This window comes from Telopea speciosissima, chromosome 3 (assembly GCF_018873765.1).
Source record: "Telopea speciosissima isolate NSW1024214 ecotype Mountain lineage chromosome 3, Tspe_v1, whole genome shotgun sequence".
Lineage (NCBI taxonomy): Eukaryota > Viridiplantae > Streptophyta > Magnoliopsida > Proteales > Proteaceae > Telopea > Telopea speciosissima.
The window spans coordinates 60338097-60482275 of NC_057918.1; the positions used below are offsets into that span (position 1 = coordinate 60338097).

Genomic DNA, 144179 nt, shown 5'->3' on the forward strand with positions numbered 1-144179 from the left:
TTTTTCTTCAACTTCTAACAATATTTTTTCATGTGCTATGACTTCTTACAATAGTAACAAGTCACACATTTTCTTGATTTAGATCTCCCTCTTGATTTGTTTTTGCTATTATTTTCTTTATACTTTGATCTCATTTTTTTTTAATTTAAATCTCCCTCTATCTCACTTCTTCATTTAACAAACTACTTGTAACTTGACTCATGGTAACAATACCATCGAGTGCCGAGTTACTAAGGGATACAACAAGAGTCTCTCAACTATTAGGTAATTAGCTTAGCAACAACAATGCTTGTCATGACTGCCAACTGGTTAACAATGTTTTGCATTTCATTCAAGTGCTCTGCAACCGATCCATTTTCTGTAATTTCTTCCACAAAGAATTTGAACTAGTTTCTATTGATAGATGATGAAACACAACATCATCCAATCATTGTCGGATATAAGCAATTGATCTTCTATCTATTTTCTTCCAATCATCATCAGACCTGATTTTTTGTTTTTTCCTTTATTCTATCAATTGGCGAATAAATGTCTCTTGAATAAAGGATACCTTCCATTTGGGCTTTTCAAACCAATCAATTGTTTTCATTCAAACTAATCATCCTAGAAGAAGCATTTGCATCCATCTTTGATTCACACATACAATAAAACCAACCAAGCTCTGATACCACTTGTTGACAACAGATGTGAAAAAACCTTCCCACTAATGTGAATCAAAGAAGCAGACAAAATGAAAATGGAAATGAAACAAGCAACCACAAACCAAATGAACAAAAGATTTAACATGGAAAACCCTTCAATGTGAAAGGAATAACCACGGGGCAACTCCGAGAATAATCCACTAAAACAAATAAAGGATTACAATGATTCACCTCTCAAGTTTATACCCAAACTTGAGATCCACCACAAGATTGAGAAAAGAAATAACAAGCACTTGGAGAGATTACAAGGTTAGCTCACACTTTAATGAAAATACTATCAAATCACCTCTAAAAGCCACCAATAATTTCTTCCACAGCTTGGAGAACCCGACCGAACAAGCAAGTTGCAACTTCAGTTGTCGAGCTGAATAAGAGCATGAGATGTAGCAAAACGGCTCAAGAATGACCCAAATAAGAAAACAAAACTTTCACAAAAAAATCTGCACTTCTTCTTCTCCAAGAGCTCTAAGAACAAACTTCTTCTCAACAAAAGTGAAAAACATTTTTTCTCTCCTTAGAGAAAGTCCACTAATTATCTCTCTTCTTTTTTTTTGTCTCGGAAGAAAACCCCACTACACACTGCACAAAGTGACTCTTTGAATTCTACAACCCACTAAGGAAGGCAGTGAAGGCCAACTCATTGGGCTTTTGACTTCACATGGGTTTTGGACCCAATTTGGCCCAAGCACTCAAACAACTCCACATAGGGTTGGACTAACATAGTCTAACACCCAACAAAATTAACTCATCTTATAATAAGACTCCTGATATAAATCTGTTTACAATATAGCAACTCCCACAACTGGTCAACACCTTTCTTAACCAATTAGAAAACTGATTTAATCTTATAAATTTTAAATTATTTAATCGATGATTCAAAATATTAAAGGATTAATTCTTTTCTTAATAAACACTTAAATGATCGATAAGTGTGTCTACTATTAGAATAAATGTTTGAATGGTCAATAAACGTGCCTTGTGGGAAAAGACATATTATTTGGGTATGTCTTTTGGAGACACTCCTTAGAGGTGCTAAGCTCATTGTGGAATGCTCAACGGAAATAACAGCAGCAAGGTCTAGGAAGTCTTAGGGGACAGAAACCCCTGGTTCCAGGGAGAGTCTTTGCCCTTACTCAGCAGGATCCATAGGCTTCTCCAGCTGTAGTCACTAGTAAATGTTTTACTTGATTATGTTTTATTTTGTGAGGATTTGCTTCAATGATATATGATTAGTATGCATTATTAATTTTAGGTATGTTAAATGTTTTTGGCAATCCTACATTTGTATTGTTCGACTCATGGTTGACACACTATTTCATCTCACATGGTTTTCTACTAAATTGAAGATTCTGCCTATGACATTAAAGATTGATTTGAGTGTCATGACACCCTCAGGAGAGATAATGGTTACAGACACGATTTTGTAACCTTGTGGTACAAGTAGAGGTTAGAGAGCTTAGAGTAGATTTGTAGTTATTGGATATGTGAGACTTTGATATTATTTTGGATATAGACTAGTAAGGGTGTCAATTGGGATGGCACCATACCGGTACCGGTACCAAAAGTGCCAATCCCAGAATCGTCCCATTTAGTTAACGAGACAAAACCTAAATCCCGCTCCCGATTACTAACGGCACAGGACGGTACTGGTTCTTAAACGGTTCTAGGCACTGTAGAAAAGGGAGAAGAAATTTAATGGTTCCTAACGAAGCGGATTTATTTGTGTTATGGATTTTTTCACTATGATGAAATCTAAGTTTTTTCATACTTAGTTGCTTTATAGAGCAACTTAAAATATGAAATCATAGGTTCACTTCTTCAAACTCCCTAAGATCACATGTAATAAGCTTCTCAAGATTATAACTAAGAATTAAGGATGACCAAATAAACAAACCCTAATGGAAGGAATTAAAAATCCCATATTGTGTTTCCTCTTTGACTTTCCTAAACAAAGATGGCAGTAAGGCAAACTAATTTATTTATTACACATGTTAAGAAGCAAAAATGAAAGAACCTGGTAGATCTAGATTGAGTGGCATGTTCTGTGAGGAGAGAAAGAAGACTACAAGAGACTGAAATACATATTTACTCAAAAGGAATTGAATATAAGACAATGTAGATGGCTTGAGTTATTTAAGGACTATGCCTGTGCCATTTGCTACCATCTAGGGAAGGCAAATGTTGTTGCAGACGCACTCAATAGGAAGAGACAGAGATTTTCAGTAATGATATTATCCATATAACAACAAAATCTTTATGATTTGAGGAAGATGAATATAGAAGTAGTTGTGAGCGGTGCTACAGGAATCTTGTCAAACCTTATGATGTAGCCTACATTAATTGATAGGATTAAAGCCAAGCAAGAGAATGACCAGTTCCTAGAAAAGATCAAGCAGAGAGTGCAAGAAGGGAAGAAACCTAATTTTTTCTATCTCTGATGATGGTGTTCTGAGGTTCAGATCAAGACTGTGTGTACCGAATGAAGAAGAATTAAACAAGAGATCTTAAAAGAAGCACACTAGACAGCCTATACGGTACATCCAGGAAGTACCAAGATGTACCAAGACTTGAAAGGTATATTTTGGTGGAATGGTATGAAGAGGAAATTGCTCAATTCGTGAAGAGATATCGTATATGCCAGTAAGTTAAAGTGGAACATCAAAGACCCTCTGGGTCAGCCATTGAAGATACCGGAGTGGAGATGGAAACATGTAACTTTGGATTTCGTCACTTCTCTGCCTAAGACGTCCAGAAAACATGATGTAGTGTGGGTTATGTGGACAAATTGACTAAATCAGCACATTTCCTTGTTGTCCACATAAATTATACGTTGGAAAGTTAGCTTAGTGCACATTGAGTTGAGGATTGGTGTCTTGACTTTTGATGATTGGACTCCTGTGTGGAGACTCTATGGGCCACTATAAGGACTATATGGGTATTTCGATAAATTTCCTGTATAGGGTTTCGCTATAAACCTGTAGCGAGAGTTCTTTCTCTATAAATGAAAATCTGAGAGAGGAGGAATGAGCGATTGTAACCCTATTCTCCATTGATTGTGAAACAGATCTCATCTCACTGTAGACGTAGGCAACCTTGCCGAACCACAATCCTTGTGTTCATTGTGCGATTGTGTTTGCATTTTTTCCATTCTTCTCTGCATCGTGTTAGGTTTTACACATTGAAGGGATTGTTAAATTGCACGGAGTACCGGTATGCATTGTATCTGATCAAGAACCGAGGTTTACTTCTCTTTTAGGCAGAAATTACAGCAAGCTTGGGTACCCAGTTATATTTTAGCATAGATTTTCATTCCCAAACTGACAGACAGTCAAAAAAGACCATCCAAACACTAGAAGATATGTTAAGGGCCGGTGCGATGGACTTTACTGGTAGTTGGGATACACATCTACCACTTGTGAAATTTGCTTACAATAATAGCTTCCAAGCTACAATCGACGTGGCATCTTACAAGGCATTATATGGTTGGAAATGTAGATCAGCACTAAATTGGGATGAAGTAGGAGAAAAAAAAATCCTTGGTCCAGAGATAATTCAGCAACCCCATGATAAGGTGAAATTGATTCGGCAAAGAATATCCACTGCTCAAAGCCAATAAAAGAGTTATATAGATGCAAGACGGAATGATTTGAAATTCAAAGTGGGAGACAAGGTGTTTCTCAAGGTAGCTTCAATGAAAGGGGTAATGAGATTTGGTAAGAAGGGTAAGTTAAGTCCAAGGTATGTGGGTCCTTTTGAAATCCTTCAGAGAGTTGGTAACGTGGCGTACAAGATAGCATTGCCACCAGCATTATCGGGGATTCACAATGTGTCTACACTAAAGTATGTAGTTAATCTATCTCATATACTCAGTTATGAACCGCTTCAACTCAGGGATGATCTGACTTATGAAGAGACGTCGATTCAAATCTTAGACCGCAAGGAGCATGCTTTAAGGAACCAAACAATTTTCATTGTGAAGGTTTATTGGCAGAATCATTTATTTCAAGAAGCTTCTTGGGAGCGTGAGGATGAGATGCGGACTAGATATCCGTATCTTTTTTATTCATAGGTATGTCACTCAATTTCAATAACGAAATTCTTTTAAGGAGGGGAGGGTGAAACACCCTCTTTCTTGTTGTGAATATTTTATTATTATTTATGTTGTTTATTAATATTTAAATGTCATGGTAATTGTTTTGATCATGGCATTCCATATATTAATAGGCCTCCCATTGCCAACTTTCCAATAGACCATATTAAGTAGGTTAGGTATGATGGAGTATATTCTATTACAAGCCCAAGATCCCCTAGGCCATGGTTGAGGAGAATCCAACTAGGAAGATGAAGGGAAATATTCGGCTTTTTAGGATCTTGGCTCATAAAGCATCAGGTTGGAAAATGAGTCACCAACCGAGCTTTAAAAAGGAGAGCCTTATTGAGGATATGAGATTTGCAAGCCTAATCCATCCATTGGTTTAGGGATGCAACAAGACGACCATGAGATAAAGTTAAGGCTTCTTTTAGATTCCTTTTTCCCTTTCCAAAATGGTACATTTATGGAGATGAGATAAGAAGGTATGGAACTGATAACCAATTTAATCAGTATATTTCGATCAGCATTGGTGAGTAGGTTGCATCTCTAGTCCGTTAACCGGTTCATTATACGTGGTACAATGTGATTAAGGCATAGATTTTTGGAATGAGAGGGAAATAAGAAGGATCCTAGATATTTAGAGTTTGAATCCATCTCATTGACTCCAATGACTCACTTAATGGAATTTCTCAAAGGGTTGGGAGTGTTACCACTAAAGAAAATGTTACTCTTTGAGACATTGATTTGTTGGCCAGATAGATCTTTGAAGAGTGAGAATGGATTTAAGGGTGGTAATATCGTTTAAGGTTGTCCTGCAAAAAAGAAGGGTATCATCAGCGAAGAGCAAATGGGTGATTTTTGGTGCATTCCTAGCGATTTTAATTCCTTTAAAGAGATTATTAAGATCTCAGTAGATCTGTAAGAGTTGAGAGTTGAGACAACACTCCATGACAATAATAAAGATATAGAGGCTAAGGGGACATCCTTGGTGGATGCCTCTGACGGTTCTATGTAATTAAAGCAACTCCCTTGGAATTTAAAGGAAGAGGTGCAAGCAAAAAGTTTACAGATCAATCACACCATAGATCATTAAAGCCTAGGAATTCAAATATATCATAGACTTTCGACATGTCAACAACCAACCCTTTTTTCTTTTTCTTTTTTTTTTTTTCTTTTTTTTTTTTTTTTGTGCTTCTTCACAAGGAAATGGAAAATTCTTTTTAGCAATGATGTTGTTGTCTGATATCTGTGTCCTTTTTACAAAGGCCGTCTAAAAGGGAGAGATGAAAGTGATGAGGAATAATTTCAGTCTATTCACAATAATTTTGACAATAATCTTACAGGAAACATTGCAAAAACTAAGGGGATGAAAATCCTCTAATAGAGAAGCATGGTCTTTTTTTAGGATAAAGGCGATGATGTCGGGTTTGATGTTTCCCAACCATGTTGGTAAAAGAAGGCTAGAAATCCATCCATACCAGGAGCTTTGAAAGCCCCCAAATTGAAGATGGAGTGATTAATCTCTTCGTCACTAGGTAAGCAAGTAAGGCTCTCAAAAAGATTAGAGGGTGAGATAACAGGGGTGAAAACACTTTCAACAAAATGGGGGTCGAGAGGGTTGGATGTTGTGTGATTTTATAAGGGTAAAGTACACGTACCCCCTTATAATGCACTCAATGTTCCTCGTACCCCCTAAGCGGCTCAATATTCCACATACCATCTTTCAATATTTCACGTACCACCCCTGCTTTACACCCCAAATGCCAGATAGGTCCAATCCGTTAAATACCACCGTTAGATGCCAAAATCTTGACCATTTTACCCTTTGCTCCATTTTCTTAAATCTGAAAAGACCTAATTACCTTTACTTATTTGTTGCCCTAAACTAATTGAAAATGACCATTTTACCTTTTATTTTATTTTTATAAATGAAAAGACCTAATTGCCCTCATTTATGTATTACCCTAACCTAATTTGAAAAGACTATTTTACCCCTAAATATTTGTTCCTAAAAATCCCAAAATACGCTCATCTTCCCCAAATCATCATCTTCTTTTACATACCCACCACCACCACCACCACCACCACCACTGCCACCCAACTCGACAATATACAATTGACATTCGATAATCGCCGCTGCCTACGCCGCCGCTGCCGCCGTGAACTGAAGGGAACCCTTTTTTGAATAAAATCTGGAACCCTGCAAGCCTGCTTCTTTTCGATCCGACACTTGCAACAACCGATCACTGAGACGAAGAACACTGTTGCTGAGAAGATGAATGGAGACCCACGTTCGATTGCAGAAATTTCAAGTAACAGCGACTGAGGATTATTACAGACATATTAATACTTAAAATAAAAAAGGGGTGAAGAATATGAGAGAAGGGAGAAGATGGGACGATGGAGTTCTGGCTATGGGATTGGGGTAATCAAAGAGAAAATAAAAAAGGTTTCCGGTGTTGGATTTGGGTTTGGTTGAGTGGAAAGAGAAAAGAGATGGGTGGGGTTTGATATGGAATAAAAACTAGAAAATAGGAATTGAAGATAAAGGAGTGGGTTCGGTGGAGATTAGAAGAGGGATTTCATCTCTCGGAGATGGGTTTTTAGATGGAGAAGGGAGAATAGGGTATTGGAGATTGGGGTTTAAAGATGGGAAAACAAAAAACAAATGGATTTGGTAGGTCTCAGAAATGCGATGGAGATGGTAAGAAAAGAAATCAAAATAAAAGAAGGAGAAGTGGAGAAGAAGAAGACGATGTCAGACGAGAGTCTTCTACCCCGGCTCAGGGAAGCTTCGAGCTTTCTCGTCTTAGTGCTCCTTTTTTCTTTTACTCCCTCACTCTGCTGCTCTCTGTTTCTCTCATTTGTCTTAGAACCCAAAGCCAATGGTGCGTGGCAGTGGTGGTGATGGCGGTGGGGGTGGTGGGTATGTAAAAGAAGATGGTGATTTGGAGAAGATGAGGGCATTTTGGGGTTTTTAGGAACAAGTATTTATGGGTAAAATAGTCTTTTCAAATTAGGTTAGGGTAATACATAAATGAAGGCAATTAGGTCTTTTTATTTATAAAAATAAACAAAGGGTAATATGATCATTTTCAATTAGTTTAGGGCAACAAATAAGTGAGGGTAATTAAGTCTTTAGATTTAAGAAAATAGAGCAAAAGGTAAAATGGTCAAAATTTTGGCATCTAATGGTGGTATTTAACGGATTGGACCTATCTGGCATTTGGGGTGTAAAGCAGGGGTGGTACGTGGAATATTGAGTCGCTTACGGGGGTACGAAGAAAATTAGGTGCATTATAGGAGGCTACGTGTACTTTACCCATTTTATAAAAATGAAATGCAAAGGATGAGGAAACGAGGGGTCATTAATTTTGTTTGTTTCCTTCATCTTTAAGAAAAAGGAATTCCCGAACGAAATTACTTTTGACAATGGAATGATACTATTTGGTGTTTCGGTCTCCCTCATGGACGTATAGATGTCCATATCGCTGCATCTAGAACAGTTCCTGAGCCCCAACCAGTCCCTTTTACTTTGCTGTGTAATTAATTTTAAGGAAACTTCCCTCTGAAGGTGCAGAGATTTCTAAGGCATGCTGAAGGTCGAAGTGCGATTGTTTGACAATGGGCAGGAGAGACCAAAGACGTTATAATTCCATTGTTTGAGGTGATTGGTGATGCCTTTTAGTTTAACAAGAAATAGGTAGCCCAATAATTGGCAAATATTAATTTTGCCATTCCTCCCTCCTAGACCTTGCTTACAGTTATCTAGCATATCTTAATGCAAGTACTGTCAATACGTGTGGTTCTGGTCGTTTCCAAATTTGAAAAAAAAAAGATAAAATGAATTGTTTTCAAGAGTTAAAAAAGAGGCATAAGGAAGCGTTTGTGTGTCGACTAAATCAGTTGATGACCCACCAGTTAGAATGGATGCAAATTAGCTTGCTGCCTCTGCCAAGGAAGATCAGTAAAAGCCGCACCAAGATCTTGTTAAGCACAATTTTCACTAAACTGATGAGCATTTCAATGACAGTTGCAAGGGACAATTGTCAAATAGGAATTCAACAGTACTGAGTGTAACCATCTATCTGGCTTCAAATCCCAGACAGTAAGGTAGGGCAAAACCATTAATACCAAGTTCTCAGAACCATGTGACAATTTCCAATTACAGTGGCCAAGAAAGGTAACCATTCCGGAAACCCAATCAAGAGGGAAAAACAGATTGCATTAACAGTGCATTAGATTTATATAGTACAAGAGAGGAGAAAGGCTTCCATAACAATTATTGTGGTTTCACCACGGCCATCGCTTGCAGACCTGGAGTGGAGTAACTTTTCCCCTTCAAGAACAGTCACCGGCAGCAGAGACCTGAAGAGGAACGGTTGCCTTTCCCACTTGCTGAAACTCCAGAGTGGATGGAATAATCACAAAATTGAAAAAGACAACACCTACAAACTCCGGTAGTCTATCACTGTGACTTCGTCTTCGGGGGCATCAAGATCCTGATAACTGCACAACCAAAATAAATGAACATGTAAGTGCAGCAAAAAAAAAGTACAGGATTTTTCTCTTGTTGGACTGAATCAAGTGAAGGCTAACAGTTTCTGGCCAAGAATAGACATTAAATTTTCCACTCACTCAAATTTCAACAGTGGCAAAGTAGTAATCTACTGTTGCCTTAAACGACACAGTAACGATGCATTTATTCTTTTCCTGAAGGATATAGTAATCTGGTTGCAAGTAAAAAGAAGATAAAGGAAGTGAAATTGGTTTAAGAAAAAGGATTTTACTTTCTTCTTTTTTTTCCCATTTTTGTAATCACGACTAGGTGAACTCCTCAAAACCCTTACAATATTTATTAAGTATACTTAACATGTAATCTTTATTTCCTTTTTTAAACAACAGGATTTGGTACTAAAGTAAAATTTAACAACCAGATACGGAATGATTTGGAGTTAGTTACTCAAACAGGTTAGGTAACGAATACAAAAGTTTCCATTTTAGTTTTTTATTTAATTTCACTTCCCTTACCTTTATTTCCCTTGCAACCAGATGCAACCAAACAGAAAAGAGGGGCACACAAATTGTTGGAATATGTACTCCAGAATACTGTGGGGGTATTCTGGTCTTTTTGGGGGTAGTTTTATTCTTCTTATATTATTAAGTTTATGTCGGTTTGTGGGTTTTAGTCCCACATCGCCTAGTTTAGTCTATTTGTAATTTCCCCTCTATTTGCTTACCTATCAATTAATTAATTCAAGTATTTTACAACTTCCATCTTCTCTTCTCTCTTTTCTTCTCTCTAAAGTTACTGGTTACAGGTCCTAGGTTTTCTACATGGTATCAGAGCTGTTGTAACCAGTGATTGATTCTCTTCTTGGTTTGCAGTTTTGAGCGTCATTTAAAGGTCTCCGTTATGGTGAGCAGCCAATGTTACCGCTGCATATATATATCTGTTGTTTGCGTTTCGTTTGCTCTGCTTTTGAGCCACAAACATAGAATGATTCTGTTGGAGAAGATGGTTTTCGTTGGTGTTGTTTAAATCAAACTAGACTGCTGATGGTTCATTAGTTCTGTGACTATGGCTGCCGCTGCTTCTCGTTTGCTGCCGCTGTTTATTTTTTATTTTGCTTCTGCAAGTCTGTTACTACCATTGGTTGTTCCGCTAGGTTCAACTGGGTATCGCTTTGCTGAATCGTTTGCAGGTTGCAGACATATAGCTTGGTTTGTCTCTGTTTTACCACCATTGAGTTGCTGCAATTTTTTTTTCTGCCATACGGCTCTACTCCTCTCTTGAGGATTACTTAATACTGTTCACGGTGGGTCTTCGATCCACTCTTTTGGGCTGATTCAAGCCCCTTGTTACCCTGCTGCTCTCTCTGGTAGACTGAATCAGTTGCTGGTTTTTCTTCGATTGATGCTATCAATTTGCTGAAAATTTAAAAAATAAATAAATTTGAAGACCAGCTGCGTCTCGATCCATCTCGATCTACCAGTTCTGTTGGCTGCTTGTCGTTTGCAGATGTTCTTGTAGTTTCTATCGCTTTTGGCTGATTTTCCCCCCTGTTATCGAAACCCTTGAGATCCTGCTTTAACGGTTTGGTGGTTGCTTGAGGAAGTCGATGAATGTTTCACAATGGGTTTCCTTTTAGTTACTTTATTCCTAAAGTCTTATTTTATTCCTTTAAGTTTCCTTTCATGCCCTTATCATCTTCTCTTATTTACCTTTGTCCTTATTTTACTCTAAATTCCCTTCATGTCCCCTTACTTCTTTATTTGCCAATTACCCCTTGAAAATTCTGGTTATTTACCAAATTGCCACTCTCCATAGGCATTATTTTACTTGTTGCATCCCATTGCTTTTTGTTTACCAAAAGGCCCTTGCAAAATTCTGGTTATTTACGGAACTGCCATTACTTTTTAATACACTCCCCTATTTGACTACCCAATTGATCCTTGAATATTCTGGTTTATTACCAGTTTGCCCTTTGGCTTGGATTGTATTTAAAAGTGGATTTTCACCAAATTGCAGCCATGCCATCCTTTTTTTCCAACACCGTTCCCTTTCTATAATTCTAATTCCCTTCATATCCTATACATTTGGCATATACCCATAACTCCTTTGGAAGTCAATGGTATTCACTCATTTGCCATTTCTTCCTTTTTTTCATTACCCTTAGCACCACTTGGAAAATTCTGGAATATTATGTTTTTGCCCCATTTCTTACATCATCTCTCTTATGTCCACGTGTACTACACGTGAGGGGGGGATTAGGTACAGTACACCTACAGACATTGTAGAAGCAGAACTCGCAGGAACACTACGTGCAAAACATAGAAGATCAGAGTTTTCACCATTGCCAATGGGTATCTACTTTGTTATTGGGTTGAGTTTGCCGTAAGGGGGAGATTGAAGTATTGAAGAGTATTGAAGATATTTGGTTGTTGCCTATTTGAGGAGTTTCAATTGGGTTGATACAGTTTTTTCCGCTGCCTGATTCAGTTTGATTTCGCTGCTTGCTGCTCCAGTTATTTCACTTCAAGATTCTATGTCACTATGACAATCTGAGATTCATCACTGGATAGCTATTGAAGATCGTTGAAAACTGCCTTTTTGGAAGACATTCCAGTCCCGGTTTGCTGATCATGCCTGTCCAAGTTTTGAAGATCTATTTTTTCGAGTTCTTGAAGGTTTATTTGGGAGCTGCATTTGTCTTGAAGCTGGATTCTACTACAACTTGGTTTTTTCCTTTTTTGTTCAAGTTGGGCATTAGTGCCTTGTATGCACCAACTTGAGGGGGAGTGTTAGCATTATTAGGAGTTCTTTTTTCTTTAGTTCAAGCTGGATCTTCTTTCTTTACTTATTTGTATAATCCAGCTTGAGGGGGAGTGTTGGAATATGTACTCCAGAATATTGTGGGGGTATTCTGGTCTTTTTGGTGGTAGTTTTATTCTTCTTATATTATTAAGTTTATGTCGGCTAAGTGGGTTTTAGTCCCACATCGCCTAGTTTAGTCTATTTGCAATTTCTCCTCTATTATAAATAGAGGGACTTACCTATCAATTAATTAATTCAAGTATTTTACAACTTCCATCTTCTCTTCTCTCTTTTCTTCTCTCTAAAGTTACTGGTTACAGGTCTTAGGTTTTCTACACAAATTGCTGCGCATATATAGCCTCCTGGGAAAAGGAAAGGAACATGATAGCTGGTACACCAACCCCCCCCCCCCCCCAACTACCACATTCCATTTTCCATGTAATAGGTGTAGCATAATAATTGAATTTTGGTTTCTAAAAACAATGTTATCTAGATACTTCAGAGGAGAAAATGCACCTGTGTCCAACAACTTCTAGACATCAAGACTGATACAACACTGACTCTTATGAACACATTCAATGGCAACTGTCGAATATTGTAATGTGAGGGGGAGTACTGCCACTTGCGTTTGAGTTGACATGTTCAACAGTCCCTGTGGTTGTACAGTCGATGTGGTCACTTTTGGTTGTAACCCTTTTAGAGTAAACAAATGATATAGACGGTGTCGATCAGGTAGGACACACGAGTTGTTTTTAGGTTCAATCCAACCTTGTCGCTCGTCCAACCAATTACAACCTACTACAATAACGCTCCTTGGAGATGGCAGCGGCTTACACCAAGCACCGTCAGAGTATGAGGAACACTCAAATTCAACAAAGACTTGACATGTAGGCATGATGCAAATCTCTCCTGACTGGGACAACATATCCACCACGGATTGTGAAATAATGTTGTTACGTCGTCTCTCATCAACAATTAATATGGTTGTGCTCCCATTAGGTAGACAAACTCGGGTATTAAAAACGAATGGAGGTGTGTCTTTCGAGGCTTGGTTGGAGCTTCCCTCCGCCATAGCTCTGATACCAATTTAATCAAGGTTGAATGCCTAATAGGAGCCAGGTAAGATCAGAATTCTGTAACTGTTTACAGATGTGGGCTGTTTAGGGTAAAACTAGAATTATGGTTGGATATTGGGAAAGGGGTTTATAGGGTATTAATGGGCAGGTCTAGGGGGTTATTTTGGTATAAAGAAGTTAAGGTTTGGATGAATTACGAAATTCTGCAATTTAGGGTAGAATTGGATTTAGGGTTTTGATGGACAGATTGGGCTGCACTGAGATCGAGTGGAGGGATAAGGCTGGACAGATTTTAGAGTGAGGCTAGGGTTATGGGAATCGATTAGGGTTAAGTGGAGGATTAAGAAGAATGAAATTGCAAAATTATAAAACCATTTACTTGAATTAACACTGATCTCCAACAGTAGCAGATTGAAGAAAAGCTAAGAGAGGACCTCCCAAACTACAAGATGCAAGGAGTCACTGGGGACTCCAGTCCTTCAACCTTGATATTACTCACAAGGAGGGGGTCTTGATATGACACACAAGACAGTCTCTGAAGAGAGAAGCAACAACAGCAAAGACAGCAGCAAAACAATATTTTTAATTAATCAAATTCGTATTCAATGCTGACCTCCCTTACAAACTTATATAGAAGACTCAAAAATAGACTTAGACACTAAAAAGGAAAGGTCTAACCCTATCCCTAACCTATTGGGTAACTTAAACTGACTAGGAAACTATAATACTAAAGGAAATAGACTCAAAACATGGTTGGACTTATAGAGTCCTAATCCAGCCTAACTTATATCACATGACCACTTAAGTTGTCACATGACCACTTAACCAAGTCACATGATCACTTAAATTGAACCAATTTGATGCAACCAATTTGAACCGATTCAATTAAAAAACATAAAAATAAACCAAGTATTGGGCTAATCCCGTATGCAACCTATATACCCCTAGTTTAGGCTCATTAAAGTGGCCTAATACATAGAAAACCCTTGGGAACAAAGGCTCGACATGTATATAACCCAACCCTAGGCCTATTTCTAAAGAAATAAGCCAATTTCTATGAGGAACCTGCATCAACTCTCCCCATCTTGAAAAAATTCGTCCTCGAATTTTGCAGTGATGGGGGGGAATCAACATGTGATCAGCAGCTTTGACCATCCCCAAAAAAAATTCCGATGAGGCAGGACCATTGGGGATAAAGTCTTCAATGCGTGTAGCTTTCTCTTCGAAGAACCATGGTGGCATAACAAACTCTATGTGTTCTTTTTTTGAATCAGTAGCAACTGTCAATGTCTCGTCCATAGAGCCTTCAGCGTTAGCAACCTTCTCATCTAATGCATGAGACACAAGCTCCACCTCTTCAAGAACAGCATCTTGAAGGTCATTGTTTCCTTTGGAATGCTCTCAATCAACTTTTCATCTTCTACTGTTTCAGCTTTGTCTACTTTGTTCTCTTCAATGTATACCTCTTCAGTAGAATCTTCTACAATTGTGTTTTGGACCTCCACATCAATTTGATGGCCGAGCTTCTCAATTATGATCTCAACTACTGGTGCAGCTTGGTCTACTTGAATTTCTTTAGCTATCGGTTCTTGAATCTCTTCAACACAAACTGCCTTAATAGAATCTTCTGTTGGTACATCCATTGGTGAAATTTCAAACACAGTCGATGCCACTTGCGTTTGAGTTGACATGTTCGGCAATCCCTGTGGCTGTAAAGTCGATGTGGTCACCTTTGGTTATAACCCTTTTAGAGTAAACAAACTGTATAGACGGTGTCGATCAGGTACGACACATGAGTTGTTTTCAGGTTCAATCCAACCTTGTCGCTCGTCCAACCAATTACAACCTACTGCAATAACGCTCCTTGGAGATGGTACCCGCTTACACCAAGCACCGTCAGAATATGAGGAACACTCAAATTCAACAAAGACTTGACCTGTAGGCATGATGCAAATCTCTCCTGACTGAGATAACATATCCACCACAGATTGTGAAATAATGTTGTTACATCGCCTCTCATCAACAATTAATATGGTTGTACTCCCATTAGGTAGACGAACTCGGGTCTTAAAAACGAATGGAGGTGGATCTTCCGAGGCTTGGTTAGAGCTTCCCTCCGCCATAGCTCTGATACTAATTTAATGTAGTCCTATATAGGTAAGGCCTAATAGGAGCCAGGTAAGATCAGAATTCTGTAATTGTTTATAGATGTGGGCTGTTTAGGGTAAAACCAGGATTAGGGTTGGATATTGGGAAAGGGGTTTATAGGGTATTAATGGGCAGGTCTAGGGGGTTATTTTGGTATAAAGAAGTTAGGGTTTGGATGAATTACGAAATTCTGCAATTTAGGGCAGAATTGGATTTAGGGTTTTGATGGACAGATTAGGCTGCAACTGAGATCGAGTGGAGGGATAAGGCTGGACAGATTTTAGAGTAAGGCTAGGATTATGGGAATCGATTAGGGTTAAGTGGAGGATTAAGAAGAGGAATGAAATTGCAGAATTATAAAACCACTTACTTGAATTAACACTGATCTCCAACAGTAGCAGATTGAAGAAAAGCTAAGAGAGGACCTCCCGATCTACAAGATGCAAGGAGTCACTGGGGATTCCAGTCCTTCAACCATGATATTACTCACAAGGGGGGGTCTTGATATGACACACAAGACAGTCTCTGAAGAGAGAAGCAGCTGCAGTAAAGACAATAGCAAAACAATATTTTTTATTAATCAAATTCGTATTCAATGCTGGCCTCCCTTACAAACTTATATAAAAGACTCAAAAATAGACTTAGACACTAAAAAGGAAATGCCTAACCCTATCCCTAACCTATTGGATAACTTAAACTGACTAGGAAACTAAAATACTAAAAGAAATAGACTCAAAACATGGCTGGACTTATAGAGTCCTAATCCAACCCACCTTAGATCACATGACCACTTAAGTTGTCACATGACCACTTAACCAAGTCACATGATCACTTAAATTGAACCAATTGGATGCAACCAATTTGAACCGGTTCAATTAAATAACATAAAAATAAACTAAATATTGGACTAATCCCGTATGCAATTTATATACCCCTAGTTTAGGCTCATTAAAGTGACCTAATACATAGAAAACCCTTGGGGACAAAGGCTCGACATGTATATAACCCAACCCTAGGCCTATTTCTAAAGAAATAAGCCAATTTCTATGAGGAACCTGCATCAGGGAGACTGGAGAGTTAGTGTTAAGACGAGAGAGGGAGAAGTCTAAGTCTAAGTCTGAGTCATAGTCTAAGTAAGACATTGATATTTACTTTAGTTAGTCTTTGGTCGTAATTAGACTCTTAGTTAGACATTGATATTTACTTTAGTTAGTCTTTGGTTGTAATTAGACTCTTAGTAGGTTTCCTACTAAACCTACTAAGAGTTGGATGCTTGATTAATGCAAGGGAGAGGCTGCCCACGATAGAGGCATTCCATACCATTCCATTCCATTCCTATCGTGTTCACCCTCTCTCCTCATCTCCACTGTTCTTCTCTTCTCTTCTTCTTCACAGGTTCTGGTTGTTGAGTCAACGCTTTGTCACAGCAATGACGTCAACAATGATGAGGTAAATTTTCCTTTGTAAACACATTCAATGTCAATGACTCTTGTGATACTCATTCAAGTATGCTAAAGGGGTTATTGAATGCTTGATTAGGCAGGTTTTATGGACGAAGGAGGAAAATTAAGGATGGTGAAAATAAAGAAAAGGTATTTCAATGTCAGGGTGGGCATTGGTGTAGCTACTGCAAGTGGCAAATCATATAAAAGTGAGAAGGATAAAGAAGATCACCATTTCACCATTGCACTAGGAATCCCCCAACCTCAACCAAGAGTCCACAACCCACACAGCTACAGAGAGAAGAGAGAGTAGCGGAGCTCTAGATAAATTAGTTGCATGTCACATGAAAGCTCTCAGCACACAGAATTTTATTAAGGAGTACACATACTAATACTTGGAACCACTCTTCATGCTAGAACTCTAATTAAGAGAAAATATCAAGTAAGATGTGTCCAGCCAGTCTAGTAACCCCGTGTACACACACACTGTCTAAGTGTTCTGTGCTACCTCTTTCCTTTCTTTTCCCCTAGGATTCCCATCAGTCACTAGCCTAAAAGGTTCAAGACTTCTAAGTGAACTAGTCAACCAAAACAAAGACCACCCAAGCTCACAGAATAGGAGGACAACCTTATTTACTTATCTTACAAACTATTCAACATTGAAAGGAAGTCTCAACCAATCTGTTTCATTTTGGTTCCATTGCAAGTATAAGAAAATCTGACCAGGACTGAAACCGAACCGATTAGCTAATCAGCCGTACTTGCTAGAACCAAAACCAAAACTCAAATAGATCAGTCTGGTCTGATCTTTAATTGGTTTCGGGACTCACTCCGTAATTGGTCCCAAGAGAAAGTTCATAATAAGCCCATGTTATGGCCCATGGTAAAATTAGCCCAAGAATCTGTGAAATTTAAGGCCACTGGAATCAATGGCCTAATAGAGTGAATAGTGAGTGAAAACCTAGACCCCTAAACAGAACACATAAATCGGTCCATAGTCAGTCTAATTCAGTTCAGAGTCCAAACCAAAACCAAACCAAAATCCACACTAATTTTCTTAAAGCTCAGACCAAAACTAGACAAATAGATATTTAGTCCAGTTTGGTTTTAGCCTGTTGGTTCTGGTTCAGTAAATCGATCAGGTCTACGTAAGTTAAGTTGAACACTAAAAACAGATAGTGAAGGGAACAAGACCTTGTGGCGATCAATGATATTTTCAACATAAAGTAAAAGAAACCCAGGGAAAAAAAAGGTCTTGACCACCATTAGTGTCATAACTTACCTCCGAATGCGACGAGGGTCCTGCCTGAAAGCAGGAGACATGGCAAGAATAGGAGCTGGTCCACCTACCTGTGGACCAGATCGCCCCTTCCTACCACTACCTTCATAAGGAGAAGGTCCACCTTGCTCCCTCAACATCCGCATTGCAACTTCAGGTGGTGCAGGAACAAAAGGTCCTAAGGGGCTGCAACAGCAACCATGAACATAAGCTTAAAAACAAATAAAAAGTTAGCTCCAAAGCATAAAACAGAAGAGAACAAATGGAATTACGAGAAAACATACCCAGCACCAGGTACAGGCATCAATACTGGTGGTGGAGGGGGTATATCCGAAGGAAAAGGGGGAGCAGCTCGCATGCCTTGTCCACCATAAACATCATACATTGGTTCATCAGGATTTCCCCCTTCCAGGCCACCAGCATTGGACTGGAAATCACGGGATGGCGAATTCTCAGCCCTATCATATCTTTCATCACCATTAATATCAGCCCTGTCATGCTCTCTACGGTTTCCACGATCATCCCTCAATCGATTCTCTAAACCAGCCCTACGCGGTGGCGGCAACTTCTCCTTCTAAAAAAAAGGAAAACACACAACCAAATAAGAACCAAAAACCAAGGAACATATCAAAGACATGTATCAAGGGAGAAAGATCAAAAAAGTATATTCAAGTAAGAAAAATCATCAGTCATAGAGAACTTAGCATCGTTAGGCACAATAGCAACAATTGAAAAGCCCTTATAAGTTTCAAGAGATATATGACAGAAAAACTTTTAAGGAACCAATAAAAATACGGTGATACTTTCTTTCTGAAATATAAAACTGGATTTCAAATGTAACTAGATCTTCGGACTTCAGACATCAGGTAAGGATGCTATCCAGCGACTGAAACTGTCCCGTGAGAGAAAAGAGAGAAAAAGAGAGGGTGCGAGGGTGTGGGACCTGCTCGACAACTCAGCTCCTCTCACCCGGTCTGGGATGAGTCCCTGCCGTTCATTCAACACTACTACCATCGGAGCACGCATTCGTCGACAGGCAGAAGTGTTTGAGTCTTCTATACAAGTTTGTAAGGGACTCAGTTAAGGGTGGGAAATCCTTGGGATCAGTGTGCTTCTGATCCAGGAATGCTGGTGGGAAGCCAAAGGTTACATTCTTCCCTTCTATTATCTGTTTTTCTTCTTCGAGTGCATGCTAATTCATCTGTTACTTATCAAGCTTGCTGGAGATTGTTTTGGCTTGAGTTTGGTTAAACCAAAATTCACTGTGTTAAGGAATCTGACCCTCAGATTCCCATCCTATTTTGGGATATTACAGAGGTATCCAATAGTGTCCCTTGACCTGAATATTAAGAGGATCAGAACCCCTCTGATTTGGGGATATAATAAATCTTCCAATTCTGTTGAATTTAATTTCCAGATTTGGTTCTTTGTTGATCGACCTCAATCCAGCCATTTGGTTACACATTATCTTTTGGGAACATGTTCTACTATTGTCTTACTGTTTTCAGCCAGAATTTGGTATCCATCAGAGTTATTGAGGCACTGAATTTAAGTACTAGATATAGGAACCTTACTTGCTAATTCTGGAAACACCTATGGTTTACAATCTAACCGTTAGAACATAACAGTATTTTGGGGTTTGGTTAGTCTATTGGTGTGAACCTTGGTCAAAATTTGACCTTCATCCATAAAGGTTGACTTTGCCCCTATTGTTGACCTATTTCTGTTTTGGGTTTAATTTGGGATCTTGTTAAAAGGGGTGTGTAATCTGAACCTAAGGTTCATCCTAACCAACCCCCTCCATCACCAGTCCTGTATTATTTGTACTCATGTCAGGCCCAATCAAATTTTAGGCTCCTCTAAATGGCTGAACCTTGATGCCCTTAACATTTGCGATGCAAGAATAATCATGACAAGTGGCATATTGAGTCAAAACTGGTAGCGTTCTCCACTGAATCACATTAGCTCAAAATTTCACCCTATCAGTCCTCATAATGAACAGACGAATCACAACATTAATAAAAAAAATAATAATAATAAAAAAGGAAAAAAACAAGCCATTAATATGTGGCATGCTTCAACAAGACAATCTGGGATCCCTATCTCCTTTTGTGACCATAAATAATAAATACTTGGGAAACACTTAACAGAAAAAATTTCACAAAAATAACATGCCTCATATGGTACCCTTTTTTTTATACGACCTCATATGGTACCTTAGTACCTAACATATTGCTTCCATTTTAAGTATCATATGATTATAGCATGTATTAGAATTAAAAGCACATTAAAGGATAGTTCCATACACACACAGATGACCATTTACTTGTATATGTATATCCAGTACATGTACATGCATGCGTCCGAGTTAGTGATCCAAAGAAATCATACCAACTGAGGTTGCTGCATGACAGGTTGTCCACCAGGTGCATCTACATCACTGCAATGAAAATAAGGCAGTCATTGATGGGTACAAATACAAAGATGCACAACAATGTGACAGAAAAAGAAGAGAAGCTCAAACCCGTACTTCATGTAATTCTGGAAATACAAATCTTCACGCACTTTTGCAGTCAACTCCATCACAAGCTCTGGGTGTTTCAGCCTCAGATGCTTATACACAAACTCTGCAGCATGAAAAAGCTTTGTGCAACCTTTTGCTCCACAGCCATACTTCCACCCATACTTCTCATCCCTTATTTTTCTAACACATGGATCCAAAGCTTCAACGGCAGCTGCATCTATCTTCTCCTTGGCTGTCATTATTTCCAATGGATCCTGACCCTGCAACCTTCCTTGCCAAAATGAGTCGTGTTTATTCTCCCACTCAGCTCCAGCAGCACTTGTTTCATCCTGGCTCTTGCCTTCTGTCCTTACATGCCGAAGACCTTTAGCTTCATTTGTCTCGGTCATGCCGTAGTAATCCAAGCCATGGATGCGCCAGAGATAAGTAAGGAGTGTATCCAAAAGCTCAATCCCCTCAAGGCCCTTGACAGAAGTTAAACCCCTAATAATTATAATTGGGCCCATAGATCCACCATGTGATTTCTCCCCATCCATTTTGTCATTATCAGCTGTGCATAAAATATTTTCTTCAATCCCTTTTTCTCTGTCAAGTTTCCGTACAAGAGCCAATGCCTGTTCAATATCAGCTTGAATTCGTCTAGGTTCAGAGCTGACTGGGTGAGCTTTTGGAGCAGCCAAAAGATCATTTTCTTTAGCTGGCCCCCTGCCATGTCGCCTTCGTTTGCCACCAGCATCTGCTTCATCCTCAGAGTTAGGATCACTTGCTTGTCCTGATTTATTGGATGATGCAACATTGATACCTGGACCGCTGCATCATAAAATCTTGTTAAAGGCACGTGCTTCACATGAAGTTATGATTTTTGAAGGAGGATATGTTAGGTATTATATTTTAGAAGGGTATTATTGATATTATAATGATATAATATAATATAAGATAATAAAAAAATGTGAACATGTAATTGCTAGGAGCCAACATAAGCATGTGTCACTTTAGGTTGGGCAGGGTAGAAAGGGAACAATAAAAAAAATGAATGTAGAACCAGGCAAACTCATTCTTTTAACAATGGTATAGGCAATAGAGTTAGTTGGCTCTAGGGCCCTGGATACATAGATATAAAAACCGAGGAGAACTTACAGGTCCAATGTTCCACTCTGCAAATCTAACAAGAAGTCCTTTATGATTTTCCGAGCATTTTCATTCCTCCTAGAAAGATGTAGCAGATGGACAAAAAGAATATTAATTACACAAGATAACTTAATGAATAGTTCATTTCCACATGAAAAGCATCATTCAGAACTAATCATTTCTTCAACCCCATACATATAGCCATATAACCAGAATTGGAATGAACATGCCAAATGAAATTCATCCAGGCTTACTATTCTTTCCCAATGTAGAGGCACACCTTTCTATGACTGATAGTAAGTTTGTTGGATGGTACTTGTCTCTCAGCCTATGCCACATAAAAAGAGAGAGAGAGAGAGAGAGAGAGAGAGAGAAATCAACATAAGAGAAAAAGAAAAGTACATAAAAGAAAATATTAGAAGTATCAAATAATAAAATAGCAAACATACCAATCCTCATCCTTATGAGCATCAAAGTATGCACGTTTCTGGGTTGAAATATACTCCGATCTGTACTCTTGATACCTATATTATTAAAGGAATATGTGACTATATGCTAACAGTCCATAGGCTATTAAAAAAATGTTGTTGCATTAAGATGCAGAATCTGGTAATCAACTAATCGATACCCACAGCAATTAAGAAATTCCCATTACATACCGGCGCTCAGCTTCAGCTGGCAGTATATCATCTTCAAGCTCTTGAATAAATTGTTTATATGACATGAAGCCTTCCCTGCCATAGTTTACTCACTGGGTCATATTGTTAAATCAATATGACTAAGATAAATGTCTTCGAATTTATTTGGGAAAAGAAGAATTGAATCAAGAAAGACCAAAAATAAGAATAAAGCATCAATATGCTGAGGTGATTACTTTTCGAAATAGATAAATACTAGGTACACTAAAGCGAATAAAAATTTCTAGACCAAACAATAATGTGATCATTTTCTTTTGCATTATTTTTCTCCAAACTCCAGCCCCCCATCCCCCTAATTTCTGAGCTTAGGAAAATGTTTTTATTTGAAAGAATCCATCCAAGAAATGCCTAAAATGTGAATATATTTGTAGGCAAGAGTACCGACAAACAAAGATGGATGTGTACATCAACATACAGACTTTCACATTATGTCACTCCAAGAGGAACATTTGAAAAATTCTATGATTTGGAAAATGTTTTTATTTGAAAGAATCCATCCAAGAAATGCCTAAAATGTGAATATATTTGTAGGCAAGAGTACCCACAGACAATTACATTAGTTCCAAAGATGGATGTGTACATCAACATAGAGACTTTCACAGTATGTCACTGCAAGAGGGACATTTGAAAAATTCTATGATTTGGAAACCTGTTACTGGTGCATATACTTTTCTACAAGATCATAATGCAGAGATTTGTAATGAGGTATTCTAGTACATGAGGGTTAGGGTTTAGAAAGCCTCAATAAAATTAAGGATGTAAATGGATAAAAAAAAATCCAAATCCGATCTGCATCCATATCCATTTAGGGGCATCCGCATTCGTTTAGAGATATCTGGGAAAAAATCCGAATAGTTAATAACAAAAAATTAAGTAAATAATGATCTTGAGGGTTTTTGAAGATTCAACAGGTTCTAAAATATGAGGAAAAGAGAATCATGATCTAAGAGACATGGATTGAGAGTGAATTGTATCCGCTAGGGAGAGGAAGGTCTGGGTTACACAAGGCAGAGATGTACACAGATGGTCGAAAATCTGAATTCAAACCGCATCCAAATCCATGCGAATCTGTTTAGAGGTATCCGTATTCAACCAGGGAATATCCGGATCCGATCCGTTCCGTTTACATCCCTAAATAAAAGCCAGAATCAGAGGATGGTTGGAACCTAAACCAGATTAGAGAAACTTTAGTAACAAAGTAAAGACAGTTCAGATGAGAACAGAAGTCTGATCAAATGGTGTCACTTTTCTTTTTGAAGAGATACTGAAGTACCAAAGGCGAACAGGGCTCTCAGGCCGGGATGTCTGGCAGAAAGCTTGGCCTCCCGCGCTGGAAGCAACACCCGAAGGGTGAGCTTCTAGCAGTTAGTTTCTAGTTTGTACGCATTCTAGGCTGGAAGGAGGCAAGCAAATGAAGACACAACAGAGAAAACAACCAATGAAGTTTGACAGTAATCCAATGGTGGGAATGCCAAGATATAATTGAGTTCTACTCAGTTTAGGAAACTGAAAATCCAGATTGAATAGTAAATTGATATATTTAGCAGGTTTGTGCTAAATCAAATAACAATCTGAATCGAAAAATAACCAGTAATATGGAATTATAAACAGTAGCAGAGATCAGGTTTAACAAATCAGAACCAGAAAATAAGGTTTGAAGAAGTGGACTTAAACTAGGATTCTTAAATTCAAAACAAGAATCCAATCTGGAGTTCAATTCGATTTCCTGGTGTTAAAATTGAAATCGAAATAGCACTGAGATTCAGAAAACTTTATTTTTAAGAAAGTAGACTAGTAGTAAAAATGCTGAAATTGACGGGAAAGTTCCAGTTTTTAAAACAGATGAAACAGAGTTGGAAACCAGAACAGAAACTGAAGATAATAACAGCAGTAACATAACTGAATAACTGATAGATTGATAAATCAGAAACTAAAGAGAGAAGTAATAAACCGTGCACAGGAATAGAAAGTTCAGAAACTAAACTGGATTGAAGGAAAAAAAGAGAGACAGAAGAAGATATAATCAGTAGTCCCACCTTATTTGCTTACTGAATCGACAGCAGAGAACATGCTACTGAATCCCACAGAATCCAGAAAACCTAACACTCTGGAATCCACTAGAGCTGGTCTGAAATCCACAGAACCAAGTTGCAGCTAACAGCCTTTCTTCATCAATCAAATTTGTGGGTACGGCAAAGGCCTTGAACAAACAAAAACTTAATTTTATCCCAACTAAATGGAGTCAGCTACATTGATCATTGCTCTCCAATCAGTTCTATTCGAGGCCATACTTGATCCAAGGCCTAAGCTATACACGTCTTTCCTCGTCACTTCCCCCAAGGTCCATTTAGGTCTGCCCCTGGCTCTTTTAGTTCCTTCAATGTAGAATCAAATCACTTCTCCGTACTGGGGCATCCAAAAGCTTCCGTCGAACATGGTCATGCCACCTCAAACGACTTTCTCGTAGCTAATCATATATTGGAGCTACTCCCAAATCAGCTCTAATATGATCATTCCTTACTTTATCCCTCCTAGTTTTGCCACTCATCCATATCAACATCCTCATCTCCGTTACACTCAATTTATCTATAGGATGCTTCCTAACTGCCCAACATTCTGCACCATAGCCGGTTGTATGACTGTTGTATAAAATTTTCCTTTTAAGTTTTAAAGGAACACACTGATCACGCAACACTATGGATGCACCACTCCACTTCATCAATCCTATTTTAATTCTCTGTGAAACATCATCCTCTATATCACTTCTTTATTTATGATTGAGCCCAGATACCTAAAATAATCACTTTGCGGAATCTCCCTCTCATCAATTTTCACCACCTCATTATCTATCCTATTGCAACCAAAATTACACACCATATACTCCGTCTTCATTCTACTTATCTTAAAACCTTTTGATTCCAAGGTTGATCTCCATAACTGTAACTTGGAGTTAATCCCTCCTTTAGTCTGATCCACTGAAACAATATCATCGGCAAAAAGTATAAACCAAGGAACCTCATCTTAAATGTCTCTAGTTAAATCATCCATGATAAGCGCAAACAAATAAGGGCTTAAAGTTTATCCTTGATGTAACCCAATTGTAATTGGAAATCACTACCTTGAGCCCCCCGTCCCGACAGTTCTTACACTTGTCACCGCACCATCATACATATCTTTAAGGGAAAGAGAATGCTAACTAGGCGTGTGTGGTAGGATGCCCCTACGCCTAGACACAAGGGCAGGCGACATGACTGCCATGCCCAGGGGAAATTCTGCCTTTCCATGAGGGTACAGCGGTTATTTCACCCACTTTGTGTTGGGCGCAGGGCACAGTGTCAAGAACAGACCAAGTAGGTACAGTAAGAGGCATCATGACAAAACAGCGATGATCCTCTTGGTGAATCATATTATAAGCTTTAAGAAGAGTAGGGAATGTTCCTCTGTTCAATACCTGAATGCGAATTTAATCATACTCCGGGTTGAGACCAGTAAGGAAATCATACATTCGTTTCATTTCATGTTCCTTGGTAAACATGGCGGCATACGTCGTATAAGTCATGGGAACGGGGTAATATAAGTCCAGTTGCTGCCATAAACTAGCAAGGGCAAAGTAATATGCAGACACAAACAATTCTCATCGTATAGTGTCGGAGAACCTGGCGACGAATCTCATAAATTTGTGCATAGTTACTGGTTTGACCATAAGTGTGCTTCACAGCATCCCATAACTCCTCTTTCCAGTAGGTAACATAACTCCTTTTTCCAGTAGGTATCATGGTGGTGGTCAGTGGTCAGCAATGGTTAGCATGGTGTGACATGCGTTAACACATGTTCAGTCAACCATGCTGAACCAAGAGGCTGAAGCCTCGGCGGTGGCAGCAGCAAACTTTCAAAATTCCCAAAGGGATTGTGCTCTAATACCAAGTTGAGAAAGAGAAAGAGAGAATAATTTGTCTTGTCAGATATGACAGAGGCCACTATTATTTATAATGAGAATAATGGTGAAAATTAAGGTATGAGGACTAGGACTGAGACATAACACAGTAACAACCCTTATCTGATGCAGATCCGGGGTTCCGAAAACCCGGCTCGGATCGCTTATGGGTCCACCCAAATAATAGAAGGCTCAAATAAAAGGATTGATGGCAAAACCCATAAATAAATTGAAGTTTATAATAAAAGGTGACAATACTTTAAATAATGGTAATCAACCTAACAAGGGAAACAAACTAAGTCGGATAATTCGTATGATAGGGAAAAGGGTATACTTGGAAATAAGGATAAGATAAGGATATGAAGGATTAATGAGGGAAGGGTATTATGGGAAACTAAGGGGGAAAAGGTTGAAATAAAGAATACAATAAGAGGGGTCTGAGAGATCGTCTCCTACCTCTGGAAAATAGAACAGCGGCAAAGGGGAAATTTGGTTTTACGGTAAAGCTTCCTCATGAGAGGTCCCTGCAGCGAGTTCGAATCGCCACAGCGACCTCTCCCTAGATATCGCACCAACCCACCCATGAAGAGAGAAGTTGCAGAACCTGCAACTACACTAGCGGTAAGCAAGAACCAGATCTGATTTCTGGTTATAACTGTCAACATAGAGCAAAAATCGACTCGAGACTGTGTAGGGTGAATCGTTTCTGTGGCAGGGATGTTTCCTTACAATCTCAAACTGTTCTGACAAGAGGCAGTAGAGATCGATGCCAACACCTGGGCTGCAAATCACGTTAGGCAGAACAAGGCATCTGTAGTTAAGGGAATAATAGAAAATAAAAGGGAGGAAGAAGAAAATGTCAGAGGAGGGAAGAGAAGGTTTCAGAGGAGGGAGAAGAAGATGGTCACACAATCATTGCTATGCCATTGTACCTCACCGGTAACAATAAACAAACTCAAAATTTTAATTCATCCAATCTGATCTTTCATTTATTACAAGCTAGTATTTAAAGAAAATAAAACTCCTAATCATAATCTAAAACAGAAATAAAATCTTAATGCAATTTTATCACTAATTAATCTATTAAAATTAAAATAGAAGATTACAAGATAAATCACAACTAATAAAAACCCTAATAAATAAATAAACTAAACATCCTACTGAACCCAAAGACCCAATCGAACACGGTTCATCTTGGTTTGGGTTCTCAAATGGGTTCGGCCCGGCCCATGGAACAGCTCTTGCATCATTATCCCACATCTAATTAATCTGGACACAGTTATCCTCAACATATATATATATATATAGCGCAGTTCTCACTTTACAGAAATCCTTTTCCACTAGATATTGTTTTCCAATTTCAAAGCCATTGGTTCAACCAAATCACAAACTTCAGTCTACAGGGTTACCATGTGGACCTTTGTGGGAAAGGGTAAGTTACCATATGGCAATATCCTGAGCATTTTAGCACCTCATGCTTTACCTCAACTTCAACATAAAGTCAATGTCGACCTAAGAATAAATTACAGCAATTTAATGTATGAAATATTCTTAGGATCTAATACTTTTTTGGGGGGAACGGGTTATAGGAAAAGATCAAGCTGAGATAAATTTTACGCATAAACGTCAATAACTGTAAGCAATGTTTGAAATTTCGAGTAAAAACCATAGAAATTAGCGAAATATTTCTCTTTGCCTAGAGTTCAAACTCTGCCAATATTGGTGAAATTTTCGAAATTTGAGCAAAATCTGACAAAGTTGGCAAAATATTTCTGCTTCCGCAGGGTTCAAAATCACACCAACGGTTGAAATTTCAAACATTGACTGTAACCATATTATCCTGCTGAACTGAATAGCATCTCATCAAATCCAAACCTTTGTGTACTCCCTGAGTTTGAAGCATCACCATGACCACCACGACCAGAATCCCAATCTGGATACAGAAAAAGAAATAAAAAATTAAATAAATTCCCAATTTAAACAAGAACAAAAGACTGAAAAAATAGCCAGAACTTAACCTGAACAAAGATATAAAAACCATTTGCAGGACCAGTAATATCAATTGAAGCTAGAACATAAATAAATAAGCTAAAAGGTAGTTCATTAGAAATTTACCCTAGAATAAAAATAAGAAAAGACAAATTAGGAGAGGGAGGGAGGAAGAGAGAAAAGATAGAGATGTTTAGGTTTAGAAAATGATCAAAGCGAAAATTACGGTTCACAGCAAAATTAAGGTGAGGGTTCAGAGGGGATGAAGGTAGATGGAAGGATTAGACTGGTGTAAGTACATAGACAAAGACCAAGGTTTCATGAAGCAGACTGGTAGATTTAAGGATTGAAATGTTTCATGTTGTGTACAGTGTACCAACAGAAGTTGTTAAGTAGGGGTCAAAAACTAATCCTGGGCGTGCTAAGGCTTCAATGGGACTGCTTTAGGCTCAAGGACTAGGAGGTGGGTTGAAAAGTAAATGTAATATAGAAAGTAGAAGGCAAAGAAGAAACAAAAAGGAAGGAGACACACAACCAGGGAAAACAGCTGGATTGGGGGGAGAAATGGGAATCCACCAACACCATCATGAACCCGTATGGCTGAGCTATTCGGGAGATTGGCTGCTTCTGAACTTCAAATCCATCAAGTGAAATAGGGGAAGAAGCAGGTGGATTGGAGGGGGTTAAAGGAATGCATAGGGCTTAACCAGTGCTTAACCAACACCAGTCCCAATACAAAAAGGAATTTCCAAATTTCTAACAATTTCTCTAAAAACAAATCCAAAAAAGGGACTACAATGGCCAGTCAGCCCTAGAAACAGCCACTAAGGCTCTGTATGGTAAAGCTTCTGTTTTTTTTTAGTGTTTTTGGGTCCGACACACTTTTATGTGTTTCTGTGTTTTTTTAACGTTTCTGGATCCTGAAATGCTGTATGGTAACCCTGGAAAAAAAACGTTTATGAAATTTAGAAGAAACAATCTGTATGGGTCGCACTTAACAGAATTGTTTCTGTTGTTTACCAAAATTTACGTAATTGCCATCCACAACATGGCTTTTATACTTATGGATTTTTTAGCCAAAGAAAAAAAAAAGCAAACATTACAAGTAAAACCTACTTAAATTGTTTAAATGCATCCTACATGATCTTCATGTACATCAGTGCTCTCAATCCTTAGATTTGGAACTTAACAGGAGAGGATCCGTGGATCTCTACAAAACAATAGAACAAATGAACAATAATATAGTGGAGAACTGACTTGGTCTTGACTGGTTGACTGAAATAGAATCAAACTAGCAGAATGTGCTTGAAGATAAACTAAGAAAACTGAGAACAACTATTGTTGAATATAAACTAAGAAAACAGAGAAGTAAGGAGAAGGTAAGGGAAACTAATAATGACAAACTGGAGGGTGTTCTGGGAGAGGATTTTGACAACTCTGAGACTGGCTGGTCCATTAGCCCTGGAAATCTGATCAAGTGGCCCTAATCACCAGTTCTATTTAATGGCAGAAAATCTCAAAATTCTGTGTCAAATAGGTGTTGTGGTTGGAGGCTTTCAGCAGGAGAAACAGGGCAGAAACTAGATATGAGTAAGTATAAGTTTGAGACTTCAAATTAATCTCCGAAATCAATAGAATATATAAATAAAAGAATGCTAGCTATGAAATCTGAGGACAAACTGAACTAAATTGAGAGAGTTATGATAAGAATAAGATGGAAGAAAACTGGTCTTAACACTATATGTCACCAATATCAAGAAAGACATGTAATTGTTGATCAGAAAATTGAATAAGTGCAAGGAAAAATAAGAAAATAGAAACTCAACTCGAAAGAGAAAGTAAGGACTCCAGTAACTCCACCATACTGACCCTGTTTAAGAGCCCAAAAGATGGGTCGGAGAGTAAGATTACTACAAAGGGGGGACAATCACATGTCGTACAGCAAAAGTCGCCATTAGCACTTCCTGATAGGAGATTTCAAAGTAAACGAAGATGGCTTAGAAGTGGCATAAACAACAACAGAACGTTGGCAGCTGAGAATGAATCCAAACAGAAGTGGAGAGTTTTATCTCTTCACCCCTTCAGGAACCATGCCAGAAGGCGTTAAAATGGCATGGAACTGCGAGAGGACTCCACCTTACCGACCTGTTTAAGAGCCCAATAGATGGGTCAGACAATAATTTTAGGACAAAGGCAGAACCCGATATTGATTTGGAGAAGAAGGTAAAGCTTCCAACAACAGAAGAACCAGCAAGTCCGTCAAATTCGATTTATCTTTCAGCAGTGATAGATGAAGCCACCAACCACCGCCGCGAAAGATCGATTAGGAGGTGGAACCAGAACCTCCTCTTCATCAATCGACGAAGGAAAATGAAATCCCCAATCCTTGAAATCTCCAAGAACACAAAAATCAGGACTCAAGAGTTTTTTTAGGGCAGGAGAAGTCGTCAAGAGTTGCAGCGGCCGTCCAGATTTGCAGTAGTCGTCCTCCTTCTCTTCGTATAGAACGCCAAGGACAACGGCTCTTCTGCCTTCTCACCTTCGTTCTCCAGATAATAGAGAATCGATAGAGAATGTCGTTTTGTTATGTTTGATTGCCAAAAGACAAAAATGCCCTCACTCACTTAAGTTAACGTTATGTTTCTCCGACATTTTTCCTGAAGCGTTTCTCACATGCAGAAACACCTAATTGGTGTTTCTCAAATGTGTGCTAAAAGTGTGCCAAGTGCCCAGTTCGTCTCAAAAAAACAAAAAATAAACCGGACATACCATACAGTTTTTAGCGTGTCCCTGTTCCAAAAAAGCGGAAAAACACTAAAAACACTAAAAAAGAACGTTACCATACAGAACCTAAATATCTGAATAACATATAAACAACAAGAGAATTAAGGGCACACGCAATTGCATACTTGTCCAAAAGGGACTGTTTAACCAACTGGGGCATTCATCCTACCAAATCACAGTCAAACAAGAACACAGCCACAAGCAACCCAGTTAAGGGACCCAAAAAAGGCTAGAAAAACATTTCTATGGGACCTAAAAAGGCTATGTACCATAGAACAATAACCCTTGGATGAACACTTTGACCTCTGCACTATTGGAGTCTCCCCTTCCTATGGGACCCAAAAAGTCTAGAAAAAATTCCAAAAATGATCCCTCCAATACTAGATGGATTAGGATTGCCAACAACAATATCAAGGGTGTACCCAGTGGCCAGTGCACGAGGCTACCGCCAGTCCACCACTATAGGGTCTGGGGAGGGTCATAATGTACGCAGACTTACTCCTCAGCTGCATATGCAGAGAGGCTGTTTTCAGACTCGAACCCATGACCACTTGGTGGTGGAGGGCCAGTTAGGAGAAGAGAGGAAGCTGGAAAAAATATCAGATTTGGAGGAGAGAGAAGAAATCACATAAGAAGAAGGGAGGGGGGAGAAAGAGTGCACACACACACAGCCCTCAGGCTACTCAATTCATTCTTAAAATCTCTCCCCAACGATGGGGAATTACATCATATATAAAGAGAAATAAAAGACTCCTAAAAATAAAGACCAACTCTCTAACTAGGAAACTAAGAACAATTGGGAAACCAAATATCCTATGTGGCTAACTTCTAAAATGAATACAATAAAATAAACTAAAAGACATTATTTCCCCAAATAACATAAATTCCTACAATCCTACTAAGTTCCAAAAACTCAATCTGGACCCAGTTAATCTCCATCTGAATACCCAATTGGGTTTGGGTTGGTCCAAGGTAGTGTATCTGCATCAATTCCCCTCGGTGTTGACAACTTTTGTTGAATGGTAGAAATAAAAGCTTACGAGCGGGGGCTATAGGTTCCATGTTTGTAACTTGAAGAAAATTCAAAATATGAAGATTTGGGGGGTGCATCCATGGCTGGAAAATCATGGGGAAGAACGAACTCATGATGTGGAATAGCTTTCACTACATGGGAATCTGCCGTTACTTGATCCATGATCTGCTCATCTTTCGTTGCCACTATTGGTTGTTCTAGTTGAGGCTGTATCACTGATGCTGCCTCTTTTGGCTTGGAACAAACATCATCAACTAACCCATGAAGAATGAATGTTCGGGGCACGTGAAAGGATGTAGAGTGCACAAGTTTCCGTCACAATCAATGATGCCTTTTTGTTCTTCTAGCCATTCACGACCCAATTTAATAACACGCCGAGGAGAATCAAATACTTCACAATGAGCTCCATCTCAATAGTAAGAAATGGAAAATTTGACAAATACATAATCCTCACAGTGAATAATGATCTGGTCGTTCTTTGCTAACATCTCTACCACAAATTGTGAGACAAAATTATGGCTTTGCCCTTCATCAATAAACAACATAGCAAGCTTTCCATTTGGCAATCGCACTCTAAATTTGAACAGAAAAGGGTCCATGGCCAGGTTTGTAATTAAAGGAATCTTAAAGGGTTACAAGGTAGACTAGAGAAAGGGTATGATGAATAATAAAATTGAAGGATAATGACTCACTTGAAAATAAAAGAAAAACTAAGGACAAACGAATATAAGAGAAAGAGGGGTAGTTTAGGAAATAAAAAGGAAAGATAATAGAAGGAAAACAAAGCACTAAACAGGGGTAATAAAGGGAATATGGGACTTAAAATGAGAAGTCGTGGGTATTGGCTTGGGGTTACCAATTGCACCTCCTACTTGGATTCTGATTCTGTCAAACCAGAGAGGAAGAATGGAGGAAGCCGCTGCTAGAAAAAGAGGGGCTTCACAACTTCGATGCACACGGAACTGGTTTCTCTGAGGAGTTCTGGTCGCAGAAGAGTGGTTAGTGGAATCAACTGCAATTGAGAGGCTTTGTTCGCCGGCAGTGGTATGGTCTGAACCAGGTATGAAGCTTTTCGTCTTCTTTTTTTCCTGTCTCTCGCCCTTTCTTTCTTTTTTTTCTCTCGGTGGAAACTTAAGAGGGAAAAGGAAGACAGCAGGGTGGATTTTCAGTGAACATCGAAGGGGGTTTCGGGAGGTTTTTGGGATGCAGTAGCGTTTCAACCTTTTTTTTATTTACTGTTACAGTGAGATAAAAGGGAAAAAGGAAGGTGGGTTTGGGGTTTCAGTGGGGTCAGAGGAGATGGGGATGGGTTTTCAGCTGGAATGGGATGGAGTTTTGTGGTTCAAGTTTTTTTTTTTCACTGCTGCTGGTCACAGAACAGTAACGGAAGAGAGGGATAGAGAAGATGAAGAAGAATGGGTAGAGAGAGACTGATGGGGAAGGATGATGGATCCTTCAGCACTGATACCAAATTGGTGGAGGGCCGATTAGGAGAAGAGAGGAAGCTGGGAAAAATCAGAGTTGCAGGGGGAGAGAAGAAATCGCATAAGGAGGGGGGAGGGGAGAAAGAGTGCACAAGCATACAGCCCTCAGGCTACTCAAACCATAAACTCAATGCATTCTTAAAATCTGTCTCCAATGATGGGGAATTACATCATATAAAGAAAAATAAAAGACTTCTAAAAATAAAGACTAACTCTCTAACTAGGAAACTAAGAACAATTGGGAAACCAAATATTCTATGTTAACTTCTAAATAAACAGAATAAAATAAACTAAAGACATTATTTCCCCAAATAACATAAATACCTAAAATCCTACTAAATTCCAAAAACTCAATCTGGACCCGATCCATCTCCATCTGGATACCCAACTGGGTTTGTGTTGGTCCAAGGTAGTAGTGTATCTGCATCATTTGGTCACAATGGAGCAACCTTTGTCGTTGCACCAAGGCCCGCCCTCATTGCCAACAATACTCCCAATAAAAATTCATGTTTTCCCAAAGCACATGGAGGAGAATTCCATTCACATATTACTACCTCTTGGATCATATTAGACCCTGCCTCCTGCCCCCCTTATTCTCTCATCACATAGTCGGAGGTGATGCCTTGATATGTCTTGGTTGCACACCCAATGTGCCAGCCCTTACCCTTATTCTCCCCCAAACCTTGCTTATCGTCCCCTTCTTCACTGAAGATCCTGTTGTTTCACATCTACCAGCTAAAAAGGTTGTTCGATAATTTGGCATAAGGCGTTAGTCGCTAGATTCAGATGTATTGGTGCACTTATGAGCCTCCTCTTCCCAGGCTGTTACCTCAATATGCTAGTTCACAGATGTGTCCAATATTAATCTGGCAATGTTTACTAATCAGCCTAATAAACTCCTTTTGAGTTTCCCTTATCGATCAGGAAAGAAAACTGCTAACTTGCTAAGCCAGAGGCTGAAGAAAATAAACTACCACAGCTCATTGAAGAGTGCATGCAGACAAGTCTTCCCCCTCTTTACTTCAATTGAGAAAATTTATGTTGTGAATCCACAAGGCAGCTCCAGCTCTACTTTTTTTTTTTTTTTTTTTGAATCTTCTATTTCCTTTGTTCCCTTAAATCAGGGGTTTGGTTTCAACTTCCTGCCAACTTGAATCCATCGTCCTGCAACCAATTGTTTCTAATTTTAATATTGCACGAACAAAATCAGATGATGAACGCAACAAAAGCACTCATATAGCTGACTGCCAACATCCCTGAAATACACACATGTATCTATATCAAAGGCTAAAGACAACTCAGATGGTCTTGCACCATAACATAAAAAGAGAAAGGCCAAAAAAAAAAAATTAATCCTAAATGAAACGTTACTTACGTTGCGTAAGAATCTGCAAAATCTACAAACTAGTAGTAACACATAAAACCATAAATTATACACCACTAATGAAACCCCAAGTCTTATAATAAATTACAGCCAAAACTGAAAATATATATTAAAAAAAGGAAGAAGAAGAAGATACGCAAAAAATATATTGCAATGATAAAGACTATCCATTAACTAGTTTGAACGGTCACAGTAATTTATTAAAAAAAAAAAGGTTAAGAACTTTGCCAGATTTTTTTTACTAGTAACTAGAAAATGGGATTTCCGAGGATTTCTGAAAACATGAGTCACTTCTCCTCTGTCGCCATTCTTTTTCTTTCTTTTCTTACATATGTAATAAGGAAAATGGCTTTCTCCTTTCTTTAAACAAACTTTTCTTCCAAATTTCATCATCAATCCAAAAGGGGAAAGAATAAACGACACACACACACAGCACCGGGCTGCATTAGATTCACAGATTACAAAACAAATCACAGCCAAAGGTTACCTAACAGAACAAGACAGACTAAAATATAAAGTGAATGTACATCTACCAAGGCAGCCATGCTAATAATTATAGTGCCAACCAAAATAAAGGGAAGAGAGCGTCCCAATGCACGAGGCTCCTGCTACTGCAGGGCCTGGGAGGGGCAAACAAAAAACATAGAGTGACATAAGAAGCAGTTTTTATTGGTCCATATTCTAGATTACAACACAAGCAGTTAGAAGTGAACACTCAACTAAAGTTGGAGAGGGAAAAAAGTTAAAATGGTTACTTACCAGAAGGCCCACCTTGATAGCCACCAGATGATCGATTCATATATCGACCATGAGGCCTTTCATCAGCATAGCCAAGTCTGCCCCCTCCACGTTCATATCCACCTGCATAATCATGCCCAAACCTGCACAATCTTAACAATAAGCCAAGATATTCAAGGAAGATCTTCACCACAGAATGAATATTCATAAAACCCAAATTATGCACTGCTGGTAAACAATAAAAAACCACAAATTTTTCATATAGAACAAGCAAAATCTTTTTTTTTTTTTTTTGGATGAATAAAAAATTCATTAACCAAAGGAAAAAGGAGGGGAATACAAGCACGAGGCAAGAACAGAGCCTTGCCTAAATAAGGCAAGGACGAACAAACAAAGGGGAAGATCCCCAACAAAGTGCACTAAAGAAGGATGCCTGAACAAACAACCAAGATCCAACCAAACAAAGCAAACTATCCAGGATCCAAAGGCTCACGGCAAAGAGCATGATTCCGGATATCCAAGCCTTAGGGGTGCATTCCTCTCCGGGCAGGGCAAGGAATAAGCAATGTAAGGACGATTCTTATGAAAAGGAGGGGAGCTAGGGTTACGGCAACGAAAAACTCGAAGGTGCCGGGGGGGGCAATGGCCCAATAAGACCAGCTGGCCTATTAAGACCAATTTGATTCGCCAAAGGGAATCGGATGGTGGGCTGAGCCATAATAGGAATGGCCAATGAAAGAGAAGGGACCACAGGTGCGGTAACCTCAGCTCGGGGGGTTAAGAAGGCTTTGACTTGGCTTTTGAGGAAGGGGGTAATTCCTAGGCTCACAAGGTTAGGTCTGGGAGAAAGACAAAGGAAGGTTATAGGGAAGAGGGACATTACAAAGAGGGAGAGGGTTCCCAGGCTGCAAAAGAGTTTCAGACTGAAGGGGCAGGGGAAGAGCCTCCGCCAGAGAAGACTATCTGATCATATTTGCCTCGGGCAGAGTGTTAATAGCAGGGATCTCTCTCGCAGAAGGGAGATTCAATCGTAGGCAGAGCACAAATAGCAACCTGCGGAGCTTCCTAGTGATCCGACGACTGCAGGGCAGCTGCTTCTGGGATTTCGCTCGAGGAGCTGGGAATGGTAAGGTCACCCAAGGCGTCTTCTGACATACGAGAGCGCCTTCGAGGAATAACATCAAAATGGAGCTTTTCTGGACAAGAGTTGTGATCTGTTCCATCTGCAGAGGCCAGAAGCCTGAATCTATTCTGACCAACAGGAAAAGCCTGGAGATTCTGCAAAGAAGCAACTTTTTGGTGAAGGTTCCGGCATTGAGTTCTAGATCAACCCCTGTTTTGACGAGAGAGACCTGGGTCTTTCCTTCTGCAAGACGGAAGCAACGTCTAAGAGATCTCTGGAAGGCAGATTCGAGGGAAGCCTGGGAGAGGCATCACCAGCAAGACAGGGAATGTCTTCTCCGGCAGGGACCAAAGGAGCTTTGGGGGAGCAGATTGAAGAGTCATGACCAAAAGCTTTGCAAACCAGATAGTGTGGCGGCTTCCAGTCAAAGCGGACTTCTTGATCAAAAGAAAAATCTTCTCCCTCTTTCACTGTGAAGAAGGAAGGAAGCTCTTCGAGAGTAAAGACTTCAACGCAGATCCTTGCAAAGGCCAGACAGTCTTTCTTCATGGTTCTCACATCAGAAAATAGGGGAGTTCCCAAAACAGAGCCGATTGTGCTAAGACCGTCGTTGCACCAGTAGTGAAGGGGAAGCCCAGGTAGAGAAACCCAAAGAGGAGTAAAGGAAAAATCAACTCGCCAAAGCTGCTGTTGGCGGTGCCATTGGCGCAGGAAAATGGATTTCTTCCCGATTAGCCAAGGACCTCCCTCCAGAGCTCGAGCCTTAACTTGGTCATCCGAGAATTTGAAAATGAAGAATCCATTATCAAAAAGATAGAATTCCAGATTTACGTTGGCATGCCATTGCTTGGTAAGAGAAAGCTTGACAATGGGGAACGGAGGACTAGAACCAAGAAAGTGGCCTACCAAGCAGTTCTCCCAAAGTTTAGCTTCGTCGACAAGGAAGTCAGGAGGGCAAAGGGCCACTTTGGAGCAACCAACAGTGGCAGGGGGAACAAAATGGAGGGGGAGGCCATCGGAGGAAGAAGCAGGGGTTGGAGCGAAGAGAGTGCTCCATTTAGGGGGAGGGTGGGCAGCAAGTAGAGAGGGGGAAGGAGGTGGAGGAGGAGAAGGGGGGCCAGCAACAGCAGGGGGTGACGGCATGCTCTAAAAGGAGGACAAGAGAGAAAGGATTCAAGCCGGCCAGGATAGCCGGCGAGAATAGAGGCTAGAGAGGAGCTAGCTACATCGTTGAGGATTCAGAAGTTAATCTTATAGTGTTCTTCAGCTGATCTTTTTTTCTTCCCCCCCCCCCCCCCCTTTAATGACTAACAAATTTTATTGAGAATAAGCAGAATCTTATATAGGATTCTTCACCACAGAATGAATATTCATAAAACCCAAATTATGCACTGCTGGTAGACAATATAAACCCACAAATTTTTCATATAGAACAAGCAGAATGAAAGGACCAATGATTTTGGCTGGCGAAAATCAAAAAACCATGGAGTTTCACCAGTTTTAGTGTTCTTTAGCTGATCCTTTTTTTCTTTTTTCTTTCCTCTCCCCCCCCCCCCCAACGAAAATCCCTTTTGGGCCCTTCTTTGAGACCATTAATCGAACATATGGCAAGCAACCTTTACCTTAGCCGCAGGAGACCCAAGCCATTATCCCAAGCGGCCGCTGTCCCTTGCAGCCTCGTGTGCGCGCAGCATGGCAAGCCAACCTAGGCTGGCTGCTGCAGCATGCTACGGTGTAGCACGGCCCATGCGGCCCTCGGTTGTGGCCCTCGGCTGCCCTTGTGGCCATGGTGGTTATATGCAAGACAGCCCTGTTGACTGCCTTAGCTGCCATGCAGGCATGCCTCGGCCACTGTGGTTTGGGCCAGTCTTAGGGGTGAATCCCGGAACCAGGCCAACAGATTACATAAACATGTCGGGCTATGCACCTGACTGAATATTAAACAGTCGTTCCCAATCCAAGCAGTCCCCCGACCGAGCCAACCGATTAAAAAATCTTACATAATTTATATTATATACACTTTCTACTTGCTTTTAAAAAAGCACGTAATTTATATTATATGATATATATTCATTCTCTTTCTCAGACATGCTTTTCATGAAAAGCATGTAATTTATATTATAATAAAATACATCCTCACTCTTACCAAAAGAAAAGGTACACCCTCACACTTTATAACTGACATGTTTTAGAGAAATCTAATATAAAAATGTGTAATTTATTCAATGTAATAATTATTCAACCAGACTCTCGTCTCTCTTAACCCTTCCATTCCCATTAGGAAAGTGAAATCCTAATAAGCCCAAAATCTAATGTAAACACCGCCGCACTGATACCCTAATAAGCTGAAAAAATATACTCACTCTGTCACTATACCTTCAGCTGCCCTCAGAAGCGAGTCGCCACCACCCCAAGACTGAGTAGAGACTAGAAATGGATGAGATAAAAGCAGAAACGACCATGGCGATAAGGTGTTCCATAGGCGCAGCGTTGATCCTCAGCCTCAAGGCCTTGCTCAGTCCCATCAACGGCTTATGATTCAACTGGTGCTAGCAACGACACCGCCACTCGCAAGGCTCTGATCATCTATGTTTCTCTCAACCGCACAACCAACTCCTTCACACGCCCCAACCAATCCTACTGGACCTTCATTATACCCTTCCCTTACAGCTGCTCCAACGGCACCAGAATCTCCAATAGGGTCTCATCATCTCCTTCCCTTGCAGTTGCTCCATCGGCTTCAAAATGCATCCAACAGTACAAGAACCCCATCACTATGGGTTCAAAGGACCTATCGGATTTGAGGTTCAGGGATCAATTGGCTTTCGGCTAAGGGGATTGATCAGGCCATCGATTGTGGAGAAGAGTGCCAAAGCCCATTTAGGGACTGGTAACCAACCGACCGATTGTCATCGTGTACAGGTCTGGCTTAGGAAGGTCCGTTTATGTAAATGGTCAGGAACAGTGCCAAGCTGAAAAATGAGAGTGCCTGATTAGGCCCGACTGAAACCGACCATGACCGACCGGTTGACATCCCTAGCCAGTCCATTTGGATGCCACCTCATCATACACCATGCCACATGTATGGGATCCCTCATTGAGACATTTTATCGAAGAACTTGGGCATTCTAGAGTGACCACATGGAAACGACCATAACTCCCTCATCCAGAGTCAGATCGATGCGATTCCAGTTGCATTGGAAAGATGACTCGAAGCCAAGGTTTAATATTTCGCGATATCTCGGTATCTTGGGCCTACCGAGATATCCGAGATACCCGAAATATCGCGAAATATAACCGAAATATTGCATTTTTTCTGCAATATTTCGGGGATCCATCTCGGGGGGTATTTGGCCATATCTAGCACAGCCTTATTTAAGCTTAATAAACACATTTAAACCATAAAATTGTAAAAATGTGAATTCAAATTGGTGTTTTGGGCTTGCACCCTTGATTGACATACGATCGCCGACCCTAATGTATAAATAGTTAAATACTCATAGATTAGGCAGTTAATATTTAATAATAGTATTTAACTTCATCACATATCAAGTTAAAGCCAATACACATTGATGAGTACCATGATTCTCATAAACTCCATAATATTCAATAACTCGCTTAAAGCCTTAAAGGCAATACACTAAGTGTCAAAGTCAGTAAGTCACAAGACTCACAACTTGCAAGTCACAACTCACAAGTTCATAGATCAATGAAATCACAACTTAAGTTACAAATTACAACTGCTAATAGTAGTTGTTGTGCCTCCCTGGATCAATCCCACTCATGCCTCGCTGGAGTCGACATCCATTGCTCTCTGTTTGAAGGACATATGTGGACCACGGTATAGAATCGGAGAAGAAACGAGTGTAGTCATCCACAAGTGTCACGTAAATGGAATCATCAACATACTGTAGGTAACCTATCCTAGGATATAAGCTAGGGTTACCAATCGATCCAGTCCGTGAAGAAGATGATCCACTGTGATATGATGTTGATGTTGGCGCTGGCGCAAGAGGCGATGGCATTGGCTGCATGTATGGCTGGAGAGGTTGGTAGCTAGGTCCGCTAGGGTATGCAAAGATGTTATCTACAAAAGATGATCCAGTATGTCCCTGGGACTGGGACTGGTAGTCATAGTCCCCTACCCCACTAAACTGCCCATATGATGATGATCCATATCCATATCCACCGTAAGGTTCCCCTACCCCACTAAACTGCCCATATGATGATGATCCATATCCATATCCACCGTAAGGTTGTAATGCACCATAATCCAATGCCAATGGAGTGGTATGTGCGTCAAAAGATGGGGCACGCCAATGTCCAGTCGGTCCGTAAATCGGCCATTGGTGTCTAACATATATTTAATTCATTACCATCTAAGTCATATTACCCCTAATTATTTCCTATTTTAATTGTAGGAAAATGAATTTTTAAAACCCAAAAATTTTAAAAAAAAAAAAAAAAACATATTGAAAAAAAATTTCGACACCGTGAGGCTATAGATCGGCCTTCGGTGTCTAACATATATTAATATCATCACCATCCAACAAAATTTGTACATAGACTTTTCAAAAAAATAGTTTTAGAGAAATAGAATTTACCTTAAATAGTGAAAAAATGCTTGGATGATGAGCTTAGATGACCCTCCGATGAGTTTTGGTGATTTGAAGACCCTCCCTTGAAGATTCGATTGGAGGATGAGTTAGTTTCTAATTTCTGCTTTCAATAGTGTTCAGTTTCTATTTTCTGAACTCGATAGAATTGAGTTCCCTTCTTGACTGCTGCTGGTTCCTTTGGCTGCAGGATCTCTTCGGTACTCCTTTCTATTGGTTCGTGACTAGTTGGTGATGGATGATTGATGACTTGAAGGTTTTCCTCAGTTCTCCCTTCGTTTTTTGAAATCGGGAAGGATTCAAGGCCTTTGTTAGGAGATCGGCTGCCGCCTTCTTCAAGTGTTGGCTGTTTCAACTGGTTCCAAGATTGAACTTGAGCCTTCCTTTATCTTTCTGCTGCCTATTACTCTGCAATTCTGCTACAGTTGGTGCTCTATCGTGGTGATATTCTAAACTCCTGATGCTTATCAATCTTCCTTCCTGGCCTTATTTTGATTGTTTTGTTCCTGGTTTCTCTTGAACCCATTACGGCAGTATATTGCTTCTTCTTTGGCTGTGTATTCAGCCTGTTATTTCCCACTTGAAGTTTTTTTTTTTTTTTTTTTTGCAAGCTTGGTCTCTTAATTCCAGTGCTTGCTGCCCTATCATTGAGTTATTGGCTGGAAGTTTCTGGTTATTCCTTTGTGTTGATTTTTGGCTGTCCTTTCTGTTGGTACCATGGGAGAAAATAAAACTACTTTAGTTGTTACATCCCAGTCTGAAACAGTGAATGTCACTATTACCTCTATCAAGTTGAAAGGGAGTTCAAATTACTTATTATGGGCTCAAGCTGTGAAAGTTCATATTATGGCTAGGAAGAAACTCAAGTATATTACCTCTGATCCTCCTGCCTCCGATTCAAAAGATTATGAGGATTGGATGCAAGAAAGTACTATTATTTTGATTTGGATATAGAATAGCATGGAACCCGATATTGCTGCAAACGTGATGTTTCACACCACTGCTAAGGGTGTGTGGGAGGATTTGAAGGATACCTATTCCCAGGAGAAAAACATGAACCGGGTGTATGATTTATATGAGAAACTATTTCAGCTCCGACAGTCAAACAAGCCTCTCCAAGACTACTATAGCACTTTTAAGGGTCTTGTCGAAGAATTAAATGTCTTTCAGCCTCTTACCACCGGCATTGACAAATTAAAAGCTCAGCGAAATGAATTTTTTGTGCCTAAGTTTTTGGCTGGCCTAGATTCTGATTTGAAGACTGTCAAGGGGCATATTCTTGCTGGAGAAACTGTTCCTACTCTTGTTGACACGTTCTCCCGCCTACAGCGTATCTCTTCTCCTGGGAAAACCGATTCTACTACCAAGGAGAATTCTCCCCTTATGGTTGGTCGTGGTTGTGGTCGTGGTCGTGGTCGTGGACGTAGCTCAAGGGGAGGACATGGTGGTGGTGGTGGTGGTGGGCGCGGTATTGGTGGTCAGTCAGGTGATAGACCTTTTCGGAAGTGTACTCATTGTGGGAAGACTGGTCACACGGTTGATTTTTGTTAGGACAAGCATGGTAAGTCCAATTGGGCAACTCAGTCTGCCAATCATGCAGCGTCTGAAGGAGGTAATGATGGTGCTGCCCATTGTGATTCTCCACAAGTTTCCCTACCAGGTAATGGTCCTACTACAACTCCTCACCGTGATGATCTCTCCCAGATATTATGGCGTTTACAACACTTGGAGGCATCCAATCTTACATCCACTGGGCCCTCATCTTCCTCTGCGACTCTAGCTCATGCAGGTACACTTGCTCTCATTCCCACTACTACTCCATCTTGGATTATTGACTCCGGGGCCTCTACTCATATGACTGATGAGTCATCATTATTTACCACTTATTCACATACACTTTCATCATCTCCTGTTATTCTTGCAAATGGTTCTTCTACTCCTGTTTTTGGACATGGTACCATCTCTCCCACTCCCTCCATGAGTCTCTCCTCTGTGTTACATGTTCCTCAGTTACCACTGAACCTTCTTTCTAATAATCAAATAACTAAAGCTTTACATTGTTTTGTGGCTTTCTTTCCTTCTTGTTGTGGTTTTTAGGATCTTCACACAAGGAAGAAGATTGGTGGAGGGTGTGAAAAGGATGGACTCTACTACCTTGACCATCATGCTACTGCCTCATCTACCACTGCTGCTCTTGTTGGTAGTGGTGACTCCGTTCCAATGGCACTGTCGTCTAGGACATTTGTCTTTAGCTAGGTTAAAATTGTTATTTCCTTCTTTTAAATCTGTGTCTCGATTAGAGTGTGAAGCCTATGAGTTGGGAAAACATCACCGTGCCTCTTTCCCTTCTCGTACTGTGGCTTGTAGTTCGTCTTCATTTTCTTTAATCCATTCAGACATTTGGGGTCCTTGTCGTGTTAAGAATCGGAGTGGTTTCATGTATTTTGTCACTTTTGTGGACGACCACTCTCGTTTCACATGGTTATACCTCTTAAAGAATCATTCCGAGTTTCTCTCTGTATTCCAAAATTTTTATACTGAAATAAAAACTCAGTTTGGTTTATCTATTAAAATTTTCCGTTATGATAATGCTTTGGAGTATGTTCAGCGTGATAGTTCAGATTTTTGTGTTTCCCATGGAATGATTCACCAAACTAATTGTTCCTACACTCCACTACAAAATGGGGTGGCAGAACATAAGAATAGACATTTACTTGAGGTTTCCCGCCCAATAATGTTCCATATGCATGTTCTCAAGCAATTTTGGTGTGAAGGGGTGCTTACTGCTTGTTACATGATTAATCGAATGCCTTCTTCTGTTCTTGACGAGAAGTCTCCTTTTTCCGTTGTTTTTCTTGGTCAACCTAGTTTTCATTTGCCTCCTCGTGTTTTAGGGTGTATTTGTTTTGTTCACAATCTACATGCCCATTCTAAAGAGCTCTCTCCCAGGTCCACTAAGTGTGTTTTTCTTGGATATTCTAGTACCCAGAAAGGGTACAAGTGTTATGATCCTGTCACCCATAGATATTTTGTGAGTATAGACGTCACCTTCTTTGAGGACCATTCTTATTTTTCTTCATCCTCTTCTATCTCTGAGGATGAGTGGCATGTTGATGCTCCTCCTGTCCCTGTCCTTGTCCCATTCTCTAAACCACCATTACAGGTTTATCGGCAACGTGACAAGTCCGTAGCACAAGAAGAGGTTCTACTGGCTCATCCCGTTTCACCACCTCTACCAGCTCCTTCGTCTAATGAAGCTCCACTTCCTTCTTCCACTGTTGACTTACCTATCGCCTTGCGTAAAGGTACTCACTCTTGCACTCAAAGGTCCAATGTATATTCTATTGATAAGTATGTGTCCATTTCTCACTTATCCTCTTCTGTTCATACTTTTACCTTGTCCTTGTTTTCCACCCTTATTCCCAAAAATCATACTTAGGCTCTTCGCCTTCCTAGTTGGAAGAAGGCCATGGACTTGAAAATGGATGCTCTCTTATCTCGTCACACTTGGAGTTTGGTAGATCTGCCTCCTGGAAAGGAACTTGTTAAGTATCGTTGGGTTTACACAATCAAATACCTTCCGGATGGTTCTGCTGAGCGGCTTACAGTCCGTCTGGTTGCTAAGGGGTATACACAGACTTATGGTGTGTGGACTACTTTGAGACCTTCTCTCCTATTGCTTAGCTGAACTCTGTTCGCCTACTTATTTCTATGGCAGTTAATTTTGATTGGCCCTTGTTTCAGTTGGATATTAAAAACGCTTTCTTGTATGGTGATCTTTATAAGGTGTATATGGAGCAACCTCCAGGGTATGTTGCTCAGGGGGAGAATAGTACTCGGGTGTGCAAATTGAAGAAAGCAATCTATGGCCTCAAACAATCACCCAGAGCATGGTTTGAGAAGTTCAGTGCCACAGTAACATTGAGCGATTTTTCAGAGCGTTATTCTGATCATTCTATGTTTGTTCATCGTCGTGGTGGCAAGTTGATTGTCTTGGTTGTGTATGTTGATGATATTATTGTTTCTGGTGATGAAGCGCAGGCACTGATGAGGTAAAGGCTTACTTACAACAAAACTTTCAAACCAAGGATTTAGGTGATCATCACTACTTTCTTAGCATTGAGGTTGTGAGAAGCAAGAAGGGCATCAGTCTTTTCTAGAGGAAGTATGTTTTAGATCTTTTGTCTAATACTGGCATGCTTGCATCTAAGCCAGTGGACATTCCCATGGATCCTCATCAGAAGTTTGGTGTAGATGATGGCGATCCCCTCAAGGATGTGCACCAGTACAGGAGTTTAGTTGGAAAGTTGATTTATTTTATTGTCAAGACACCAGACATCTCGTTTGTTGTTGGTGTTCTGAGCCAGTTAATGCAAACTCCTCAGAAAGCTCACTAGGATGCTGCCATTCGTATTCTTCGTTATTTGATGGGTGCTCCTGGTAAAGGGTAGATTTATCGTCCTAATCAGCATATGGATCTGGTTGTTTATTCTGATGCAGACTGGGCTGGATTGGCAAGTGATCGTCGTTCCACTACAGGTTATTGTACGTTTGTTGGGGGTAATCTTGTCTCATGGTATAGTAAGAGCAGACAACTATTGCGCGGTCAAGTGCAGAGGCTGAGTACAGGGCTATGGCCCACACTATAGCTGAGTTGATGTGGCTCAGGTCTCTTCTTCTTGAAATGGGGTTTCTTGTGCCTACGCCAATGAAGATGTATTGTGATAACCAGGCAGCTATATATATTGCTAGTAACCTTGTTTACCATGAGCAGACTAAACATATTGAGGTGGACTGTCCCTTTGTTCGCGATGGCGTTTTGCAAAAGCTTGTTGAGACCCCATTTGTTTCATCTTCGAATCAGCTAGCTGATGTCTTCACCAAGTCGTTGTTTGCCCCTAATTTTCGCACTTGTTGTAACAAACTGAGCATGCGAGATCTATATGCTCCAGCTTGAGGGGGAGTGTTGAGAATTAGGGGTAGTTTTGACTTTTTATCTTGGGTTTTGGGGTTCTATTTGTTTTATCTTCTTTTCTGGCCTTATTTGTTAAATTGTCATAGGTAAGGGCTCATGGGTAATTTCATAATAAACCCCTAAGTAGCTTATCTAATATTAAGTTGTCTATTATTATTAATAGAACCCAGGTCCTGCGATAGAGATCAATTTCCTATCGCAGGCTGCCTTTTCTCTCCCTCTCTCGGCAGTGTGCTTCTCTCTCTCTTTTCTCTTCTTATTCTTCTGCTGGTTAGTTAGTTTTCTGGTTAGCAACACAACCCTCATTCCAATTCTGCCACTTAGCCTGCCCAAAATGCCTGCGGGTATGACACATGATGCAACTAACATTCTCAGCCACATCTTGCCATTGTACATTGTAAACAGTCCCAACTGACCGTGTTAACAACGATGACAACCATACAACAACACCTATTATAAGATAGGAGATAATATATGGAGATATATTAATATAAGAGGAGTTTAATAAAGAAATAGAGTTTTAATAATATAAGGAATCTCTTTTCAGAGATTCTTCAATATATATCTAGTTATTGAGGAGGGCAGGTCATACTACCTCTCCATCCCCTCCTCTCCACCGACCAGCCCCCCTTCTTTTTCTATTATATATCTCTCTTATTTCTCCACTCTCACACCCTACTTCATCTGAAACCTCTCTCTTCTCTCTTGAATTGAGGTAAGGCTAGGGGTTTGAAACCTAGAGATGAGCGAGTTGAGAAGGTTCTTCACATATTTGTGCAACCGTTGCCAATGAGATCGCTGCAAAAGTTCCCTGCATTGCTTGGTAGTAGGAGAGCTAAGTTCCCCCCACACTTGTGGTGTTCAAGGTAATTATTCTCCTTTTAAATGTGAAGGACTTTTTGAATAACCTATATCTATGTGGGTTAATATGATTAGAGAATTAAATTTTTCCACTGTGTCTCAGTGGACCCTATGTCACTCGGGGTTTAAAAGCCAGTGGTTTCCCCTAAGCCTTAGCATCATGAAACAGTTCGGCAGGACATGAAAGACAAAACCACCATGCATGCTCCACATGTGAATGTTGATTTGTGATGGTTCAATCAGCTCCAGTAAGACAAGCTGACATGAAGAAGATGACAGTAACATAGCTCCGAGCTAGTCCAACATATTAGAACCTAATTCCGGTCAGCAAAATTCGTTTCAGGATCTCAAATATGCATATAGAATGAAAAGTACCCTACTAGGAACAACTCATTCAATTCTTCCGACACACACCCAGTCATCATTGATTCTCCAGTCAGTAATAGCTCGAGAACAACAATCAGTCACCATGTGACGACAACTAGCATCTATAGATATGCTGACTACTTCATCTGAAACCTCTTTCCAGACGAATGCCAGTAAGTAACTCCAACCCAAATAACCCTAATCGTATCAGTCAAACCTAAATCCAAACAAACATGTTATCATATAAAGCACTCAGATTTAAACGAGAAGCTCTAACTCACCTTCTATCCTCCGGTCCAAAGCCAACACCTCGAGGGCTTCCACGGCGTCTATCATAACCATCATCTCTCCTCATACGCTTGAAAGACGGCGGCGGAGGAGACCTTCGAGGAGGCGAATGGCGACGGTCACGGTATGGCGGAGGGCTAGGGCTACTGCGACGCTTATAATCCCTCTCTCTTTCCTTCGGCGGAGGAGACCTGTTGCGGTCATGATAATCACTACGGCGACGATGATCGATGTCACGGTCATCTCTCCTCTCCCTCGAATCTCGGTCTCGTCTCCTTGGCGGCGGCGGAGGTGGTGGAAGAGGTGGTTCGTCGTCGGGTTTCTCTTTTCTCTCGGACTGCCGGTCGCGGCGGCGATCCAATGATTCGACGGGCATATTCATGACCTCCGCCATGAATGACTTAAGAGAGGTAACTACAGAAACACTACAAAATGAGAGATCAATGAAACTGCCTTCAGGGAGATAGAGAGAATTGGCTACTGCGAAAACGAATGACAGAAAGAAACGAAAACCCTAGAACTTTCAGAAGCTGATGAATGGTGTTTTACCCTCCAATTTGTCTCTTCTTCTGTACTCGTAAATCTATTCTCGTTATTTTGGTGAAGATATGGAGACGAATAGAAGAAATCAATGGACAGAGCTCGAGAGTAAAATATAATACGCTTAAATGTAATTCTAGAGTCACCCTTTTTTCCCCTGTTTTTTTTAATTTTCGATCATCTGCTCCAATTGGCTCTACAGAGTTTGGAGTTTTGTCCCATGATGGGCATGGTTCTGAATCGGACAGGGAATCGGCTGAATTCGATTCCGATTTAAGTTTTTTCTTTAAATTTTTGTAAATTGAAATAAAATTATCGTCTCCATTTATCTGCTTCTCCATTTCCTCAATTACATCTAATAGGGTGGGAGGAGTGGATTCCACCCGGGCAGTGTGTTTGGGCAGGGGTAGGGTGGTCATTTTTTCCCCAATGAGATGTAATGGAGGAACTGAAGGGGCAGATAAATGGAAACGATAAAGATCTTTTATTGATTAGTGAGACACATGGCTTCATTTATACAAAAATTATATAACTAAGGGTGTTAAACGGTTTGGTTTAGTTCGGTGCAAGTTATTTTAGGTAAAATTAAAATTAAACTAATTAATAAATAATTTAATATGTTAAAATCGAAACCGTTTATAAGCGTTTTGGTTTAATTGTTTTAAACGGTTTTATAAGACTTCGAATTTTTTTTATTCAAATAGCTATTTTCCATTACATGTCTTTTAATTTTTTTTATGAAATGGAAGTATGAATTGAATTCTTAATTGTTGTCATTACATGTTACTAATATTTGTTTCGATTTAAACGATTTACCTTCAGTTTAAACTGTTCGATTCGTTTTAAACCGTTTAATTAAACAGTCTTAGTTTTAAAACCAAAACTGAACCATTTATTAAACAATTTCAATGTAAACCAACTCGGTTTGATTTCAATAAACAGTTTTGATTTCGTTTTGACACCCTTAAGTAAAACCAAGGAGTGGAGTTTGATCAATCCATCAATTCACTCAAAGACAAGGCCTCTAGCCAAGGTGTGAGCTACACAATTAGCCTTCTTGGGAACAAACTGGAAATCACAATAAACAAAATTAGTGGCTAAATACAAGATGTACTGGATAATAGGATTAACATCAAAAGGGAATGGACATCGATCTCCCTTTGAGGATGTTGCGTCAAGAAATCGTCGAGCGGTCCTACGAGTGTCGTCACTTGCAAGTGGACCAAGGGGTCAACAGAGAGAACCGGTGTGGTTCCAACCTAGGGCTCTCCGATGCCAAAGTTAGATCTCCCGAGCAAATAGATGAATAGTAATTATTCAGTATGAGTTTAGATGTCCCCTGATGGGGTTGTGTACCTTGCCTTTTATAGTAGTGTATGGCGGTGTGGAGAGTCCCAGTTTGATGGTGATTGTGCCGTGGAGTGGATAGAGGCCCTGGGTAACGGGGCTCTATCCTGATTGGCCATCTCCCCGCGGGAGGGAGTGTCCTGGTGGTATCAAGATCCTTGGTGGATAGATACTCGCGTGTGGTGATAACGTCATTGGTGCTTGAATCCGTCTGGGTGACGTGACTTCTAAGCGGTGGCCTAGAGTCCTGGTGGTGACATGAGTCTGTAGTGATACGATCGGGTCATAGATGAGTAGCCCCGATGTCCGTGCACATCACGTCTGCATCCACGATGCCGTGCCTGGGTGCAGGCCGCGCCTAGGTGAGAGGCCGCGCCTGGGTGAGGCCGCTCCTGGGTGCTGGCCACGCCCGGGTTGTGGGACCCCGGTTCGTTCCCCTTGGTTCTGGAGCGGGTCGCCCTGTGACACGTGGCGGCCACTGATTGGTCCGATGAATTTGGGATGTATCATTTGCCCCCCACTCACTTGAGATAGGATGTCCAAGAGAGTAGATACCTTTACATAGTGAGGGGTCCGCTGCGAATAGACTTTCTTTGCGGGGCTTGCCTGTAAATCTAGTAATGAGGTAGGAGAGGTTGGGGGCTCAAACCTTTCCTCCTGCACTTTTTCTTCTTTTGTTTTTTGTAGATATATGTTCCTCTCCTTCACTTTCTCTTCTTTCACTTCTCATTTCTCTTTCTTACTTTTTGTCTCCCATTTTGCTCTTCTTTAATTTCTCCTTTGCATTCCACTTTTTATCTTTTGTCCTCTTTTTGGTGCCCACCATGTGCTTGTCTTTGGGTCACCCAGACTAGTATCCATTTTGCTTGATTTTGGGTCCTTGTGTTTGCTTTGTGCTCACTTGGTATCTTGTTTGCTTGGAGGGCTTGAGTGGTGCTTGGCTTGAGTGCCTTGCCTCTGGTGGTCTCTGCCACTTGATCGTGCCCGTGGTGTGCCCGCGTCGTCGTGTGCCTGCCTCCCCGTGCGGTCGCCTTCCCCCTGAGGTAAGTTTGACCTCTTCTCTTTTTTTTTCTTTTTTTTTTTTTCTTTTTTTTTTTTTGTAGGGCTGCGCCTAGGTGAGGCCGCGCCTAGGGTGGCCGCGCCTGTGGGGCGTGAGGCCGCGCCTGGGTCGCCGCTCTTGTGTGGCGTGAGGCTGCGCCTATGGGGAGTGCAGGCCGCGCCTGGGTCGCCGCGCCTTTGGGGCGTGAGGCCGCACCGGGGTGGCCGTGCCTGCCGGCCTGGGGCCGCGCTTGGGGTGGCCGTGCCTGCGGGCATGAGGCAACCTGGTCGCCGCGCCTGTTTGAGGCCGTACCCTAGTGGCCGCCACCTGCCGATGTGAGGCCGCGCCTATGGTGGTCGCGGCATGGGTGTGATGGACCCTCATGCTTCTTCACTTTTCTTCTTCTTGTCTGTGATGGATCTGCTGTTTATACTTTGCAGGTGGCCTTCATTTCATTTTTCTTGCTAGCTTCTGGGAGATCACTTTCTCGAGTGAGTAGTCCATTCCTCTCTTGTCGTTCATGTCGTTTTCGGGTGACCTTGGCCCTACTTCAGTCGGGGTTGGATCTTCAGAGGAGCGTTCCCCAGGATCGCCTTCTTCTGTGGGTACTCCATCCTCTATACCCTCCCCCAGTGCTATTGATGGAGGTGTGGGACCTTCTGGTGTCTCTGGTCCCAGTAGGGAACGTAGGCCTTTTGGGGCGGCATCCTCAGTCGCCGACCCTGCTGATAGGTTGGGCCATGTTGCTAGCATCTTGTCACCTTCTAACTTGATCTCCCTCCATGAGGAGTTTCATATTCCCGCTAAGGTCATGTTGCGTACTCCTGGGCCTGGCGAGTATGCCTTCTCTCACCGTGCGGATGAGATCTGTCTCTACCGTTCCTTTTTTCTCCAGGGCCTTCGCCTTCCTATCCCTCGCTTTGTCGAGTTGGTGTTAGAGCATTGACACCTCACCCCTGGGCAGGTGTTGCCTAATTCTTGGAGGGTGATCTTGGGTTTCTATGTCTTTTTAGCCCGCCTGGGGCGTGCCGCCACTGTTCCCCTGTTCTCCCACTTTTATCTGTTGAAGAAGGGGAACCATGGATGTTATCACTTTGCTCACCGCGTGCTCAAGGGGCCCTATGCCTCTGTGGAGCTTCTCACGGGGATCACTAGCAACATGAAGTATTGGAGGGATCGCTTCTTTTTTGCCACGGTCCCCCGATGCCCACTACGGACTGTTAGGGAAGTCATTGACCTCAAGAGGGTCAATCAGGGGCTTGAGCTGAGTGATTTTGAGGGTGACTCCCTCAAGCTATGCCTGGGTCGCGATCTGTTCCACGTCCAGGAGTTAGACTCGGAGGCCTTCCTGTCCCTCTGGAAGCTGAGTCCTGGTAAGAGCACTGTCTTTTGTACTTGATTGGCATTTAGTATTTGAATATATGTCATCTAACTGGTTGGGTGGTCTATGTAGTGGATATGCGTCAGGACTTCAGCTTGCTCCGTGGCAATCTGCGGAGGAAGGCCGCTTCTCAGAGTGGTCCATCTGCTGGAGTGACCGATGTTGGTGGTGCCTCTGAGCCTGTGGCTGTTGGCACGAAGCGGAAGGGTGGTCCAGGACATGCCCACATGACGAGCTCTAGTGTGCGTGTCCTCCTTCCCCGTACTTCTCCTGATGATGATGGCATTTCAGGCTCTATGCCTCTGCCTCCCTCTGTCGCCCCTTCCGGGTCTTCTGCATTGCCCCTCTCCAAGGGGAAAGGGGTGAGTTCCTCTGGTGGTACTACCACTGATCTTCCCACGCTAGATGAGTCCCCTGGTGGTACTACCACTCACCTTGGGCATGCCGGAGAGCTCGACCTTGGCTGGAGCCGGCGTGTCGCGAGAGTGGGTGGACAGGGGTAGGCTCCCTACCGCGAGGGTGGCCTTGCAGAGGCTTAGCGATGCTTGTCTGGCCCAGACTCTCTACCATGATATGGCTTCGGTGAGTTATCCCTTTTTTATCTCATCATGTTCGTTGCTCCATTTATTCTTAGATTGTTTTATCGCTTGCCATGTTGATTGTAGGTCCATCACCGTGTTGCTGAGGCGGTGCTTCGATTGGAGAGTCACGCTTCTCATGAGGTGTAGATACAGCGCACCCTGCGTGACGTGGAGAGGGAGCTCCAGGGACAGATCGATGCCCTCGAGAGGGCCGAGGCCGACACGCAGAGGGCCGAGGCCGACGCGTAGAGGACGTCGGGGGAGCTCGCGGTGGCGTTCGGGAAGCTCCTGGAGGTGTCTGAGGAGCTTCGTGTGACCTCTGCTGGTGCGGCCGAGAGCTCGGCGAGGGTTCTTACCTTGGAGGAGGAGCTTCAGTCGTTGAGGGGGAGACATGAGGCGGAGCTGGCATCTGCAGGCGACCGAGCTGTGGCTGAGTTCCAGGCGTCCTCGACGTTCTCGACGCTGTATCAGGCGCAGCTTCAGCCTGCCTATGAGGGAGGGGTTCGGGACTTAGCCGCTTGTGTCCTGAAGGTGACCCCCGATTATGACTTCTCTATCTTGGGGTTCTCTGAGTTTGCTGCGGTGCTTTCGGGTGTAGCGGTGGTAGAGAGTGTTCCAGTGTCAGAGGTGGAGGCTGCCCTGCCTGAGGGGGGTGCTGCTGCGCATCTTCTTGAGGTGGAAATGATGTCTCATGCTGGGTCAGAGGTGACCCACCCCTCTGTGGTCCCTTGACCCTACGGTCGTACCGATCCTGTAGACGTCTCAACCTTTTTCCTTTTTGAACTTGAGTTGTAACTATTATGACTTTTTTATGTGATCGCTTTTGCTTTTCTTTGATTGCATTGTCTCTTGGTGATTGTTTGCGCGTTGATGCTCTCTGACCCTTAATAGTCATGGGATTTTGGTAGTGGCGTTGTGCCTTGGTGATCATCGGACCTTGGTGGGTTAACGCCTTAGGCGTAGAGCCTCAATGGTGGCATGACGCCTTAGGCATAAAGCCTCGGTGGTGGCATGACGCCTTAGGCATAGAGCCTCAGTGGTGGCATGACGCCTTAGGCATAGAGCCTCAGTGGTGGCATGTTGCCTTAGGCATGAAGCCTCAGTGGTGGCATGACGCCTTAGGCATAGAGCCTCAGTGGTGGCATGTTACCTTAGGCATGAAGCCTCAATGGTGGCATGACGCCTTAGGCATGGAGCCTAAGTGGTGGCATGTTGCCTTAGGCATAAAGCCTCAGTGGTGGCATGACGCCTTAGGCATGAAGCCTCAGTGGTGGCATGACGCCTTAGGCATAGAGCCTCAGCGGTGGCATGTTGCCTTAGGCATAAAGCCTCAGTGGTGGCATGACGCCTTAGGCATAGAGCCTCAGCGGTGGCATGTTGCCTTAAGCATAAAGCCTCAGTGGTGGCATGAAGCCTCAGTGGTGGCATGTTGCCTTAGGCATGAAGCCTCAGTGGTGGCATATTGCCTTAGGCATGAAGCCTCCGTGGTGGCATGTTGCCTTAGGCATAAAGCCTCCGTGGTGGCGTGTTGCCTTAGGCCTAAAGCCTCCGAGATGGAGTGACGCCTTGGTGTAGTGGCAGTGATTCGATTGAGTGGTAGAAGAAGACAAGTATTCCTGAAACATCTCTTTATTTTGAATGAAAGATTTCAAATTGCCCTTGAAACAGTGATGTCGTCTACTGCTACTGCTGCTGTTACCACTACCACTACTGCTACTACTTGACTGCTACTATTGATGGAGCTGTTTGCTTCTACTGGTAATACTTCTTCAAGTGTTCTGAGTTCCAGGTACGGTCTACCTTCTTGCGCCCCGGAGTCTTCAAGCGGTAGGTCCCTGGATGTATCTGCTTGGAGACTATGTAGGGTCCTTCCCAGTTGGCTGACAGCTTCCCTACCTTCTGTGGTTGTGATGCACTTGCCCGCCGTAGGACTAGATCTCCCTGGTGGAATAGCCTTTCCTTGACCCTGGCATTATAGTACCTGGCAGTACGTTGCTGGTAGGCGACGTTCCTTAATAGTGCTCTCTCACGGACCTCATCTATAAAGTCTAGGTTCGCCCGTAGTCCGGTGATATAGGTACGTGCGTTGAAGTGCAGAACCCTATGGGATATGGTGCAGACCTCTACCGACGCCACTGCTTCAGTGCCATATGCTAGGCAGAATGGGCTCTCTCCTGTGGGTGTCCGTACTGTAGTTCGGTATGCCCACAGGACGCTTGGTAGCTCTTCAACCCATTTTCTTTTGGCTCCCTCTAGCCTTTTCTTAACTCCTTCCAGTAGTGTTCTGTTGGTGACCTCCACCTGACCATTGGCCTATGGGTATGCTACCGATACAGGCCAATAGTCGATGTTGTAGCTGTGATAGAATGCTTGGAATTTGGGGTTGTTAAATTGTTTGCCGTTGTCTGAGACGAGGATCTATGGTACCCCAAACCTGTAGATGACATTGTCGCGGACGAACTTCTCCATCTCTGTCTCTGTTATCTTGGCCAAGGGTTTAGCTTCGACCTACTTGGTGAAGTAGTCAATCGCGACGACCAGGTACTTTCTGTTTCCCGGTACTGAGGTAAAGTTGCCTAAGATGTCCAGTCCCCACATGGCAAAAGGTATGGGGTTGAGGATTGATGTCAGCTTGGTGGCGGGTAGATGGGGTACTGGGGCGAACAACTGACATTGCTCGTACTTCTTGGCATATTGGATGGCCTCTTGCATTCGTGGCCAGTATAGTCCCTGGCGAAGGATTTTGTAGGCTAGGGCTCGTCCCCCCATGTGGCTTCCATATATCCCCTCATGGACTTCGGCTAGGGCGTACTCTGCCCCCTTGGGTCCTAGGCACCAGAGTAGTGGTGTTGTTGCCCCCCACTTGTACAGTACCCCATCTAGGATGGTGTACTTTGCAGCTCTCATCCTGATCTTCCTTGCCTCGGCCTTGTCTTCTGGTAAGACGTCGTTCTGGAGGTAGTTGAGTAGAGGGTCCATCTAGCTAGGTCCCTCTTCGATTTCGTTAACCTATTTTTCCTTATACGTTGGCTCATGCAGGATCTCAACATAGACTGTGCTAGCCAAATTTCAAAATTCCTCATTGGCTAGCCTGGATAGGATGTCGGCGGCGGCGTTCTCATCCCTGGGAACTTGAACCATCTCAAACTTCACGAAACCCTCGATCAATGCTTGAGCACGTGCTAGGTATGATCCCATCCTATCATCTTTCGCCTCATACTCTCCATTCACCTGATTCACCACGAGCTGGGAGTCGCTCCGGGTGGATAGGTGTGTGACTTGGATGGCTCTGGTCACCCGGAGTCCAGCTAGTAGTGCCTCGTATTCTGCTTCATTATTGGATGCTTGAAAGGTGAATCGGAAAGCATATTGAATACGAAATCCTTCGAGGCTGGTTAATATGAGACCAGCGCCGCTTCACGCCTCGTTACTCGACCCGTCCACGAACATATCCCATGATTCGCGATCCTTCTCCTCGGGCTCCCCTATCTCTGGTTCGATCTCAGACAGGCTACACTTTGCAATGAAATCTACAAGGGCCTGGCCTTTGATGGCTGTCCTTGGTTGGAACCTGATGTCATGCTCACTTAACTCCACCGTCCATGCTATCAATCGTCCGGAGACGTCTGGCTTGTGGAGTATCTTCTTCAGAGGTAGGTCTGTGAGGACTATGATGGTATGGGCTTGGAAGTATGGTCGTAGCTTCCTGGCTGCTATTACCAATGCATAGGCTACCTTCTCGATCCTAGTGTACCTGGTATCGCATCGATCGAACATGGCGACGTAGTAGATAGGCCTCTCGGACTTTGTCTTCTTCCTTCAGAAGACCTTGGCACGACCGGACAGGGGTGGCGGCGTGAGAGCTGCAACTCTTCGTTAGGTTCTAGTCGCCCAAGCGGTGGTGGGCTCTCTAGGTACTCCTTCAATTCTCCGAATGCCTTCTGACACTCTTCCGTCCATGTGAAATCTTTAGGGCTTCGAAGGTTCTTCAACGTTTTGAAGAATGATAAGCACTTATCACCTGATCGTGACACGAACCTGAAAAGGGCGGCGACCCTTCCATTCAACCTCTGCACTTCCCTGACTGTCTGAGGAGGTGCCATCTCTTGGATGGCCTTGATCTTAGATGGGTTGGCTTCTATTCCACGTACTGAGACCATGAACCCCAGGAATTTTCCTGGCGTTACACCGAAGGCGCACTTTGCAGGATTTAGCTTCATCTGGTTCCTCCTCAGTACTGTGAATGCTTCCTCTAAGTCGGTTAGGTGTTGGTTGGCATGGATGCTTTTCACGAGCATGTCATCCACATATACCTCCATGTTGCGCCCGATCTGCTCCTCGAACATCTTGTTGACCATCTTCTGATAGGTGGCCCCTGCATTCTTCAACCCGAACGGCATAACGTTGTAGCAGTAGTTCTCTTTGTCCTTTCGGAATGCGGTGTAGGACTCATCTCCCTCATGTATGAGGATCTAGTTATATCCGGAGTAGGCATCCATGAAACTCAGCATCTCATGGCCGACGGTGGCGTCGATTAGTAGGTCGATCCTGGGTAGTGGGTACTCATCTTTTGGGCATGCCTTATTCAGGTCGGTGTAGTCGACGCACATCCTCCACTTCCCACTTGGCTTTGGTACCATGACCACGTTTGCGAGCCAGGTTGGGAACTTCTCCTTTTTGATGAACCCTGATTGGTTTAACTTCTCGACCTCTTCCTTGATTGCTGCTTGTCGGTCGAGGGCGAAGTTATGCTGCTTCTGTTGAACGGGCTTCCTGGTTGGGTCGACATGTAGTCGGTGTTCCACTATGGAACGTGGTATTCTTGGCATGTCGGAGGTCGACCATGCGAAGACATCCATGTTCACTTGGAGGAGGTGTCCAAGCCCTTCTTTCTGTTCCTTGCTTAGCAACGAGCCGACCTGAACGACCTTGGAGGGGTCATCCCGGCTAAGGGGCCATGGGATGAGGTCTTCCACTAGCCTTCCCTTTCTCTCTGGTCACTGACCATGCTCTCTAGGCAGAGTACCATTCCATGGGTGTTACCATTGTTCTTTTTCATGAAGGTGGCGTAGCACTCCCTTGCTTTCTTCTGATATCCTCGGACTTCGCCTACCCCATTCTTGGTGGGGAACTTCATCTTCAGGTGAAGTGGCGATATGACTCCTCTAAGGGCTGTCAGTGATGGTCGCCCTAAGAGGCCGTTGAAGGACACCACGGACTTGACTACCATGAAATTCACCATGATGGTTACTTGTTGAGGGTGTACCCCGAAGGTGATGGGTAGTTCTATGGTACCTCTGATGGAGGCGGTGGCACCTGAGAATCCATGGAGGTAAGTGGGCTCTGGTTTGAGCTGATCGTCCCTGAACCCGAACTATCGCTAGGCGTCCAAGGAGAGTACATCAACAGACGCCCCTGTGTCTATCAGTACCCTGTGTACAGGCCGGTTGGCTACCTCCACCTGTACTACTAGGGCATTTTCATGTGGGAAGTTTAGTCCTTCCAGGTCTTCATCCGAGAAGGAGATCACCGCCTCGGTCTTGGCTATCTTGCTTGGCTTCTCTACGACTCCCATGAACCTGGCATGAGCTTTAGCTTTTCTGGTGGACTCTTGCCCTGGTCCTCCAAGTATGGTGAGGATAGGAGGTCCCTTGGTGCCACTAGGCTCTGTTGCATCTCTCCGCTCTTCTGGGCGGTCTCTCTCTCGATCTGTTCTTCTTTCTTCTCGTCTCGGTTCCACTCTATCTCCGTCGCGACCTTTATCTCCTTGCCCTGAGCGGTTGTCATGCCTCCCCTTCACATACTTGTTCAAGCTTCCTGCTCTTACCAGTTGTTTTATCTCTCTCTTCAATTGATAGCACTCCTCTGTGTCGTGCCCATTCTCTTTGTGGAAGAGACAATATTTGTTAGGGTTTCGCTTCTCTGGTCCTGCTAGCATGGGTCGTGGCCAATGGAGTAGGTCACGGTCTTGGATCTGCATGAGTATCTGGGACCTGGTGGTGTTCAGTGGTGTGAACTCAGGGGTGCTTACCCTCTCACTTCTCTCTGGGCGACGGTCTATCCTCCTATATGGGTGGTCGCTCTTCTCTTATCGATGCTCTGTCCTCGACCTCTTACCCTCTTTGCGGTTATCAGGTGCTGACCTCTTGTTGTCCTGTGCCTTGGCCTCGATTATTTTTGTTCTAGCTTGTAGTACCTCGACCATATTTGCAAACTCGTTGCACTGCTCTAGGAGCTTTTTCATAGTCTTGGTCTCATGACGTGCCAGGTCCTTGATCAGGTCCAGATCCCTGATGCCTCCTGCTAGGGCTGCATGTTGTGTCTGGTCATCCAAATCTCGAACCTCCAGGGACTCCTTGGTGAACCTGCTAACGTACTCCCTGAGAGATTCCCCAGGGTTCTGTACCACGTTCAGTAGATTGACGGTGGTCTTCTTCTGCTTGACACTGCTTTGGAAGTGGGTGACGAACTGTTCGCATAGCTCTGCGAACGAGCATATAGATCTCGATCGTAGCCTGGAGAACCATGATGTGGCTGCTCCCTTGAGGGATGTCAGGAATGCCCAACAGGAGACCACGTCCGACCCACCATACAACGTCATCATGCCATTAAAGTAGTTGATGTGGTCATTAGGGTCAGTGGTACCACTGTAAAGTTCAAAGGTGGGTAGTCGAAACCTGGAAGGTAGCGTGGCTGACATGATCTCTGCCGAGAATGGGTGTTGTCCAGGTATGGAATGTGTCTCGCCTTTGGTCTGCTTCTTTAACCCTTCTAGCTTCTCATCCAGGTCGCGGAGTCTTCGATCGAGCTCCTCGTCCCGTGTCTGTCCCTTACGCTTGGTCGGACGTTCGCTGTGACCCCGTTCACGCTCTCTCCTGGATGTCCCCTCCCGCCTTGAGTGTTGGCGGGATGGTGAATGGTCACGCCGTGATGAACCCTGTCGTGAAGGTGAGGGGCTTTCCTCTCTGTAGGTCCGGCTTCGTCGTGGTATGTGACCTTCTTCAAGTCGTCCATCGAACACAGACCTCCGGACCGATCTCTGTGGGCTAGACACCCTCGCCCTGGGTGTTGGCATCCTCCCACGTTCTGACCGTGGCGAGAGGTCTCTTGTTCTCCTGGGATGCTGGGAAGGCTCCCCCCGCTGCGGAGTGGGGGTTGGCCGTTGCTCAAGTCTCTCTGATCTCACGTCCCTGGGAGATGATCTCCTGGGGTTCGGCTCTTATCGAGGTAGGGACTCCACCCTTGCTGATGGCGACGTCCTTCGGTGGTGAGACGTCGCACACTATGTCAAGTATTCTCGAAAGAATCGTTGTTCATCGAGGATCTGTCGTTGCAGGTCGTTGATCTGACCCACAGTGGCTGGAGCATTAGGGTCAGGTATCACCTCCACTACCACATCGTCTGCCTTGTCATTGTTGGACTCATTGACCACAAACTGGTCATTAAGGGGGATCTCTTCCTGCAGAGGGACATGGTCCCGGTCATTGGCTCTGCGGCGAGAGCACTCTGGGGGTGGTGATCCATTCCTTGCTCCGTTGTTGGTGGTGGTAGTCTTCCTTCGTGCCATTGAATGAATATGGAAGCGAGCTAGTAGCTGTAATGGCTAGCATCGTTCCCACAGACGGCGTCAATCTGTGGCGTCAAAAAATCATCGAGCGGTCTTGCGAGTGCCGTCACCTACAAGTGGACCAAGGGGTCAACAGAGAGAACCGGTGTGGTTCTGGCCTAGGGCTCTCCGATGCCAAAGTTAGATCTCCTGAGCAAACAAATGAATAGTAATTATTCAGTATGAGTTTAGATGTCCCCTGATGGGGTTGTGTACCTTGCCTTTTATAGTAATGTATGGCGGTGTGGAGAGTCCCAGTTTGATGGCGATTGTGCCGTGGAGTGGATAGAAGCCCTGGGTAACAGGGCTCTATCCAGATTGGCCATCTCCCCGCGGGAGGGAGTGTCCTAATGGTATCAAGATCCTTGGTGGATAGATACTCGCGTGTGGTGATAATGTCATTGGTGCTTGAATCCGTCTGGGTGACGTGACTTCTAAGCGGTGGCCTAGAGTCCTGGTGGTGACATGAGTCTGTAGTGATACGATCGGGTCATAGATGAGTGACCCCGATGTCCGTGCACATCACGTCTGCGTCCACAATGCCGTGCCTGGGTGCAGGCCGCGCCTGGGTGGGGCTGCGCCTGGGTGAGTGGCCGCGCCTGGGTGGGGCTGCGCCTAGGTGAGGCCTCGCCTGTGTGGTGGCCGCGCCTGGGTGAGGCCGCGCTTGGGTGAGGCCGCGCCTGGGTGAGGCCGCACCTGGGTGTGGCCGCGCCTGGGTGAGGCCGTGCCCGGGTGGTGGGACCCCGGTTCGTTCCCCTTGGTTCTGGAGCGGGTCGCCCTGTGACACGTGGCGGCCGCTGATTGGTCCGGTGAATCTGGGATGTATCAGAGGAAGCGTACGACTTCAATGCAATTCGATTCGACTTGGTTTCTTGGGCTTTAAAGCCCAAGTCATTCCCAACCAGATTGCTAAAGCCTCTCCCAAACTGATCTCAGTTAAAAGGTAAAAAAAACAAAAACAAACTGGAGATGACAGATTAACCATTTGGGCACCCACTGGGGATCTTACGATCATCACAAGACCCATTGGAGATTGATAGCCACTTCATGTTTTGAGAATATTAACCAAGGACTACATTAAAGCGTTTAAGTTCTAGTTGTGATTGAAGCTCCACCAACAACATTTTTTCACGTTGAGCTATATTGAGTATATGGAGTTAAACAAGAAGCATGCTCAATGTTATACTTTCTTTGCCATTTTCGGATCCTTGTTATGCTTAGGCCTGATTTGGTATAATTTCTATTTCGGAAATTGTTTTATTTGTTTTTTACGCTTTTTCAGTGGAATAGAAATTTTGAAATAGCTCCTCGATTATTTCATAATTTCTATTACATTTGATTTCACTCTTGCTCGTTAGTGAGCACATGGTTAATTTGATGGTTAATATAGTAATTTCATGTTAAAAATAAAAAACCACCCTTCTTCTCCTAATGGTCTCAACTCTCACCACCACTATTACCAAAAAAAAAATAAACACTCTTACCACCACCCCACCACCACCGCTACCATCACCACCATCACCATTGCTTCCACGCCATCGCTACCACCACCTCCTGCCACTACTACCCTTCCCAAAGAAATATAGAGACTCTATTCTTAGAAATTGAACTACCAAATGAATTTTTTTTATCCTTGAAATATTTCATATTGATACAACCAAAATAATTTCAATTTTTGACCAAAAATCTATTTGTTGACTATATCATAAAATCAATCCAAAATTGAAATAAAAATCATACCAAATCTGGCCTTAGTCGATGCTAACCTCTTCTTGTTCCTCAACGATTGCTTCAAGTACTCTATTTTCTTATCCTTCGCTTGATTATGTACTTGATCACAAACTTGAACGTATAAACACTTCAACAATTTCTTTGGTCTCTATTTTTTTTCTTGGGTCCGATTTGGTTTGTCTTTAGGTGGCATTAATATTCCATATGCTCCTTCTACCACACCCACAAACATATATCATTAGTAGATAAGGGTGCTAAAAAATGAGATAGTTTACTAATGCTTTTATAGGTCTACTAACATGCATTATTCATTAGTGAACTCCTCAGGTTTGGCACTCAATTCTATTAGATTTAAAATGTTTTTTATTTTTTAAGTTTCAAAAAAGTTTTAATTGCTCTGTTATGGTGTGGGACTCATGTGATCAAGGTAGTAATGGTTGATCAAAGTAATAGTTGAATTCCAAAGGATTGTAACATCCTATGGGTACCCTAAAGTCCAATCATAGTCACTATTATGAGTGGTAAGTTGGGTCAAGAATATTTTTATGAAATTAATTCTCAATTCATGGTCATAGATTATGTTATTCCCTTTGTGGGGTTTTAAGGTCTTTCATGGTCTTTAGTGGGGAATGGCCATGAATTAAGAATCAATTTTCAATTCTTGTCCATAAATTTTTTCTCCAATTCAATTGGCTATTACTTGGTGGTTACTCTTGGGGATTCCAAGGGTGTGCAATGGTTGGTTTTGGGTCTATATAACCTTAACCAAATACATTGCAAAATATACATTTTGATATACATCTATGTCTACACATTGCAATCATATGAGGTTTATTTTTTTTTTCTCTTTTCTTCCAAGTCTGTGCAAGGTTAGAGGGTTGTTGTGCTGAGGCTTTTGGCTCCTTCAAGGGATTACCAGAACTGCCTTATTTTCTAGTTGGAGCTTGTTTTATCTTGGGGTAGTGGTGCAAAACAATCTTTGGCAGTAGGAGGCATCAATTACCTTAAAAGCAGCATCATAAGTGTGACTCAACCTCAACTCTGTTTGCAGTTTGTTCAAGTTGTTGCGGGTGTCACTCAACATTGAATTCAAGATTTGGTCTGCTCATTTTAGCCAAAGATCAAAATAACAACAACCTAGTTTCTACTGTTTAAACTATTATATTGTAATTCATGTTATTTCAATTACCCAACAAATTCAAGTCACAAACTTTTGAACTCAAAGTCTCATTAGTCATCTTAAGAAAATCATTAGCATTTAATAAGGATGAGATTTTATTTTTCAAATCCTCATTTTTTGAACATACCATCTCAAATGTATTGTTTTGCTCTTCAAAAATATGTAATAATTCATCATAAGAAGGATTATCACATTCCTATTGAGAATCTTTTTCACCATTACGTTTTGAACTCAACATTGGGTTCTTATTTTTGAGATTCTCAATTTCGAGTGAGAGCATGGAGACCTTCTTTTTCAACATATTAATTTTTGTAAATGCTTCTTTATGATCTCTATAAATGTCACACCTCACTCTCTACACCTAGGAACATGTGACTGGAATACCCCTCGATATTCTACACTAATCCCAAGGACCTACACTTTGCAGTACCATGATTACTGATCCGACAAACAAATCATAATTCAGAGTTGCAGCGGAAGATAAATAATATAAAAATGATAACAATAATTAATAGGTTTCAAAGCTAAAGTGATATCATATATGTAAGTGACATTTTATTCCAATGACAACATTGTCTCCCAATTATAAAGCATATAAACATAAGTATAAAGATTAAATCCAGTCTTTAATTACATTGTTCCCAAATGACATACTCAAATAAACATAAAGTAAAATTCATGTCCACTAGGCCCATGGCTCACACTACTATGCCCCGTAGGCACATGCCTCACAAACACATCCTGCTCCATGATCCTCCTTGCCCGGAACTCCCTAGGCCTCGAACACCTCACCACCTTGGGTTCCTTGACCAATCTCAATTGGTTCAGCCACACCTACATCCAAATCTAAAAAGCGCGGCCCTCGAGGGATGAGTTTTCAACTAAGCCCAATGAGTGATTAAACCATACAAGCAAACGCAAATAATCATGTATGCACAATCCACCAAGATACAATAAATGTATAATGAATTCATTTTATTATTATCCACCTAACAAACAGAATGCCTAAGTCTTTGGGATAAAGTGCTACTGCAACGTCCCTTAGGTGGCATCCCCGGCCTCCAGAGTCCACACAGATAACTATCCGGCGATGACACCCGAGTTGCGGTTGGAAACCTGCGAGATCGGACCCCCTCACTGGGTTGTCTGCAGGCCCCTGATATAACCCTAGCTCTCACCCAAATATCGATGGTCTGTTGAGAATGGCACCCCAGTCCATCGGAAGCTACCATCGGTTACCCAATACCTTTCCCCATATTGGTAGGGGATGTAGCACAAGGGAGTATGATCCTAACCATATGCATCTAAATGTATAAAGGTACATGCATACGTATAGGCCAGAGGTCGAGTCCATAGTGCTAAAATATCGATCGACCCACCTATCCTCTTGCCCCCTCTAGCTTACACGTACACATAGAAGTAGATTGGGTGTGATACCAAAAACACGATCGACCAGTCACATCCCAATCCAAATCCACAGCACCAATACATATCACCAATCACATTGTCACATATCATTCACAATACACCATTCTCACTTACCATTCAAATTTTCATCTCATGCCGATCCCAAGTCCGTCGTCACTCACGGCACTTGGCTTCCATCAATAACATTCACTACATATTCGCATATTCATCTCATTCACCAATTCACAATAACCAACATCACCATAATCCATATCACATGATTCATAATATTTCATACTCAATAGCATGTCCTAATTTTCTAGTATTCAACATGATACATGTTTTCTACCTTCACCCAACTACCTCATTCATTGTTTTATCCAAACTCAAAACCACATATTCCCGCATATTCATAAGCATATAAAAATTAATATTACACATGCATGAATGACATCCTACGTAATTCACACAAAAACATTCCATAAAATAAGGTCAAGTGTCTAATCCACTCACAATGGTCGTAAAGGCATCCTTAGGTTCCGTACGCGCGTACACCCTTGTGACCACTGTAGGTTATCCTAACAAATCAATCCATAGGTGCACAATAGGTGAGATAGGGTCTGGGATCAAATTTCAAAGCCAAAATTCTATTACAGTTCTGTTTCTATTCGTAGCAGATGATACCTATTGTCCGCAGGCTATCGTCCGTAGGTTCCTCAATTACAACACTATTTTGGGCTTAGCGGGCGATGGGTCAGTGGATGATACCTATCATCCGCATGCTATTGTTCGCTGCCTCGCAGTGGTTGTTTTACAGCTTTGTTTGAGCCCAGTCTTGGCTCAAGGCCATGAGACTGCAGGGGGATCATTTGAGGAGTGAAAAATGGCCTCATAGAGTGTTAATAGACACAAATATTTAATTCGAATAGATTCCATACTAGATATTAGGTTCCAAACCACAAGAATTTCCAAGTTGGAGTTCAATAATGGGGTTTTTTTATGGTTTGGCTATGGGGTTGGGAATCCATCAATTGGGGCCACTAATTAACATCAATAATAATAAATAGAAGGTTTAAGTACATTAGAATAAGAAGCCCTATGATTTGGCTAAAGATTGGGTAGGTTCCATCGTCAAGAAACCCCAAATTGGAGGTTATTCAAGAGAGTTTAATGGTATTTGGGTCATGGAACTGATAATCCATTAATTGGAGTCATTAATGGGTGTCATTAGCACCCAATAGAAGGTCTAAATACAATAAGACAAGAAGCCCTAAGGTTTGACTGAGGTTTAGATAGGATTTCAATCAATTCTTAAAAGAATTCACTTAGAAATCACATAAGTTAGCTTACTTACAATGGGGTTAGCTTAGGACAGCAAAGGGGCAAGCTTCAAGGCTATAATGGGGCTGTAACTCTTCTTTTCCACGAGCTCCTAGCTCCAAGCTTGGATCTCCAGCTGGTTAGGAGGTGGTTTGTACACAAGAGGGGCTTCAATGGAGGTTGGGGCTCCTCCTTCTCTTCGTTCTTCTTCTCCTTCCTTAGTCTCCCATGTTTTCTTTCCTCTCTCAAGTGTTAGAAAAGATGGAAATGAAGAGAGGAATAGGGTTTGGCTTAGTTTATCTAAGTGAGTTAGGGTGTGTTTGGTTGGGGGTGTTTTAAGGTCCAAAATGAGTTTAAAACCCATTAAAGTCCAAACAGGTCCTAAGGTTCCCATTTTAGGGTTTAGTTGGGTCTATTAGATCATAACTAACCTTAAATTAGGCTGGGGTTAAGCTCTGGGCTCAAGCCCAAGTCAAAAGTGTAAAATCAGGTTGTTTTTAGTTTTTACGGATGATGCGGCTGCAGATGATACATTTCATCCGCAGGGGCAAAATACAGCAGACCTCCACCCACTATTTTGGCCATAGCTCGATCAATACATAACGAAATGATGCGATTCAAAATGCATTGTAAACTAGACTTAAAGGGCTACATTTTTTTTATGAAAAAATCTTTGACTAAATCAGAAAGGAAGGCCTTCAAAATTAGTTCAAAGATGGTTATAGTGCATTGACAGCAAACTAAAATTGGATTGACTCCGGATGGCGTACGGTTTTCCTCCGGGGTGTTTGTACATGAAGAGAAGGCATGTGAGAATATAATTAATGCACATATAAGCTAAGACAATGGTCAAGAACCAAAGATAATGGTCAATAACCAATCATGCAAAATGGGCATACAATCAGGTACGAAGTCGAAGTCTACAGCTTACCTAGTCAAAGTCTTCTTCCAAGACTCTGAAGGGCTGTCCAAGCTACGCTATAACATGCACACCAGTACAATAAGTATAGATTGGGGCACTGGTGTAACAACAAAGCTTATCAAAAGCATCTTGAAGCTCATTAAATGATGTTTCCTTTTCTTCATCACTAGTCATCTAAGCACCAAAACAAGGATTAAATCCATAAAAAATAAATCCTCATTTTTTATTCACTTTCATAATCATCTAAGTAGGTTTTCATTTTTATCATTTACCTCTTCAGACTCTATAGTGGTCATGGTTTAAAGTATCAATCGATACGATACGATACAGACCAATACGTATTGGTATTGGTGATATCTATGCAATACATATCGATACGTATCTATTATTTTTATGAAATAGTATGTCTTGATTGGTATCGAGACTGATTGGGTGACTAAGTGTAATACCGGGACTGGCAGGTTCCCTTAGCAACCAGGGTTACCGATGGGAGATGAGGCACTTACCGAGCCTAAAGGTACTTTGTGTTGTAGTAGCATGATACCCAGTGACTTAAGCATTTGTTTGCTAGGTGAAAAATAATAAAATGAACTCACAACACCACATCATTGACTATGTATGTATGCTTGCCTGATTTGACTCCTCATTTGGCCTAGTGAAGCTCATTCCACGTGAATATCTCCTTTTAGATTGTGATACAGGTTTTCCCATGCCGATGGGCACATGTGCTTCTTCAGTTGCAGTTGACTCCAGAAATGTCTGGCGGGAACCAGAACCTGAGAGGCATGATACCGAATGCAGATGTGATGACTGTGTCTATGGGGCAAATTGATCGAGAATGCCGACCTCATTTCTCTTTTTGACGCACTGATGTAGTTTCCAATCTTTTGTTATGTTGATGTATACTTTGTTATTTATGGCATTTACGTTTTGATGAAATATTAGAATGTAATGAGGGATAATAAATGCATAATTTATTTATAAAATATCACATTGTAAATTCCAATTCCAGATTTTGTTGTTATATTCTATCTTTCGCTGCTCTGATGTATTTGATTTCAATTATGGATTGTGAGTATTGTACTGAAGTATGTGGGGCGGGGAGTGACATGTGTAATATGAAAAGTACGGTTAATACGGTAAAGTGCCAAAAGGATACTTGATACATTATACAGGCGGTCTCGTCAAAACAAAAGTGATAAATTAGAGCAAAGTGAGATAAACAAGGCAGATGCACAAGATTCAATTAAAAACAAATATGAGGGGTAAATAAGTAATTCAGATTAGCATCATCTATATGAGTTCACTAAAGCATTATTCATTTGGTTGATGACACAAGTCCACTATCAAAACACTAGTCATATAGCTCATATTATGCCACCTCACAAACCACTAAAATCATGCTAATAATGCTGATGATGTAAGTTGCCACCTCACAACCCACTAATTCCATAATGTATTGCCAATGAAAACCATCACTAACACACTATTCACTTAGTCCTTCATATATAGTTATAATGTCATTTAAGCATTTTTCACTTCAATATATAATACCTTAGGCTACGTTTGGTAAATGTCTGAGCAAAGAACACCCGTTCTTGACTAGAAACGTTCTTTGGCATTTCTGGTCTGGAACAGCGTTCTGAGACCAAAAATGACTGTTTGGTAACGGTCTCAAGAACGCCGTTCAGAACAAAAATAATGTTTGGTATAATCTGTTCTTCTCTATTTGATATTAATTACAATAATGCCATTTCCTTCTAAATTATACCAAAAGATACTTGTAAAATCATTTTCTCTCTTACCAACTTTAACATAAAATTAAAATATCTCATTAACATAACCAAAGTAATTATAAAAAAATGTCAAATTTCAAAGTTGCCATTAAAAATTGGGTTCTTGTGTGGATTAGTGTCATAATTGACTATGCTATGAAACATTTAAATAAAAAAGGCCTTAGTGGATTGGAACCACCATTCCCTTGGAACATGCTCATGTTCCAAGTGCTCGACCAATTTGAGCTAAAGACCCATCAAGTAGAGCTTTGTGAATAAGTAGCAGTTAGTGTGGACAAATGGTATAAAGTGCCAAAGTATGTCTAACAATGAAAAATATGCCTTATGTTATTGATAAATATCCAATACATACATCAGGTCAGCAAAACCATATCAAATTAATCCAGATTCATCTAGCAATAGAGGAAGATAGTGAACTTCCAAACAGATCTTAGTTCAAAGAGAAAAGGGGAAGTGAATGGGGGAGACACCACATTGTAGAGCATACACAGCAAGAACCAGACTTGCCTACAAAATCCAATAGAACGTAATCCGAAAATGTCATTGTTATTATGATGAATATGCATAAGCATCCAGAGAAGCCTATGCTAACCAGAGTTTCATTGCTATCAAAACAAGTAGCAACATCACTCTGCTCCAAATGGATCAAACACCAATTAATCCAACTGAAAACATAGTATTCATATTTTTTGATATATGAAAAAAGACTTTAATTCAATGTAACAGAGACTATAAACATTTACTTTTCCTTTATAAATTAGTAATGAATAACTGATGAATTGACTTCAGTGGAAATGCTAATTTGTTGTTTTATTTCTCCACTTAGGTAATAGTTGATATGTACTTGTAGAGTTTAATCTCCTAGTGCCCACTGTGTTTTGGGAACCTTGAAACCTATATGAATGTTTTGTCAGGTAGACCCGATCATGTTTAGGTCCCTATCCTTTACTTGATCGAGACCTCTTGGCCATGTTTGCCCAAGATGCACATCTGTTTCAATCTTGCCTTCAACACACATCATACAACATTGACACACATCATACAAAATCCCTAAAATTCTATCCTAAGAAACATAATCCATCAACAAACCTTAACACACATCATACATAATCTCTAAAATCCATACCTAAAACGGAGACACACAGAGAGAGAGAGAGATAGAACCGGAATACACAGAGAGAGACAAAATGAAGCCGTATGGGTGGGTACCTTTACAAAAAATTGCATATCTTAATATGTACGGTTCAAGAATTGAAGGAGTGAAGTAGAAGTCAAAGATAAAACAATTAGCAGTAGCAACTAAAGAATGTGGAGCATGAATAATTGAGCACAGGACAAATTTTATATAAAAGGCTCGTCTAGTTACAGAAATTCTCATCCCTTAAAAGAACATACCCACAATTGAAACATAATCCACAAACAGATATGATGTATTTTCAAACTTAAAAATATCTTAAAGACTGCTTAAACATGAAATTGAGCTCATTTTTGTCTTCCAATATCCAGGTTTACTAGAGCACATATAAAATACTGCTTCTGAATTCTAACTTTCTACGATTGTAGAACGAACTATAAAAGCCATACAATGATCAAAGTACCAAAGATAAACCTGTTAAACTCTTGAAAATTATACACCAGGGAAAGCCCAAAGAAACAGTCTCCCAAAGTCGATAAGTCAAATGGGGGCTTAAACAACAGGAAGACAATATTATGTCAGATAATTATGCTCATTGTGGACAGCGTATATGCCACTGATCAACAAGCAGAAGGCAACGTAATTATGTAAACGTGGTATAAGAAATTTTGGAAATGAAGAAATCATATTATTGGTATCATCAAGTGATGGGGCATTTTTATGATAAAACTAAGTACTTCTATACACTAGAGAAGTGGAGAGTTATTCACCTGAATACATTGACATTCAAGCTGAATTCAGACAGTGAGGTTATAAAGAACCCAAGCCTTCAGAGTAGATGTTACATACTAGACGCTACAACTTCGCAACTTTGCCTTGCATGAGAATGATAAACCATGAATTCTAAGTCATGAAAATCATTAACAGAATATGATGATTTTGCAGAGCTACTATTCTACTGTCAGACATAAAACAGATAACAGAGTATTGGGCCTTAGGGTCAAATAAGGAGAAGCTAACCATGCAATGAAGAAGATCTTACTCTTTTGGCAGTTCTCAGAGGTGACAAATCAAAGTCATAAACCGCATATCGGCAGTCATTCTCCAGCAGTGCTGCTATGAAGTCATCATAGCTCTTAGCTGGACCTCCAGTTTTCTCTACCCCAATTTCCTTCTTCTTTTCATCAATCTTAAAAATTACATAACGATGCACCTTCTTCCTTCTCAGCTCCATAAATGTGTTTTTACTGTGATCAGCAACTCCCATGCCAGAAGATGCATTTGCCTGCAAATAAAAAACTTAATCCATAAACACTCACCCCCAATTTGGGGACAAAAACATAGCAACTCTAAATGCATCATGCAGCTCAACATAAGATTTAAGATTAAATACAGGAACAGTTACATCTGGGCTTTCCAAAACCATAAGGCTAACAACAGAGACGATTGAGAGAGAGAGAGCGAGACACAGAAAGAAAGAGAGAGCGTGAGAGAGAGTTGCAGAGATTGCGAGAGAGAGAGAGGGATACAGTGAGAGAGAGAGAGAGAGAGAGAGATGAGATCGTGGTTTACCTTCTTGGCTGAGCGTTGCAGGTAGATTCTCTTCTTCCTCTGCTACTTCTCTTCCCTTCTCTTCCCCAGATCCATCGCAAGGAAGCTTTGGCTTCTAACCCCAAATCACGGGTTTTCACGATTTTGTGCGATGATTTTCGTTCTTGTTCTTTGATGGAAAGATTCCTCCGGTCCGTTCTAAAAGACCAGAAAAACGAACCGTCAAGCCAAACGTAAATTCATGTTTTTTTGTTCTCAAAGAACGGAAAAACGGTTCTGAACGTCTTTCAGACATTTATCAAACGTAGCCTTAGTGTATTTTAATGCAATATAATCTTAGAATATCAAAAATCCATATGAAAAAATAATAAAATAATATAAAACATACTTCACTTACTTAAATAATTATAGATAAAGACAATAAAACCGATTTTAATACACCAAAGCAATTCACATCCTCATGCCATTGACCATGTTGAAAATTACAACTATGTACTGCTCAAGTACATTAATAAAAGAATGCCACAACATCAATAAAACAATAATAAATAATGGTATCATAAACCTATTATAATGTAAATATTATGAAAATATTCAAGTACATAGTATAATAAAAAAATAATCATGACATGCATGCGGGGTGTTACACCATTAACTATCCAAGCTAGGTGTGGATATTATTACTTCGTCACATTATTGATGACTATTCACAATATGGATATATTTACCTGATGTATAGGAAATCAGAAACCTTTGAAAAGTTCAAAGAATTCGAAGCGGAGGTTGAGAACCAATTGGGTAAACGTATCAAATGTCTTAGATTGAATCGAGAGGGTGAATACTTATCTGGTGAATTTGAGGACCACTTACAACAGAAGGGTATCTTATAACATCACAACAAAATGGTGTTTCAGAGAGAAGGAACTGAACTTTAGTACATAAGGTTCATTCCATGCTCACATACTCTCAGCTTCCTCTACCCTTCTGGGAATATGCCTTGGAAACAAAAATTTACATTTTGAATAGAGTCCCTAGTAAGTCTATACCTAAAACCCATTACGAATTGTGGAATGGGTCAAAGCCTAATCTACAACATCTAAGGGTGTGGGGATGCATTGCACATATGAAATGGCAGCTGACAGACAAACTAGAATCCAAAACTGACAAATGCCATCTCTTAGGATATCCCAAGGGTACTATAGGATATTACTTTTATAACCCAGTGGAACAGAAAGTGTTTATTTGTGAACATGCTACCTTCCTTAAGGATGATCATATCATACCAAGAACTGAACTAGTGGTCATCCAAGAGTTGGATAATCAGGATGCTTAGACTATCCTTGTAAAACCTACCATTGACTTACCACCATCGATAGAAACTCCCGTAGAGCCTCGACACAATGGGAGGGCATTTAGGCCTATGGACTGCCTGACATTCTGTAGTGAAGAATCAAACAGAGTAGAAGAGTTCTACATGGTCACCGATTCTTCTGATTTGGATCCCAGTATATAAACGAGGTCGTACAGGAAGTAGACGCTGACATATGGCATGATCTATGAAAGCTGAGATGGATTCCATGTATACTAACAATGTCTGGACTCTATTGGATTCACCAGAGGTGTTAAATCCATTAGTTGCAAATAGATTTATAAGAGAAAGAGAGGCGTTGATGGTAGTGTGAAACAATTCAAGGCTAGACTGGTAGTAGGGGTGTCAATGGGTCGGGTTGGGCTGGGCCTGCCCTAAACCCTAACCCAACCCTGGCAGGGCCAAGAAACCCTCAACCCTGACCCGACCCTACCAGGGTTTTTCCTAACCCGACCCGGCCCTAATAGGGTCGGGTAGGGTCAGGTTGGCCCTGATTGACCTTGACACTGACCCTGATTTTTGTGTTTTAATCCCATGAAATTAATACTTGAAGCTAGATCAAGTAATGGGTTTCTAAGTTCCAACAGGAAAAATCCTAAGAGAAGAATAGAAGAAAAAATAGACATGGAAAAGAATCAGAAACTCAGATAATTTAATAAATTCAGCAAATCAAATCAAAATGGTATGAAACTTCAATCAATGGGTTTGCAGAGTAGGATAAAATTTTGATAACAAAACTGTAGTTTTCTAAGAAATCCTACTATACAAAATTGAATTAATTGACCAATAGAAATAGAAATTTATAGAGACTCAAAATGGAATCACAAAATATAGAAGCTATTGATATGCAGATTAAGAGATAAGAGCAGGTCTTATCAAATGCAATAGAACTTGAATCTAAGAATAGATTTGAAAATCGATTAGAAGATTCAGAGTTCAAAAAATAACTTTAGAGAGAAATAAATTAGAGACTACTGAAGAAATGAGTTTAACTCTAACAGATCATAGCAGCAACAGATAAGCTAAACATATCTGAAAATTGAAAGAACAGTATAGCCGCAGGGTAGTTGAGTTGAATTGATCTGACCTGATTCTCTGTTAGCAATATAGGTATAAGAATAGATAGGAAAGGAGACAGATACCGCAAGGGGGTTCTATAAATCGCCTTCAAAGCTGCAGATGTTCAACGAGTTCAGACTTCAGACTTCAAAGCTCCTTCAAGTTCAACGATTCTTTCCTTTTATTTTTCGATGTGGGGATAATTTGCAGAAATCACAGAGTGGGAAGGCCGAAGGGAAAGAGAAGGGGTTTAGGCTGTTTAGGGTTCGACTCTCATTTTCATTTGGATTTGGAGAAGATTTGCAGCAAACAGCAGATGAAGGGAAAGAGATGGGGTTTCGGCCTTTAGGGTTCTCTTGTTCGAGAAGGGAACGAGATTATGAGAATCGTGTTTGGAGAAAAATTGCAGCAAACGGAGCATGAAGGGAAAGAGATGGGGCTTCGGCCTTTAGGGTTCTCTTGTTCGAGAAGGGAACGAGATTATGAGATTCGTGTTTGGAGAAGAATTGCAGCAAACGGAGCATGAAGGGAAAGAGATGGGGTTTGGAGAAGATTTAAAGCAAACAGCGGATGAAGTTAAAGAGATGGGGTTGAGCATTTGTGAAATGTGAATCGATTTAGGGTTTTGAGGTGTTTTTTTTTTTCTTTTCCATTTTTGAGTGTTATTATAATATAAATATATATAATATATATATATAAAAAATTAAAATACAGGGTCGGGTCCGGCCGGGCTAAGCCCGAGGTCTTATCCCGAACCCGACCCGACACAACCCTGCCAGGGTCAGACTATAACTCAACCCTAACCCGCCCTCCGGGCTGACAAATCAGGGTAGGGTACCGGCCTGGCTCAGGGCGGGTTCAGGCCAGCCGGGCATTATTGACACCCCTAACTGGTAGTAAACGTTTACATCTAGCATGAAGGCGTTGACTATGATGAAAATTTTTCACCGGTCGCAATGTTAAAGTCCTTTCGGATTTTGCTATCCATAGTAGGACACAATAATTATAAGATCTATTAGATGATATTCAGCCAACGTTTTTGAACGGATATCTGGATGAGGACATCTACATGTCTCAACTAGAGGGGTTCACTCTCCGGGAGTAGAGAACAAAGTGTGAGTTGTTGAAGTCCACTTATGGACTAAAATAAACATTTAGAAGTTGGAACATCAAATTTGATCAAACTATAAAGGAGTTTGGTTTTGATCAAAATAATGATAAGCCTTGTGTCTACAAGAAATTGAATAGGAGGTCTATCTGTTTCTTAGTCTTGTGTGTTGACGATATAATCACTTTTGTAAAGAAGTGGCTTTCCATTAACTTCTCAATGAAGGACTTAGGAGATGTCAGTTACATACTGGGCATTAAGGTCATAAGGGATCGGAAGTGTAGAGTGTTGGGACTGTCAGAAGCCAGCTATATTGAAAAGATTCTGGAGAGGTTTAGAATGCTAGATTCTAAGAAAGGAAATACTTCTTTCATACATGACATTACACTTTATAGGTCTCAGTGTCCCCAGACCCCTGAGGACATAGAAACCATGAAGGGGACTCCCTATTCTTTCATAGTAGGAAGGTTAATGTGCAATGTTGTGCACCAGACCAAATATTTGTCATGTAGTTGGCATGGTCAATAGGTTCCAATCCAATCCTGGTTAGGAACAATTGGACTGCTATCAAGTTCATCATATAGTACTTAAGAAGAACAAATGATTATTTCCTTGTTCATGGTTTAGATAACTTGTTGGTAGTTGGATCACTGATTCAAACTTCTAGTCTGATAAAAATGATAGGAAATCCACATCAAGCATGTTGTCCATGTTAAGAGGAGGGGCAGTCATATGGAAAAGTGACAAGCAGAAGTTAATAGCAGATTCTATGATTGAGGCTGAATACTTGGCAGCATGTGAAGCAGCCAAGGAGGGGACATGATTGCGAAAATTTGTAAACCGATTTGGAGGTTATACCTGACCTCATTAGTCGTTTTATATGCCTATTATGTGATAACAGAGGAGCCATTGCTCAAGTTAAGGATCCTAGAGGACATCAGAAGAACAAGCACGCAAAGCGTAAATATCATCTTATTCGGGAGATTATATATAGCAGGGCAACATATCTATTGTCAAGGTTAATTTTGAAGACAACCTATCTAACCCTATGACTAAGGGCCTTATACCAATAGTTTCCAGTAGACATGTAGAGAATATGGGTGTAAGGGTTGTTAGTAATTGGACTTTGATGTACAAGTGGGAGAATGTTGGACTATTTACATTTGATGTCAATGTCCATCAAACCAAATTTAATTTGATTAAATTATTATTATATTTTTATATTCATGTGTTTGTTGTGATTATTTCGATGTGCAATTGCCCACTATACTGTTACATGTTCACAACTATGGACAAATTTGAGTATTCTGTTCTAGGGTTGTCGCATTGTATATTTCCTTAATAGCGGTTAGCATGTAAATATAAATGTGGACACTTAATTGTGTTGAAGGATATACATACATCATTTGATGGCCATATAATAGAACAAGAATCCAAACAAGAGTTACGTATATCGGTAACTCCCCACATTTATATTTACATGCTAATCTCTATTAAGGAAATAGAGATTAGCATGTAAATATAAATGTGGACACTTAATTGTATTGAATAGGACATACATACACCATTTGATGGCCATATAATAGAACAAAAATCCAAACATGAGTCATTTCCAACCAAATCCGAAAACCCCATATGAATATCATGAGATTTCATTGACACTGTGTTGTCTTGGAAACCCCTGTTGAATATCATGAGATTTCATTGACACTGTGTTGTCTTGGAAACCCTTGTTGAATATCATGAGATTTCATTGACACAATGTTATCGTTAATCAATTATAAAGATAATCACTTCCAATCTTGCATGCAAAACAATAATCTATCAATTATATTCATAATGGAATGTAGTTGAACCCAACATCCTATTACCAATTTGAAATAACAAACGACATAACATCTGCTCAAATGGAAATCCTATAAAGCGTAGTAAACCAAAGAAATCTACATTATTAATAGGACAAAGTTTTCCTCCACCCATAGAGAATGGTTCACCCACCATCTTAGGGTTCACAAACCCCCTCATAAGGTTTTAGTATGTTCCAAAATACCCTCCGATACCCATTCCTGCCTTCTCCTGCCCCTCGGTGAATGGGATCCTGGGAATGGGATCCCATTCACCGTGGGTGGAGGGAGACTCGATCCTTAATAGTATAATCACAAGAAGATTTTGTATGCAGTTTGAGTTTTAACCCAGCTAAAACGGATAAAAAAAAAAAAAACTAAAAATACAACTAAAGAAAGCAATTGTAGATACCTTCATGAAGAGGGGGGCATAGTTGGTACACTTGAGAAGCTTATGGAGAGAAGGCTTGGGAGAAGGAGCAGACAGAATATACCTAGTTGAAGAAAGCACATACATGTCTTCAGGTTGGTTTATGAGGAGAAGATGTTAAAACTGTAGATTGCATAGCAAGGTTTCTCCTTTTCAGCTTTACATTGTGTAGGCATCTAAGGAAATTACATCCACCATTACATGGTACCCTCACAATATGTAGAAGAAACGCCTATGTAGCATGACATAATGCTAGAATGAAAACAAAAAGAAGCTTTGGACAGAAGAATTGCTCTAATTTTTTAGTAGCTAAATGAACAAAAGAGCCAGCAAAGTTTAAAGAAAGTATTACAAGATGCATAATATCCAAGAAAAGATCCACAAAATATTTCAAATCATCTCTAAAATAAAAATATTAATGATCCATCTACCTTCTCCAGGAAGGCTTAGAAGTTAGTAAGTACCTTACTACATAGATTAATTTATTAACATGGTTTGAGACAAGGTTTTAATAGTAGAGTGAAACTGCACATTAAATAATGACAAATAATATGTCAAAGGAAGATGCTCTAGAAAACCCTGAAATCCAAAAAGAAAGGGTCGGTTGTGTGTGAGAAATAGAACCATACCTTGCAAAGATAGGCATTCCCCAAACCCAGAGGAAGATGCTTGAGAAAACCCTGAAATCCAAAACTTGCAGTCATCCAGAGAGAGAGAGAGCCAAACCTTGTTCCTGCTTTTCTAAAGTCTAAAAGACCTGTCCAACTTTGGTATCGCCTTTTATCCATTTGCTCATGATTTTTCTCAAGACTTTGCTGGTACTGCAAAGGGGTGGGAGAAGGTTTACAGAGAAGTGAATTCGAGTGGGGATTCCGCAGAGAAAGGAGATGGGGGTTCCACAGAATGGTGCATTAAGTAGATCAGATGGCAGAGGCGAGCTATAGAGAAGGGGCTTGGGGTTGCACAGAGGATGGTATTCGAGAGGGAGAGTGAGAGAACAGAGAGGTCATATTTGTCGAGAATGGGGTTTGAGCGGGATTCCACAGAGAAGAGGGATGATTCCACTGAATGGATGTTGGGTAGCTCAGAGGGGGGAGGTGGACTATAGAGAATGGGATTGAGGCAGGGTTGCACAGAGAAGGGTTTTCGAGAGGTAGAGCGAGAGCGAGAGCGAGAGCAAGAGAATAGAGAGGTCAAATTTGCAAAGAGTGGGAGTTAAGGTTCGGAGAGATTGAGATGTGAGAGAGAAAGAAGGATAGGGATAAGAGAGAGACTAGAGACTTTGTGTGGGAATGGGAAAGTGAAAAGCAGGAAGGAGGAAAACGTGAGGTCTAGGCTTGAGAGTTTCGCCTTTCACAGGAGAAAATGTCGTGAAATAAATAAAAAGGGAAAATGTTATTTTAGGCACAAAAAATTTTTCGTTCCAAAGAAAATTGTTATTTTATAGAGATGCAGGTTATCTTTGGTATAGTTTTTATTTTTGATTTTTCTGTTTAAAAACGTTTTTGGTTGTATTTGGTATCATTTATGGAGCTTGTTTCTATTTTAAAAAGATTGAAAAAAAAACCAAAAACAAAAAATAGATGAAAAGCCGTTTATGGTTTTTATTTGAAAACTGTTTTCCGCTATTTGTGCGCTCATTTTAATCAACATGTGCTCATATACCTCAAAATTGAAGGTTAAAATAGTAAATTAATTTTGTTTTAAAAAAAGGCAAACCTCTGACCCGTTCTCCTCCTTCTCCATCGATGAAGTAAGAGAATGAAGAGACCACGACGATCGCAGCTAATGCCGTCACCGCCGGCGCCTGCACCACCACCACCGGTCACTGGTTTCTTCTCCTTCTCTTATTCTTTCTCTATCCTTCTTCCCATCTCAAGTACACTTTCTGGAAGGAGTCATGTGGGAATCATCTCCAAGAGGATTTGAAGTGTCTGCAACCTTCGATTGACATGGGGAAGATTGAGTCTCAGCACTAGAGAGGAGGGCTCTTGTTCATTTCTGTGAACTAGAGAAGGTTGAGCTCTTAAAGATGGAACAAAAGACCAGGGGAAGAAGGGAGAAAAAATGATCTGGAAACAGAAAATTTTGCAATTGAACTGTTGACGATCTTCTAGCTTCGACTTTGACCTTCTCCAATCTTTCCAACCTCAATCCGTCAACTTCCACCTTTTTCTTTATGCTATAATTGCAGATAACCCGCTTTTCACTCTAAATCCAAATTCATCTCCTTCGTTGATCGGAGGAATAACACGGAAGAAAGTCAAGAGTCGGTTGGAGTTTTCCAAGCAGTTGCAGGTGAAATAGATAACCCTCGCTCAGGTGTCTAAATCTTACAACACTCGCAATAGCTTTCCTTCTGTGTCACACATCGTGATTCTTCCAGCAATTTCCACCATTCATTTCTCTTCTGAAAACCCTAATTAAGAACTCAGAAATTTCTCGTCACTTTACTCTGTCCTAGGAAGGAAACCGATATATTTATTAGGAAAATGCTTTCCATCATGACTCACGAGCCCACTCGGAATTTTCTCATTAGCTTCGGGGTTTACTCTTTACAATAGAGAAGGTTGAGCTGTCGTATTTGATTAATTTGAGCTCTTCTCATCCCTTTCACTTTTCCAGGAAGGAGGATGGGTGAAGAGGGAATATTTTCACACACCATTTCTTCAAAAAACTATTCTACACAGGATCATATCAAATCATTTTTTATTTTTATATTCCATTATGTCTAATGTTTACCAAACGATTTTTAGTTTATGATAAAAAATGGCTTTCATTATTGATTTTTGTTAAATAAACAAAAATAAAAAATAAAAACTATACCGAAGATAGCCGAAATATTTCTGTTCCAAAGAAAACTATTAATTTAAAAAGAAATTTGTTATTTTCGGGACGAAATTTATATCTAAACTTAACTTCCAATTTATTTTGGTACAAAGAGAAATTTCTATTGGTATTAAATTTTGTAGGGATGAAAGTAAATTCTGTCTCAATTACGTACATGGTTTTTAGGGACGGAGATTACTATCCGACCTACTTGATGGTTTATTTGCGACGGAAAGAAATTTACATCTCTATTGAGCTTTTTAAGATACGAGAGATAAACCACTGTCGCTATTAAGTTTATTTGCAACACAAAGAAATTTCCATTTTTATTGAACTTCTTAAGGGTGAGAGAATTCACCTCACTATTGTCCATCATTAGCGATGGAAATTTTCCCTCTCTAAAAAGCGTCACTAATGTGAATTATTGTTGTAGTGTCTTTGAATTTTGTTATTTCTGCTCCTATGGAAGACTCCTAGTTTTGCTCTTTGTCTAGATCTGGGAATTTTTTTACTAAACTAATTGTTAAATGGTGAACTCTTCAACCAACAGTTGCCTAGTGTAGTTGGTGAATCGTGGTGCGTTACATGCCCATGCTCATCAGGAGGTCTCGAGTTCGAGTCTCCTAGCTAGTACCTTTCCCCCCCTATTCCCCCCTAAAAAAGTTTAAAAAATAATGGTGAATTCTTCATTGTCACCAAACAAATAATGGGTTCTTTTTAAAGAAGTTATGGAAGGTTTCTTGACATCTAAAGATTCATCTCAAATTCTGGGTTGTTTTTTTACACCAAAACAAGATATATTAAACTAGAACGGAATGCAACACATCAATAGTCCGAGGAACTCTAGTATCTTAACGTCACAGTCACACTCAAGAGAATCATAATAATTAGAGATAGCGGAAGACTAAAATATAGTAATACAGATTCTTATAGTTGGAAAAACTAAATGTGACAAATATTACATATCTTGGGTTTATTCTTGATCCAACAATTAACCATAACGTAAATAATAATAATTACAACAAGTGGTATAAACTCATCAGAAATAAAAAAATGGAGGGCACCGCATCCTCGATCACAATACATTGTAAGCATAATAATCATCCGCAATCGGCATCGTGTCCCTCGGGTTATGGTGTCCATCAGTCTCCATCATACTCTATCATAGAGGAGGAACTGTCCACGCCCGATGTCACTACTGAACCTGCATCACAATCTAAAATGGGGTATCCACGTGTGTGAGTTTCACTAAGCTCAGTGAGGAGATGGGAGCATGCAAGCATACATACATAGTCATGATGCGGTGCGTGCGTTCATTTTATTATTATCAACCTAACAACGAAACTAAGTCTTTAGTAATTGTGCTAATGCAACACAGGTGGTACCCCCTTGGCTCAGAAAATGCCTCATCTCCCAGAGATACAATCCTTATTTTGGAGGAAGCCTACCAGTCCCAGAATGTGCCTCTGTCACCCAGCAAACCCCCGACAACCCTAGCCCTTGCCTAGTCCCGAAATGTACCTCAGTCACTTGAGTTTGGGATTGATATTCTAGAATTACCATTAGGCATACCAATGGTTATCCAACACCTTACCCCCTATTGGCAAGGGTTGTAGTACGGGGTTAATTATCCTAACCGCCATTCAATCTGTTAGTGGCGGCGGAAGCGATGGGATTCTCATGTAATCAAAAAATTTTATAAGTATGCAAGGATCTCAATAAATGTACTAACCTCAAGGGGAGAGCAAGGTCACCTAGAACACTCAAATGGTGTGTTCCTCCAAAGGAATGCAACACTTGAAGAAGATCTCCCAAGCTTGCTTCACCTCCAATGGTCAATAGTGCTTGAGGAAGAAGAAGACTCTCTTTTTCTCTCTCTAAGCTCTCTCACAATTTTGTGCATATTGTTTTAATGATTTTTTCTCTATCATCATCAATCATTCTTGGCCTTTGGTCTCTTTATATATATAGAGACCTAATTGAGGAGGTGGCAAACCTACGGTCCAGATCTAATTAAGTGGTGTGATCCTAAAGGGTAGCCCATAAGATTATCCTAAATTGCATATAAGGATAAAATTTATCTAAAATTATAGTAAAGGATGATCCTACCAGGGCGTAACCTGAAAACCCCTTGCGGTAGGTAATTTTATTACATTTTCTCCCCACACTACTAACAACTATAATGGGCCATTGCAACCATGGAATAAATGTCACCGCCACAATTCCGGTCCATTATAATTTATCACGAGAGTATGGAGGACTTTGATTGGCCATAAAACTCTTTGAAAACTCTTTTCCAAAATACTTTTAATTTAATATTAATAAAATAAAATACTATTTGCAAACACTTTACAAAACACCAAGGCCTTAGATTTGGCACAATCAAATCCATTCACTCTCTTTTTGGTGTTCTCCCTTTACGGGCAGTGAAAACTTTATTGAGCATCACATCCATAACTATTTACATTGTGCACACCGAGCGGTCAATATATAGTTAGTCCTTTCGGTAGACATCAATCATTGACACACCATAAATGTACAGAACATAAATAAAATAGCAAGTGTCTTTCAAGTACAGAGAAAATAACTACCGGAGATTCCCGTTGCAACTAAAACTTGACGGTGAATAATTCGGGTATCCCCGTGGATCATGTTCAACACGAAATGTGCCTATATTTACATTTTGGTCCAATCACTATTGTACGAATGTAAAATTTAGCAACCATAGAACAGATTGCCCAAATCTATCCATAGTTGTGAACAAAAAGGTTTGAATTGGGCAGATGCAATATACAATTATGACAAGCACATAATTAAATAAAACTAAATTAATTTAATCAAATTAAATTGGGTTTGATGGACACATAAACGTTACATTCAACACAATCTACGTGACAATATATGATAGTTCTCACATATATACATCTATGCATGAGGCTGACGATCACAATACCGGAATTACCCTCGACCATACTGTCTTCTCGTCTCCTCAAACATAGACATACACATGCAAATGAGTATAGCGAATATGGTAACGGATTCCACCTCGGCCATACCACAAGCCATGTCCAAGCCTAATGCAGCAGATATTTCTATTAGGCAGTTAGGAAATTGAAATATAGTTAGTATGGTTAATACGGTACCGGAACTTACCTCGGTCATACCGCAACCCATTTCCAAGCTTATGTCTAATGCAACATGTACGCAATACAATTAGCATGGCAATCACGATACCATAACATCCTCGGCCACACCATATCCCATTTCTCAAACACAACATACAACCAAGATATAAAACGATTAACGCATACATGGTGAAGTTATAAAATCAAAACAAGCATAGTGAGATTATGAAATTAAAGCATGCATAGTTAAAATTATAGAATAGAGTGATGGATGCCATGTGAATCACACAACATTTATGAATTTAAAACACTCCAAAAATTAAGTAAAACCACACCCACTCACCTTGTCTCAAAGACTTGGCGATTCAATCCCAAAATTAAAGCTCGAACGACTCCCTAATAGACCTCATTGGGTAGATTGTCTCTAACCTAATTATGTTTATAGAATGTTAGATCAAGCGTTAGAAGAATGCCCGAAGAATTCCCAGAAGGGCAAAGTATGAATCAACTCTAGGAACCCACCGACAGAAGGCACCGATTGATCAGTGACTGACCGGTGGATCAATGATTGATCAGCTGGTGGTAGAAGAAGAAGCTCTATTTTTCAAATTTTGTCAACCAACAGAACCCCACAGGCAGATCCTGCCAGTGGTGATCGACCGATGGACAGTCCAAGAACTGGGTTTAGTTTAGGTTCCATCCGACACAGTCCCAGGGTCATTTTTGTTCCATAAAGATTGTAGGGAATCACTCCACCTATCTTTTGAACCAAGCGGCATCGAGTTTCTAAAACCTAGATTTTGACTATTTTCACCCAAAACACTAGGGATACAGCCTATCATCGGGTTGGGGGCGTGCATGCATGAGGGTGCAATACCCTAAAACAATAGCCCACCAACTGGCCATAGAGCTAGCACTGGATTTCAAGTGAAATCCAGCCAAAAATCCAAAACCCTAGGTTTGTAAAGCCGGTAGAAATGAAGAGGAGACAGGGAGCAGTGCTCCTACCTAGTATTGAGTAGGGACAACAGGCCTAAAATAGTCTGGGCTCCTTTCCCTTTTTCCTTTTTCTCCTTCTTCTTCTTCTCCCTTCTTTCCTATCTTTCTCTCCTTTCCATGTTTTTGGTGTTGTGAATAATGAGTCAACAAAAGCTCATTACCTTATATAGGCAAGCGCCACTGAGGCCTGTTTGCCTGCGCACCCAGACTTGAACAAAGTCATTTTTGTTAGGCCTCGCGGGCTCACTACCTTGGCTTCATATTGAGTACAAAGTAACACATGGGTATTATAACATGATAGCACATGCAAAGGAAGGCCTAACACGAAGCATTCGGTCCCACAAACAGCAACTCCATACTAGGCTTGAAGCCTAAGCCTCCAACCTTCATAGATTTACAAAAAGAAGTCCACGAAATTGGTGTGAATTTTTATCTCACCCAAACCTTTCCCATACCAGGAAAAAAAAAAGATATAGAATCTAATTGCTTATAAAATTTAACTGGAAAAAGAAAGGAAGACATTAAGAAGATGGGAAAAGATTGAAGAGCATATTTGATTAAAATAGTACGACCTGCTTGAGATAAGACGGGGGGCCTTCCAACCAGCTGATCTACCTTTGATCCCATTAATCAAAGAGGAAAGGGATTGTAGCTTGGATCGAACAAGACAAACTGGGGTACCCAAAAATAGAGAAGAGGCTTGAATATATGATATCCTAACACCTTATACAACTTGAAATCTTGAGAGACTTTTTTACTAAAGAGAACCCCATTTTGATTTTTGCCTATTTAATAAAAATCATTTGTGAAGACCATTTTTGGTCAAAACATAAAAATCGTTTGGTAACCACTACAGAGATTAGATTGTAGACAAAGAAATATGTTTGGCATTCCTATGTGCATAATAGTTTTTTGAAGTGGGTGGGTGGAGAGATGCCACTTTTACCCATTTTCCTTCTCAAAGCATAAACTCAGAACCGAGTTGTTGGGTATCAATCTCTTTGGATTTTCCTTATTTCATTTTGGGATTTTGTGTTTAGATCACTCATCCATATGCGATTTAATCCCCTAAGATCCAGATCCGAAGGGTTTCTGCAAATCAAAATTGAATTAGAACTGTTCATTTTCACCCAAGATCTCATTTTTATTAACACTCATTCATCCTCGGTGAAGGAAAACTACCTCCATGGCAAATCTGTGCAGAGAAATTAAAAAAAAAAACCCCAACACAAAAAGGAACATCTCAAAGTCCCACTTCGGATCCTTGCAACATCGCTGGAAAAGCTAACAAAAAGACCCTGAAACCCGCTTACCTTCAAACCAAAATAGAAGGAGGGCTCCAGCCAAATTCTCAATAGGAGGAGGTTTGGTTCAACAAGGTCGGGAAGAGGGAAATATTAGTTAATAAGTTTATGGAGAATAAATCAACAGATAACAAGTATATGGAAGGTGTGGTTGCTTAGTATGTAAGAATGGAAATTCAGTTTGAATATTTCAGTGTATCTATTATCATTATCCAATGTAAAATATATACAAGATGATCCTTGGATTATGGGATTCAATTATACAAAAAAACGGAAAGATAAAATCAAGGGATTGAATACAAGAATCAAGGAGAGGATGTGATTGGAATCTACATAAATGGAAGGTAATATTGGAAGGCAATATTGGCTGTAACGGTTCTCTTCCAGTAGAACCGTTAATATAGTACTTGGTGCTCTGTGTTCTAAATCAATTCAAAAAGGTAGGTATGAGGTCTAGCCAGAAAGAAACAAAGCTACATGTGGAAACTAACTTTAGCTGGGCCGTGTTGATTCTGTATACAAGACAAACTAGTGCTGGCTTCTCAAATGGTGGAATGCAGTTGAGGGGATATAACAGAGCAATTACGAACCTGCACCTAGTAGAACAACCTGGGTCTCTTCACCATTAAAAGAGTTGAGATCTGCTTCAAACTTTGAATCAAACCAGAGGGTTCGGACAGCAAGAATGACTCCAGAAATTTCGCGGGCATTGTTGAGACGGTCTCTTGTCATCTTCTCATGGAAACTCTTCAGGTAGGCCTCCCCAACAAGTACCTCTGCAAGTGGATCATGGATCACATGCTTCCACAAGGCTCTTCCTGCCGTCGTCTGGCATGCGGTGCGTTGGAGTGAGTCCCACTCTGAAACGACACCACCATGGGCTCTCGCTTGCTTAACCTTCGAAATGATCCTTCAATATCGAAGTTCCAGATCCGGAGGAAATAGTCAGAGTCGGTTTTCTTAGGGCTGGAGGATGAGGACGATGATGATGATGGGTTGGGGTTAGAGCTGAAGGATTCCTTGGACAGATGGGGTCGCAGGAAGAAGAAAAAGTTGGAGCAAGAGGGTCGATATTTCTAATTAAACAAGTAAACGACGCTTACCCTTCGAATTTGAGACCTATGAGAACATGCTCATTAAAGTTCCGCATAATTGGTCAAAAGTGATTTTTGGCTCAAAATCATAAACGGATTTCGGTCTTTTTTTTATTTTTGGTTTTTTTCAATCGTTTTTAAACAGATACAGGCTCTATAAACGATACCGAATGCAACCAAAAACGGTTTTTAAATCAAAAATAAAAAATAAAAATTATATCAAAGACACCCTTATAAGTGTGAAAAAAACTTAAAAGTATCATCGACAAATAAAAGGTGTTATATTTCTGGACAAAAGCTGTTTAGTTTATTACTCTAAAACACAAATTATGTGTATTTCTATGGAAAGTATTAGTAGATGCTTTAGCTGTCAAGAGTAAACTGATGCCATTCATAAATGTTGACCTCTACTGTTGTTTTTGTGAAAAAAAGGTTGAAACTGAATGACATTTTTTCCTCGTGTGACTTTTCTAAAAGGATTGAACCATTAGGACTAAGGGTGTCAAACGATGCAGTTCTGGTTATTTGGTTTGGTTGCGTTGCAGTTTACATTTTGATAAGGTGAAATCAAAATCGAACTAGATAGGAATCAACCAGAATCAGAATCGTTTTGCATGTGGTCTGGTTTTAGCGATTTCTATTCGATTTTCGTTATCCGATTCACAATCAATTTACATGCGGTTTGTGTAGTATCGTTTTGAAAAATAGTGATGAAGACAACCTCGATTTTCAAGGCCTTTATATTCTCATGTTTCCCCATTCTCTCCCGGTCTCCCTCTCTCATCATATTTCTCATGCCTTCGTGATAAAAAAAAAAACTTCTCATCTTCACCCGCCCTTCTTTTTCTTTCCTATTCTATGTTTTTCCTTTTTTTTTTTCATCTCCACTTTGACATGATAAAAAAAAAACTATTTCTTCTATTAAAAAGTAGGATTTTGTTAATCCATTTTAACATCATCCATAATTTTCAATTCATACTTGAACAAATATAATATATAGTTAATCCATGACATTTTACTTATTTTATGTTTCAGATATGATGCAATAATTATGTTTATTAAATTAATTATTATATTATTAATTAATCCAATTTATGCATGGATTAGTATTCAAGTAAGAGGTATCGTTTCTATTCGGTTTTTTCGGTTTCTTATTCGGTTTAGAACCACGGTTTTGCGGTGCAAATCAAAACCAAACCAGAAAGAGAACCTATAAAATCAAAACCGGATCATTTTTCTGTGGTGCAGTTTGGTTCAATCGTAAACAGTCGATTTCAATTCCGATATTCGGTTTCGGTTCCATTTTGACATCCTTGATTAGGACTGGATCTGAATACCAATGTTTCTCTTCTCCTGAAGACATGTTTGAATCTTTTGTTCGAAATCCAATCTTCCCTATAAGTGATTCTACCTGAAATGTTGTTATGCTTAATTAGAAGGATCTTAACACAATTTTGCTTTTAAAGAATATTGAGAGATAGGTTAACGTAAAGGCTATATAAAGGATTTCATGTTTAATTATTTGTAAAGGCAACTTTGATCAAAATTCTGGCCTCCGTTTTGAGGTTTATCATGTAATTTTTAACTTATTTAATGATAATTTTGAACTCTTGAATACTTTTGGATCTGTATGTATTAAGAAGAAAGATAAGAAACCAATCACCAAAAAAAAAAAAAAAAAAAAAAAAAAGGAAAGAAAAGAAGGTAGCACCAATAACATATTAAACCTTTTGTTTTAAAAGAAAAAAAAAATCCCAGAGCTTTTAATCAAGTTGAAAACCTTAAAAGGGAGCAATGTTGAAAACCATTTGTTTAATCAAGTTCTTTGCATTCTCAATTTCTTTTAAAAAAAAAAAACCCCACAGCTTTTATATACATACTTTTTGTGAAAAAAAAATCCCCTCTTCTGGGTTGAGATGTCGCCACCTGACGGGCACGACATCCAACAGTCCGAGCTTGAGAAGAAAGTCAAAAACTGACTAAATTGAACTCGGACCATTGGATGTTTCGCCTGTCAGGTGACAACATCCCACCCTCTGAACTGTACATGTAAGAAATTTGAGAGGATTTTAATCCTAATTTTTGTGTATGTTGAAAGGACAAAAAAAAAATTGCCCGTCTTCAAAGAATTGATTTGCCTAACTTACAACCCAAATTGAATCTAATGAGAACAGATTGGAGGGTGTGCGCAAAGCTTCCACTGCCGGAAATTGTACAGAATCTCCACAATCCCCCTTGTATCCCTATTCTTAATGTTAGTAAGACATCATTCACTGGCAGCCAAAATCCACATTCTTAATGTTAGTAAGACATCATTCACTTGCAGCCCAACTCAGATGTTCCAAATCCTTAAAGGTTTCGCTCCATCAGACACCATGACTGTACAAGAACAATCAATAGAAATTTTTTATTTAAGTTATCAAAGACAGCTTCCACCATGACTGTTCTTCATACCTAGATAAAAGTTCAGCTCCAAAGATTTTAGAACAGGATCAGTCGCATAAATGATTCCATTCCATATGTATCAGCAACAAGTTCAAACCGGATTTTTTTATGCAAACTTACCATCTATATCATCACCTCCCTTCAAGAGGAAAATAAGAAAATATTAAAGCTTACAATTGCCTGATGATCATCAGTAATATTCCTAGCATATCTAACAACCAGATCCATCAAATAGTTTCATTGGATCCTCATAAACATGCCAATCATTGGAACATCGGAATGGAATTTTGAGCACTAAAGACTACTGTGTATTAACATGTCCAACCAAAAATATAATAATGGTAAATAAAAGACCCTTAATGAGAATAAAATCTGTGTCCACATAATGAGAATACAATTGGAGCACAGTCGGATCCTTAACGAGAATAAAATTGGGAGTTGCCGAAATCTGTGTCCACATAATGCACCGCAACCTCTATATTATGGGAATCACATCCTCAATCTCCATGCTTCAACTCCCACGACGAATAGGAATCAAGACTTCCACTCAAAGTAGGGGAGTTAGATTTCTATAAAGGTGTAAGGTTCGGTTGCCTTGATGGAAATCTGATCTGCAAGCTGGATTACCCATTACCAAGTACAATGTAAAAACAAACCAATTTACAGCTGTTTGGACTCTTCACATTCGAACAGAAGAGTAAAGAGTAATCACATCTGTGGAAGAGGAACAAACATCTGATCTGCAAGCTGGATTACCCATTACCAAGTACAATGTAAAAACAAACCAATTTACAGCTTTTTGGACTCTTCACAATCGAACAGAAAAGTAAAGAGTAATCACATCTGTGGAAGAGGAACAAACATCTGATCTGCAAGCTGGATTACCCATTACCAAGTACAATGTAAAAACAAACCAATTTACAGCTTTTTGGACTCTTCACAATCGAACAGAAGAGTAAAGAGTAATCACATCTGTGGAAGAGAAACAAACAAAATTCAAAAAGTCCATGGCCTCAATAAACAACCATCAAAATGTTTCCACTTGAAATGATGATCTATGGGTATGAAAATAAAGAATAGGATACAATCACCATACATGGACACATTATTTTCATCCCAATTCCTTCCCTACTCCCAAATTTGTGTGTGTATTGAAAAGAGGGGGGGGGGGGGGGGGGAAGGTATCATGTAATTTCAAATGTCATAGCACATTACCCCTCCTCCCTCGACCATAAGCATTTGTGGGGTAATTACAGCAGGATTTTAAGAGTGGATGGTTATTATCATCTGAATCAATGCTCAACTATAGTTGGCTCCTTGGATTAGAACCTATGAGGATGAACACAACCATCTACAAACAAAAACTCCAATAGTTAGCAGAACTTGGAATACCTCATTCAGAAATAGAGATCAACCATTAGGCATTAAAGAAACTTAAAGAGCCCTGCCTATTAATACATCGCATCTTTGTAGCATAACATCATAGAACATAGGATAGCTTAACCCCACTACTCCCCATAAAAGGGGGGAAATCAAACTAAAAAGAAAAAGAAAATGGTTCCACCAATTACCCATCAAACTACAATTTGGTCTACGCAACAAGAAGGCTCCCTTGGCCCCACAACCAAGTAAAATATGTAAGAAGCTTCTAAGACATGTCACCACATAAACACAGAACCACCCCAGACCCTAAGAGGAAATTAGTAGAAAGAGGCATCACCAGTCCAAGGGGAGAGTCCATCCCCTAATCCGGATTAGAGTCATTGATGCCTCAAATCCTGGTTTGACAGGTTACATTTACAACTAGGTAAGATCACATGCTTACATTGAAAGGCAGATGATTCAGCAAGATAAACAATGGCTCTGCCGAATGCCATCAACAAAGATATAGCACATCTGCTATAAACAAAAAACTTAGCTTTGATGAATCTACTGTCGTTGTTTTTTTGTTGATGGCTCTGATTGAAGCTCAGCCTGTCAAAAGGAAAACACACCACCAGATCAAATAAGAAGAAAATAAAATATGCTGCCACAGCTTATAACTAAGGCTATGTTTGGAATGCAAGAAAAGAAAAGAAAAAAATTGAAAACACAAAAAAAGAGAGAGAAAGACACAAACTCATCATTACTTTTGTCTTATCATTTTTTTATTTTTTTTCTTTATATCCATTTCTTGTGTTCAAAGCATATAGCCTAAATCTAGGCGACCAAGCCAACTTGGGAATTCTGATTTTGCTTCCTTGATGAATTTCAACCCAAAAATGAGGAGGCAAAATACCAGAATGGGTCGAGTCTGGATTAGCTAGTCTCAGACCGAATCTACGACTAACTGATGCAGCCTTGGTGCAAGCGTCGGATCGGGAGTTCAATTATGCACTCTTCAAGGTATGCAACTGAGTGACTAGAACACAAGGGAAGGGGACATTGCAGAAGGGAAAAAGCTACAATTCTTCTAGGCTGTGGTGAAACTCTTCAAGGTTTCAAGGGATAAACTCTTCTAGGTTCAAAGTACTCAACTGAGCAATAATTTCATTAATTCAAATCTGTCCAACCCAGTGAAGTTTGATACATATTAATTGAAAATAAAATGCTAATTCTCAAGCCCTACCCCTATAATCCTACAGCTGAGGATGAAACAACAAAAATGAAAGAAAAATAAGCCTAAGGTAACCCTAATCAGTTGGGGTTCCTTGGCACATAATCAATCTCCTTTGCTGATCAACTCTCCAAAATCTGTAGTGCTCAATATTGGGCTTCCAAAACTAGATTAGGAAAGAAGTTAACAAGAAGATCAGCCAGATCTTCATAGAGTGCAATTGGTTGGGGCCTTCTAGAAGACTGAGTCAGCCTCCACTATGCGTGAGGAAGGGGGCTGAGACTTGGCTGGTCCATTTCCCTTTGTCTTGGTGGGGGCCTTGATGCATGCTGATCTTTTAAGGGTCTTAGGGTATTAAACTTGAGCCTCGATTCAATCAGCAATGAGGTCTGGGCCTGCATCACTAACTGTCCAAACCAAGCCTGACCCAAAATTTCTAACAAGGACCTAGATTTGAATTTGCATCGAACCCTGTCTGTTCGTATTAGACATCTAAGGAAGGATTTAAGACCAGCTACAGACTCCCGATGGTTCACGGGTGACACCAACGTGGACAGGTTTGGATAAGGCAAACCAGTTGCAAGAAACTGATATCCCTCAAGGATCCATGGATCAGACAATGCTTTCTAGCAGCCCATTTGGGAAGGGCTTCCCATGCAACCCAAATATCTGTCTGCTAGGTGGCAGCTCAGATGGAGCCCCAAATTTTGACAAAGCTTTAATAATCTAAGCTACCAAAAGGATGCATACTAATGCATGAATTACCAAAAGGGTGCACGCTAACACATGGAAAGGAGGGTACTCGATTGAATTAAGCTATGAATTTGATGGGTGGAAAATCCAGGCCATGTTTTCTCTATCCAATGGTTAGAATTGCCACATCATCCTTCCATGTAGCATGATGAGGTGAGCCATTAAGGAAGCTCCTTCCTAGGTGGACCGTGCATGTCATATTCATAGAAAATTGTCCATTTAATTTTCATTTTAATTTCATTTGCCTTCCCTTCACTGCCAACCAGATGGAGCTAAAATGCTTTATATAAAGCATTAGGAGCAATTGTTCGAAAGTCCTCAACAAATCCATCAGGCTCAGGCTCAAACTCGGAACCACTTAACCCATTATTGCCCGGATTGCAAACTCTAAGACAAGGTAAATAGGGGGTGGGCTAGCCGGGGTCTATCATATAATGACAAGTTGGGGAAGTCAAGCCAGGAAGAGAAATAGTGAGCAGAACTAAACCCATCCATTGATCAGATTTATAGGTGAACCCATAACAAGTTAGAATTAAACATATATAAGGGATAATGGTGATCATCTACACAATTACGAAAATGATGCAATGGGGAGTCTGTTTTTTTATCTCCCACCACCTGGATTGACATGACTGATCTTTGTTTACCTCTCAACAGCGTCAGTCTGAAGGACCATTAAAGCAGAGATTGAAGCCAATATCTCATTTAAGACCAATGTAATCAATTTCGATTTCTTACTGTTACAAATCTTCAACCATCTTCAATCAGAAGGGGATTCACTTTCCTCCTCTTGTCTTATGAGGAGAAAGACGGTAAAGCTGGTTTGGCTTCTGGGCATTCCCACTCAAATAGGTATTTTTTTTATAGAACTACTGATGTAGGACAAAACATGAAGAAAAAGAGGACAAAACACTGTTCACGTTACTGTTCACGTGAACAGTGCCACAACCCCTTATTTTGCCTTGGTGGAATATTATTAGAAGATCCTGTGGGGCCCAAGACCAGATCATGTGAAGACTTTTTAGAAGGGTCAATTTTGTCTGTGTGGGGATTTAGAAGTTTAGGTTAGTTTCTAATTTCAGATTTAGAAAGTAAACTTAAGTTTCTATTTTTATTAGACTTAGTTTCTAATTTTGTTCCTTGCTTGTTGGCTGAACTATAAAGTCTAGTTTCTATATTTATTAGGTTTCTATTTCTATTTTTAGAAGTTGCTATTTCTTTTAGAAGTCACTATTTCTTAAGTTTCTACTTTTGTAAGCTGACCTATTCCATTAAATAGGCAGCCCCTCTTGTAATAGAGACAGATTTGGAGAAAAGAATTTTCAGGCTTGTTGCCATCGGTTATGGGAGAAATTCCATGTTTCAACAGCTGGGATAGCTGTGGGTGAGAAAGCCATTCCCCTACCCCCTTCTCTTCTATCTTCTCGTCTTTATCTTCTTCTCCTTTCTTCTTCTCTTTTATGTACTCCATTCATATGTAATAGAAAACAACAACAAAAAAAGATTTTTAGTTATATAATTTGTTCCTTTTCGTGTTGATCATGGCTGCAATCGATCTCCCGCTGGTTTCCCTGGTTCGAGGTCGACTTTTGTATTAACTACCCATTTGATAAACCCTTGATCTTTGTGTTACAAATCTTGACCCATCTTGATCAGCAGATGGGGGACTCACTTCTCTGGCCCAACGACAATATAGTTGGGTAAGCTGGTGTGGGTATTGGTGCTTTTCAACTTGATAACTGAAAAATGTAAAGGTAAGAACCCAATCTATTTTTCTAATTTGGTTCTAGACTGTCATTAGATAAGGGTGTGTATGTCAACGTTTCTGTTCGAAATTAGTATTTCTGAGTCAGAAATACTTTTTTGTGTTTCTGTTAAAACTGGGAAAAAATATTTCTGTCACTAACAAAACAGAAACATGTACGGAATGCACATTAACAGTATATCTTCTGGTGGCAGTGGTGGTGGTGGTTGAAGTTGCATTGGAGGCAGTAGTGGTGGTGGTGGAGAGAGTCAAGAGTAGTTCTTAATTATTATGTTGGGTCTTTTTTGTTACCCTTTTTTGTTTTTGTTCCAAAAACACCACTTTCAATCTGTTTCTCAATACAACAAGAAATGTGTTTTTTCACCTGGTTCTTTCCAAAAAAGCAAAAAAAAAAAAAAAAAAAAAGACCGGACGTCACATACATCTTCTGTTCCAAATGTGTTCCAAAAAAGCACAAAAACACAAGAAGTGTTTTTTTTTAACGTTGTCATACACACCCTAAGTGTCTCATTTTCAAAGATTCTGCTTTTTGTTTCTTCTCTTAAAATTTTCAACAGTCAATGATGACAGAGCTAGCAAGGAGACAAGGAGCCTGGCTATGGGCTTTAGTTATTACTTTATGTCAGGCTCCCATGTCCCACCCAGTATTACTTTTTCTAATCATGAGATCATGGTCATTCTCCAATACTAGAACCAGAGGTTGGCAGCTCAATCAAAGGATTGCCACCTCTTATATGCAGGTTAAGATTTTTCCTGTTAGTCAACCTGAGAAAAAATAGAACACTTCCATTACTTTTCGTCAGGGGAGGGACTAATAAGTTTTAGAAGCCTAAAGGTTTAGGATCAGAAACACAGTAATAAACAACCGCAGTGAAGAAACAGAGGACCAGATTCAGCGAAACTCAAATAACTTGAAATCAAACACTCAGATAAATGCAATAATCTAGTCGAGTCAGATTTATTATGGAAATCAGAACAGTATTAAAGGAAAATTAAATAACAAGAAGATCAAGCATTTACAGTAAGATATTAAGCCGAAACAAGAAATCAGAAACTAAGATTGAGAATAGAAGCAGATCTGAGAATTCCAGCAAGTCATATAGCATTAGGATTCTATCATAAACATCAGAAAAATTAGATTTTGCAACCGTGGGAAGGTTAAGAATATGTCTGTGTTCTGGACCCGTGTTCTTCGCCACTGTTGGCCTGGTCGCCGAAGCCCTCTTTCCCTTTCCAGGGAATGGGTTTGGATTGATATGACATTCGGAGGCAACTCGATTTGTGATTCGGTTGGCAAGATTGCCTTTTGTGTCACTATCTCCCACATCTGGATGGAGCGTAACCTTAGAAGACGGACGTCCAACTCCCGCTCTTTCGATAAGATTTGGAAGGCCATCTTTTTTGATGTTTCATCTAAAATTAGTTCCCTCCCCCTTGCTGATGTAAAGGATACCCCGAGGAACAGGCTCATTGTTGTCTCCTGGGGTCTTCCTCAATCCATTTTGCGCCCTAGCTAGTTTCTAGCTTCAGTTTTGCTGGCCCTTGGGCTTGTATATTCCCTCTACCTTCTTCGTAATTAAATTTTCATTCATCCAAAAAAAAAAAAAGAATAAGTCCGATTGCTAATAGTAAGGTCTGATCCGAAATCTCACACAGAAACCTTAAGAAAACTGAAATTGCAGCAAGTTAGTATACATCAAAGTTGTCACAGTGTCACAGCGATCCAAGTCAGTGGAGGGGTGTCTGATTGATATATCAACACGTTGCCTGCCATGGCGATCATGTCTGTTGCGTGTAAAAACCTCCGTCGCCCGGTTCGCCCACGGATGAGCCTACAAAAAACCGAGTGAGTGCAAGAGAGCCGGTGTGGCTCCGGCCTAGGAATCTCCGATGCTCAAGTTAGGTCTCCAGTGCAACAACGTAACAGCTTAGTAAAAGTGATATGAGCGTTTGAGCTCCATACCTGAGTATTTATAGAGTGAGGTGAGGCGGTTGGGAGAGTCCTAGTATGGTAGGAGTTCTTCTCTTGGAAGGCTCTCTCGCGTAGAGCGAAGGGGAGAGTTATTTTCGGGGTCGGACTCTTGTTTAGGTAAGAGTCCATATCTAAGTGTGATTCCGTATCGCGGTAGGATTGTGGCTCGATCCTTATCTCGCGATTCTCGGATTGCGCTGACGTGGCTCTGCGATTCTCGGCGAGCCGTTACAAAGGCTTTTGTGGAGGGCTCAGCCTCGGAGCTCGGCCACAGTGGTCGGCCTCGGCTGACTCGCATGAGGTCAGCTCGGGGTCAATGGCTGATTTGGGGGTGCTTTGTAGGCTGAGCAGCGGTGCTCAGCTCGAAAATGTGATCTCTCGGGGACCGGGTCGGCCCGACTTCCCTCGGTTCAGGTCGGTCCTCGGATTGACCTCGGCTCGGCCAAGTGGCAGCATCTGATTGGCGAGGTGATTCCATGCCTTATCACAGGCCCCCTCACTCATCTGGGGTCGGCTCAGCCCTGATGAGTGAAATTCTCTGGCTTGCTCGGCTGCCTCTCCCTGCGACCGAGCCGAGCTCATCCTGTCGGCGATATGACGTTGTACGGCCTGACAGTTGGGGCAGTGCCACGTCATCCGCCCCCTTAATTGCGCTCGAGAAGTCGAATCGTCCATTGATCTGGGCCGTTAGATCTTGTTGAGTTCTTCTCGGCCGTTGGATTTTCTCTGCTCAGTGGCTATAAGTAGGCGACCCTTCTTCATTCATTCTTCACTGTTTCAAGTTTTTGACTGCTCGGCTAGCTCAGATTCTTCAGCTCATTCGGTGCTCGGCGTTCTCAGCTTTCTAGTTCGTGCTCAGCTCATCTCCGAAGCTTCTTCAATCAGTAAGTCCCCTCTGCCCATTATGTCAGTTGGTAGTAGTCATGCGGGCGAGGTGTTCGCTGGGGCGGCTGAGGGTGCGAGTACGAGCTAAGAGCTCCTTGCTCGCTCCCCCACAATAGACCTGTTGGGCTCTACCTCGGACGAGCCCGCCGTAGTAGAGCCGCGTCAGGCCGACGTCGCCGAGCTTCCCCTGCCCATGGAGTCCGGCCTTGAGGCCCAGCCAATTCCTGAAGACCGAGCCGAGGGCTCGGGATCATCTTCGACCGATGACAAGGAGTCGGGTGAGGAAGGTTCTTCCCGAGATGGGGTCGGCTCGTCTGCTAACGTTCCCAAGCTTGAAGAAGGAACTGTCGACACCGTCCAGAGCACAGTTACTGATGCCGACCTCCAACGCCTCAGGGCGACTTACGCCATCACCGAGGACATAGAGATCCTAACCCTGGGGAGATGGCCTGCTTCATTCGTCCTGGCAAGGTGACTTTGTACAATATGCCCTTCAGGTATGCCTTTAGGCTTCCCGTGCTTGATCTGGTGGACCAGATCTTGGATCATTTCCACCTGTCTCCAGGTCAGCTGGTGCCGAACTCATGGCTGTCTGTGTACGGCTTCCACGTCCTCTTCGGTGAGATGGGCCGAGCTGCGAGCGTGGCTCTTTTTTCTCGGCTCTTTTTCCTGAAGAAGTCGCCGGAGAAGGGGTGGTATTATTTCACCCGCCGCACTGGGAAGAACGCGGCGCTGAGCCGCCACAAGTTTCTGGTCGGAACGCCGTCCTCAAATAAAAACTGGAAGCCTCGGTTCTTATTTGCTTCCATCCCGAACTTCCCCTTCCGGGCCGAGTGGAAGCTGATCCACTTGGGTTACGTTAACAGGACCTTGCCCCTGACTGAGAACGAGCTGACCTCGCTCGACCTGATCCACCAGCATCAGCCTTTCGATGTCCTCCAGCTCCTGGACGAGGGGTTCCTTCAAAGGTGGCATATGACCCGTGGTAGGAGTCCGAGCTGAGCTGTCTTCAATCTGCCGTGGTCGGCTGCGGCATCCGAGCCGATCTGTTTACTTGGTCTTTTCTTTTTTTTGGCATATTTCTAACATGCTGTTTCTCTTGCAGTGGTCAGTCACATTCCCCCAATGGACACGGCTCGGCTTAGGGCCGAGACCGTCGCTGAGAGGAGAAAAAACGCCGAGAAGAAGTCTCGAGGCTAGTCTTCCAAGACGTTGAAGGGCAAGGCTGCGCTGCTGGGCCCAGCTGACACGGTGGTCGGCCTCGAGGCCGAGAAGAGCAGAGCCCCTCCGAGCCCCTCTCGAAGAGCAAAGGGTCGAAAGGACGAGCTGAGCCCGCCGAGGGACATCAAACGTCAGAAGCTCTCGGTCAATCTGACGGGTGGTGGTCCTCCGCCCGTGGCCTCGTCGACCGACGTCTCCCGGTACGTCCTGGGGAGGGCCTCAGCCAATAATGTCCCGCTGAGGCCGAACTGGCGCCTCTTCCCAGGGGACTCAGCCCTGACGTCGGCCGCGTATGCAAAGGAATGTCTTGACGCAAGTCGGCTTCCTCGGGACAGGGAAATGCTCGAGAAGTTGATTGACCCCGAGCTCCTCTCCTCCCTGTTCCAAGACTTTAATATCGTAAGCTTTCTATTCGGCTTTTATTGAGTGGTCCGACCTGTTGTGCTCGGCCTTGCTAATGTTCGGTCGTCTTTTTCAGGGGTTTTCCAAGGCCGTGGAGACCCTCCTCCAATTCGAACGGCTTCTGACCGCGAACTCCTCTCTTGAGGCTCAGGTCGAGTTGGCTAACAAGGACGCTCGCGAGGCCGTCCTGAGGCGTCGGGAGACCGCGGCAAAACTCGAGGAAGCCGAGGCCGAGGTCAAGAGCTTGGAGGAGGCAGCGGCGAAGCGGGGGGAAGAGGTCGAGGGCTTGAAGGCTCATCTCGACCGAGCCAAAAAGGCGGCCAAAGACGACCTGGCACGGACTCGAGCCGAGGCTGTTATCGAGTACCTCATGTCGGAGGAATACACCGAGGTGTGCCATGAAATAAGGAAGCCGCCGTACGGCGAGGGTTATGAGGCTGGTCGGGCCAACCTCTTGAAGGAGATAAAGGCCGTCTACCCCACCCTCAAACTTTCCCAATTTGACGATGACGCCACCACCGTGGTCGAGGAGTTGGGAGACGATGCTAGGGTGGAGGTCGACCAGGTCGGCCTGACCGTGACCGTTCCCCAGGACGAGGTCGCCAAGGATGTCGCAGTCAAGGAGGTTACGGTCGAGGACCCTACTGCCAAGGACCCCCTCCACACCGCCGAGCTCTAGGCTCCCTTTTCTTCTTTTAATGTACACATCCCCCTGCGCGGGGATTTGGATAACTCCTTTTTTTTTTTTTTGTATGTACTGGGCCGAGATGCCCACTTTTTGTAACCATGCCAGGCTGTCGGCCTTTAATGAATAGAAAACTTTCTTTTTAAGAATTGTCAGTGTTTGGGCTCGGCGCTCATTTGCCTTTCTTTCCTTGCATGCGTTGTTCTTGATAGTCTGTGTGCCATGGCCGATCTACCGACCCGACCTCTTAGCCGAGTTCCAGGACTTAGTTATTTTTTAGCTACGTTGTGCTGGGTCGGTCAGGTCGGCCTGACTGCCGGGTCATAAAACGTCTGCGATGGGCCAAGGTCATGTTGTTGTCCATCTTTATTAACTTGTCGTTTTCCCCGGTTAGCTCGGGCCGGCTACCACTCGATTGGTTGTGCGGCCGAGCTGACTCTATAGCCGAGCACAATGCTTTGGATATTTTTTCTTGCTTTTTAACTTTCGTTCGGCTCGGCTGTGGCGAGAATTTGTGCTTGGTGGTCTAGTCGCCGAACTATGTGGGTCGGTCTTCTGACTAAGCCGACCTATAAGGGTCGGTCTTTGAGGTCAGCCAAGTCTATGAGGACCGGTCTTACGACTTGGTTGCCGACCTATGAGGGTCGGTCTTTGACGTCGGCCAGGTCTATGAGGACCGGTCTTACGACTTGGCTGCCAACCTATGAGGGTCGGTCTTTTTTAGGTCGGCCAGATCTATGAGGACCGGTCTTACGACTTGGTTGCCGACCTATGAGGGTCGGTCTTTAACGTCGGCCAGGTCTATGAGGACTGGTCTTATGACTCGGCATGCTTGGAGTTTGAAAGTATGCCAAGTAGTGGAGAAAGACTTTGTTTTATTGAATCGTCAACGTTGAGGCCGAAGCCGAGTACAAAATATGCTCGTCATAGACCGTGCCGAGCAGGATATCTAAGAAGACTACTGAAAAAATTTCTTCAAATTTTCCGAGTTCCACGGCCTCGGTACCTTCTTGCCCCCCGAAGTCTACAAGCGATACGTTCCTGGGCGAATTTGCTAGGAGACTATGTACGGGCCTTCCCAATTTGGTGCCAACTTTCCTTGCTGCCTTTGCTGGGACACGCTAAGCTTTCTGAGGACGAGGTCTCCTTGGCAAAAATGTCACTCCTTCACCCTCGAGTCGTGGTATTTTGCCGTCTTCTGTTTGTAAGTTGTGTTCCGAAGCAGGTCATTCTCTCGGACTTCGTCGAGAAAGTTGAGGTTGGCTCTAAGCCCATCCTCGTAGGTCTTCTCATCGAAGTTGAGCACTCGGTATGATGACGCTTTGACCTCGACGGGAGTGAGGGCTTCGGTTCCATATGTTAGTCGAAAAGGACTCTCCCCGGTCGGTGTTCTCATGGTTGTCCGATATGCCCATAGGACGTTCAGCAGCTCTTCCATCCATCTACCTTTGGCTTCATCCAACCTTCTTTTGATCCCCGCAAGTAGTGTTCGGTTTGACACCTCTACTTGCCCATTGGCTTGTGGATGAGCTACTGAGACAGGTCGAAAGTCAATATAGAAGTGCTTGCAGAACTCTCGAAAGGCCGGGTTGTTGAATTGCGTGCCATTATCTGTGATGAGCACTTTTGGTAGTCCGAACCGGTAGATGACCTTATCCTGGAAGAACTTCTCCATGCTCTTCTCGGTGATGGTTGCCAAGGGCTCAGCCTCAACCCACTTGGTGAAGTAGTCGATCGCCAAGACCACATACTTTCGGTTCCCCGATGCCGGGGTGAAATCTCCGAGAATGTCCATCCCCCACATAGCAAAAGGGATCGGGCTCAGCATAGAGGTCATCTTTGTTGCAGGTCGGCTCGGTACTGGACTACTGGTGCGAAGAGCTGACACTTCTCGCATGTCTTCACATACTTCATGGCCTCTTCTTGCATTCTCGGCCAATAGAACCCTTGTCGAAGTATCTTATATGCTAGGGCTCGGCCGCCCATATGGCTCCCACATATTCCTTCGTACACCTCGGCCAGGGCGTACTCGGCTCCCTTCGGTCCGAGGCATTGGAGAAGGGGCACTGAGATGGCTTTCTTATAAAGCACTCTGTCGATAATGGTGTACTTGGCGGCTCGGATTTTGACTTTTCTTGCTTCTTCCCGATTCTCCGGGAGCTGGTCATTCTCCAGGTAGTTGACAATGGGGTCAATCTAGGTCAGCCCGTCCTCCTCAATGTGTTCGACGCTTTCTTCCTCCAAGGAGGGCTTTTCCAGAATCTCAATGTACACTGATCGGCTCAGATTTGGGAGGTCGGCCTCGGCCAACCTAGTTAGGGTGTCGGCCACGACGTTCTCTTTCCTCGGTACTCTGGTCATTTCAAAGTGCTCGAGCTCAGAAATCATCTCCCGCGCTCGGCTCAAGTAGGCTATCATTCTTTCATCTTTCGCCTCATAGTCTCCGTTGACCTGGTTAACCACAAGTTGCGAGTCTCCTCGTACCCTCAATTGTTTGATGCCTACAGCTTTGCTCACTCGGAGCCCGGCTAGGAGGGCTTCGTACTCTGCCTCATTGTTCGAGGCTGGGAACTTGAATCTTAGGGCGTATTGTATGCGAAAGCCCTCGGGGCTGACTGAGATCAGCCCGGCCCCACTCCCCCCGGGGTTGCTCGAGCCGTCAACGTTCATGGTCCAGGTCGGGTCGGTCTTAGCTCCCGCATTGGCTTCTTCCGCTGTCTTCTCTTCCTCGACCTCGAGGTCGGGCATTGTGCACTCGGCGGCGAAGTCGGCAAGTGCTTGCCCTTTTATCGCAGTCCTCGGGCGATAGCTTATATCGTACTCATTCAGCTCGACCACCCAGGTGATCAGCCGACCTGACAAGTCGGGCTTGTGCAATATTGTCTTAAGAGGCTGGTCGGTCAACACCGCGATCGGAGAGTTTGAAAGTATGGCCTTAGCTTTCTCGCGGCCGTGACAAGAGCGAAAGCTACCTTCTCGAACATGGAGTATCTCATCTCGGCGTCGACAAGAACATGGCTGATGTAGTATATAGGCTTCTGAGCTCGGCCTTCTTCCCTTACCAACACCGCGCTGACCGCCACCGGGATAGCGGCCAAGTAAACTTGAAGCTCTTCTTTTAGCTCGGGTCGGCTGAGAAGAGGCTGGTTCTCCAAGTATTTCTTCAACTCTTCAAAAGCTTGTTGACTTTCGTTCGACCAAATGAAGTCCTTCAGGTTTCGAATGTTCTTGAGGGCCTTGAAGAACGCCAGGCACTTGTCGCCCGACCTCGACATGAATCGTACTAACGCCGCCACTCGCCCGTTTAGCCTTTGTACTTCTCGGATCGTCCTTGGAGGGCTCATCTCTTGGATGGCCTTGATTTTTGCTGGATTGGCCTCGATGCCTCTGACGGAGACCATGAAGCTGAGGAACTTTCCCGAGGTCACGCCGAAGGCTTCTTCCAGGTCGGCCAAGTGGTGCTCAGCCTTCAAGCTCTTCACTAACATATCGCCAACGTAGACTTCCATGTTTCTTCCGATCTGCCCACGGAATATATAGTTCACCAGCCGTTGATATGTTGCTCCGGCGTTCTTCAACCCGAACGGCATGACCTTGTAAGAGAAATTTTCTTGGTCAGTTCGGAATGCCGTGTACGACTCATCCTCCTCATGCATCATGATTTGGTTGTAGCCGGAGTAAGCATCCATGAAGCTTAGCATTTCGTGCCCCGCCATGGCGTCAATCAAAAGATCAATCCGAGGTAGCGGATACTCGTCCTTTGGGCAGGCTTTGTTAAGGTCGGTGTAGTCGACGCACATCCTCCATTTCCCGTTCGGCTTGGGAACCATAACGACGTTTGCTAGCCAAGTCGGGAATTTTTCTTCTCGGATGAATCCTGATCGGCGTAGCTTCTCTACTTCTTCCTTGATGTTGGCTTGGCGATCAAGGGCATAGTTCCTTCTCTTCTGTTGAACCGGCTTTCGGCTTGGATCTATGTGTAGTCGATGCTCGGCTATATGCCGAGGTATACCGAGCATGTCGTCGACCGACCAGGAGAAGACGTCGGCATTTGCCTTCAAGAAGTTTCCGAACCAATTCCTTTGTTCCTCACTCAACAATGACCCGAGTTGTACTGTCTTCGTCGGATCTTCATCGCTGAGGGAGAACGGGATGAGGTCTTCTACAGGTCTTCCGCGCCTTTCAGTGAGCTCATCCCGCTGGTCTTCTGGGAGGTGTTCGACGCAGATCGCCATTCCTCAGACGTTGCCTTTATTTTGCTTGACGAATGTGGCGTAACACTCCTGAACTTTCTTTTGATCACCTCAGATTTCTCCAATGCCGTTCTCTGTAGGGAACTTCATCTTCAAGTGTGTCGGCGAGATGATGGCTTGGAGAGCGGTCAATGATGGGCGGCCGAGTATGGCATTGAAGGCCACCACCGACCGTACTACCATAAATTTAACTTGGATCGTCGCTTGACATGGAGCTTGTCCAAACGTGACCAGTACGTCAATTGAGCCCTTGATGGTGGAGGCAGTTCCCGAGAACCCATGAAGTGAGGTGCCCTCCGGCTTGAGCGCTTCATCGCCAAAGCCAAATTGTCGGTACGCGTCTAGCGACATAAGGTCCACGGATGCGCCCGTATCGACCAATACGCAATGAACGGGTCTCTTTGCAATTTCCACCTGCACCACCAAAGCATCATCGTGAGGTAAACTTATACCTTCCAGGTCGGCCTCGGTGAAGGAGATCGTCGCCTCAAACTTCGGCCTTTTGCCTGGCATCTCGGCAACTCCTACGAACCGCGCATTTGCCTTGGCCTTCCGAGTGGACTCTTGTCCGGGCCCTCCAAGGATAGTGTATATGGGAGCTCCCTTGTCACTGCTCAGCCAGGATCCGTCATCTTTCTTCTCAGCTAGGGCTTTATCTTCGTCACGCTCAGCCCGCCTGTTTTCGGGCCTCAGCTCGGCTCTCCTTTGTTCGCGATCTTCAGGTCGCCGACCCCCACATTCTTCTCGGCCTCCTTTGACATATCGCTTCAGGTGCCCCGCTTTTATCAGCTCTTCAATTTCTCTTTTCAACTGATAACAATCCTCGGTGTCGAGACCGGTGTCCTTGTGGAATTGACAATAATTGTTGGGATTCCGAGATGACCTGGCTTGCATCGGTCGGGGTCGGCGGATGTACCCGCCGTCCTGTATTCGCATCAAAATCTCCTTGCGCGAGGTATTCAGTGGGGTGTAATCGGGACTTCGAGCTCGGTCTGATATCTCCGCTCGGCGATCCATCCTGGGCCGCTTTTCCTCCTTGCGGTCATCGGTCGTTGGCCTTTTCTTCTCAGCTCGGCCTTCGTTTCCCTTCCGGGCTTGGAGGACCTCGGCCATATTTGCAAACTCATTGCACCTCTCCAAGAGCTTGGCCAGGTTTCTGGTCGGCTTCCGGGCCAAATCCTTGATGAGGTCCATGTCAGCGAGACCGTTGCTCATCGCAGTATAGGCCGTGGCCTCATCCAAATCCTTAATGTCTAAGGATTCTTTGTTAAAACGTGAGACGAACGCTCGGATCGACTCGTCAGATAGTTGCTTCACGCTGAGGAGGTTGACCGTCGTCTTCTTGTGTTTCATGCTACTCTGGAAGTGCGTGACGAAGGCTCGGCAGAACTGAGCAAAGCTCGTTATGGAGTTCGGTGGCAACCAGGAGAACCATAAGGTTGCCGTGCCCTTGAGAGATGAAGGGAAAGCCCGACAAGAGAATCTCGGTTCCCCCATACATGGTCATAATCGCGTAGCAGTAGTTGATATGATCCGTCGGGTCGGTCGTCCCGTCATACCGGTTGAAGGGAGGTGGCTTGAACCCGGCCTGGAGTGGCGCGGTCATGATCTCGGGAGGATAAGGGTGTCATCTGACCAGGGAATAGGCGACCGGGGTCGCCTGTTTCTTTAATCCCTCCACCTGCTCGGCCAAGTCTCGTAACCGCTTTTCCAGCTCGGTTTCAGGTGCTTAGCCGTTCGGCTCGTCCACTTAATGCAAATTGTCCCGTTCATTCGACCGAGGTCGGCCATTTTGTCCTTCAGCTCGGGATCGGTTCACTTGGTCATCCCGTTGAGGTCGGCCATTCTGGTCGGCTCGGTCAGCATCACCCCTCATTCTTTTCATCTGGAAATTGGACCCACAGGGCCTTTTCGGCTGCTCTTCTCTGAGAGGCGGCGGGCTTCGGCGCCGGGGGGCTACCCCCTGCTATTCTCGGTGTGCCCTCGGCTGTCCGTCCTCTCTGAGTCGGCCCGAAAATACCGATCTCGCTACCGATGCCGCTGGTTCGATCTCTTGCCCGGTCTTCGGGCTCCAACGATGCTCCTGCTCATCCCGCAGAGCGCTCCTATTGGACGCAGAGGAGTTTTTTGACGAGGCGGATGTGACGATGCGGATGTGACGATGCGGCTCGGCTCCGCTTAGCCCGATGCCGGCCACCATTCCGCTGCAAGTTTCCCTCTACGCGGACAGGGGTTGGAGGGGGCGCAATCAGTGGTTGACCCATCAGCCCACCTCGGGCCATCTGGGTCATGAAAGTATGCAGCATCTCGTTGGTGTGGAGCATCTACAGCTGCAAATCCATAACTTGCTGGTTATTCGTCGGGGCTTCCGGATCCAAATTCTCCGATAAGGGTGGCGGCAGTGGTAGGCTCAGCCCGTTCAAGTTTGGCTCGACCTGTGTCCGATCAGCCGCTGCTGTGTCCAGCACACTTCCACCATTCCCACCCTATGGCAGGGGAATTGCATTGGCCGCGGCACCGGTGCTGGGCTGCACACCCCCTGCCCGAGGGGGTCTTCCGGTCGCACCTTGCCGCGATGCTTCAGGGGGCGGCGAACGTCTCGCTTGCCTATCAGGTTGCGGCTCATCCCCGCGAGAGGCGGAGCCGTGCTGTCCTGATCTTGTTTGCACCATTGTTCCTGCTCTTGAAGTTGGTAGAAACGACAATGGCTTGCTGATGTCATTCCCACAGGCGGCGCCAAATCTGTTGCGAGTGAAAACCTCCGTCTCCCGGTTCGCTCACGGATGAGCCTGCAAAAAATCGAGTGCAAGAGAGCAGGTGTGGCTCCGGCCTAGGAATCTCCGACGCTCAAGTCAGGTCTCCAGTGCAGCAGTGTAACAACTTAGTAAAAGTGAGGTGAGCGTTTGAGATCCATACCTGAGTATTTATAGAGTGAGGTGAGGCGGTTGGGAGAGTCCTAGTATGGTAGGAGTTCTTCTCTTGGAAGGCTCTCTCGCGTATAGCGAAGTGGAGAGTTATTTTCGGGGTCGGACTCTTGTTAAGGTAAGAGTCCATATCTAAGTGTGATTCCGTATCGCAGTAGGATAGTGGCTCGATCCTTATCTCGCGATTCTTGGCGAGCCGTTACAAAGGCTTTTGTGGAGGGCTCGGCCTCGGGGCTCGACCACAGTGGTCGGCCTCAGAGCTCGGCCTCGGCCTCGGCTGACTCGCGTGAGGTCAACTCGGGGTCGATGGCAGATTTGGGGGTGCTTTGTGGGCTGAGCCGCGGTGCTCAGCTCGGAAATGTGATCTCTCGGGGGATAGGGTCGGCCCGACTTCCCTCAGTTCAGGTCGGTCCTCGAATTGACCTCGGCTCGGCCAAGTGGCAGCATCTGATTGGTGAGGTGATTCCATACCTTATCAATGTCGACCATGGCAGAATTGTAATTAAATCCAAAGTTGAATGGCAAACTAGTAGATAAATCAAGATTTATAAGAGCAATAGCAGAATTGTAATTAAATCCAAAGTTGAATGGCAAAGTTGAATGACAAACTAGTAGATAAATCAAGATTTATAAGAGCAATGGCAGAATTGTAATTAATCTGAAGTTGTAAAGGAGTGGCAGAACTGTAATTTAATGGAGTTAAAGAGAAAACTAAATGGGCTAAACAGAATAGCAATAGAGAATATAGGGGGTTTTATATAAATAATATAAGTTGTCCTTACTTGCAATTTTAAAGACTTAATGTCTTCTTCAACCGTGTAATAACACGATAGAAAAAGAGGCAGACAGGCGGTGAACTGGAGTAGTTCCAATAGAGGAAACTCCTTCTTATGAAGACGATTCTCCCTGCAATTTCTGGAACAAAATCGCAGCACCAAGGTCTGCCGATCCCAACGAGAAATAGCCCCAAAATTCTGCTGGCAACCGAATGGTGAGATCTGAAATCAGATCTGGCGGATGTCTTAGTTGCAGGTTACTTCGAAAAATTGAATCTCACAGAAAGAGAGACTTCTGGATATGAAACTTCCAGGTATGGACCGCCCAAGAGAAAAGAACTTATGGATCAAATCTCAGAACCAGTCGATATTTGTGCAAGGATCCTATGGCTTTCCAGAATCTGGTAGTACTGCCGAGAAAGAAAAAACTCAGAAACCAAGGCTAAAATAGGAAATTTAGGGAAACAGGGAGTGGGTTTACGGTTGGGGAAGAAACAAAAAATTAAAGAAGAAGAAATCGAAGAGGGAAAGAGAGACAGGACGCCATGGCGTAGGTCGATATGCACATTTCTCCAGCGCCAGGATGGAATACATAAAACAAGAATGGAAACTTTTACCAAAAAAAAAAAAAACAGAACGGAAACAGAGAATACTAACCTAGATTAACGGTGGATAGGATAAAGAAAAATGAAAGAGAAGTAGAAGGATATAGACCAAGCATCTCACCAGGAACTACACTGACATCCCATCAACCCTACCTTAGCATCTCACCAAGGTTTCAACTGCATCTCATAGAAGCTATTATGAATCACACCGAACATAGGAGCAAAGCCAAGCTTTATTCAATATTAAAAAAATGGGTAGGCTTTAAGCCTGACCTTATTTATGAAACTAAAAGCGTACTTACAATAGGAAAGGAGGTGTACTTGAAATAGGAAACTCAATCCGTAATAGGAATAAATGTCCCTTATAACTAAAACTCTACCTTAACTCGTTAGAATTGGTGTCCCACATCATTAAAACTCTATCCACGATAGGAATAGGAGTTCTATTCAGGCAATACTCTATCCTATCCTTAACAACCAAGTAATTCAATTATGTAATGAAATAAATAACTCAAACTAACCTAATAAAGTAAAATTCCATATTTGTACCTTCTACCCATAATTTAGGCCCATTCAAGTGGCCTATTACAAAGAAAACTCATTGGCCTAAAGGCCCAACGCATATATCCCAACCCAAGGCTTATTTCCACTAAAATAAGCCCACATCTGTGACTTATTTGCATCAGTGACACTTGAAAGAAACTAACCTTTAAGGATTAAAGTGGATTAAAGATTTGTTGACAGTTAAAATTACGAAATAGGGATAGAGTGCTCACAACAGTTGACAGCTGCTCACGTATATAGGCCATTGATCTCAACATGGCACCCAACGTATCTCTAGACACTTGAAATTTCACCTCTGTTTCTCCAGAAGTTGTCTCAGAATCTTGAAGCTGAAAGAGAAGGAAAATTAATTTCAGGAAATCAATGGCAAAAACATCCACGAGATTATCCAGTTATAATTTATAATAATAAATAATAAAAATAGTACATCCTACTTTTCTCTGAGAATTGAGTAAATTTTTTTTCAAAAAGAACCAAAATAGCAAAAATAATGAAAAATAATGCAATCAGAAAAGATAAACTTAAAGATTTACAATAGAACATAAGAAGATTTATGAGGGTGTGACGATCAGCAAACCTTCAACGGAGGATCATGGACATGACGATATCAAAATAACGTAAAAATAGAAAAATATTACTCTATGCAATAATAAGTTTCCTACTGGAAAAATAATAATCCTATATTTGCTACTTATAAGTTGTTCACAAATAAAAAAAAGTATCAACTTCTTGACTTATACAGATGCTAAGGGCATGAAGACCTCCCCCACCGCAATATCCCCCACTCTTGCACCCTTTGTTGGAACGGCCGTGGAGACCTCCCCCACCTTTTCTTCGCCTGCCCTTTCACCGACCCCATCTGGAAAAAAGCCCTCTCATCTATCTGGCCTCGTAGCAGGAGCATCCTAGTCTTTGACCGTGAATGGCTTTGGATGATTAGGACTTTCCCTGGGAACTCTATTTGTGACAGTATTGGGAAGCTTGTTTTTGGCGCTGCTATTCACCATATTTGGTTGGAAAGGAACCTCAGGACATGGACTTCCAACTCTAGATCTTATGATGTGATTTGGAAAGCCATCTCCTTCGATGTGTCCTCCAAGCTCAACTGCATCCGTCATAGGCACTTTTTGGACACCCCTAGGAACAGGCATATTATGGTTTCTTGGGGTCTTGATGTTCATCTTTTGCAGTCTTCCACCTCTGCGTAGGTCCGGAAGGCTGCCCCCCCTCTCTCTCTCCTCTCCCCCCCCTTTTTCTCTCTCCTTGTATATTGGCTCTCTTTTCCCTGCCCCCCCCCCCCCAGGGTTCAGTAATATATTTATTTACCAAAAAAAAAAAGCCTATTTAGGTGATCTAGCTGCATCACAACTGAGCACCATTCACGGTTGTGCACCAACAGTGGGGTGAGACAATTAGGGGGCCGAAATGACTAACCCCCTCCCCTTTTGACGCATCATAACCCTCCCCCTCTTATGCGGTTGTGCATGAAAATCCTCCCCCTTTCTTCCCCCCCCCCCCCCTGAATATGTACAACTCAGCAATTTAATAACTGATATTTATGCCTAGCCACCAGCATTGCCTAATTAGGCCTAAACTAAAAAGGTCAAATTGCCTAGGGAACCCAGGGACACCTCAATTGCACTTATTACAATTGTTTAACCATTTGTTTCCATAATCAGTACACATTCATCAATTGCAAGGACACGGATCACCATCCTCAGTGGGGAGCCAGACCCAGCTATATTTCTTCATTCAAGAAGCATAAATGCCAGCAACACAAACACGTGCTAATATATCCCCATGTACACTGCCTCAGATACTTTTGTAAGTCAACAGCATGGAAGGCTGCATTGTTCCACAACTGTGAGTTTCATGTTGTATTAGCTACGGGTCACATACAATTAAATTGCAAAGACTGAAATGAAACCTTGATATTATTTGACAAGTAACAAATGTTAAAGAAAAAACAATCACTTCAATATTTCTCCAAGTCCCAAAGCACATAGAAATACATTTGTACCCTGGCAACATCACAACTAACACAAATTTAGCAGGGAACTAATGCATGTTCAGAGGTAAAACTTGATTAAGACAATGCCAAATGACTAACAAAAAATTAAGATATAAATTAAAAAAAATCCTCCATGCAGACCTTCAGATTGATAACAGCTACCCGATTAGCCGGCGTTGAGAGCTGCTCACTGATGTAGGCCATAGATCTTAACATTGGTTCTAGTGTAACGCTTGAAAGCTGAAACTTCACCTCTGATTCTCCTGAAGGACCTTTGCTATAATCTTGCAACTGCAACGGGTGAAACTGACATATAGATAAAGTAAATAAAGAAACAAAGTTGTACAAAGGGAAGGAAGTGAACAAAGAATCTCAACAGACCAATCAGTTTGCAGAAATAAAGTGATAAAGAACATAAACTTGTACAAATGAATGGCAGGAAGTCACAGTTAACATAAATAAAGTGATTAAAAGAACAGAAACTTGTACAATGGCAGGAACTCATTAAAAAATCTCAACAGTACATCAGTTTGTCATACATTTTTTAAAGCTCTTACCCAACTAAATCACAGATCAGATAGCCAACACAACAAAATAACTGGAATGACCTTCAAAATTCTTTTTTTTGGGTCGGTGAATAAAAATTTCATTACTAAAATGAAAAGAAACAACAGCCCTCAAATAGGAGGGAGGAAAACAAGAACCAACAGCGGAAGCTCAAACAGGGGAGCCCGCGGGAGATAGAGGAAAGACCCCAGGATACAACAATGAGTCTGTTCCTTGGGGTGTCAATACAAGAAGAGGGAGCAACCGAACTAAGCTTGGATTTAATTTCAAAGGAGATGGAATCCCAAATCTGGTTGGTAGATCTAGATTTGGAGGTCCATTTCCGAAGATTACGCTCCATCCAAATGTGATTGATGGCAGCAGAGAAAGCCATCTTTCCATTCACATCGCAAAGAGTAGATCCACCGAAGGTCATGTCAACCCAAATCCATTCTCGGTCAAAAGGAAGAATCCTCCTGTTTCTTGGCCAGCATTTGGAAAGGATACCTTTCCAGATAGAGTAGGAGAAAGGGCAGTCAAAGAAAAGATGATTTGCATCCTCAATCCCATTCCAACAAAGGCCACAATTAGGAGAGACCATGATGTGGCGGTGCCTAAGGAAAGCTTGCGTTGGGAGGCAATGGGAGAAGACTCTCCAGACCGTGAAGCTGTGCCTTGGAATTTGGTGTTTGTACCAAACAAGTTTCCTCCAAGGAACAAGTGGGAGGCGAGCTCTAACAAGATCCTAAGCTGATTTGGAGCTGAACTTTCCTAAAGAACTTGGCAGCCAAGAGACACAATCATCCCTTATGAAGGATCTTCTGGAGATTGAGGGCAATAAGGTCCAGATAGAGGTAAGAGCTGGGTTTGAGGAGTCAGGGGCATCCCATCCATTGGCATTAAGAATATCAGCCACCAAGGCATTTCTAGGCAGCCCAGAGCCGTAGATAGTTCTAGGACTGACATGATGAAGGAGGATTCCCATAGGATGCCAATGGTCTAACCAGAAGAAGGTAGAGTTCCCATTACCAATGTGAGATTGGATAGATCCAAGAATCAAGGAACGATTGTCAAGAATTTTGCGCTAGGTCCAAGAAGCGTCCAAAGATATGTGGACAGTCCAAATAGAGTCCGAACGAAGAAGGCTCGAATAGATCCAATCCACCCAGATACTTTTTGCCTTAGACACAATCTTCCATAACAATTTGATGATGCCAGCTAAGTTCACATCCTTTATCCTTCAGATTCCCAAACCTCCTTCCACTAATGGATGGCAAACTGAGTCCCAACTGACAGGCCAAAGGAATCTAGAAGCATCAGAACCTTTCCAAAGGAAAGAAGACATGAAGGATTCCAAACATAGTTGTCACGGCGTCACGGCGATCCAAGTCGGTGGAGGGGTGTCACGTCGATATATCGACATGTCGCCCGCCATGTCGTTGCCATGGCGAGCATGTCGACCATGTTTTATTTTCTATTTTCTCTATTTTTAATGTGTTAATAGATGTATACTCAAGCCATGTTTTATTTTTTCTCTATTGTTTCTCAAGTTTTAAGAAGAAAATTCAGAAATCGAAGAAGAAATCGAAGAGGGAAAGAAGAAATCGAAAGAAATCGAAGAGGGAAAGAAGAACGGAAGAAGAAATCGAAGGAAGAAATCGAAAGAAGAAATCGAAGAAAAGAAGAAATGAAGAGGGAAAGAAGAAATCGAAGAGGGAAGAAGAAATCGAAGACAGGAAGAAGAAATCGAAGAGGGAAAGAGAGACAGGAAGAAGAAATCAAAGAGGGTCGCCATGGCGTAGGTCGCCATGCAACCCTCTCCAGCGCCAGGACGCCATGGCGACGCCATAACAACTATGATTCCAAAGACTTTATGATGGACAGAGGCACTCTGTAAATTCCAAACCAATAGATGTAGGAGGCTTGGAGGACAGACTTGACAAGCACCAAATGACCTGCATAAGAGAGAAGTTTGCCTTTCCAAAGTTGAAGCCGTTTCCTAATAAGATCCAGCATAGGAGTGCAATGATGAGCCGATAATCTTGCCAGGATCAAAGGGAGACCCAAATATTTCACAGGAAGCTGACCAATACTGAAACCACATATTCCCTTCAAAGCAGCTTTGACCTCATCAGGAACCCTAGTTAGGAAGAGAAGAGACTTGAGAGGGTTGATCTGAAGCCCCGATAAAGCTTGAAAATGCTGCAAACAGTTCATGATAGACTCAAAGGAAGTAATGGAAGCCTTGGAGATCATGAGATCATCCGCGAACGCCAAATGAGATAGCTTGGGGGCTTTGCATTTGGGGATTGGGGAGATAAGCTGCTGATCAGTACATAATTGGATTTCCCTGGAGAGGATTTCCAAAGCTAAGGTGAAGAGGTAAGGGGATAGAAGGCAGCCTTGGCGCACACCAACAGAAGAGGCAAAGTAACCAGCTGGGCTGCCATTAACAAGCACAGAGAACCTGGGGGTGGAGATGCAGCAATGAATCCAATGAATGAAGACCGGAGGAAACCTCATCTTGATCAAGACTTTAGCAATAAATTCCCATCTCAAAGAATCGAAAGCTTTATGGATATCAATCTTCATAAGAGCAACAGGGGAGTGATTTTTCCTCTCAAAACCTCTGACAATCTCATTGCACAGGAGGATATTGTCAGAAATACTTATACCAGGAATGAAGGCAGACTGGTTTTCACTGACAAGAAGATCCACCACAGTCTTGAGCCTAGAAGCAAGGATCTTAGCTATGAACTTGTAAATCAGGTTGCAAAGGGCAATGGGCCTAAAGTCTATCATCACAGAAGCTCCCTCCTTCTTCGGATTGAGACAGAGAAAAGTATAATTCACCTCAGAGATCTGGCTGGGGTTGAAGAAAAAGCTTCTAATGGCTTTAATGAGATCTTCCTTTATGATATCCCAAGCTACTAAGAAGAGCCCCATGCTGAAACCATCTAGCCCAGGTGCCCGATTCAGCTTGATAGAGTGAATTGCAGCAATAATTTCCTCCGTGGGAATGGCACTAAGAGGCTGAATGAGCTCATTTGGAATGAACTTGTTGAGCACATTTTCAGGGATTTGATCAGCAGCATCCAAGGAACCCGAGAAAAGATTCTTGAAATAATTCGCAGCCATGTCTTTGATATCTTTCACATTAGTGACAGGAGAACCATCAGGAGCATCCAACTGAAAAATGGAGTTGGAGTTGGAGTTGGATTTCAAGGAGCAATGGAAGTAGGCTGAGTTAGAATCCCTCAGGTCCAACCACTTGATCCTGGACTTTTGTCTTAGGAAACTTTCTTCTTGATTGAGGAGCAAGGCTAACTCAAGGGCAGCAGCTTTTTCATCGGCAGCCAATTGGCAATTGAGGTTGTCCATTTGGATTTGCAGCTGAATGTTTGCAGCTTGTCTTTGCAGTCCTGTACATTTTGAGAAATATTGCCAAATATACTAGTATTCCAGACTTTGAGGGCAGATTTCACATTCCTAAGCTTCCTTGCCAAGGCTAGAAGGGGGGAGGAGAAAGCTTGGACAGGCTTGTCCCAAGCATCCTTGACAGTGATCAGAAAAGAGGGGTGGGACTGTGGGAGGACCACATGTCAAAGTATTTAAAAGGCTTTGGACCAAAGGAGTTATAAGGTTGAATGGATAAGGCTATGGGGCTGTGATCAGATATACCAGGAGTGTCAAAATTGGCAAAGGAGGAGGGGAAGGAAGACAGCCATATTTCATTCACTAAGACACGATCCAGGTTGCAATCAATTCTGGAAGGGCCAGCCCTTTTGTTGCTCCAGGAGAAAGGAGGGCCAGTCCAACGGAGATCATCCAAACCCAAGTCTTCGATGCAATCGTTAAAATCAGCCATAGAGTCGAGATCCAAATGGTCACCTCCCTGTTTTTCAAACCCAAATCTGATTACATTAAAATCACCACCAATGCCTCAGGGGAGAGAGCCTATAAGGCCAGAATTATTACGGAGATCAGTCCAAAGAGACTGCCTCAGAACAAGGCAGTTGAAAGCATAGGTAACAGTGAAAAAGAAGGAAAAATGGTTTAGGCAGTCCGAAAAGCTTAAATGGATGTATTGGGCTGAAGAGGAGACCAAGGAAATTTTGATTTTGGTGGGATCTCACAGCACCCATATACGGCCATCAGGGTGGTGGGAATAATTGGCTAAAAAAGACCAGCCGGGAGCAATGGAGTTGGAAATCCTTGCAGCATTTGGTTCTTTGACATGGGACTTGAGCAAGCAGTAAAAAGTAGCTTGAAGATGGTGGATATGGGAACGAACGGCAGCATGTTTACAAGGGGAATTGAGACCCCAAGTATTCCACACAATGCCGAGATTCATTAGAGCAGATTGGTGGATTGCAACTCAGTCCCTAGAAGCCGGGACATGACGCTACGGGAAGCAAAGGAGCTGCGGTGCTGCCGGCTGTAGGAGGCAATGGGATTCGAGCCAGTAGAGGCTGAGGGGACAGGGGAGTTGCAGGGAACACTGGTAAGAGGGGAAACGGGTGAAGAAGAAGAGTTCAAACTGTTGGTCGATGGATCAGGCACCCGAGTACCCGACCCAGATGGGTTAAGAGGAGAGGTGGGTGAGAAAGTGGAGTGGGACCCAGAGAAGGAGACCGACGTGGATTTCTTTTTTTTTTTTCTCCTTCTCTTTCTTGTCTTTCTTTTTGGTTTTACCTTTTTTTGAAGAGGGTTTTTTGGGGATTTGGGTCACATGGGTTTGGGGGGGGAAGGAGACAAAGGCGAGTAATGGTCCACCAAAAGAGGAGAGGAGGAGTTGACATTAAAAGGGGAAATATCGGGAAGAGGTAGGGAAAGAGGAGAACCAGGGGGCAAACGAGAGGGATGACGATGTCTCTCGCAGGAGAGGAGTCGTCAGCCGGAGGGGGGCCAGGTTGCAAAGACTGCAAAGACGACAGCAGAGCACAAGGAAGAGGATCTTCCACAGAGATGGCAGGGCAGGCATCGTCAACCATCGAAGACATGCGAGAGCGACTGCGTGGTACAGTAGAATCAATGATCTGCTCAGAGCAAGTGCCAGGGTCCGTATGGATGTCATCCGTTAAAGCTGCAAATCGGTTTTGACCGATGGACAAAGGGGGTGTAGACAGATTTCGAATTAGGGACCAAACCCCTTCGAATTTCAGTGTTTTTTCTTCTCTCTCTCTCTCTCTCTCTCTTTTTCCCCTCTCTCTCTCTCTCTCTCTCTCTCTCTCTCTTTCTTCTCCCTTGTTCTCCATTCCCATATAGGGCAGCACTGATGAGGTGATCATGCGATCCAGTTGCTCTGATACCATATTGGAACCACTTCCTGTAAAAGGCCAACTTTGTAGGAAAGGGAGGAAACAATATGTATATCATACATGAGCTCTAAGCCTCTAACACGGCAAACTATCCAAAGGGAGACACACGGGTGGATAAATAATTTTTTAACACTTGCCCGCTCCCAGGGGGACTCGATACCGTGACCCCTGTCTACTCTGATACCATGTAGAGAGATTTAAAATTAGGGTAAGGCTTGGATGACTAATTCATCCCAAGCACATCTATATTTATAATCATAATGAAACAATAAAATAATTACATGAGCAATGTGGTACTAAACCACATACAAGAAACAAATAAAATAACGAAGGGAAAAGGTCTAGAATACCCCCACGGTATTCTAGCCCATATATCTAACAGGGGGGATCCCAAAATACTGCCTTGCCGGACCACAGGGACATTCTGGTGCCGGCGGCGAGCTCTCGAACGAGTGCGGCCTCTGGTTTGGAGAGAGTCCGTGGGTTGATGGTGCTCAGATCTTGGCGCAGGGGCAGTCTCCATTGGAAGAGAAGAGTCAAATGGAGGAGCACAGAGAGCTGAGTCGTGCCCAAATTTCTTGTAGAACAAACATTGACGGGGTTTCCAATCAAAATGGACTTCCTGTTCGAACGACTGTTCTTCTCCATCGTTTACAGTGATGATAGTCGGCAGGTGTTCATCTGTTGTAACTTCCACACAGATGCGAACATAAGCAAGGCGAAGCTTCCTCATAGTGTGCATGTCCGAGAACAGCGGTTTGCCCAACACCGATCCCACTACACTAAGGCCATCAGTACACCATAAGTGGAGAGGGAGACCTGGAAGCGAAACCCAGAGGGGGATGGAAGAGAGGTCTACACGACGAAGCTGCAAGTACCGGTGCCACTGCCGGAGAAAAATAGGCTTCTTACCGACTTGCCAGGGCCCACCTTCAAGCACATGGTTCTTGTCAAGGTCATTAGAGAACTTGAAAATTAAGAATCCATTGGACAGGAGGTAGATATCGAGAGTGCCAAGGGTTTTCCATTGCCGAGAAAGAGAGGATTTGACAATATGAAAAGAAGGTCTGGAGCCGAGGAAGTGACCCGCTAAACAAGACTCCCAAATCTTGGCTTCATCATCTAGAGCACTCGAGAAGCAGGATGCAATCTTAGTAAAACCAACCACCAAAGGAGCAACGAAATGAAGAGGGAGGCCTTCAGTCGAGAGGGGGGAGTTTAAAAGAGACCTCCACCTAGGGGGCTCAGAAGGAAGGGCAGAAGCAGTAGGAGGGTCAAGGATTGGAGGAGGAGAGGGAGATGGCATTCTGCCGGCAGGATTAAGAGATTCTGGTTACCGGAGAATGCAGGTTGCCGGAGAAGGACTCACAGGTTGCCGGAGAAGCAGGTCCCATGTCTCTGATTCAGAAGTTCGGTTTAGGCTTAGTTTGGCAGTTGTTTTTTCCACAACCAATGTTGTGTCCTCTTGAGAGAGAAAAACGCCTTGTAGGAGTTACTGCCTTCTTTGATTGATTAAGGAATTTGAAAGCAAACAACTGAGGTAGTTTACCACTACATGATGAAAGAAGTTGAATGGAATCAGAGTGTAGGGGACCAATATCCTTCTACAAGAAACCACTTGTATCATACTGGACCTGATAAAACATGCTTCAAAATTCTTAATGGTTCACATGGAGCAAATTTGACTTTTTGACTGTAAACCCAATTTTTTTTCCCAATTTAAGTTGCTTGAGAATAAAGTACTTTCCACATTTTCATCTTTCATGGATAACATAGTTATCAAGGCAACAAGGCGACCATGGTGTTTTAGAGGGTGCAAAATCAAGGCAGCAAGGCGCCTTAGGCATCCACGACACCTAGGCAACGCCTTGATAACTATGATGAATAACCATTTTATATTAATACAAAGATATGATCCATGGACACAAAAACAGACTCGGTGTCAGAAACTAAAATCGATGTATGAGACCTGGATAGATAAATAGTTTACAGGATCCCAATAAATAAATAGTTGACATAAATATATAAAAAATGTAAGCCACTATGCGAAAGCAGGGGTAAGGCTGAGTACATTATGAACCTCCCCAGACCCTGCAGTGGCGAGAGCCTCGTGCACTGGGTATGCCCTTTTTTTAACATGTTGGGTAAATTACGAGTTTTTTACTTTTTTATTCCTTCAATAGAATCGTAGCAGATGGGTTGAGGAGTTTGATTCAAACTCTATTTCAGTGTTTGAGTTTGAGTAGGTTTACTTTTGTTGCAAGTCTTTAACAACACCTCAGCCTTCCTGTTAAGAATAGTGTTATCAGGGGTATATATGTACATACCCCTCTTTTATGTATTCTATGTGTCATTTGTATAAGGCTAAGGGCATGTGTGTAATTTTACATTCTTTTCAATATAAGCTTGTTTGTCTCTAGTTTAGAGACAACAGATTTTCCCCAAATCGTGTCTGAACTCTTAGCTCTCTTGGAGCCTTTTTCTTCCTTCTTCATCTACTCTAAAACCTAACATGGTATCAGAGCTGTTTGTTCCTGGAGTTTGAAGGCGTTTGAAGGTGTTTGAAGGTTGCTTGGAAGGCTAGGGTTAGCTTTCATCTCTTGGTTCTTGCTGGTATTCGAAGGTAACCTTAGGGTATCTTCACAAAGCTGTTTCTCACTTGTTTGGCATCCAAATGGAGAGCAACCAGATGCTCTAGTTTCGAGTGGAAGTCCTCTTTCTTCTCATTGGATCATCTCCAGCCTATTGGAAGCATCAAAGGGTAGAATCTGCATTTCGGCCAGACCTATTCTGCACCTTTTTCCGCCAGCCTGGGTTCTAGAAGTGACAAAGCTCATCAGTAGAGCTTTGTTTGCTGTTTTTTTCTGGGTCACTTAGCATCGTTTTTTGATAAGGGAGGTTTGCCTTTGTCACTCCCCTGCTGTTTGATGATTATTTGAGGTTCTACAACCTTTTTTTCAAGTTTCTTGTCTCTGTTTGCCTCTGTTTTTTACTGCTGTGTTTGAGGAGAAGTTGTTGTGATTGAAGTGTTGTTGTTTGGACCTATCAGGTGTTTGGTTTGAGGTCAAAATGGGTGAAAAAAATGTTGAAACAGCCTTGCCTATATCTGCAGACCCAACTGTTGCAGCAACCCTAGCCCCTTTATATGAGAGCCCAAATGTGCAGCTCCCCATTGTCAAGTTGGACAATTCCAATTACCTGGATTGGTCTCGATCCATGAAATTGATTCTTCGGTGTAGGGGGAAGATGGGATACATAAATGGCAGCATCAAGGCCCCCCTTCCTACCGAGCAAGGGTACTCCAAATGGGACACTGAGAATTCTCTTGTGATGGCTTGGCTTCTTTTCTCAATGAACCCTAAGATTGGAAGGAGGTTTATGGGCAAGGAGACTGCCAAAGACATTTGGGATAGTGTGGCCCGTATCTTTGATCGAGTTGGGGACTCTACAAAGGTGTACCAACTTCTCCAACAGATTGTTAGCATGCGCCAGGGTGATAGCAGCATCTCTGACTACTATAGTCTTGTTGTGGGCCTGTGGGAGGAGTATGATCACTATAGAGATCTTCAGCTGTGTCCTGATGATGAGGTCAAGGTGCACCGATTGTTTGAGAAAGAGAGGGTCCTATTTCTTCTTGGCGGCCTTCATTTTGAATTTGAGCCTCTTAGGGTACAAATCCTTGGCCGACCAAGTCTTCCCTCACTGGAGGAGGTGTGTGGATATCTACAGAGTGAGGAGACCCGTAGGGGTGCCATGGGGACTACTCCCAACCCTACTATTGAGCGTTCTGCTCTTGTTTCTTCCACCCCTCAGGACTCTACTAAGGGAGCTGATAAGGGGGCTGCTAAGGGATCTACGAAGGGCCGATTTTTATGTGACCATTGTGGTAAATCTGGGCATACAAAGGATTTTTGTTGGGATCTCCATGGAAATCTGGGCATACAAAGGATTTTTGTTGGGATCTCCATGGGAAGCCCCCTCCTGGTTCCTCTGGGGGACTGAAGGGACAGCAGAAGAAGGGGCCTAAGGCTCATGTTGGGGCCATTGAAGCTGATTCATCCTCTCTTTCCAAAGAAGACATTGCTGCATTTCGCCGGGTTGTTGCCGACCTGGATGGGTCCTCTGCTACTCCTACTTCCACTGCACTACAGGCTTCCTCCTCCTCCTCCGGCACCACACGTTGGGTCATCGACTCGGGTGCCACGGATCATATGACTGGTAGGTCTCAGCTGTATAATTCCTATTCTGTTTGTTCTGGGAAAGATAAGGTAAAAATTGCTGATGGTTCCTTCTCGTCCATTTCTGGTAAGGGAGATATCAAGGTTACCCCTTTTTTACCTTTGAAGTCTATCTTTCATGTTCCCAACTTTGCCACTAACCTTCTTTCAGTTAGCCAATTGACTAAATCTTTAAACTGCTTTGTCACCTTCTTCCCAACCCATTGTCTTTTTCAGAATTTGGTGACGAGGAAGGTGATTGGCAGTGGTCGTGAGACTAATGGCTTATATGTTTTGGAGACTGGTGTTTTCCCGATTGTGCAAGCTCAATCCTATGTTTGTGGGCAAGAAGGTGGACGTACTCAGGAGGATATTTTGCTTTGGCATCGTCGTTTGGGGCACCTTTCCTTTTCTGTTATGAGGAAACTGTTACCTCATTTATTTACTTCTTTTCCTGTCACTCATGTTTTTCATTGTGAACCTTGTCTATTTGCCAAAAGTTGTAAAACAGTTTATGCATCTAATGGTAATAGATCTACTTCACCTTTTCATCCTATCCATACTGATGTGTGGGGGCCTTCCCCTATTACCTCTTTGCGTGGCTTCCGCTATTTTGTTTCTTTCATTGATGACTATTCTCGGGTTACTTGGGTTTACCTGTTGAAACACAAAAGTGATGTCTATGTTGCATTTAAAAATTTTTATGAGTTAGTGTATACCCAATTTCAAACTCGGATCCAAATTGTCCGTCTTGACAAAGATGGGGAGTATATGTATAGTGGCTTGGAAACCTTTTTTTCTGACCATGGCATTATTCATCAGGTGGCCTGTATTGATACCCCACAACAAAATGGGGTGGCGGAAAGAAAAAATCGCCATCTCCTTGAAGTAGCTAGATCCCTTTGGTTTACCATGCATGTTCCCAAAACTTTTTGGTCTGATGCCCTACTTACTACTGTCTTTCTTATTAATCATATGCCGTCCAGTGTCTTGAACTTCAAAGTTCCTCTTGATGTCTTACCCTCACGTTCTTCTTCTTTCTCTCTTCCACCAAGGGTGTTTGGTTGTATTTGCTATGTACATATTAGCAAATCTGCCCGCACTATATTGGATCCTAAGGCTCCAAAGTGCATCTTTCTTGGGTATTCCTCCACCTCCAAAGGGTATAAATGCTATCATCCTCCTACTCGTCGGTGGCTTCTTTCCAAAGATGTCCATTTCTTTGAAACCATACCGTATTTTCAGTCACCTCTTCAGGGGGAGTGTTCATCTCTTGGTGGTGGTATTGAGGGTGAAGAGGTTCCTGAGTTTGTTTCATTTCCTTTCTCCTCTCTTGTCCCTATTTCCCCTTTTCAGATTGACAAGGGAAAGAAAAATTCTGTGGATACTGTTGATGAGGGGGAGCCTCCTAGTGCACAGGTGAACAGAAAACAGGGGGAGCTACTGGTGTATACGAAGGACAGGAGAAATCCTTCTTCATGGCTTCCTATAAAGAAGACTTGCCATAATCCTCCTTCGTCTCCTCATCCTGAGCCTCCATCCATCGAGACAAGTATACCTCCCTCCACTTCTGCACCCTCAGACTTAGATCTTCCTATTGCTCACCGTAAGGGAACTTGGGCATGTACTAATCCCATTGCCAAGTTTGTTTCCTATGATTCTATCTCCCTTACAGGTATAGCCTTCACTATAGCTATCTCATCCATATCTATTCCCAAGAATGTAGCAGAGGCTATGGCAGATCCAAAATGGAGAGAAGCAATGAACACAAAGATGTTGGCTCTTGAGAAGAATCACACTTGGGACCTTGTTGAACTCCCTAAAGGGAGAATCCTTGTTGGATGCAGATGGGTATTCACAGTCAAGTTCAAGTCTGATGGTACTCTGGAGAGGTATAAGGCAAGACTTGTCGCCAAGGGTTATACACAGGTGTATGGCATTGACTATCAGGAAACCTTTGCTCCAGTGGCCAAGCACAACTCCATCCGTGTACTTCTCTCAATGGCTACAAATCTTGATTGGCCATTGTACCAGCTTGATGTGAAGAATGCATTCCTACATGGTGATCTAGAAGAAGAGGTTATATGCATCCTCCTGGGTTCAAGCATACTGGTGACAATGGGAAAGTGTGTCATCTTAGGAAGGCTCTTTATGGACTCAAACAGTCTCCTAAGGCCTGATTTGAGAGATTTAGACAAGCCCTCCTACAAAATGGATATACTCAAAGTCAAGCTAATCACACATTGTTTATACAAACAAAGGGCAGCACTATTACAGCTCTCATTGTTTATGTTGATGACATTGTGGTCACGGGAAACAGTGAAGCTGAAATCTCAAAGCTTAAGCTTTATTTGGCTCGACAGTTTAAGATCAAAGATCTCGGTCCATTGAAGTATTTTCTGGGGATTGAAGTTTTAAGATCCAAGCAAGGGATCAACGTTTGCCAAAGGAAGTTTGTTCTTGATCTACTTACAGAGACAGGCTACTTAGGATGCAAACTAGGGGAAGATTGTGGTGAACCTCTTGTGGATGCTGAAAAATATCAAAGATTAGTAGGCAAGCTAATCTATCTTTCCCTCATTAGACCTGACATAACCTACGCTGTGGTGAGTCAGTTTATGCATGCACCTAAGATGGGACATCTTGATGCAGTCTACAGGATCCTTAGGTATTTGAAGTCATGGCCTTGAAAGGGCCTTCTCTTCTCTAGGAATGGTCACTTGAGAATTGAAGTATATACAGATGCTGATTGGGCCGGGTCTATTTTTGATAGAAGGTCCACCTCCGGATACTGTACTTTTGTTGGGGGAAACTTAGTCACCTGGAGAAGTAAGAAGCAACCTGTGGTAGCTAGGTCAAGTGCTAAAGCAGAGTTTAGAGCCATGGCTCATGGTGTGTGTGAAATCTTGTGGTTGAATAAACTTGTTCAAGAATTAGGGTTTGAGACGACTGAACCTATGAGTTTATACTGTGATAACAAGGCAGCCATAAGTATTGCTCACAATCCGGTTCAATATGACCGGACAAAGCATGTTTAGGTTGACAGACACTTTATCAAGGAGAAGATAGAGTCTAAGACTATTTGTACTCCTTTTGTGAAGACAAATGAACAAGTGGCAGACATCTTCACCAAAGTACTTAGCTCTCATTACTTTAGTTTTATGTTAGACAAGCTGGGTATGTATGACATATACCACCCAGCTTGAGGGGGAGTGTTAAGAATAGTGTTATCAGGGGTATATATGTACATAACCCCTCTTTTATGTATTCTGTGTCATTTGTATAAGGCTAAGGGCCTGTGTGTAATTTTACATTCTTTTAAATATAAGCTTGTTTGTCTCTAGTTTAGAGACATAACAGATTTTCCCCAAATCGTGTTTGAACTCTTAGCTCTCTTGGAGCCTTTTTCTTCCTTCTTCATCTACTCTAAAACCTAACATATCCAAACTAAATGGGGTCGGCTACGTGGATCCTTTCAAAACAAAGTGGGGAAAACTGAGATCCACACAAAGGGAAATGAAAGTAAGAAGAATGAAGAAATGGAAAATGAAAAATGAAAGTAAGAGGAAAGAGGATAGCGCAGGAAAATCTCAGCTACATGGTGTGGACAACGTGGATCCTTGCCCTCCAATAGGCTCTATCTGAGGTCACCTTGGCACAAGACCCAAACTATGCATGTCATTCTTCACAACCTCACCTATGGTCATTTTAGGCCTGCCCCTAACTCTTCTAGCTCCTTCAGTCGGAATCAGATCAATCCTCCATACCGGGGGGCATCCCCAAGCCTCCGTTGCACATGGCCAAACCACCTCAGACGACATTCTAAGAGCTTGTTGCTGATCACGGCAACTCCCACATCAACTCTAATACGCTCGTTCTTTACTTAATCCTTCCTAGTTTTGCCGCACACCCATCTTAACATCCTCATCTCTGCAACACATAGCTTCGTTATATGACACTTCTTAACTGCCCAACATTCCGCCCCATACATCATAACAAGTCAGACAACAGTCATGTAGAACTTTCCTTTAAGCTATAAAGGAATGTTTCGGTCTCACAGTACTCCGATCGCACCTCTCCATTTCATCCATCCCACTTTAATTCTTTGTGAGACATCATCATCTATGTCACCTTCATTGTGTACGATAGACCCCAAATATCTAAAATAATCACTTAGTAGTATCTTTGTCTCCTCAATTTTTACCATGTCATCATTTATCATAGTGTGACTAAAGTTACACATCATATACACCATCTTTGATCTACGAATCTTAAAGCCTCTTGTTTCCAAGGTCAATCTCCACAACTCTAACTTAGCGTTAGTCCCTGCATTTGTCTTATCCACCAAAACGATATCAATAGCAAAGAGCATACACCACGGTACCTCGTCTTGGATGTTCTTGGTTAACTCATCCATGATAAGCGCAAACAAATAAGGGCTTAGGGCTGATCCTTGATGTAACCCAACCGTAATTGGGAATTCCTTGCCTTGGCCTCCAATAAATCTCACACTGGTAACCACACCCCCATACACAGGGTTTAAAGTATCGGTCTGTAACGTATAGTATCGGCCGATACTTACCGGTATTGGTAGGTATCGATACGATATTGACCGATACGTCTCCTTTTTTTTTTAAATGAAAGTGTATCGTATTGTATCGACCGATACAAGTCGATACGATACGATCGACACAATCGATACATACTTCATCTGGCGATTTTTATGGATTTAATACGTATTGATATGTATAGATACATATCGATACAAACCATTTAAAGTTTACTTTTTGCCAAAAAAACAACCCAGAAACTACGGAGGCAGAAAAAACACTCTCCAGCGGGATGCAACTCACATGTTGTATAGGTGCTGGTAGTAGTGGTGTTAGTGGTAGTGGTGGTGGGGGGGGGGGGGGGAGGGGGGGTTAAAGTATCGGTATGTATCGTATCGTATCGGCTGATACGTATCAGTATTGGTCGGTGTCAATACAATACTGACTGATACGTCTCTTGTTTTTTAAAAAAATTTTGTATCAAGTGTATCAATAGTATTGACCGATACGTGTCGATACGATTGATACATATCGATGCGTACTTTTATTTATCCCGTTTAATTTTAAATCTAAATGTACCAATATGTATCGATACATTTAACGTAAAGCTCACCTTTTGGCCAAAACATGAACCAGAAAGTGTAGAGGCAGAAAAAACACCTTCCAGCCAAGGTTAAAAGCTTGAAAACTTGGATTTTAACTCCATTTTTCACCCAAATCTTATTAGGGCTTCCATTCAATAGTGAAGAACAAATCAAACTGTGGTGGAACATCATTTGCATCGTCCAACAACCTAAAATCGAAGATTGAAAGAGATTTTGAAGGGAAGAATATGTTTTTTCAAAAAACTTGATTTTTTTCTTCAAATCTTGCTTTTTAGTTCTGTTTTTTTGCTATGAATCCATGCATTTAGATTTAACTAAGCTATTAGATGCATGCATGACAAACATTTGCAAGGATTTGAACTCAAATCCACTATTTTCATCCAAAAATGAAAAATGTCTTCCATAAATTTTTTTTTATTTCTTCCAAAAATCAAGTCCTATGCTTATGGGAAAATTATATGTAGTACATATACATCAGATCTATCACCTTTAATGTAGTATTAATATTTCATTAATAATCTGTATTTTTTTTATTTTATGGAATTAAAAAAATAATAAAAAATGAAAAAAAAATCATCTTTAATCTTTCATTATAGTTTGATTAAATCATCCAATGGCTGAAATGCATGACAAGCCTTAGATTGATGTTATTTTTATCATTACTTACAATATTATTTCATATTTTAATTTTTGAAAAATGGGAAATTTTGACAATAATAGTGGAAAATAAAAAAAATTTGATTAAAGTTGGTTTAATATACTTTGCTAAGTACTTGCAATGCATGAAATGCATCATATCAACAACAACAGAATGCATACAATGTGCAACTTTTGTTACACTCAGCATTTTGGAGGTGGAGTAACTCGGCAAAAACAACACATGGCAGGAGGATATGGAAATGTTGCCAAGTGTAAAAAGTACCCTATAGAGTTAAGTAGGGCAATGCAAAAACACCTTAGAGATGCTAAAAATAAATCTACTCAAGCACAGAAGTATGAGGATGTTTTGGTAGAAAATTTAATGGAAGATTTCAAGGATTATGAAGGATCAGATATGGAAGCAGAGGAGGACCCAGAGTTGGCATGGGTGATGCAACAGTCACGACATAAAGCAAGAGAGAAATAGTGGGGAGCTGAGCAATTGAGAAGAAGTCAATCAGCTCGACCACAACATCAGGGCCCTGAAGAAGTTAGTGTTGGTTCCGCTTGACGTCCATATGTAGGTGAGGGTAAGGAGCCTGCTGGCCTTAGTAGAGCAACCACTGTCGAGGGAATGTTTGACCGGTTTGCGAAGAGTGGTAAGGGTAAGAGGAAGAAGAGCCCAGATATCCGAGACATGGATCTTAATGTCTAAAAAGCAATAGATGAAGGCCAACAGAGGATTGAAGAAAGCTTTCAGCCCAAAACATTAAGTAAAATGATAGGTAAAGCAATCTCCAGATGGTTCCACAGTTCCATGATTCCACCTCACGAGGCCAAAGATCTCCACTTCAAGGCTATGGTAAAGGAGATTCAACGTTGTGGGAAAAATGTTAAGCCACCCACGCCGTATGAGATTGTTGGGCCTTACTTAGATGATATTGTGAAAAAGGTGCATGTATATATTGAGAGGTTCAAGGAGAAGTTACCTTTATATGGAGTGACCATCATGTGTTATGGGTGGAGTGGACCGACAAGATTGTCCGTCATTAATTTCCTTATATATTGTTACGGCCGAACGATCTTCCACAAGTTGGTCAATGCATCTAGTGAAATCAAAGATGTCCATTACTAGTATAAGTTAATGGATGATGTTGAGGAAGAGGTAGGAGAAGATAATGTCGTTCAAATAGTGACTGACAATGCAGCAAATTTCAAAAAGGCCGGACATTTGCTTATGTTGAAGAGGAAGCATCTATTTGAGACACCATGTACAGCTCATTGTATAGATTTGATGTTCAAGGACATAGGAGATTTGCCAAATATCCAACAGGTGGTTGTTGATGCAAAGAAAATCACCAACTTTATTTATAATCACAGTTGGGTTTTGGCATTCATAAGGAGGCACACGAGAGGGGATTTAGTGAGGCCTGCAGACACAAGATTTGCAACAAATTATATTGCAATTGATAGTCTCCGTTCTCGAAAGGATGGTTTGCTTAAGATGTTCACCTCTTTTGACTGGTTGACAAGCAATTATGCAAAGTCTGAAATTGGAAGAAATGTTCAAACCCTTGTCACCTCCACAAAGTTTTGGGAAAGGGTGCGCCAACTCCATACAATTATGATGCCACTCTTTTGTCTTCTTAAAGAGGTTGATGGGGATAAGGAGCAGACCGTGGGTAAGATGATGGAAACCATGGAAGTAGTTAAGAAGAAGATACAAGAGGATAACCCAATGTCAAGCAAGAAGTTTTTGAAAATTATAGAAGACCGATGGGCAAGGATGTTGCTTCATGATATTCATTAGGCAAGTAATCTTATAACTCATCCTTATATAGATGACTTACAGTCATTTTAAACACTTACTATTTACTTATTAGTATCCTAACCATCAAGTACAAACCATGCATGTGTGGCATATTATTTGAATCCGGATATTCAATACACCAATAATATAGGATATAGAGCAGATTTAATAGAATCTCTATGTAAGTTGTCAACAGATTGGAACCAGATGTGGGCAATGCCACAATTGCCATGCATGAGGTTAGTAATACATTAATGTTTAAAAGATTGAGACAGAGAATATATTAAAGAACAGTTTAAGTGGTTAACTAATATTTTAATACCTCTCTAGGCTAAGTATTTTCTGGAGGCCACTCGTGATTTTGTTGATAGAATGACTATCCATGCTAAGGGCACACAACGCCCTGGTAAGTTAGCCAGTTAGGTTTAATAATTTATTATGTTATTTAAAATTTGTTTCAAACTTTTATTATTTCATTTATTATTGTGCAGCTGATTGGTGGGTCAACCATGGGGGTACTAGTGCTCCACACTTAACGACAATTGTAATTCGGGTGTTATTCCTAACAGCATCCTCTAGTGGCTGCAAACGTAACTGGAGTACATTCGGGTTAATACAAACCAAACCCCGTAATCATCTCAGTTATTCAAAATTGGAGAAGTTAGTCCATGTACATTACAATATGAAGTTGAAGCTGAAATATTTAGAGTTGGAGAGAGATGGGGATGAAGTAGATGTCCACCCAACCAACATCAACTACCTACTTGACGAAGAAGATCTAGTTAGAGCATGGATAGAGAACACCAATAAGGTATTGGTGATCGATCACTTAAGTGAGGATCTCCAAACAACCACACCTGATCCAATCATAGAGAACATCATTCGACAATTTGATGATGATGAAACACATGCACCATCACAAGAACAAGGTCTTAATGTTGAAGAGGATGTCAGTAGCCCTGATGAAGGTTTAATTAGGTGGATGAGGTCAAGTCACCCGTATGGAGGAACTCAACAAGATATTGAAGCTGATGAAGGCAGCTATGGTGATGGCGGTGTTGATGTTGTTGTTGATGATAATGATGGTGGTGGTGGTGGTGGTGGCCATGGTGCTAGTAGTGGTACTGGTGGTAGTGGTGGTGGTGATGGTGGTCGTGGGGCTTCACAATATTATGTTGGGATGCAGTTCACATAAGAGGAAGGATACATATGCTACCCAAGATATTAATCATGGTGGTCGCCAACAGACTAAAAATCGAAAGGGTAAGCATTCCCACAATGCACATGATAGTGATGTGCTTATGAGTGGCATGGAGTCACTTAGCATTTGTTCAGATCATGTTGGTGCTTCATCAGGCCATGGGCATTATGCATCAGGTTCTTCTTCGGTCTATGGACATAAGGCTTCTTTAGGGTATAGAAATTATGGATACGCTGAGGCACAACCACAACTTAGTGCTTTACCGACATTAGCCACTCTAGAGCAGTACACATGATTCTACTATGAGTGGGAGACACATTACCATTAGTAAATTTCGACTAGGGTCAATATTGTGCTTATGTTCGGTCAGTACACAACATCATCCTAGTCGCTCCTATTCTTGAAGACCCTTCCAGACATGAGTTTGATACACCCCAACATTCTTCATGGCAATAGAGTGACTCTACATGTAAGAAAAATCATCTTTTATAACAATTTCAATTTAATGCACTTGTTTGGTTATACATTATTCTCCATTTTAGTGTTTATGCATGATATATGTTATATATTGCTTGTTTATATTGTTTTCTGTGTCCAAAAGTGTATTTTCATGTGTTTTTTACCATTTTAATGTGTTTCTACACCGTTCAATACGTATCTTCAATACACTACAATACAATATGTCTTGATGCGTCCGGGGTTCGAAGACCCTATTCGGATCACCTATGGGCCCACTCGAATAATAGATAACTCAAGTCCAAGGTACAATGGCACAATTGTAAATAACCAGAATTTCTAAGGGTTAAACTGGTTGGTAATGAAGATGGGATCTAATAGTAATTAGATTTATTGTGTAGGAATGAACTTGGAAGCAAAGTTGAAACATGGGACACGAGGAAATAAGTAATAAAGGAAGGGGTATTTTAGGAAACTCAACAAATAAAATAAGTAAAACAAAAATCGTGAGCTGGGAGTCTTCTTCAACCTTGCACTCAACACTCATGGCGGAAACAGTGGGAGATCGAGAGGAATAACTCCATCGCGGAAGCACAACTGAGTCTGCTGGTTTGAGGCTATGATCAAAACCCCAAGCTCTCTTGAATGCACACCATTAGCAGCCCAAGCACTACACAGGTAAGAGGTATTTGATGTCTGAAACAACCACTGGCAAAGAAGGGTAAACGTGATCTAAAGAGTGGTTCTGCAACTCACACATATAGCAAGGTTTGGGAAGGGGATACACAGGTGATGTCTCCCTACAGTAGGGTTTCCCTTACCCCAAACTGTCTCGATAACAAGGGCTGAATCGATGGAACTCAAACTAATTGTAAGGGCTGTTACTACTGTCGAGAAACGAAAAGAACCAGAAAAGAAGAAGAAGAAGAATGAAAGAGAGATCACACGGAAGAGAAGGGGGGGTATCGCTGGGAGAAGAAGATAAGAAAAGAAGAGGGAGGAGGGGAAGGGAGCTCACACAAGCACCACAAGCCACACAGGCGCAACCAACTCGGTTTTCAATTCATTCATTCAAATCTGATGCGTCATTGCTTACAAGATAGTATTTAAAGAAAATAAAATTCCTAATCTAAATCTAAAACTGAAATAAATTCCTAATGTAAGTCAATCACTAATTAAATTATAAAGCAAGCCTATCACTAATTATTAATTAACCTATTAAATTTAAAATAGAGGATTACAAGATAATTCCCAACTAATAAAAAACCCTAATAAATTAATTATCCTACTATACCCAAAGACCCAATTGAACCCGGTTCATCTTGGTTTGGGTTTTCAAATGGGTTCGGCCTGGCTCGTGGGGGAACAGCTCCTGCATCCACTCCCCCGATGTTGAGAAAAACTCGTCCACGAGTTTTAAAAAATGAGAGGATCAACACCACTCAATCAACATCCACATTCAACAGTTTTGATGGGGCCATGATCCAACGTATCTCACGACCAACCGTCATGATCTTTTGATGGCCATTAGCGAACGACATCTCTTCGATGGGAATCTGATCATGGGGTTTCACACTTAAAATTGGACCGCCGTACAACCATATTTATCAAGGTGTCAAGGCTCCTTGGTCGCCTTGGGCGCCTAGGCGGGCACCTTGCCACCATGGCGGCGGCGCCTTGATTTTTTACCCTCTAAAATGCCATGGTCACCTTCCGGCCTTGATAACTATGTGTACAACTCTTCAATTGCTACTTTGATCGGACTCTCGTAGTCCACTTTTTCTATCACCACTGATTCGTCCTCTAAGGACTCTAGCATGCTGCACACTTTATCACAGAAACGGTTGGTACTATCTGCAAACTCTCGAAAACCCAATCGATATACCGATTGAAGATCCCGAAAATCTGATTGATATCGGACAATCCCTCTCGATATTCCTTAGCGAAACGCTCCAAAAGAGTAATAAATTCGACCCTGAATTTAGGGTCGAAGGCCATCGTAAATAGGGAATGTTGGCTTTGATACCAACTGATGCGGATCCAAGGTTCGAAGACCCTATTTAGATCGCCTATGGGCCCCCTAGAATAATAGCTAACTCAAGTCCAAGGTGCAATGGCACAATTGGTAGGTAATGAAGATGGGACATAATAGTAATTAGATTTATTGTGTAGGAATGAACTTGGTAGCAAAGTTGAAACATGGGACATGAGGAAATAAGTAATAAAGGAAGGGGTATTTTAGGAAACTCAACAAATGAAATAAGTAAAACAAAAATCATGGGCTGGGGAGTCTTCTTCAACCTTGCGCTCAACACTCATGGCGGAAACAGTGGGAGATCGAGAGGAATAACTCCATCGCGGAAGCACAACTGAGTCTCCTGGTTTGAGGCTATGATCAAAACCCCAAGCTCTCTTGAATGCACACCATTAGGAGCCCAAGCACTACACAGGTAAGAGGTATTTGATGTCTGAAACAACCACTGGCAAAGAAGGGCAAACGTGATCTAAAGAGTGGTTCTGCAACTCACACATATAGAAAGGTTTGGGAAGGGGATCCACAGGTGATGTCTCCTTACAGTAGGGTTTCCCTTACCCCAAACTGTCTTGATAATAAGGGCTGAATCGATGGAACTCAAACAAATTGTAAGGGCTGTTACTACTGTCCGAGAACGAAAAGTACCAGAAAAGAAGAAGAATGAAAGAGAGATCACACGGAAGAGAAGGGGGATATCGCTGGGAGAAGAAGATGGAGGAGGGGAAGGGAGCTCACAAGCCACACAGGCGCAACCAACTCGGTTTTCAATTCATTCATTCAAATCTGACGCTTCGTTGCTTACAAGATAGTATTTAAAGAAAATAAAACTCCTAATCTAAATCTAAAACTGAAATAAATTCCTAATGTAACATTTGTAAGTCTATCACTAATTAAATTATAAAGCATATCACTAATTAACCTATTAAATTTAAAATTGAAGATTACAAGATAATTCCCAACTAATTAAAAACCCTAATAAATTAATTATCCTACTGAACCCAAAGACCCAATTGAACCCGGTTCATCTTGGTTTGGATTTTCAAATGGGTTCGGCCCGGGCCATGGAACAGCTCCTACATCACGTCTCTTAAAATCACCCGACCAATACAATACCAGATACCGATACTTAAACCTTGGCCGTGGGGCTTCACAGTCTTATGTTGGGATGCAGTTCACATGTGAGGGATGATACACACATGCTACCCAAGATATTGATCATGATGGTCACCAACAGACTTACAGTCGGAAGGGTAAGCGTTCCCACAATCCACAATAGTGATGTGCTTATGTGTGGCATAGAGACGCTTAGCATGAGTTCAAATCATGTTGGTGCTTCATCAGGCCATGGGCAGTATGCGTCAGGTGCTTCTTCGAGCTATGGACATGAGGTTTTTCTAGGCGATTGAAGTTCTGGATACAGTGAGGCACAACCACAACTTAGTTCTTTACCGACATTAGCCACTCCAGAGCAGTACACACGATTCTACTATGAGTGGGGGACACATTACCATCAAAATTTCGACTGGGGTGAGTATTGTGCTTATGTTCAGTCAGTACACAACATCATCCTTGTCGCTCCTATTCTTGAAGACCCTTCCAGACATGAGTTTGATCCACCCCGACATTCTTAATGGCTATAGCGTGACTCTACATGTAAGAAATCTCATTTTTTATAACAATTTCAATTTAACACACTAGTTTGGTTATACATTATTCTCCATTTTAGTGTTTATGCATGATATATGTTATATATTGCTTGTTTAAATTGTTTTATGTATCCAAGAGTGTATTTCCATGTGTATTTTGACCATTTTCATGCGTTTCTGCACCGTCTGATATATATCTCCAATACAATACGATACGATACGTCTCTTAAAATTGCCCGATACGATAACGATACTTTAAACCTTGCTCATACAGGTATTAACCAACGAATAGAAAGATTGGAATGAAAAACTTTGAGTTTATCGTTGGCTGCCAAGAACCGTGGTGCGAAATCGCCTCTCACCTCCTCTGATCTTCTCTCTCTCAATTCATGTCTGATTTCTTTCTTTGCCTTCAGTTTGCTTATCATCTAATTTCTTATATTTCTTCCTTCCCTTTATTCTCTTCCCCTCGCTCTATTTTTTCTTGTCCCTGTTATGCAACTAACATTAGTAACCGCCCATAGGGGAATTCACCGATCTCCTTCATGTTAAACCTTCATCTCTAGGTCGTCGTATCACTCCTGTACCATGCTATATTTGGCCAAAGGATGCCGAATCAATATCAAAATTTCAGGAACTTGGCCGAAGGGCACCGTGTCATTCATGTACCATGCGAGATCCGGCCGAACGGTACCAGATCAATATCAAAATTCTCAGGAACTCGGCCGAAGGGTGCTGTATCATTCTTGTACCATGCGGGATTCGGCCGTAAGATGCCGAATCAACCTTAAATTCTCAAGAACTCGGCTGAAGGATGCCATATCATTCCTGTACCATGCAGAATTTGGCCGAAGGGTGCCGAATCAACCTTGAGAGTTTCAGGAATTTGGCAGAAGAGCGCCATATCAATCCTATACCATCTGTAATTGGCCGAAATACGCCAAATCACCTTAAATTTTCCCAGTGAATCGGCGGAAGGGTACCGAATCAATCTTGAAATTCCCGAAAGTCGACCGAAGGGCGACGAGTTTAACTTTAAATTACCAAGATTTCTAGTTGAGTGGTGCCTTATCACCCTCATTTTTTACCAAGTGGCAAGGTTTAAAGTATTGGTATCCGGTATCGTATCGGTCGGGTGATTTTAAGAGACGTATCGTATCGCATCGTATCGTTTTGGAGATACGTATCGAACAATACAGATACGTATAGAAATGGTCAAAAAACACATGGAAATACACTTTTGGAACAAAAAACAATATAAATAAGCAATATATAACAAATGTCATGCATAAACACTAAAATTGTGAATAAAGTATAACCAAACAAGAGCATTAAATTGAAATTGTTATAAAAGATGAGGTTTCTTACATGTTGTAAACATTTATAGCCACGAAGAGTATTGGATGATGCAAAGGATTATGTTGTAGCACTCCTTGATTCATTTTTTAGTTTAAAAGTGTGAAAAACCAAGATAAATGCAAGATTCTAGACTCTTGGTTGCGGGTTTTCTTTCATTTTTTCGTCAGATTAGGAGTTGTATCAAGTTTGTGAGTGAAAATGGTTTTTTTATGGAATGTATCGGTATGTATCGGTACGTAGCAGTATGTAGCGGTATGTAGCAGTACGTATCGGTAATGTATCGGTATGTATCGAGCCGTAACGGCCGATACGTATTAAACCACCCACAAAACCCTTTACTGGACGTATCGATGGGATCGATACATATCGGTCGTATCATATCGTATCGACCCATATAGGTCGATACATTTCGATACAATTCAAGATAGTTCATTTTTTTAAAAAAAAGAGACGTATCGGTATGTATCGTATCGTATCAATCGATACTTTAAACCATGCCGATTGGTGCCTTGTCACCCTCACTTCTAGTCGAGTGGTGCCTTATAACCCTCACTTCTGGTTGAGTGGTGCCTTATCACCCTCACTTCTGGTCGAGTAGTGCCTTATCATCCTCATTTCTGGTCGAGTGGTGCCTTATCACCCTCCTTTTGGTCGAGTGGTGCCTTATCACCCTCACATTTTGGCTAAGAAGAGCCACATCATATGCATTTTTTATGGATTTTCATATCATTTTCATCATATTGTTTTTGCATATTTGGATTTTATCGAAGAGCCTTATAGTAGGCAACTTGCATGATTATCGACCGATTTACCGAAGAGTGGTTTTATCGTTTCAACTTCGTCACTTATGAGCAAAGTGATGGTAGTACATGATCCTAGTGAAAAATCAGGTGATCTTTTGTCTTCGCCCTTCGGCTGTTGACACAAGCCTCGGCCAAAGAGGGGCAAATATAGACACTGAATTTTGTCAGGTCCCGGAAATGATGACAACACGGACATGGACAGATGACAACTCTCTCAAGTCACCCATAAACCCATAATAAAGACCCAGACACAAGAAAAATGATCGTACCAATCCAGACTCAGTCGAAGGGTGATTCAACCTAAGAAGCCCCCCGCCTGAACTATTGAACCTGTGAGAGCAAAGTCACAACTCTAAGCTGGTTCACCCTTCATCGCCAGTGTGGTTGCAGAACAGTTCCTCCTTAGTTTCTCCAACTTGTTGGGGCCATTGGTAATTGATTCTTAGAGGATCAGCAGTTGCAATTACTTCCCTAAAGCCCCAACTTGATCTGACCTATCGTGGAGGAGATTTCTTCTTCGAACCAGTTTCTCCAATCGCAGGTTTCCTGTTATGATCGAAGGCAGGAGACAACCTTCCATCAATATTATTAACCACATTCCTCATATTGACGTAAATACCCCCTAGTCCTCTCTTATTTAGTTAATATCCTTCCCCTAATATCGATTACTCGAAATACACTTTACTTACACTTTTGTGTCCTGCTAAGTCGACTCTCTATTTCTTCTCACTTGTTCTTATCGTTAAAGCAGACCAAAATTATGGCTTTTGTGGTCTCAACAAGAGGGAGTTCAGCACTTTGAGTTGCAGCGGCAAACTCAAATCCCAAAGTTAACATCAACTTGCAGCAAACAAACCAGGTAAGAACAGCATATCCTTTCACCTTCTCTTTTTGTATCTTTTCTTCTCATTCCTGCTGCTACTTTTTCTTCTTTCTACTTTCAAAATTTTGTTCTTACTAGCCCATCTGGATATGACAGCCACATGTCCAACAATCATGGTTCGAATTTCGGTCTAAATGTTTCGGTTTCGTCCGAAATTGAAACAAAATGATGATTGAAATAGCAGTGTCAAAATGGATCGAAATTTCACTGAAATATCCAGTTAACAATAATCGAAACGTTGTCGAAATCCAAAATTTCAAACCTTGCCAACAATGTACCCACACATATCCATGTGAATCTGCATTTGACGTATGGATTGTCTGCATATAGCCCCATGTCTGATACAGCATAGATGAAAAAAGGAGAAAGCAAAAAGAGCACCGATTCTAAATGGTGGACAAGGCACAGCAAAAAGAGGATTCTTTCACAAGCCAATGCACAACAAAAGCAAACCATAACCAAGGTCATTTTTCACTATAGAGGGATACTCTGAAACTCCAGTCCTCGCAAGAGAATCAGTCAGAGAATTGGGTTTTCGAAATGTTCTGTTCATATAAGATTTATCTAAAAATACGGGAAATTACCCCCACTAAGAGTATTGAGAATTTGATAAGTAGGACAATTGAGCAAACCAACAAATGTCTGTTACAGGAAATCACTTTCAAATTCAGACATGCTAATGTAGTTCCAGATTGGAAGGGATCCAACTAGAAGCCAATAACCAGGATCTGCTATGAACTGGAAAGCTTGGCTAGGCCAAATTAGGGTTTTTAGGTCAAATCAGGATTAGGGTTTAGTGGAACCTAGGGTTTGATGGTAGGGTTAGGCAAGTTAGGGTTAGGTTTCTGGGTTTTTGGAAAGAAGATGAAGGAATCTAGGGTTCGTAATGGTCAGAAAGGGCTGCTACTGCGTTGTTAAAGAAATAAATCAGATTGATGGAAGGGGAAAGAAGAGAGATGAGATCAATCTTCTTGGGAGGAAGAATAGAGAAAAAGAGAAGAGAAGAAATCAGGTTGGGGATGTCAATCCCGTATGCATTGCTCAACAGCACCAAAACTCTTAGAAAACACTTACATTCTTTACTCAATTCATGTCTAATTGATGGGGGATGTATTACATATATATAGACTTTCTATTTCCAAATTCGACTCATTAAAGCACTCCTAATCACTCTAATACACTCAATAAAGTAAACAAACTCAAAACAGAATTCTATCTAGCTATTAAGTATCCTAATCTAACTCGAACACTCAATTTAACTACTAATCCCATGCACTAACATTACCCCCACTATATGGGCTTATATATTAGGCCCATTACATCAATAAACCCAAAAATAAGAAGCCTAAGGCCTATAGAACCCAACCATGGGCCAAAATAAAGTCTTATGAGGCACAATTGACCCAATTGGACAATCTTAACTGCATCACATGCATACCTTAAGACTGATGACAGCTACTCGATTTTCTGGTGTTGAATTCTTATTCTCCATGACCCATGTCATCGACTTGAGAGACGGAAGAACAACCTACATCAATAAAAGAGAGTTAGCCCGTCAACTTGGCCAAATGTCTGCATAAATGATTCTTATATTATCATTGCTAAAACAGAGATAAACCAAATTACAATATTCATAATTCAAATCAATGGTACAGTGAAAGAGTGTTTATGTTTCTATTTATATGACGTATTTTTATTTATGCAAGTGTTTGGTATAATTTATGATACTTATTTTTTACAAATAGAATTCAAAACATAGTTATCAAGGCGTCGCCATGGCATCCAGGCTCCTTGGTCGCCTTGCCGCCATGGTGGTGTCGCCTTGAATTTTGACCCTCTAAAACGCCATGGTTGCCTTCCCGCCTTGATAACTATGATTCAAAATAAATACAAATTTATAAACCGCTTGAGACCTATTTGTGATTTATATGCAGAAATGGTTTATTTCTATCTGTGTTTATGACCATGTGCTCCTGACAGCTTAAATCAAAGGACGATTCAGTGATTGACATGATTCTTAAAAGAAACAGTTTGAAAACTCTCAAACACACAGCAACCGCCGTACAATGCAGCTCTCTTGTCGCCCCTGTTGGCGAGCGCCGCCCTGTCTATCCTTCTGCCCCTCCCCATCCCCTCCGACTTTTCTTCTTCCTCACCCATCCCCTCTTCCCTATCCCAAACCCTTTCTGCAAGTCACCAAGGTTGTGGTGCTGGTTGGATACAGGAGGGTATTTTAGTTTCTGGGAGGGGAAGTGACAATCATAGGATTCGTAGCAGATTGAACAAATTCTCTACCCTCTGCAATTTCAAAGTTACAGAGGTTGAAAAGAGCAAACGGTTTAATTTTTTCTCTTTAATTTTAATTCGTAAATGGAGAAATACAGAAGAATGAAAAATAGTGGGAAACCTGATGGCCAAGAAAGGGTTTGATGTTTTTTCTTCAGAATGTCTCTTAGGGGTTTTACTATATATAGAGTTCGGGAAGCCTAAAGATCAAGATGGAAATAAACGCATCCTATCCTACAGATTGAAGTTTGTACTTATACAAATCAGATTACAAGGAACATATTTGGAATCGTTTTTCTTCAAGAATCTTGTACCCGCAGTGTTGCGGACTCTGATTCTCTGAGGTCCCCCTCTTCAAACATCGAAGCTTTCTCTTTCTCTTGAGGAGTGATAGAACTTCCATGCTCTGAACCAGGTTCGAAGACAATCCATGGCAGGGCAAAAGTTTCACCGCCACCTCCCCTGAACTCCTGCCCCCTCCCCGAACTCACCATAGCTTCTCCCCTAAACTGTCCACCATCCCCTCCATTTAAATCTCCGCACCATCTCCCCTGAACTCCCTGCGGCCTGCCCCTCTCTATCAACTTCCAGCCCCCTCCCATGAACTTTCCCTGAACTCCCCATAGCCCACCCCTCTCTCAACTTCCCCCTTCCTCACCCCAACCCCCTGTGCAACCTCACCCCGTCCATGACGCTTCCCTCTTCCAACTAGTTTTCTTGGGCTGCATCCTTCTTTTTCTTGTTAAAAGTTGATGTTCTCCGACAACACCAACCATGTTCCTGCGGATTCTGCAATGGACCCCCGCCACCATCATCCAAACCCACTAAGAAGGTAGGACTCTCTATGATAGGTCAGAATTGATGCTGAAAATTGATATTCAATCGCTGGACAGAATAGAAGATCGACCACTTTGTTCAGCAGCAGATTTACTCTTTGACCGCAGGACTTGTAGCAAATCACAGTATCACACTGAAAATAAAAAAATAAAGAAAAACAGAAGATATGATAGAAGAAGGATAGAAGGATAGGATAGGCTATCTCAGCCTTGGAACATAGAAACTACTAAGGCTTTATAGGATCCAGCCTTCTAAACAAACAAGGAAACAAAAATAGAAACAACCTAAATGAAATAAAATAAACTTTCTAAAACTGCAAGTAGAAACTAAACTTTGGCAGCATTAGGATAGGATCTCTCTCCACTTGATGGGCCCACAAAATCTCCTAAAAAGCATCCCCACACAAGGCAAATATGGGTTGTGACACTGTTCATATGAACACTAATGCAAACAGTGTTTTGGTCTTTTTTCTTCATATTTCAATCTACATCAACTCTCCCCCAGAAGAAATTTGACCTCGAATTTGAATAAGTGTAGGACTGTTCTTCATGTTATGCACATGTCTTCAGTCCATAGCAGAATTCAGGTAGTGCTTTGAAGATACAAATGTAATCCAGAAGGTGTGGAGTTCGTTCTTCAAAGTACTTTGGTGGAATAACAAATTCCACATTTTCAACTTCCACATCATTAGTCGTGTCCATGGGGTTGTCCAAGAATGTGTCTTTGACCTTCTCTGCTTCAAACTCAAGCCCTTTAAGTTCCTCCTTGTCATTCACAATCTCCTCAATGGTTACTTCAACCACCTTGTCAATTATAGTGTCAAGTTCCACATCGTCCTCTGCCTCAACTTTGCTTGCTTCAAATTCTTCAATGCAAGCCCCGACATTCAAAACATCAAGGACTAGCTTTTCTTTGTCGATTGAAATTTCTAGAACGTCTTCAACATTAATCTCAACTTCATGTTCTGCTTCATTGATTAAAGATTTCTTCTCTTGTTGGTCTTCCATCTTCAAAGCTTCAATGACTACCATGGTAGCATCTGTTGGAAGTGGGGGGCGATGGAGACCAAATGTGAATTTAATCGCTCAATAGAAGCCATTTGGCCTTTTAGTTGCTTCATGCTCTCTTCAAGTGTAAATAGCTTTTGGGGGTAATCTTGTCAAGGGGAGAGCTTTCTGCGCATATGTTCGGGTAGGTACTTGTCCTTCAACTCGTACTTGATCTCTTCCCAAGTCTTAGGTTCACATCTTCTAGCTCTAAGTCTCTCTTCATGAAGGTTCCACCATTGTTTTGCATAACCAGTCAATCGGGAGTAAACAAACCTAAGCTTCAGCTCCTCTGTCGGGTTGTACCAGTCAAAATATTCCTCTAGAGAATCCAACAAAACAAGGAAGAACAAAAGATCCCTCTGCCCAGCAAAGGAAGGAACTTCTGACTTCATCATCCTTGTATTAACATCAACCCATCGATTGGAACATGCAACCCTAGTTAAGATCACAAGCACAACTCAAGTACAGGTACTGGTTCAGATTTGTAGCAGTAAAGAAACGAGATATAAAATATCACATCTCCAGCCAAGAGTGTAGTAAGACATTACCCTCAATAAAAGATCCAAATAATCTCAGCAGTAAAGGTCTTGGTTAACAGATCACCAAATTAGAAACAGAACCACAATTAGAAGGTTAAAGAATAGAGCTCAAACCAGTCAACAGATATGCCTCAAACCTGGGTCGAGTAGAGCTCTCCAGGGGAGGAAATAACCCTTCGAATATGGGCCTGATCAGATGAATACTTGCAGAGATATAGCTGTTATGTCAGTTACAGGGCAGTTTTCTGATCTTCTAAATCTGTGTTCAGAAAACCTTCAAAGGCTGGTCGAGTGTGGCTTGTATGGAGAAGGAACAACCCTACAAATCTTACTCCTGTTGGTTGAAAGAATGCTGAGATCTGGGTCTTCGAATCAGTAACAAAAAATAGAAAGTTGATACAGCCAAGTCCTGGTTTGTCTCCTTCGATCCAGCTAAAAAGTCAGGGTTGTTGTGGGGCTGTTAGATCTCAAAAGCTTGAATCAAACTCTAGAAACAGCACTTGGAATATTAGGTGCAGGGGTTTAAAACAAAATAGAAAATAAGAAGACGAAGGGAGATCGAGTAGGGACGAAGACGGGGGTTATGTTAGATGGCTCTGATACCAAATAATGTAGAAGTCAGTTCAACTAAGAACCACTCTACAGTAGTATTGATGAAAAGTCAGAATTGATGCTGAAAATTGATATTCAATTGCTGGACAGAATAGGAGATCGATCACTTTGTTCAGCAGCAGATTTACTCTTCAACCGCAGGACTTGTAGCAAATCACAGTATCACACAATGAAAATAAAATAATATAAAGAAAAATAGAAGATAGGGTAGGGTAGGCTATCTCAGCCTTGAAAAATAGAAACTACTAAGGCTTTATAGGATCCAGCCTTCTAAACAAACAAGGAAACAAAAATAGAAACTACCTAAATGAAATAAAATAAACTTTCAAAAACTGAAAGTCGAAACTTGGCAGCATTAGGATAGGATCGTTCTCCACTTCATGGGCCCACAAGATCTTCTAAAAAGCATCCCCACACAAGCTCACCAAACTTATTATTTAGGGCAAATTTCACGGACACCCCCTCTAAGTATTCAATATGTCACGGACATTCCATACTTTGAAAAAATCTCAGACTGCCCTTATTTAATGATTATATTTCAACTAAGTCCAGTCCGTTAGTCTTTTGCAGTTAAGTTGCTGTTAGCATTTTTATAATGGCAAAATTACCCTTTCAACAGGGTGAACTCCCCATAATACCCTTGTTGAAGTACTGTTCACGTGACACTATTCACAAACAGTGATTTAAACTCCTAGTTCTATTTTAAGTTATTTACTTCCCTTGTTTTTAGTTTCCTATTTTCCTTTTGTTTCCTATTTTACTTTTGAGTTTGAGATGTGGATTCCTATTTGTTCTAGAAGTCTGCATTCCTAGCTCTTTCATGTAATTATGTTATTATAAATAGAGTGGTGTGTGAGAGGCTGGATATTCATTCTATTCCAGTTTTCCTCTCTTTTCTTTTCTTCATTCTCTTCTTCTCTTCTTCTCTGCTGGTCAACCTTCTTTTAAGTTCTGCTACATGGTATCAGAGCTTCTCTGTTGAGGAGATTTGCTACCTGCGATTCTGATTGAAGGCTATTACAGGCTTCTCGTGTTGGTGCAGCACCCTATGCTGCTTGTGTGTGATTAAACCCTAGTTCGATGATAACGTATGGACAACTAGGGTTTCAGATCTGTTTCTTCTTCACGCATGGAGTACAATCTACAATTCTGCAGTTGCGATTTTGGTTTCTGGTTGTTCTGCACCTGCAACTCTGTGTTTTGAAGCTGTTTCACATCTGCGATTCTTTTTTTTGGTGTTTTGAAGCTGTTCCACATCTGCGATTCTGTTTTTTGAAGCTTCCCTACATCTGCGATTATTTGTCTTTGAAGATTCAAAGGTTCGTGTGTGTTGGACAGATTGGTTTCAACTCAATCTGTTCGATTGTGTGTTTTCTGCTTCTCACGACATCAGTTTGTGTGTTTCTCGATCTGCTTAACTCAGATTTTTGAGTTCTCGTTTCGTCCAAGTATTCTCTGTTCCACAATTCCCTGTTATGACTGAGACAAAGGACAACTTTAATATTCAAATCACCATCATTAAACTTAACAGTGCTGGAAATTATCTCTTATGGGCACAAGCTGTCCGTGTTTATATCAATGCCTGTGGCAAATTGCAATATCTTTTGAATGATCCTCCTGACATTGGTGATTCTAAAGACCCTACCACTATCAAGACGTTTGACGACTGGATGCGAGAAAATGACACGGTACTTACTTGGTTATGGAATAGTATGGAACCTGCTATCTCAGCCAATGTTATGTTTCAACCCACTGCCAAGGGGGTTTGGGATGCCTTGAAACGACGGTTTTCATCTGAACAGAATTTAACTCGGGTCTATGAATTATACTCTACCTTGTTCACTCTTCAACAAGATGATAAATCTCTTAGCGAGTATTTTAATATCTTACAAGGTATTCGTGATGAAATTCGTGTACATCAACCATTGACCCTTGATTTTGATCTTCTTCAGCGCCGGGAAGAGGATTTTTATGTGTCTAAGTTTATACCAGGGCTAAACACTACTTATCAATCTGCCCATGGACAGCTTCTTACTGGGGAAGCAGTCCCTTCTCTTGATGAGGCCTATTCCAGACTTCAGCAGCCCATTACTCCATCACGATCTGATCCTCCAACTAAGGACACATCTGCCCTCTTCACGACTAGTCGTGGACGAGGTTCAAATTGAAGTCGTGGCAGCACAAGTGGTCGTGGACGTGCTGGTGGAGGCCGTGAGCAGCAAGGTGACAGACCACCACCAAAGTGTACT

At 41.9% G+C, this 144179-nt stretch overlaps 2 protein-coding genes and 1 long non-coding RNA gene across 8 annotated transcripts in view; all 3 read right to left on the reverse strand.

Moving 5' to 3' along the window:
- Positions 1-9214: 9214 nt before the first annotated feature.
- On the reverse strand, positions 9215-48480 carry LOC122655834 (serrate RNA effector molecule-like). 2 transcript variants are annotated; one of them, XM_043850195.1, is made up of 12 exons: positions 47976-48480; positions 35787-35896; positions 28217-28274; positions 22369-22443; positions 22159-22233; positions 21990-22037; positions 21719-21787; positions 20588-21391; positions 20449-20497; positions 18342-18631; positions 18061-18243; positions 9215-9303 (listed from the first exon to the last, which is right to left on the reverse strand). In XM_043850195.1, the coding sequence occupies exons 1-12, from the start codon at positions 48374-48376 to the stop codon at positions 9243-9245; spliced, it is 2223 nt and encodes a 740-aa protein (XP_043706130.1). In that variant the 5' UTR covers positions 48377-48480; the 3' UTR covers positions 9215-9242. The 2 variants fall into 2 exon arrangements, with proteins under 2 accessions (XP_043706130.1, XP_043706129.1); XM_043850194.1 differs by having other exon boundaries at positions 35775-35896; positions 47976-48479.
- A 10715-nt stretch (positions 48481-59195) lies between these two features.
- LOC122656251 lies at positions 59196-70681 on the reverse strand. The gene is made up of 3 exons (XR_006332067.1): positions 70451-70681; positions 61431-61439; positions 59196-59206 (listed from the first exon to the last, which is right to left on the reverse strand). It is a non-coding gene; the product is annotated as an uncharacterized LOC122656251 (long non-coding RNA).
- Positions 70682-89563: 18882 nt separating this feature from the next.
- Positions 89564-144179, reverse strand: part of LOC122655968 (protein FAR1-RELATED SEQUENCE 3-like) — a 68342-nt gene continuing 13726 nt past the window's right edge. Inside the window, exons 3-7 of one of the 5 annotated variants that reach the window (XR_006332026.1) lie at positions 138046-138135; positions 110678-110842; positions 108738-108854; positions 90950-91098; positions 89564-89838 (exon numbers count right to left, since the gene is read on the reverse strand). Coding sequence is in view for 2 of the 5 variants with exons in the window: in XM_043850367.1 (XP_043706302.1) it covers positions 91054-91098; positions 108738-108854; positions 110678-110842; positions 138046-138135 (417 nt within the window). In the remaining 3 variants the exon portion in view is untranslated. Of the gene's footprint in view, positions 89839-89986; positions 90097-90302; positions 90476-90604; positions 91099-108737; positions 108855-110677; positions 110843-138045; positions 138136-144179 lie in introns of those variants that run through there. The other 4 variants (XR_006332025.1, XR_006332024.1, XM_043850367.1 and 1 more) reach the window with 4 other exon arrangements.

Bases quoted from the DNA above. Each gene is read 5' to 3' on its own strand.
- LOC122655834 (XM_043850194.1), bottom strand. From the start codon at position 48,376: ATGGCGGAGGTCATGAATATGCCCGTCGAATCATTGGATCGCCGCCGC. The intron at 21,788-21,989 runs GTGTGCCTCTAC...ACATCTTTCTAG, and splicing joins TTACTATCAGTCATAGAAAG to GAGGAATGAAAATGCTCGGA. The intron at 18,244-18,341 runs GTATGTTTTCTC...TTGCTGTTGCAG, and splicing joins ATGCCTGTACCTGGTGCTGG to CCCCTTAGGACCTTTTGTTC.